Source organism: Ambystoma mexicanum, chromosome 1q, assembly GCF_040938575.1.
Source record: "Ambystoma mexicanum isolate Mex_15411 chromosome 1q, UKY_AmexF1_1, whole genome shotgun sequence".
Lineage (NCBI taxonomy): Eukaryota > Metazoa > Chordata > Amphibia > Caudata > Ambystomatidae > Ambystoma > Ambystoma mexicanum.
In genome coordinates, this window is record NC_090922.1 from 729,392,668 (window position 1) to 729,536,846 (window position 144,179).

Consider the following 144,179-nt stretch of genomic DNA (forward strand, 5'->3'; position numbering starts at 1 on the left):
GGGTTTATAGTACTGCACATGTTTTGGTAAACTAGCTTCCTGTTTCCCAGAATAAATCCATGTACTTCCTCCACCGCAACTGCAGATGACTTGTGCTCCTGCGATTTTAATTCACGATATGCCCACTGTGAGTAGCACAGCAAGCTTCCATTTTTCAGGCTTGCTCATCACTGCCTTTCTTTCTGTAGGCTTTATCTTCACCCCCATTTTTTGGTTCAGGGGATTTCCTGGGGTCTCCTCCGTGGTCTCCGATCCCATGGCCTCCAGTCCATCGTCTCAAGAAACCGGCTCTGCCAGGACAATATGTTAGTCGAATCTAAAGTGAATAGAAAAGAAACAGGTTAAGTACATAGCACAGAACAATTGTCTATCCCTTTTTACTACTTTGCTTAAAGAAAAAACAAGGCCAAGAACACCATAGTTCCCTGGATTTGCCACTTCTTCACACCTGCAATTAAACACACATTACAGAGAAACAAAAAAAAATACACTTTGCATCACTATGTATCACAGCAATTTCCAACTAAATACACACCCTTCTATAACATTTTACATTTCCATTCCTTTTCTCCATGTTTCTTTGCTTATCTGATGCTCATGCAGAAAAATCTTACCACACAATATTAGAATAGCTCAGTCTGATTCAGTGCCTTTTCATTAAATAATACACCATTATGAAAGGCTAGAGGTGGCATTTTTTCTTTGCTTCTGCTTACTCACCATGCTATATTTCTGATTACTCATGGAGTGAAATTACACTGTCAGCTTTATTTTAATTGCAATTGGTACATTTAACTGGTCTCCACCCACTCAAGTCTCTTGATCTCATGCTTTGGGTGGCAGGGCTTAATTTGGTTGACATGAACAAATTGCTCTGTCACCATTTCACCCTCTGTCCTCATTATTTTATATTCAACATGGGATATCTTATCTACAATCTCAAATGGCCCTTGCCATACCACAAGAAATTTAGAATGTGTGTGCCTGTTCTTCCCAAAATGGTATTTGTACACCTTATCACCTATTTTATATTCTTTTACAGATGTCTTTTTATCATAATAGGTCTTTGCACTTTCAGCAGCTCTTGCCAGATTCTGATGTACAAATGCAAATGATTGTTGCACGTGCTTCCTCAATTCCTCCACATGTTCGTGAACTGTGGATACACTCACAATTGTTTGCTCATGTGTCCTGTACAATAAATGTTGTGGCAGTACCATTTTTCTTCCTGTCAATACTTCATGAAGGCTGATGCCTGTTGCTTTAGCAGGAGTCGACCTACTGGCCATTTATACTAAAGGTAACCGTAGATCCCAACTGGAACCTGCCTCTGCTACAAACTTCTTTAGTATCTCTACTATAGATCTGTTAATTTTCTCTACATTTCCAGAACAAGCCGCCCTATAGGATATATGCAATTTCCTTTTTACCCCCAATATCTGCCACACCTTGCTCATCAAGGCACCCGTGAAATGACTTCCCCTATCTGATTCTAACCTTTGGAGTAACCCGAACCTTGAAAATATGTGATTTACCAACAATGTGGCTACTCTTTGTGCACTATAGTCTGGTGCAGGAATGCACTCCACCCACTTCGACATTAGACATACCACTGTTAATAAATATCTATTTCCTCTGCTGATCTTTTCACAGGCCCAACATAGTCAGTTTGTAAATCTGACAATGGAAGGGTTGAACCTCTTTTCATTAACGGAGCTCTATGCATTGGTGAAGCAGGTTTAAATAGTGCATATACCAGACACCCCCTGGTGCATAAATTCACATCCTAGGACATATGCAGCCAGTAAGCATAGTCCTTCAATATTTCTAAAGTTGTTTGTAAACCCCTGTGTCCTGCAGTTATTGTGTCATGCGCACGGTGTAACAATAGCCCTCTGAATGAAAGAGGCATCACCCACTGTATCTGACCTGTCACAGACTCCCTAATCATCAGACCATCCTGTAGTTTAATTCTTTTTTTGTTCAACAATTCTCTCAGCTCTTCTTTTCCTTTGCAATTATTTTCAGCTAGGGGATATTGTTTGGGGTCTATCAAATTATTATAAAAACACCTAACACTAGGTCCTCTTTTTGTGCCTTAAACAGGTCCTGATCTGGCGTATCATAACTCCATTGCACCACAGGTTGTTCAACTTCTCTTGGCGATCTGGAGCGTGTAACTGCATCCACCTGTATTTCACCAATTAGGTGTTCAATGGGCAATCATTCTCCCATGACAGCCCTAATTTTGGCTAATTGATCTGCTTTGGCATGTCCCTCCTTATCCTCTCCTAGTGTCTTTAAATGTCCACAAATTTTCCTCCAGTGTATTATTAAACCATTCTCTGACACTAATTTATCTATAGCTTGGATACTTTTTCCCTGTTTGAGGGACTTTTTGTTATATGTGAGCATACCCTTTGCCTTCCAGCAATGATATGATATGATATGATATGGCATTTGTAACGCGCCTATACACAAGTGTTTCAGCAAGGTAAATACTCTACAAAGCTGTTTCGGGTATAATCATAATCAGTTACTAGGACAATTTCTTTGAATTTGTTTTCAACTGCAGTAGCAACTGCCTTATAAATGGCAGCTAACTCGGCTATTTGGCTACTCCTGGCTTCAATTATCATCCCTATACTAGGAATGCCTTCACAGCTTATTCAGACATTTCCTATCCCTGCCACCAGCTATTTTTCATTATCAGCTATATGGTAAGCACATCTATCTACATAATACACGATTGGCAAATCTTTGCACACATTTTCATTAAAAGCTTTGTATTTGTATTTGTATTTATTTATTTATTTATAAAGCGCAGCCAGGCCCAGGGGCATACGGGCGCATAAGTTAGATCTTGTTACAGTTACAATTGAAAGCAGTCAATAAGGGTTACGTTACATTGTAGTTACAGGTGGGTACAAACTTAGTCATGCAAATGCATATATACATAGTCTAGTATAAGTACATTAATTACAAAAGTGTGCCAGTGACAGTCAATCATGCTGGGATCAGGCGGTTGGGCTGTCATAGAGTCCATGTTGTGCAGCCAACACTTTGTGTTATGTTTAAATAGGTTAAATGAAGGTTCTGCTCGCAAAAGCGCAGGTATTGTGTTCCATAATTTAGAGGCTTGTACAGGGAAGCTAGCACCACCCGAGTTATGAAGTTTAAATCTCGGCTGCTCTAAGTGGTCTTGAAGAAGTGTGAGGTGTAAGTTGGTTGGTGAGGTAGGCTGGTGCAAGGTTGGCCCTGGCTTTATGTGTGAGGGCCAGAGTTTTAAGGGATATTCTGTGCTTGACTGGAAGCCAACGTAGTTTGTGTCTGGTGTCCGAGATGTGCATCTTTTTGGAGATGTTGAGGGCAGCTCTGATGGCATTATTTTGAATTACTTGCAGTTTGTTGATATTTTTGTAGCTAGTGCCTAAGTAAAGGGCATTACAATAGTCTATCTTGGATAGGACTAATGCTCTAGCAAGAGTAATGCAATTGGGTGAGGAGATGAACGGCCTACATGCAGTGATCAGCTTACAGGTGTAAGCGGCTGATGATGCTACTGCATTAGTTTGTTTGGAGAAGGATAAGGTGGCATCGATGTAAACCCCAAGGGTTTTGGTGTTATTTGACACATGGATGAGATTGCAATCTATGGTGAAGGATTTAAATGCGGGATTGAGATTTTTGAGTTTGGCGTGAGTGCCAAGGATGATCAACTCCGTTTTTTCGTCATTGAGACAGAGTCCATGATGTGCCATCCATGCTTGAATTACTGAGTAGATTTCATTAAGGGTTTTGCTGTCTGTTTCATAGTTCCCCGAGATAGGAATGAGTATCTGGGTGTCGTCCGCGTAATTGGTATACGTGACACCCAGATAGCCAAGGATATCAAAGAGGGGCTTTGTGAATATATTATAGAGTGTCGGGGACAGGCAAGAGCCTTGCGGGACTCCACAGGGTACTGGTGAAGGTTCAGCAGAATCAGTGGGAGAGAAGACCCTCATGGTTCTGTTCGCCAAGAAGGAACTGATCCAGGCTGTGTCTGCGTCTGAGAAGTGTGCTGCAGTTTTCAAGTGGTGACAGAGTGTTTGATGGTTGACCAGGTCAAAAGCTGCTGACAGGTCAAGCAATAAGAGGAGTGCAAGTTTACCATTGTCTTTCAGGATTTGGATCTGGGTAGTGAGATCTATTAATGCAGTTTCCGTACCGTGTCTCGGTCGGAAACCTGACTGCCTAAGTCCTAGGAGATTGTTTGATTCTAAGTAGGCCTGTATTTGTAAATAGGCTGCTCTATCCAGTATTTTTAATAAGAAAGGTACAGTTGTAATCGGTCTATAGTTAGACGGGTTGGCTGGATCAAGAGTAGGTTTTTTAAGGAGTGGGATGACCCACGCATCTTTTAGGTTATCAGGTACTACTCCAGTTTTGAAGGAGGCATTGATGAGGTTGGTTATGAATGGTGCCAGGTCGTGCGCAGCAGCTTTGATGATCGGGGCAGGGCAGGCATCACCTTGGCAATTTGAAGGTTTAAGTTTCCTGATGATGTTTTCTACTTCCCAGATTGAGAAGCTGAAAGGTTTACAAGTTGACTTAAAGGTAGGTGATTTGTTAGGTAATTGTTTGTAGTCCGGGTCAGCAAGTAGCAGGGATTTTTTTGCGTTGATTTTAGATTGTAGGCGAGCTATATTATCTAATAAAGCCTTCTGAATATTACTACACCATAGTGCATCTGTAACACATTTGTCTATGGGGCAATGGGGGATTCTAGTTCTTTCAAAATCTTAAAGAGTTCCTTTGTGTTGGATTCCGCTTGTGTAATCCTTTTGTTGTATGTGTCTTTTTTAGCAAGAAAGATGGCTTCTTTGTAACTAGAGGAGGCTAGGGTTAGCAAAGTCTTATTGGATGCTGTGGGATGTTTTTTCCAAAGTGACTCTGCGGTTCTCTTAGCTTTGTGTAATTCTCTTAGCTGCGGCGTGAACCAAGTGTTAAGGTGACGCTGTGGTTTGGGTTTCCGCAATTTTAGGGGGGCAATGGTGTTCAGTGCTTTAAGTATAGCCTGGTTGTAGATATCCACTAAGACTGTGGGGTCAGCCTTTGAGTCGATATTGTTCAGGATGGGGAGTAGTATGGGTAAGAGTTTGTCAGGTGCAATATCTTTCTTATTTCTCGTGCTGGTGGCTGGGGCGATGATAGGCGCCAGGTGAGGTGTATTGGCTTTGATAGAGAAGGTTATTTTGTGATGATCCGACCAAATGCATGGGTCATTGGATAGAAGGTCAATAGAGCAATTGAGGTGAGTGATCCAGTCCAGTGTTCTGCCTTTGATAAGAGTGGGCTCGTGAATAATGTGTGTGTGACCCAAGTCCGATAAGGTGTTAGCTAGGTCATGGGCGTTAGTGTTCTTAGGGTCGTTAAAACCAAGATTAAAGTCCCCAAGTAAGATCGTTTGAGAGTTGGGTTTGGTATCTGTGGTTATGAGTGATGCAATGTCCTCTATAAAGGAGGAGATGGGACCTGGTGGTCGGTAAATAAGGTGCATAGTTGCCATGTGGTTAGGTGATAGGGGTAGCTTAATAGACAAGGATTCAGCAGAGGGGATTTGAGCGTCCTGGATGACTTTAATGTCGAATGTATTTCTGAATATAATAGTGAGTCCACCTCCCTTCGTTTGAGTGGTGTTTCTGTCGCATCTAATAATAGCATAATCATTAGGTATAGCAAGGGCCAGAGATGGACCGGAGGCAGAATGAAGCCAAGTTTCTGTGACTGCGAGGGGATCAAGCTTTTCGTGAGATATAAAGTCAACGATGTCGAGAGCATGGGCAGGAAGAGACCTAGCATTCACCAAAGCTGCTTTAATGAGTTTGTCTTTTTGGGAAGATTTTTCAGGTGATATAGGTAGGTCGTGCAAATGGGTATGGGCTAACTTGACTGAGTCAGTGGTAGAATTGGCAGGGTTGTTGTCAGTATGAGAATGTTTCATGCTGCGGGCTCTTAATCAAAAGTTTCTGGTTAAGATGCTAGGGTGGAAAGAGCATGGAAAGGTAGGTAGGCTAGTTTTAGAATTCAATCTAATGTTTCTATTAGAAATGCTAGGGTGGTGGGAGCATGGAAAGGTAGGTGGGCTAGTTCTAGAATTCAATCTAGTGTTTCTAATAGCCGTAGTACAAGGTTGGTTAGGTGTTGGTCTGGTAGCAAAGTGACGTATCCAGAGTGCTGGATCATTCAAATACGGGTTAGCAGGTGTCATGGTACTAGGCCACGAGGTGAGGGTGGTGGTTAACATGCGTGTGCAGGTGTAAGTGTCTTGACTAGGAAATGGATTAGGTTGACTAGTCCAACGTCTAGTGTAGATATACAGTAGGTGGATGAGAGTAGATAGGCACAAATACATGGTGTGGGCAGTGTTGCTAGTAAGCAGGGGTTGCAAGTGTGTTCTATTAGCGACCATAGGCACAACACAAATCAATCAAGTGTGGTCTGTAGGCGACCATAAGGCACAGCACAAATCAATCAAATGTGGTCTGTAGGCGACCATAGGGCACAACACTAATCAATCAAATGTAGTCTGTAGGCGACCATAAGGCACGACACAAATCAATCAAATGTGGTCTGTAGGCGACCATAAGGCACAACACAAATCAATCAAATGCGGTCTGTAGGCGACCATAAGGCATAACACAAATCAATCAAATGTGGTCTGTATGCAACCATAAGGCACAACACAAATCAATCAAATGTGGTCTGTAGGTGACCATAAGGCCTGATACAATCAAATGTGGTCTGTAGGCGACCATAAGGCACAACACAAATCAATCAAATATGGTCTGTAGGTGACCATAAGGCATGATACAATCAAATGTGGTCTGTAGGCGACCATAAGGCACAACACAAATCAATCAAATGTGGTCTGTAGGTGACCATAAGGCACCACACAAATCAATCAAATGTGGTCTTGTAGGCGACCATAAGGCATGATACAATCAAATGTGGTCTGTAGGCGACCATAAGGCACAACACAAATCAATCAAATGTGGTCTGTAGGTGACCATAAGGCACCACACAAATCAATCAAATGTGGTCTGTAGGTGACCAAAAGGCACAACACCAAACAAACACGTTGAGTCTATGGTTGACCATAGGGCATGACATTGCCAGGTGTGGTCTATTACTGACCATAAAGGCACAGAATAATGACTTAATAGGGAATAATCATGTGTAGTCTGTTTAAAGACCATAAGGTGCTGTGGTCAGACTTTGTGGGTCAGGCACATTGGGAGTCTTGGCGTGTAGGTCTCAGGCTAAACGCAGATTCAGGTAAAGAACATTGTTCGAATCACTGTGGGTGGAACGCCAGTAATGCTGGGTAGCTCCAGGAGTATAAGGGAGTCTCAGGACAGTATATAGAGTTATTGAGCAAGCAGGCTCAGTTCGGCAATGGTATGCATGTGTACTATGAGGGCAGCGTCAATCGGGCTTCAGATGGGGCCAATGTACTTACAGTTGGTAAGCACTGCTGGACGTTCCTTGCCGGTGTTGGGAGAACAGGATGGCCGGTGCCGACACACATCGACAAACAGGGGCAAACAGGGCCTTAGATGGCCTTCGGTGGGCCGGCTCTTCCGCCTGCCAGCGGATATGGGCAAAATTTCAAACAAAAGGTTGCTTAGCAACCAGAGGGAAGCCAGCCTCGTTGTGGCGCCGCATCGCGCCCGACATTTTGTTTCGAAAATGAATGTCGGCTCGGATGCAGGCGCAGGACCCGGGCTGCCAAAGGTGAAAATGGGCAGGTATGGGTTAAATCTCACCAGATATGTGGATTAAGCAACCACGGCATCTGGATCAGAAGGAGAGGGGCATCTGGAGTGCAGGATGACTCTGATGATGATATTGCATGGAGTGGCATGGGCACTGGATGGCGTTTGGCGTTGTTTGCAATGGCGGATGCGCTGATCCTCTGGTGTTGCTGTGGGTGGGGGCTCCTGCCCTCGCCACCAAGGGAGTCTTGGTGATGGCTCCAGCAGCGCTATTGCAATTGTTCAGTGGTGGTGTGGGAAAGTGGGGGCCCTGATGGTATCACTCACCATGTCATGGTCTGCGGCTGTGCTGGTCTGCGCCTCACAGGTGACGACGGGCTGGGAGTCTCTTGTGTTCTCCCCGGGGACTCTGTGGCTTTTCCGGGTCCTGTGGCCTAGGGCTGTCGGCGCAGCTTGAGGGCCCTAGGGGCAGCCAAAGCGTAGGGTGAGCCTCCGGTTCTTCCGTGTTGTTGGCTCTTCCAGCTAGAGCACCTCTGTCCGCGGTAGCCAGACGGCTCCCACATCTCCATATGTGTCATTTCTCCGACGGTTCACAGCAGGGCACTGATCGACTCAGGGCGGGTTCCAAGGCCTTCCTTCAGAGTGTTGGTGGTGAGTGGTGATTGTTCAAATTCATTCAAATTGGGCTCTATTTCCATCTCATTAAATGTACATTCATCTGCACAATCAGGCAGATCTGCTATCCCTTGAGCAATTGGGCTCTTCTTATTCTGTCCATATCGTACTTCCACAGGGAATCCCTGCAACGCCAATGTCCAGGAAGTGATTCTGGACTGTGCTAGGTTGCCTGATCTAATCCTTTTACTTTGTAAAAATTGTAACGGTTGGTGATTGGTTTCAATAATTACTTTCTTTCCCTGAATAATGTTACGAAAATGTTGCAACACCCAGACAGTGGTCAGAAGAGCCTTTTCACATTAACTGAATTTAGTTTCAACCTGAGATAACGCATTGCTCGCATAGGCAATAGCTTTATGATTCAAATCACGCTTCTGAGATAACACAGCTGACATACACTGTTCCGTGAATCCTATTTCTACAAAGATATCTTGATTCTTCATGGGATAAGCTAAGCATGGCACTTTCATGAGATATTCTTTCAATTTTTCCACTGCCTCAGACTGCTCTTTTTCCCATTTCCAAGGTATATTCCGATTCAATAATTTAGTCAAAGGTTGAGTGATTTCAGCGTAAATTCTCAATAAACTTCCTGTTATATCGTGTCATCTCTAGTAGACTTTCTAGACCTTTCATATTAGTAGGATTTTTCAATTTCTGTATTGCTTCCACCATTTTCTTCTGTGGATTCAATCCATGTTCAGTCACTTCATGGCCTACAACATTAACTTTCTTTTTGCACCATTGGGCCTTCTGCAAGGATACTTTGGCTGCTGCTTTCTGTAATTGCCAAGCACATGCCTAATCTCATCAAAATTACTTTTCAGGCTTTTATTTTTAATCAGAACATCATCCACATAGACTGTGGTTCCCCTTTCTGCTGCATCTGGGAGTGCTTTTGTTAAAAATATGCCAAAAACGCTATTGACATACCCAAATGGGGTTCTGCACCAAGTGTATTGAGTTTTATCAACTGAAAATGCGAACACATGTTGAATGTCTTCAGCCAATGGCACATGCCAATACCCAGATGTAAGGTCTAATGTGGGAAACACCTTTCACCCATGAACCTGGGCAAGGACTTGAACAATAAATGGGAGCAGCCATCTAGACACCAGTACCCTTTTATTTAATTCCCTCAAGTCTGCACACAGACGCCATTGACAATTTGGTTTTAATATGCCCAATATGGGAGTGTTTGAGGTACTATGAATGGGTCTGATAATTCCTCTGGATGATTATAAATGTTTTATTATCTCTGCCAGTGACTCCAACCATGCCACTGGCTGTTACGCTCACCTGATATCCCCGGGGGCATCTGGAAGGCTCTGAGATCTGTAACCCTGGATGTGTAGTTGCCCAGTGCTAAATAATGAATCTGCAATTACAGAAGGGAGGATTTGTGATCACTGTCTCTAATGGGTGAATCTCCCACCTCCCTCTGACCCATTCCCTTCCCACTGGGTTCTTTTCTCACCTTAGTTATTTGTAGGGTGAGCTATCCGTCCTGCATTTCTTGTGCAGTGGCGCTTGATGTTTGTTGGCAAGCTGCCCGAGTTGCTTCACTGGTGCAGTACGCCTTCCTTGGGACCAGGCCTGCTGTGACCCCGAATCTGCTGGTAGGCAGGTAGGTTTGTTAATTGTAAGTCTTTCTTCTGTTTATGGTGGGAATTAGTTAATGTCTTTATCTCCCTCTTTTCAGGTGAAAAGGTCTTGATGCTGGCGTGCCAGATGGAGAGGCACGTTAACTAGGTAAGAGAAAGCGGGAAGCGCAGCGCATTTATTGTCTTTTAAAGCTAACCTGTGTTTTCTTCTTCTTCTCCTCACAGGCTGCCGTGATGCTGCAAGTGGATGAGAGCGCAAAGAAAAAAAGGCCCCTGGAATCTGTTAAGGTACATACAGCACTGTGCAGTTCTTTAATATTGAAAGCGAAACTGATTATCTCTCTTTTCCTTTGCAGATGCTGCTGTGGAGCTCCGGATGAAAGCGTGACGTGGCACGATGGAATTCAGGTAAGACAGATGGAATTTGATGTTTTGGAAGCGCGTGTTCTAATATTGTTTTTCCCTTACTAGTTATTGCAGGTCACAATGTTCGAACAGCAGCTGTGGTAGCGGTTCGCCGGAAGTCCTTAAGCTAATACTCACAGGTGAGTGATGTTTCTTCTTCTCTCGGTTTCCCCAGATTCCAGCCCAGTTGAGATGCTGAGTACTGGATGGTGTTTTCTCAGGTAAAACAGAATAATAATGTTCTTGTTCTTGCAGGGTTACAGAAAGATGCTGAAGACCAGGAGCTGGACACGGTGAGTGTCACGCTGCAGATTGCAGAATAACACAAAGGCAGAATAACACGAAGCGTGTTCTGCAGTCAGGGTGTGGTTCATATAGCCCAGGTAGAGTAGTACCAGGGAAAGTAGTTCCAGGCCTGCCATACCCAAAACATTAGACCGCATGGCTTGGTTCTTAGAACTAGACTGTGTGGGTGCTTCCATGTTGGATTTAAAGGCCCATGTACATAAATGGGACCTAGTTTGAACAGCCCTTTCTTTCTGCATATGAGCCTGGTGCCAAAGGTGCCAGGACTGGCTCCAGGAGCCCTTTTGCAGTGGTTTTAAGGCCCTCAGGGTTCTGGTGGGAGCCTGCTTATGGCACAACTTGTGCCCTCTCACAGTGGTCATGACCGCACTCCCCCCCAAGGCCGCTCTCATGGTATTCTTCCTGTAAGGTCCGGCTTTGGTGGGGTTATCCAGGTGAAACCTCTTAGTTAGACCTGGTGCGTGAATGTATTCATTTGGTTCCCAAGTTCTGTCTTGAGCTCCGTACCCTTTCCAGTCCACTAAATAGTATAGCTTAGATCTGGTACGTTTCAAATCCAGGATGTTTTTAACTTCAAATTCAGGCTCTCCATCAACTAGCACAGGTTTTGGTGGTGTTAAGACTCAGGTTCCTGGTTGTACAGGTTTTGGAAGTGACACATGGAACACCGGATGAATTTGCATGCTTGGTGGTAAGGCTAACTTGAGGCCACAGAATTTATCACCAATTCAATGGTATAAGGTCCTAGATATCTTAGATGAAAGGTCTGGGTACCTTTTATGGGCACATGTTTTGATGCCAACCAGACTTCGTCTCCAAATTGGTAATCGGGAGCTTTCTTTCGATGCCGGTCCGAGAATTTTATGTGTCTGTCTTTGGCTTGCAGTAAATGTTCATTTGCCCTTTTGAAGGCTTGGGTTATGCTTGTGTGTAGAGTCTTTACCGCTGGCATTTCAAGGTTGTGTGGGAGCCTAGTTCAGAGGTATGTGGATGTCTTCCATATATTGTGTAGAACAGGCTTTGTCCCGTGCTGGTGTGTATAAAGTTATTGTATGCGTATTCCGCTATCCATAACAAGTCTTTCCAATTCTCTTCCACTTGATGCAGCATGAAACGTGGATACTGTTCTAATGTCTGGTTTGTTCTTTCTGTTTGTCCATCCATTTGGGGGTGATTGCCAGTGGATAATCGAACATCGATTTGCGCCATGGTACAACATTTCCTCCAGAAGTTGGATACAAATTGGCTTCCACGATCTTAGATTAGGACTGAGGGGAAACCATGCAGTTTTATAATCTGTTCAAGAAATGATTTTGCCAGACCGGTAGCGTCAGGAAGTCCTTTGAATGGAATGAAATCTGCCATTTTAGAGAACAGGTCTACAACCAATCATGCTTCTTAGATAACACAGCTGACATACACTGTTCCGTGTATCCTATTTCTACCAAGATATCTTGATTCTTCATGGGATAAGCTAAGCATGGCACCTTCATGAGACAGTCTTTCAATTTCTCCACTGCCTCAGACTGTTCTTTTTCCCATTTCCAAGGTATATTCTGATTTAATAATTTTGTCAAAGGTTGAGTGATTTCAGCGTAAATTCTCAATAAACTTTCTGCTATATCGCGTCATCTCTAGTAGACTTTTTAGACTTTTCATATTAGTAGGATTTTTCAATTTCTGTATTGCTTCTACCATTTTCTTCTGTGGATTCAATCCATGTTCAGTCACTTCATGGCCTACGACATTAACTTTCTTTTTGCACCATTGGGCCTTCTGCAAGGATACTTTGGCTCCTGCTTTCTGTAATTGACCAAGCACATGCCTAATCTCATCAAAATTGCTTTTCAGGCTTTTATTTTTAATCAGAACATCATCCACATAGACTGTGGTTCCCCTTTCTGCTGCATCTGGGAGTGCTTTTCTTAAAATATGCCAAACACACTATTGACATACCCAAATTGTGTTCTGCACCAAGTGTATTGAGTTTTATCAAATGAAAATGCGAGCACATGTTGAATGTCTTCAGCCAATGGCACACACCAATACCCAGATGTAAGGTCTAATGTGGTAAACACCTTTGACCCATGAACCTGGGCAAGGCCTTCGACAATAAATGGGAGCGACCATCTAGACACCAGTACCCTTTTATTTAATTCCCTCAAGTCTGCACACAGATGCCATTGACAATTTGGTTTTAATATGCCCAAGATGGGAGTGTTTGAGGTACTATGAATGGGTCTGAAAATTCCTCTGGATTCTAAATGTTTTATTATCTCTGCCAGTGACTCCAACCAGGCCAGTGGCTGTTACGCTCACCTGATATCCCCGTGGGCGTCTGGAAGGCTCTGACATCTGGAACCCTGGATGTGTAGTTGCCCAGTGCTGAATAATGAATCTGCAATTACAGAAGGGAGGATTTGTGATAACTGTCTCAATGGGTGAATCTCCCACCTCCCTCTGACCGATTCCCTTCCCACTGGGTTCTTTTCTCACCTTAGTTATTTGGTAGGTGAGCTATCAGTAATGCGTTTCTTGTGCAGGGGCACTTGACATTTGTTGGCAAGCTGCCCGAGTTGCTTCACTGGTGCAGTATGCCTTCCTTGGGCCCAGGCCTGCTGTGACCCCGAATCTGCTGGTAGGCAGGTAGGTTTGTTCATTGTAAGTCTTAGTTCTGTTTATGGTGGGAATTTGTTAATGTCTTTATCTCCCTCTTTTCAGGTGAAAAGGTCTTGATGCTGGCATGCCGGATGGAGAGGCACGTTTTCTAGGTAAGAGAAAGCGGGAAGCGCAGCGCCTTTATTGTCTTTTAAAGCTAACCTGTGTTTTCTTCTTCTTCTCCTTACAGGCTGCCATGATGCTGCAAGTGGATGAGAGCGCAAAGAAAGACAGGCCCCCGGAATCTGTTAAGGTAAGTACAGCACTGTGCAGTTGTTTAATATTGAAAGCGAACCTGAATATCTCTCTTTTCCTTTGCAGATGTTGCTGTGTAGCTCCGGATGAAAGCGTGGCATAGCACGATGGAATTCAGGTAAGACTGATGGAATTTGATGTTTTGGAAGCGCGTGTTCTAATATTGTTTTTCCCTTACTAGTTATTGCAGGTCGCAATGTTCGAACAGCAGCTGTGGTAGTGGTTCGCCGGAAGTCCTTAAGCTAGTACTCACAGGTGATTGATGTTTCTACTTCTCTTGGTTTCCACAGATTGCAGCCCAGTCAAGATGCTGAGTGCTGGATGGTTTTTTCTCAGGTAAGACAGAATGGCTCCTAATAGATACTGCCGGCAGGCTTTGAAGACTGCTTTTATTGCCAACAATTCTATGTAATTGCATAGTTAAGTTCTGGTGGTGAGAATTTATATGACAAAAGGCCGCGGGTGTAATTGGCCTGTCTCTGGATCTCTTTGAGCGAGAACTGCTCCCATCGCTACGCTGGAAGCATCAGTTTCCACTACATAGGGGAGATCAGTGCGAGGATGGCGTAAAATTGGCACAGACGTGAAACTTTTCTTGAGTTCTTGAAAGGCCTGTTCCGCCTCTTCAGTCCATTGGATTTTTGTGTTGTTTTTTCTCAGTAACGATGTGATTGGGTGGACTATCCGTGAGAAATCTGGAATAAATCGGCGATAAAAATTTGCAAAGCCGAGCATGCTTTGGGTTCCTTTAAGTGACGAAGGTGACGGCCAATTAAGGATGGCATCTACTTTGTGTAAATCCATCTTGACTCCCTTTGGCGAGAGAACAAACCCGAGGAACTCAACTTCGGTGACATGGAAAGAGCATTTCTCGAGTTTAGCGTACAGTTTGTGCTGGCAAAGTTTTTCAAGGGCTGAGCGAACATCTTCCACATGATCTCTTTCAGAGGGGGAATACACCAGGATGTCGTCAATATAGACCAGGGCACAGACATCGATTAATTCACGTAATACATCATTCATGAAGTATTGGACCGCTGCGGGAGGGTTGCACAGCCTAAAAGGCATTACCTGATATTTTTACAGGCCATACTTGGTGCAAAACACGGTTTTCCATTCATCCCCTTTCTTAACACGTACAAGGTGGTATGCTCCTCTGAGATCTAGTTTGGTGTAGATTCGGGCATCCTTGACTTTGTCCAACAGTTCCGGGATAAGGGGCAAAGGGTAGTGGGTTTTTACTGGGATTTGATTCATTGCGCAGTAATCGATGCAAGTCCTCAAATCTCCTTCCTTCAAGGGTTTGAAGAATAAGGGAGAGGCTTCCGGTGACTCTGAAGGGCGGATAAACCTATTAGCCAGGTACTGCTCCAGATAGGACTTCAAGTGGAGATTTTCGGTTTCTGTAAGTGCATGAATTCGACCACAAGGAACCTGTGTGCCAGGTATCAGGTCGATCTGACAGTCATAGGGCCTATGTGGTGGTAATGTGTTAGCCTGTTCCTTCTGAAAAACATTTTGATAATCCTGATATTCTTTTGGTAAGGTGTCCATTGGTTCCACAATCCCGATGCTATTCCTTGAACAGATTTCAGATTTGGCTGTGGTATAAATTTCGGGTAGCAAGCGTGGGTGCATTCATTGGAAAAGGTCAGTCTCTTTGCACACCACTCTATGTGGGGATTGTGAGTTACTAACCATGGCATCCCTAAGATCAGCCGGAACTGAGGAGCTTTGATGAGGTCAAACATGATTGCTTCTTGATGCCCATCCTGACACAGAAGGGTTAATTCTGCTGTGCATTGGGTTACTGGTCCCGAAGCAATTTCTGTACTGTCAACAGTAGTTACCTTTTCAGTTGTTGGTTTTGTGCATAAGGGAAGTCCCATTTCTATTGCCAGATCTCGATCTATGTAATTACCAACTGCTCCGCTGTCTATGTATGCCTCTATGGCATGCATCCGTGATGGTCGTTGGTGATTGATCAAGGTTACTGGTAGGGCGAAATGTGAGGTCTGTGACTTATTCTTCTCACTCGACAAGTGGACCTCTATGCTCGCCGGGCCTGGTAGTTTTCTGATTCCTTTCCATGATCTTCTTTCTCTGTAGCACCTACCACCTTCCTTGGAGGTTTCACTAGGCATTCTTTGAGGTAGTGACCCGATTTACCGCAGTATAGGCATAACTGTAGCTGTCTCCTCTTGTCTCTTTCACCCTTGGTAAAGGGGGTCGTACTCCTCCAATCTGCATAGGTTATGTGGTATTTTCTGATGTACGTACATGGCATGATTTTCGAGTCTACTTCGGTCTGTTCTTCGATCCTGTAATCTGTGGTCCAACTGAACTACCAGGTTGATAAACTCTGCACAGTCATTAGGTGGGTCTACCACTTGAGCAAGGACATCCTTCAGACCTCCTCGTAGGCCCTGATGAAACAACATGGTTCTTTTATCTTCTGGCCTCTCCGCTTCTACAACCAGTCTATTAAATGTTGCAATATAAGTCAGCAAATCTTGATTCCCTTGACGGAGGGACAGGAGTTCGTTATCAAGAGATTGTCCATGCAAGTGTAGAGCAAGTAACTTTTCCATCTCCTATTGAAAACCCCTGAAGTTCTGCAGTAATGGGTCATCCTGGCTCACTAAAGGTACCGACCAGTCTGCTGCACTTTCACTCAAATATGTTAACACGAAGGCCACCCTCGTCTGGTCATTTGGGAAAGCCCTAGGCCTACAAAGAAAATGGAGGTGGCACTGGTTCATGAATGTTGCGTACCTTCAGGGGTCTCCATTAAACTGTTCTGGTGGTGCCAGGGGTACTGCTCCCGGCAACATTATCTGTACTGGATTGACTGATTATGGTGTAGCGACGGATGGGGCGAATCCGGGCAATGACGCCTGCTCCGCCTGTGTTTGTAGTAGCTGTTTCCTTAGTTCATCAGTACAGTCTTTTGTGACTATTAACTTTCGTCTTAAGGCATTGGTTTCCTGCCAGGCTGTGTGTACCTTGGCATGTAATTGTCCCAAAAGCTGGGCTAACTGATCATTTTCAGATGTCTCCATGACGCCCAGGTGGATAAGGTATAAAGTCTTCGTTTTCTGTTACGCTCACCTGATATCCCTGGGGGCTTCTGGATGGCTCTGAGATCTGGAACCCTTGATGCGTAGTTGCCCAGTGCTGAATAATGAATCTGCAATTACAGAAGGGAGGATTTGTGATAACTGCCTCTAATGCGTGAATCTCCCACCTCCCTCTGACCGATTCGCTTTCACTGGGTTATTTTCTCACCTTAGTTATTTGTAGGGTGAGCTATCCGTCCTGAGTTTCTTGTGCAGGAGCGCTTGACGTTTGTTAGCGATCTGCACGAGTTGCTTCACTGGTGCAGTGCGACTTCCTTGGGCCCAGGTCTGCTGTGACCCCAAATCTGCTGGTAGGCAGGTAAGTTTGTTAATTGTACGTCTTTGTTCTGTTTATGGTGGGAATTCGTTAATGTCTTTATCTCCTTCTTTTCAGCTGCAAAGGTCTTTATGCTGGCGTGCCGGATGGAGAGGCACGTTTTCTAGGTAAGAGAAAGCACGAAGCGCAGCGCCTTTATTGTCTTTTAAAGCTGACATGTGTTTTCTTCTTCTTCTCCTCACAGGCCGCCGTGATGCTGCGAGTGGATGAGAGCGCGATGAAAAACAGGCCCCCGGAATCTGTTAAGGTAAGTACAGCGCTGTGCGGTTGGTTGTTTAATATTGAAAGTGAACCTGAATATGTCTCTTTTCCTTTTCAGATGTTGCTGTGGAGCTCTGGATGAAAGTGTGGTGTAGCGCAACAGAATTCAAGTAAGACTGATGGAATTTTATGTTTTGGAAGCGCGCGTTCTAATATTGTTTTTCCCTTACTCGTTATTGCAGGTTGCAATGTTCGAACTGCAGCTGTGGTAGCGGTTCGCCTGAAGTCCTTAAGCTAGTACTCACCGGTGAGTGATGTTTCTTCTTCTCTCGGTTTCCACAGATTGCAGCCCAGTTGAGATGCTGAGTGCTGGATGGTGTTTTCTCAGTTAAGACAGAATAATATTGTTCTTGTTCTTGCAGGATTACATGAAGATGCTGAAGACCAGGGGCTGGACATGGTGAGCATCACTCTGTGGGTTGCAGAATAACACGAAGTGTGTTCTGCAGTCAGGGTGTGATTTATATAGCCCAGGTAAAGTAGTACCAGGGAAAGTAGTTCCAGGCCTGCCACACCCAAAACACTAGCCCGCATGGCTTGGTTCTTAGAACTAGACTGTGTGGGTGCTTCCATGTTGGATTTAAAGGCCCATGTACATAAATGGGACATAGTTTGAACAGCACTTCCTTCCTACATATGAGCCTGGTGCCAAAGGCGCTAGGACTGGCTCCAGGAGCCCTTTTGCAGTGGTTTTAAAGCCCTCTGGGATCTGGTGGGAGCTTGCTTGCGGCACATCTTGTGCCCCCTCAAAGTGGTCATGACAGCGGCAACCGATATTGACACACAAGTACCGGATTTCTACCATATCCCTTTGGTAATGTGCCAACATGCAAGTCAGTTAGGCCACAATCATATGCATCCTTTGCAAAAACCTCCTTAAATTTCATAAATATTTTTCTCAATAAATTCCTGTCTTCTTCACTAACACTTGCATCTGCGGACAGAATCTGTTACTCTACCATTTTTGAAAATTTGGGAAAATCCTCCAATTGAGGAAGCTCTGTGCATTCTAGATTTTTGGTTTCATTTTCACTTAAATCAAATAATATGCAATTCTCCTGGTGGCAGCACACTATCTCATTGAAATTATAAGGATACACAGGCTGAATTTTAAACATTCCGTTAGCTTGAGAATGCAGAAACTCTGGCAATTCACCCTGTGTGTTCACATACCTCTCAGGGATGTTCCCAACCACTGTATTGTTGAAATCTGCATTGTAATGTGATTTTAGTATTACCATTAGTAACACGGAATTCTCTTCCAAATAGATATATTGACACCCTTTATTATCTACCATGATTCTGATGGGCTCATTCCCAATCTACACTAATGGTGTATATTCACATTCCAGCCATTGCTGCTTCATGGATTCATTTAAGCACACAAATGCATCAGAATCCTTCACCTGCTGTCCATTTCTAGGCTTTAGTGTTATAGTGACTTGTCTGGTGAATGCAGGGATGGCAACTTCCTGTTTCACCAGTAACTCAATTGCATACGGCACCAATTGCTCACCATGATAAGCTTGTCTTTTGTCTTCAAATTCAGGTGCAGGTCCTCCTTGCCGGGACCACACTTTTTGGTTAAGGAAATCCAACACCATACATATTCTGTACATAATATTATTTTCCAGATAATAATATGTGTGCCCCACCCACTATCCACACATTGTGATAGAGTTTTTTTTGGCCAATGGTAATTTTTAGCATGCACCTTCCCGCAATCCTATTTTCAATGTCTGGATTGTCCAACCCTGAAATGTGTTGGTTTTTAATTCTGAATTTTTGGATCTCCTCCCTTTCAATTATTCATTGGAATAGTTTCTCATTAATAAAACTCCTTTCCTGTTCAAGTGCTAACATGGTTTTTACCATTTCAGAATGACCATTTATACCAATATAGATCCATGGCTGCTCATTTCCCATGTGTATTTCAGAAAGGGTGGTGATATGTTTTTCTGTGGTCACCTCAGGGATAGTACTCTGCTTGCACTTCCCTTCTTTTAAGTAAGAGCACAATGTATGTTAATCTATTTCCGTCTGCCATATTTTTCTAGGATCCAAATAAATCTCCATGGATTGATTTGCTTCTCTTTTCACTTTGCATTTCACCCTGACACATCAACATGACAGTGACACTAGGCACACAACCATTTTGAAGATACACCTCCACTGCATCATTTGATATAGAAATGGTATGACATTTGTTTACACTGCTGTTTTGTGACTTTATTTTCTTAGGCCTTGTGATTTTTTTGTTATGTTAGAGACCACAGAACACAATTTACTACATCATTGAGGGGTGACAATGTTTTCAGGCAATCTGTTCCCATCAGGAATGGAATTTCACTGATAGATGTGATCAACACTTCCTGTCTCATCCTATGTTTTCCTATCTTTATGTCAACTTTAGTGACACCTTCAATAGGTATCTCCTCACCATTAAATTTATGCACAGGGCCTTCATTTTGCCTCACTTTGATGTGATTCTGTGGGGCCCTCCCTTCATTGGTACTTTTTACCAACTCGTTGGACATAATCGTGGCCTGTGCCCCTGTGTCAATCATTGTAAACATATTGCACTTCTCTTCCACAGTAATGGGAGCATAATACCTGTCCTCAACGTCTTCCAACACACACAGAAAGTGTGAATTTCTGCTGATTGCAGGACTCACTTTTTGCCAAGCACAGTGGTAAGTGAAAGGATATCTTTCTCTCCTTTTTGCCCATCTCATCTCGGGAATCTTGGTCTGTCTTGTCACGTTCAGGAGGCATCTGGAGTGTAGCCACTGTTCGCCCCTCTGCCCGGGGACCTTCAGCGTTCACAATGCAGTCCGTTAACTGAACATGCTCTTGAAATATATGAGGCTCAAAATACTCTTCAGGTGTCTGGTCTGTACCATCCTTTCAGTACTTATTTTTCCTGTTTGCATTTTATAGGTGTTTTGAGTATCTAGGGAGGCCGTTTAATAGTCAAACCCACTTCTTCATTAGTTGTTTTATCATGGCATTTGATGTCTTTTTTGAATCTGTCTCTCCGCTCTTTTGGAAGTTCTTGTTTATTTTCTCTGTTCTCCCTTTCTTTTGATAGTTTTATTCAACACTAAATTAAACCAAACTTCCTTTTTTAGGTGCAGTTGTATCGCCTGCCTCACATTTGTGGTCACTGTTATGTTTAAATCACAACAGCAATTCAGGGCCATTACACAAAACTGCTTTATGAGGTTCTGTATCTTTATCATTGCAGGTGCCATTAGCATTTAGTCACTTGTTATCAGAAGACACCAGATCGCTACAGCGACCATCTGCCCCCTCATTTGATGGCTGTTTTTGAACTGCACAGAGTTTCCCTATCTGTTCAGACAACATTTTTTACTTGGGCCGCAAGACATTGAAAACTGTCCATTTATCTAGAATCTTCTCTTTGCGGCCTAGGCCGGTACTGGTTACTTTCACCCTCTTTAAATCTTTCTGTTATCTTTCAGGAGATATTTGAGGTATTTCTGAACTCTTGTTTCATGGAGGGTAGGGAACGTGGTGTGATCATTTTTTGGTTGTGATCCACTGGTGGTGGTGATTGATTATAGTGGCGCGGGGCATAGTTCATGTTTTGTCTTTCATTTTGTGGGAACTGTCCCCTATGCTGATTTCCAGTTTCAATTAACTGATCCACATATGGTGGACTGTCCTGATTACAATATACCATGGTATTGGGGTCAATCCTGCTCTGTGGCCCCAATGTCTGGTATGGACCATTGTTTCTCTAATCTTGATTTTATCTTTGATTTCTATTGCCTGACATATCAGGTCGTTATCCCACCCTGGGTCTGTCTCCCATGTACCTAGGACTAATGTAACTCTCTCTATTGCTCGGATCATGTGACTGAAACATCAGGATTTGGGATGGCTGTCTCTGTGGTGTGCCTCTCTAATCTGATGTAATATTATTACTGGCCAGAGTTTGGGCTGATTCAAGTGACATTTAAGCCGATCTTATCTCCATTACTGTTGGTGAGGTGTCTTTAGGTCTTGACTTTTTTTCTTTAATTCTATCTCCCTTTCCACTTTGACAATACATGACTTCATATAGTTTAGTGCTTTGATCTACAATCCATTCAAGAGACGTATCGCGATCAAACTCGCAAATTAACTGGGATAGAATGTCTTTTTAAACTCAGTTGAATTAGGACTAAAGGATACATCAAAGTGAGAGAATGCTCTTTTTAATTCTTGGAGAAATTGGCTGGGTGAAACTGTTGGCTTGGCTGTCATGGTATATGCAGCTTTCTTTGCATCCTGCAGTGACTAATATGGTGAAAAATGGTGTCTAACCTCCTTTTCAAATTCTGCCCATGACGTACCCTCTTGTTCATTCAAGCCCCTGATACTGCTCGCAGTAGAAGCACCAAGAGTTAAATGTAAGCACTGTCTATATTGTTGTCTGGGTATTTGTAGGGCTTTATATCATGCACTGTTTCCAGGTGATCCTCTATACAACACTCACCTCCCTTTTTGAATGGTTTAATGAAAGCCTTGATTGATTTCATTATTTTGATAGGGATACCTGGAGCTATATTTGGAGTTACATTATTCTGTTGTTCATTTCTCTTTTCTGGTGTATGGGACTTGTGGCAACCACCAGCCGGTGACTCAACCCCCCCCAAATGTGCTACAACCAGACCCAGCTACCGGTACAGCCATTGGACATTATTCCCTTGTGTAGAGGTGGGATTAGCCTCAATCCCATTGAATGTGGTGCCTTGTTGTTTTTCTTGAAATTTAAAATGACATATTTGCTGTTCCAAATCTTTCCACTTTTTATGGAGCCGGTCTGCCTCCTGACACAAGTAAGTATTCTCATCACCCATCTTGTTTATTACATTCTGCATCTCACTCATCTGCATTTGGCAGTGATTAAACTCCTCGTCCCTTTTGTACCTTTCCTGGAACATTTTAGCTATCTCTTGTTCAATAGCATGGAGCTCACTTTTGTTCTCCATATTGTCCCTCTGGAGAGTTTGCAGCTCTAAGATAACATCCTCTTTGTCTTGTCTGATGTCGCTTACCAACCCTTTCAGGTGTTTTAGTTCTTGCTCACTGTCTTCAAACTGCTTCCTTCTCTGAGAAAGTTGGGTTTCAAATACATTACATTTTGACTGCATTTCTTTTTGACATAACTGTAGTTCTAATCTTAGCTTCTTCTCCTGCTCATTAGCTCAATCTAATTCGATTTTTAGTCTGCTAATTTTCTCAGCAATATTTTCCTGCATCCATAAAAATCTATTCAAAATGAACCAGCTCTTGGCACAGAGCCTTATCAAGCTGCCTCTCTCAGAATGTTTGTAAGTAGCTCTAAACAATCTGAATTACACTGCCCTCTTCAAAGATGCTGTTCAGTGCTTCTTTCTGCACTTTTCCACAAATGCATTCATGCCATTGTATGGCATTGTCTGATGACCACACCCCATGCACATATCATTTTGCTTCTAGGTATTTCACCAGTTCTGGAAATGTGGCCTCAATTTGAGACATATTGATGTAATGGGCAGCGCTGCTCTGATCTCACAGAATTAATTCACCTTAATGCACAGATGGGGGTGTGGAACACACTTGCCAAACCCAGTAGCTGCTTGACAGTCTGTTCCCACAGGGACAAGGCACCGACATTGTAAGAGGTTTAGTCTTTGGGGCTATTACCTAATTTGGCAGTAATTTAGTATTGTGGTATTTGGGCGGTAAATTGGCATTACCTCATTTTGGTGGTTATTTAGTGGTGAGCAAATGGTTTACACTAACTCATATGATGAGACAAATCTTCTCCCTTTTACAACTAAGATACACTTAGGGCTGACTGTAAGCATGCACACAGATTTAGCACATTTATAGGGAACCCAGTAAGATAATAAATAATGTCAAAATTTGCAAGAAGATTATGCCAGTGACTTATCTACATCATTGGCCTATGCCCTTGCAGAGCCCCATTCAGATATGGCATGCTTGGCTCAATAAATTCATACAACACACCAACTTTCTAACTTGTATATATACTTTTCCTTTTTTCTCTGATTTTTACTCTGGTGGTAAATAAGGTGGTACATATTTTATCCCTGTGGTGTAGACACCAGACTGTCTCCTAGTTATCTGCCCTCAGTTAGATAATAAGCATTGGAGACATAAAAAACCATACACCAATTCAAATCCCACCTATTTTATGAATCTGTTAAACATCATGTAATTTCCAATAAAAGAATAATTCAATTAGCAACACTGTATTCCCCAAATCTTACCCACATCAACACTGCTGTGGTTACCTAAGAGAAGAAATATGAACAGGTATTGCAGTACATAATTTTATTTTATAATTGTGGCATTCTGTCCCTTTGTCATTTAGCGCATGCAAAAGAAAACATCGAACATTTTGTTTTAAAAATAACCTCCTGTGCTAACTGATATGCATTCAATCATCCACGTTCCTCATGTTTTAACTTCACTTACAATGAGTTATGGGACTTCTGCATTTCATCTGGAAAAATCTCTTTCTGCCGCAATGTATCTGTGCTGAAGTGTTACAACCCCCAAACTGCCTGTTCATTTCCCCAGAGTCAGCCTTGAGATCCCAGCAGCTTGAATGCCAGGGCAGCCACCTCTCTCCGAACTCCCATCTGCAGACCGCAGCACCAGAAAGGAAAAGAGCCCCCTCCATTTCCCAACACCCCTATTTTTTTAATTTGCCTGTCAATCACCACAAAACGAAATCCCTTTCTGACGTATCTGGACACATCCTAGGCTCCTGATTTCACTGACCAATCCTCTCACAAGAGCATGTATGTATCACCTTATTTCATGTGTAGGCAAAGAGGCTTCAGAATGCATAAGAAGACGGCTATTCATTTCTTATTATTGTCTATCTATTATCTATTATCCCTAATCTGCTGCTCCCACTTGCACCATTTGCATTTAAAATCACTGTCATATGCATTTGCACCCATTTTGTTGCTTCATTGAAAACACTGTCATCTTCATTTGCACCCATTTGACTGCTTTTACAATTATTTGCACATCACTTCCTGTAGCAGTGATTATTGCTTGATTGGAAGCTGTTCTCCACCAACCACAATGAACCCCCACTCCACAAAATTGGTGTTCAGCTCAAGATGCCTTAATCTCACTAACCTCCCCTCCAAAAGCTATTAATACCTGTCAGGATTGGGCTCCCATGTGAAAAGGGTCAAGCAATCATAAATAGTTTTTCTTCATATGTCCGATGATCCCTTGCCACAGAACTAGCAAAATACGCCACCTACGGAAAAGCCCAACCTTCAAAGTTACTACAGGAAAATGATTAAATGACATAATGTGACCCAAACTGTAATAATGCTATAAAGATGTGGTATTCAGATTATTTGTTGCATTGTTTGTTCTATTTGTAATGCTTGAGGAAGGTTCCATGTCATTCCATCAACTGTAATGTATTTGTGCAATTTATTACAAAGTAATTACTTCTAAAATGTTATCGAGTTCATTAAAATATTTTGGGGGTCCCCTCATTCCACCACATTCCCCTTCATTACTTCTTCTGCCCAAAACCCTTCCCCACCCCCTTTTTACCACATAGCCCTTAAATACCTATATATTTCAATGACATTTCAAAGTAATTACTTCATAATAAAGCAGCACAAAGTAATTACTGTTGATAAAGCAGCAGGATACCCCTGAGTGCAACACCAACAATAATTTTAAAATTGGCCAATTATGTAAAGGTATTGTCAATGTTATTTTTTTCAACAGTTCACTCAACTACAAATTACAATCCATTTTAGTGTCCCATGTAATTTTACAGTATTTGACAGCACAACATTCAGCAGTGTACTTGTATGGTTTTACTTAATTGTAGCAGAGCAGAGGCAGTGGCACACATTTATTTTGGTATCCCACCCCAACGCCTGCCTCCCTGCCACCAACACCCACTACACCTGAACTATGTCACTGTTTATCCTCTTACCCCCGATAAAGCATATATGTCTATTCACACCTGACTTTATTCTGCACCCTGGCCATTGACTTTAGTAAAGGCCCTTTAAAGAAACCCTAGATAGTGTATGACTGATCCTTCCCTCTACTGCTGCTGGGCCAAACACTTTGGTGTCCGTTAAATCACTTGATAACATTGCTTCCCTTTTACACCGAAAACTTTGATGTTTCTGTATTTGCAAATCAACTTCCTCATGCACTTTTGGAAGCTGTTCCTGCCAGCCCCTGTGGTAACAATGGATTTGGGGTTGTTTGAGACATTGGCATGAACATTTAATAAACATTCCAAAATGATAATTTATTGGCCACAGTATTTTTTCTTAACTGATATTTATTCCCATGCAGTGCATGTTCAAAGCAACATTAACGTTGAAATCCACAGAGTCTGTGATTATATGGCAAGAAGTGATCTCGAACAAACACCAGCAGTTGCATCAATACACAAGGTGAAAATGCTGGAGCAAAATATACTGCTATTCCATGTTATTAATAATTTAATAATCTGATACAGTTTTATACATACATAAAAGTCTTTACACATATATACATAAAATATAGACAGCACAAAGAGAAAAAAAAAACAATATATACATATCATCACAAATTAAAATAGACAAACTTACCCAACTGCACATCTTAGAAAAATTATGAAAACTAATAATCTAATAATAGCAGCAACAGACATCTTACACCATCACAATACAAAAACACAAATCTGCTAATTTACTAATCACTCGTATATATACATATATACAGTTTTTGTATCAATTGTAGTGGGAAACAGCATATATGACTCTAGCTTTCATAGTCACATTCTAAAGGGGGCATGTAGATACAGGATCCACCCTGGTGCTTAAATTCATGCGAATAGAGGCCGCCTCTTGCCACACCTGGAACAGAGCTAAGTGTAATTTGAGATTCAGGGTGTTGATACACTGCTTCCAGAATTCTATCTGCTCAAAATACTCTGGATTGTGAACAAACTCCCCAGGATATTTAACACGACTTAATCTCGTCCCACAACATAGTGTTATAACATGACGTGCAGTTTCGGATTCTGTGGGTAAAATACATATTATACAATACCTTTCTGTTTCAACTAATCCCATTTCCGGGCCTCTAACAGCCTGAATGGGCAGGTGGTTAAAGCGCATAAGCAAAATAAATCGCCTCAGTTGATCAGATGGACAGAGATTCAAATAAGGCTGTGCCTTCATAAAGGTGAAAAGTACATGCGTAATAAATGTATAGCTTTTCAAAGTTTCCAAATGGGTAAGATTACTCTGCCAATCCTACACTTTTAAACGTTTGTACATGCTGAGAAATAAGCGCTCGTTTTCCCGACCACACTCAGGTGACCAACTGATTTATTCGAGCAGAGTGTTCATCTGAGTTTCTAGTTTATGCTGTCTGCCAGCCATTGCATCCTCTTTGATGGTCATAAGAAGTCTATTTGCAGGCTTGTTGTTAATTCTGATATATAATTCTACTCACTTTCTCAGGACAATAGCTCTAAGAGAAGGGATTCCTAGCTCTAACCTGATTATAGCCAAGGGATGCACTATGGAAGACCAAGAATCTTCCTTCAGAACTTACCCTCCACAAGCTGTCACCACCCCAAATTCATGTTAATAAGGGGGTCTAGACTGTATGTAACCATAGGTGCAAGGCATTTAATGCATAGTTGTTGTGCTGCCCATATCAAGAATCCACTCTTATCTCGCGTAAATTTGTATATTAATGCTGTAAACTGGGCAGCTTTAGTCCTACGTGCCTGAATGCATGAGGAGTAGTTTCTCTTATGGTCAAACTCAACACCTAAATATTTATACGAAAGGGTGTATTTGATTTCAATGATACCCACCATCATGCGAGGCCTAGCCACCCTTCCTGATGTATATAATAACAGGTTTGTTTTATTGTGGTTAATGACAAGTTCATTGGCCTCTGCATATCGCTATAACTGTTCAGCGGATCTAAAAATCCCATTAAAAGTGTGGTCTAAGATCGCAAGATCGTCCGCATAAGCCAGTATAGGACAGTGGCTGGAGCCAATCTTAGGTGGACAGTTGTTAATCCCCCCTAGGCATTCAGGAGCATCGGATACAAATAGATTGTATAAAGTAGGAGCCGTTACACAGCCCTGCTTTACACCTTCCATCTGATGGATAGGTTTTGTCACGGTGCCCTGATTATCATGTCTCAATTGTACCACGGTATTCGTATGCAAGAGTTCTAAATAATATAATAGAGACTCAGGGCAAGCCAGATTCCTCAGTTTACTCCACAGAAGGGATCGATTAACCTAGTCAAAGGCGGCCCTGAAGTCTACGTATAGTGCATACAACCGGGATTGGCATGTGCCAGCGCCTTGCTTCTCAGTGAATTCATAATGAATAAATTGTGGGTGGTAGAGTAACCAGTTCTAAAACCACTTTGGAATTGATCTAATATTCCTGCACCTTCAAACCATTTTTGCAGTTCCTTTAAGATTAAAGCCGCAAACATCTTACCAGTGCAATCCAGCATTGACAACAACCGATAGTTTCCAGGTTTGGTTCTATTGCCCTTTTTGAATAATGGTATGAGAATGGCTGCCTGCCAAGATGCAGGAATTTGTCCCACAGCCAAAAAAATGTTGAATAAAATTTTGAGGAGGCCATCCCAGAATGGGGGGTTATTTCTCATCACCACATTGGATAAGCCGTTAGGCCCTGGGACACGAGATGAGTTCAACTCTCCAATTCTATGTTGCAGCTCCTCAGTGGAAACCACAAAGGGAGGGTAAGGGGGTTTAATGTGGTTCGGGCTATTAGCTTTACTGCTCATCACATCATTACGGTTTTCCAAATAGGCAGTCCACTCCGCACTACCTGTAGGGTTAATCGTATAGGAAGCCTTATTCCCCTTGGCCTCCCCTAATATGGACCACATGCTTCGGGTGTTACGACTACAGAGAGTTTTGATGGTGTACTGCCATCTTTCTAATTTCCTCTGCCTACTATGGCCAGGTTGCCAGGTTCGATAGCTGTTTTTCAGTTTCCTGATTTTACAAACTGTAGCAACCTTAGAACAAACCCCCGATCTGGCCGCTCGTGTATCTTTTCTGAGCTTGCGTTTCCTATCTCTAATGGCACGGTCATAGGTGATGTCTTTAGGCACTTTACCCATCGTTGACCATGCTTTACATGAAGCATGTTGGCCAGAAAAGACACCTATCCATCTCGCAATTTGTTCGGGGGACATTTGGTTGAATCTGTTGTGGCCCACTCACCCGTGACCTTAGTTGCCTTTTGTACATTCATCACAGACCAGGAGATACGGTTTAACAAATGGTTGACTGTTAGATCGCCCCGGTTAACTTCACACCCTAACGGGAGGAAATCCCCATACTCCTAACCAATGGGTCATGATCACTCCATTCAGTTTCCTTGACCCCCATGTCAACAACAGAAGAAGCAACCTCCGCACTGGTGTAAATATATTCAAGTGTACTCCCGGTTCTCCCATTACTCACTCCAGGTGAACTTGCCTGGCCTATTGCTTCTGGTTCGCCCATTGATTATCTCAAGGTCCCAGCACTCAAAGAAACAGGACCAACAGTATCCTTCATTATCACAGGATATATGTTTCCAGAGGCTGTGGTTGCTCAAGAACGGATTGTTACCCGTGCCCCCACCCCACAGTTCATACGACAATTCAAATCCCCAGCCACAATCACAACATTTTTCTCATTGTATAATCTCCATTTGCCCAAAGGTTTGTGTAGGGATTCTTGGATATGTTCTCTATGCTTTGCCCCAGGGGGGTTATATATGTTTACTAATAACATTTTTTCCCATGATGCTTTTACATATGAAGTTGTCACCGCAAATAGGGATCATTTTACTTGGGATCCTATTCGCGATTCCAATAATGAGGCCCGCAAAAGGACGCCCTCGAACTCCTTTCTGGGTGGGGTTGTGATGTAAAGTATAACCATCTATGACCATCGGGGACTGCAGCCACGTTTCTTGAAGAAAAAAGAAGGAATGTTTATTAATGAGTGAGAGGGAGCCATTGGCTGTTAAGAAATGGTGATGGCCATGGGTGTACCAGCTCAATATAGAGCAATCTCATGGTTGTTGTAGTATCATAGGTAACAAATCCGCCAACCGTTTCAGAGTGTTCTGGATATCCCCCAGCTGGACCTTCTTTGCCGATGGTTGGGCGGGCCTGCCATCCTTGCTTTTGGAGGCTGCCTTTCCCTCCCTCGGGAGTGAGGGATCTTCCTTCTCCTTTCTAGAATCTACTTCCATACCAACCTGCATAAGACTTTTTTTATGTGTCCGGATCAGTTGAGCCGATGCCAAAATGCTGCAGTGAAGGGCTGAGATGTTAGGGTTGCAAACCCTGAGTGGTTCCACAAACGAAAAGTCCTCAGAGCGCATTACCCGCAGTTGAGGAATCAGATGTAATTTAGTCAAGACCTCAGATCTTGTCAGCCACCTATCCCTTTTCTTCTCGTTCAAATTTTTTATGATGCAAATTTTACTTGCTTTAGCATCGTCTGGTGCCTTGGCCATTGGATGTTCTTGGTGCTCCTCCTCCACAGGTTTCTCTCTCCTACAGGGTGTTGAGCATTTTGTGGAATCGCCAATTGTGCTGACTGAGAGGTCTGATTTTGCATCTTCTGAGTTTATGCTTGTGGAATCATGAGTTACATCAGGGATTACCCAGCTAGCTAAGGTCCCCATAGCTTTCTTTCCAAGCTTCTTTGTGCTGCTGCCCCTTTTTTTTGCTTTTTTAGATCTGATCACAGGGACATTTGTGGCAGGTAGAGGAGAGGCAATTTCCATCACCGCATTTTTTGCTGCTTCCCGTTTCTGCAAGCGGCGTTGTTTTTTAGTCAGAGGTGGTTTCACACCGGTCTCCTCGGAATCAGCCGGGGTGCCCTTTTCCACCAATGTCATAATTTCCTGAGCCCCCTGCGGGGCTACCGTTTTTCTGGGCTTCTGGTCCGAGCCTCCCTTAGGATTGGGCAGCCCTAGCTGTATGATGGAGTTTGTATGTATCCTCCCACACAATTTTAGCAGTATTTTTAGTGTGAATTGACTGATGCCATAGATGCCTGAAGCTCCATTATAGCGGTATTGTTTAGGGGTTCAACAACCCCACTTCCTTCCCCTTTCGTATGCCCCATATCTTCCGTATCAATATACAGATCTGGGGAGGCCAATAAATGTCCCATGGTTGGTACCACTGGTGAAATAGGGGTAGGGAGAATGGGGTGTACCCCTGACAGATTCAATGTGGAGTTACCTGTTTGTTTGGGACTTGGCATCTCACTAGCTGCTTGAAATTCATTATGAGCAGCTTTCAGGACCTGTGCTTCTACTATTATTGAACTTTTTTTCCCTGGTGTGATAGGTCTGTTGTTAACTGCCATCGATTTTTGTATAGATAAACACAGATCCAGGAGTGAGTTATTGTCGATATCGTTGTAATGTGTATAGTCTAAAATGTCACCACTATTATGTGTGGAAGAAGCAGCCCCTCCTTCCGCTGCCATTTTGTCCACTGGGAGGGGGCGCTTTAGGAATAATTTTAGAAAACAATGTCGGGAATGGTCCCTTTATCCCGCTCACCTCCCGCCACATTATCAACATTGTTCATTGGGGACTTTGAGGGCTGTTTTGTCATTTTTTCAGTGTTCCCTTTGCGTAAATTATACCGGATTTTGCAGGTTTGGCTTTCGTCATATTGGTTGGTGGACTCCCGATTCCCACTATCAAGGGGTGCCTTGGTCACAGCAATCAAAAAAATCACAAAAAATAACAGTTACAATTCACCCCTACTGAAGCACAAGCAAGGGGTGTAGGAAGGTGGGAGGGAGGAAGACTTATCCCATACACCACAATGAGCCGTGATGGGGAGTAGGATGGTTGATAACAGAATTGGGGAGAGTATTGACTTCTCAGAGGAGGCTCACACCCGCCTTGACCTCAATGTATCCCCTCAGCTCACTGGCTCCCTTCCCCCGCTTCTAGTGCTTCTAGTGCACCTAGGCAGTCTTCCGGCAACCTAAGTCTAACCTGAGGTTGATTATCAAACCACAGGAACAAGGGGGGCTATGGGCAATGAGCGACAGTGGGAAGCGAGGGGGGGGACAGGCAGGCGGACAAAGACACCCCAGATTTAATTTACAATGGGCTACAAGCCCTTGATCACTTCCACTTGCCCGCACTTCTCTCTCCACTTCCCGTAGTCCAGTCAGCTCGCGTGGTGTAGATTACCTGCTGAACACTCGTATCCCTCACTTGGGCCAATCGCAGCCCAGGAGCTCCGGTCGTATCTCACTCAGGGAGACCTAGCTATTCCCGGCCACAGTAGCAGTTCTTCACACAGCTGTCGTGTCTCGCGGGACCCGTGTCACAGAGTATCGAGCAGGATCCGAGGTGCAGAACAGAGCACCCAGCACAACGGCTCATGGTGCAACCATAGGCAACTAGAGGAAAAGACCTTCTTGCGGCCTGGCTACCTGGAGACCGTCAAGCTCTACCAGTTCTCACTGATTCTCTGTAGCTCGCAATACCGGCCGCTTCCGACAATCTCAATGTTATTAGACCACGGCATTCACAACATGGAACAGCATATGTAAAATCATCACAAACACGCCCTGATATTAGGGAGATTATTTATTTCCACTGCCCTAATCATGTATCTAGAACATTTGGATCACCATATGTTTTTAACTACAACCCAATTCAGCCCTAATCCGCATGATCAAACTGGAGAGACTTAGATTGCAGAAATCAACTGTTATCACTATTGGTGCTTACTGTTCAGTCCAGTCATCAGTACGAGGCTTCGACCCTATCAGACAAAATCATAACCACTTTAGATGGCCAATCAATTAGAAATAAAATACTTTATAAATTGCTGAACCAAATTTGTAGGCTATGCAACATTATGTGTGTGCCAACAGATCTATATAGGAAGTTTGATAAGAGAGTTGAAAACAAGAATTAGGGAACACTTGGCAATAATTAGTAGCCAAGATGACAAACTACCATTGGCTGATCATTGTAAAAAAGAACACGAGTTAGACATCAAAGAGAACATGAGATTTGTTGGGTTAATACACATCCAACCTAATATTTAGGGTGGTAACAGAGAACAGAAACTGCATCATGCTGAGACAAAACTGATTTGTAGGTTGAGGACAACCTTTGTTGTCTAATCACTGACAATTAAATTATTGTGTTTCTGTAAATTAACTCTGAATGCTTTGTAGGTATTTACAAGCCAACATGAGACATTATGTCAAATATGTGCTATCCTGTTACTCTTTGACTTAATCAGGGAGGAATAAATTGTTATGGAGGAACTCTATTTCCAAATATTCTATGCTTTTCGATTGTATATGCAAAGATGTATGGTATATGATTTGATATCTGAGGGACGACAAGGTCATGTATATTAACATTTATAAGTGTTATAATGCAATTATTAGGCCCTATGTAAATATACTGGTTTCATATTTGTCACAATGAATATAGGTCTACAAATTACAGGGCCTGTGGTAGTGGCCTTGCAGTTATGGTTAAGTTGCTCTCCTCATAGAAAGGGCATTTTTTGGGTGGCTTATAACTTTGTCCCCCCGCCAGACGAATCCTCATCAAACCCGGCAAAAAAAGGATATGGCCCCCTCAGAATGATTTTGCAAAGTTCAGTGTGGCTTTGTCCATGGGGGCAAAGTTATAGTCGGGTCCCAAAATATGTACAACTACTCATAGACACAATGGAAACAAAATGTTTCTCGCACCTAAAGCCCAAACCCCTGGATGGGTTTTCACCAAGTTAGAGCAGCAGCTTTGCCCCAAAAGCATGCTTGTTGGTGTAAATTATCCAGTAGTTTCTTTAAAATTGGCCAAAAAGTAGGCAAACAAAAATTGTTGATATCAGTGCCAGTCTGTGGACTAATTTCCAGATTCAGATTCCACATACACTCCTGGACCAATCAAGGTCCCGCATGATGTTTGCCAACATTGTATGCACCCATTGATTGAATGGTTAAAAATGTGAGCTGCGTCATACTTTTTGGAACCGTCGCCATGTTGGATCCGCAGACAGCCTCTGGTGTGCACAGATAGCGCAGTGGGGAAAAAGTGTGGCAAACACATGTGGGGCTATTTGGTGGCCGAAAGGTAGTCTGGAAAGAGTGGTGGCATGGAATAAAGTTGACATGGAACTATTTTATAGGTTAAATACAAAATCTAAAGAATCCCACAAACCAGCTTCCTTCCCTTACTGTTCAGAGTGAGTAACCCTAGATGCGTATATACTTGCTCATGTACGCCCCTTAACCAAAAAACGGGCGAATAACCATGTAATTATCAAAAATATACATATTTTAATGTTTATCAAAACACACATCACATTCACAATACATTTTTCTTAAAAGCAACACAACAGAGTGATCCAAACACATTATGAACCACGTGGCTCTGTGTATACATATTCCACAACTTCTACAAATGGCAGAGAAGCTTACACTTCAAAAACATTATCTATGCCTGACTATGGGGTATTTTTGTATTTTGACCACCACTGTTATTAATGCCCTCCCTACTTTCTACAGGCAAAAGGCTGTGCCAACACTTCAATAATGTGTTTCTAGAACCAACATAGAGCTTTATCATGAGAATATACACAGAAATTCATCCACATTGTATATCCTGTTGGTGCTGTCTTCAGGGCACTTAGTCTTTGTACATGTTCTGGTTTTCACGTCTATCATCACGCGTCAGTTTGCCAAAATTTCACAATTTCTAAAATCAAACATTTAATTTAAAAACATGGTTTCTTTACCTTCGTGCATAGCAAGTAATACATCACATCTATTTCATCTTCATCTCTATTTCCAATACAAACAGCAGGGTTTATTTCTTCGTGGTGTTATTACTGCCCACTTACACTCAATATTTCAACATTTTGCATGTCCTAATTCCTTCACAAAAACATCATTAGAATGAGGCAATACCCAATTCATTTCAGCATTACATCATCTTCCTACTAGTTTAATTTATTAACCACAGGAGGGAAATTACCTCTGTTATCTCTCAAAGGCTTTCTATGGATTGTGCCATTCTTGCTGTCTCAATTTTGTGATCTTCACTATTCACAAATAGGTTCTACAGAAAAGGAGAAACATATTCCTGTCCTGTCATTTCCACTGTTATAATGGATCATCAACCCAAAATATTCCACACTGCATGAGTGCTTACCTATTGCGATATTTGCAATGATTTCCCACTACTATATTTGCTCCAAATCGCGTACTGCGCTTTTCCTGCGGGGGGCGAAGGCAGAACAATCTGTCTGAACACATGCAACAATGCTCTATAACAAAATGAAAGTTTGTGTTGTTCAATGTTTACTTTCGGAAACGGGACTATAAGTGATTATGCCCTAGAACAGTTAAGGCTTACCAGTGGATCTTTTCCCCGCGGTCTTTTGTCTGGAGGGAGTGTGTGGTTTTCCACCACACTTGATGTTATTAACTCTGCTATGGAATCTAAATAGCCAGAAAAAAAGGAAATAATACAATTTCCTTTCTATGGTGCAATGGTAACTATTCACTCATAGCGCATCCGTCTTACCTCACAGTCTCTTCGTGTTCTTCCTGTGTAACTTGTGAACGCCGATCTCGGGACGGTAGAGCGAATGATGTGCCCAAACCGCCCTCTCATATAACCGGCACCCTCGTATCACGTGGGACGCACACAACCACGTTCATCTATCGTTCACGTGACCGGCGGCCATCTTGCCTTCGTTAGGAATAGACCATTGAGTGTATTTAGATGCAAAAGTGCTATGTAACTCATACCTTCTTTGAAGACTGTGCTGCCAATGTCAATCAGTGTGTACTCTATAATATGCAAGAGATGGAGAGAATTGATCTTTGCGTTCGTACATGTCTTTGAAAAGAAGGAATGTGCTATTGTATGGCCTATTTTTATTAACTTCTGCAAGTTTGTCAAAGTGGATGTTGACAAACTGAATGTTGTTGTCATGGGGATATGTTTGGTATTTAACAACTATACCAATTGTTGCATTGAGTAAGACTCTTTTTACGTCAAGGTTACGTTTTAGAATTACTCTGCCGTTTAGAAACAGAGTTAATACATGTTTCTAATCCAGCTTTGTTGGAGATACATTTTTTTGAAGCTATTTAGTTGTGCTGCTGCTTGCTGACATATAGGGTGTGTCATGTTGCACACTTCTAGTTATTCTGTGGAACTGATATGCAATATGGGTTGCATTTCTTTTTCAACATTGTATCATTGAAATGACTACAGCTTGCAAGGGTTGGTATTAAGGACATGCATTCTATATTCCATTGGGTTAATTGTTTCATGCCATCATGAGCAGATGTGTTTTGCCCATATAGCTCATGGATTAGTCTAGTATTTAAGATGGAGTTTGTATCTTTCATATGCAGACAATTTCTAATGCTTTTAAAATGTTCGCCCAGGTAAGATCTGCAGACTGACGCATGTTTTGAGTTAGTTCCCTCTAGCGAAAATGTTTCCAGAGATTTACATTTCCAAACTGCCGTGTGTGTTATGACATTGATATGTCCTAATGTTTTGAAAATAGGTTGACCTTTTACTGGTGTTAACTGTAGTCTCCAAAAACAATAACGTGTTTTCCTCCAAACAGTTCTTCATAGTCATTTCTTAGGACTGCTTGCATTCTTAGATGACTTAAAGCCAACGTGAGGTTGGAAACCATGCTTACTTCATCTATCAGGAGTACTTTCATTTATTTCAGAATTCTGCGACCTTCAGTAGCACCTTCTGCTGATCATTTGTAGTATTGTAATTTGTTTTGGTGTTCTTCTGGAAGGAACAGTAGTCTTTGTAAAGTTACCCCTCCTATGTTGTAGCAGCTAAACCTGTGGGCACTGTTACAGCAGGTGATTTTTGTTAAGTCTTGTAGAAATGTGATGATTATTTTAAGTAAGAATGTTTTTACCAGAACCAGCTTCACCACTTACATACAGGATCAAAGTTGTATAATGTTTAGGGCTACAAGTTGTAGCTTCATGCTCAATTTCTTCAGTGACTTCTAGATAAATGTGGTTCATCATTTAGCTGTTATTTGAGCACTAACGAGTCATATTCAGATTGTTCAGATATATACATGGTATTTTCTACCTCAGGCATGGCTCTTTCTACTTCATTTAGAATGAGTGGTTATTCATGTGGTTCTTGCCTTCCTGTAAGGGAAAGTTAACTGCCCTCAGGAGTTTCTCTATCTAGTAAAGCTTCAATGTATTCCTCTTGTTGGCATTCATGGTTCAATATTTGCTTGTATTGTTTGAAATTGGTATTTGTTATACTACTTTCAATCATTTTGAAAACGGATTCAAATGAGTCATAGGGCCTCATTATAAGTCTGGCACTCACGGAATGAAGGGGGCCGGTACGGGACCGGCCCTCTTCATTCCATCAGGGCTGATTATGAGGTTCCCTTTGCAGGACCCGGATCGGACGCCTGGTAAAACCAGGCGTCCTTTCCGGGTCCCACGAGGGGCAGAGGAAGGTAACAACGGGACACTCATAATGTGCCCATTGTTACCTCCATCCCCATTCCCATTGAGCCCTATGGGGGCTCAAATGGGAATGGGGAATGGTTTCTGCAAGGAGGACTTATCGGGTCCTCCTATGTCGGAATGACCTTGTAAGTCCCCATTGCAGGAACCCGGTAAAGGAGCCCGGTTTGGAGGCAGCCATGTAGCTAAAAGCTCCATGGCTGCCTCCGAACTCATACTGAGGCCCATAGTCACCTAATAATTCTTCAAAGAGCAGGTGAACTAATGTATTACACAGTCCTGTTCAATTTGTTTGAAATTTGGAAAGGGAACAGAAATAAACCGGGATTTACCCATAGACATACATTTGACCGGGCAACATGGGAAAAAAAGAAATGTATTGGACAACAGAAAAAAAGATACGGGCATTAGAAAAAGAAGGGTCACTTCAGAGAACAAATAACATCAAAAAATTGAGACAACATTACAGGAACTGGCGTAAACATCGGAAAAAAGCGATACCACAACAAGACGCTGAAACAACGTTATATAATATAAGATCTAAAAGTAACTCAGCAATCTGGTCCATCATGAATAACTTGGATGCACCTAAAGAGCCACTTGTATCTAATCCAATTACAGCGGCAAATTGTACTGGCCATTTCTCAAAATGATTTCCAAATCCTTGAAAAATTTCACACACAGGCGAGTACAGCCCATTGAACAAATTAAACATTGACATTGGTTTAGAAAAAGATGCAATAGGTAAGCTGAATAAGAGCTCCAGGGCCTGACGGATTAACCAATGCAATGTTGAAGGAAAACCCTGCCCAATGGTCCTCGATTTTGATATTCCTATTTGAGGACATTAAGGAAAAACAAGCCTTACCAACATCTTGGAAAAAAGCAGTGATTATACTGATCTTCAAGAAAGGTTTGAGATTGAACCCAAGCAATTACCAGCCCATAGTGTTGCTTGACGTTGTGGGAAAGGTTGTTGCTTTACTTGTGCTGAAGTACTTGGGGCAGTTGAAGGAACCCACTCCCTCACCCATCATACAAAACAACCAAATGATGGACACACCCCGCTAGGGAATGAGACCAGGAGATGGATTGCAAGGGAAACAGGTTTATATAAGATAAATTGTGCACATAGAGAACTCTGCAGCCCGGAGAGCCTTCTGCCAAACATTACATGGGCAGCACATTATAAGTCAAAATCGCGTCATTAGTGATGCCATACTATAGGTACACAACTCTGCAATACAATTGGTGGGATACAATGGTAGATTATGTAGCCATACGCTGTGACCACATTGGATTGGCTGTTGCTTGGGTGTTGATCCCGCAGCACGTGTGTCAGCTGGGCTCATCTCCGTGGGGTGAAGGTTGTATCGGCAAAGTGCTACATTCCTAACTGTCTAATCTATAATAACAGGATTTGTGGCACGAGAGGAATAGAAAGCATAAAGGTTTGACATGAATGTGAATGGATTCAGAGTTCACTGATAGGTTATATGGTCATTCTGACCTCTGCACCCAGGTGTCCATAAACAGTAGTGACCCAGGCCCAGGTGCCCATCTTGGGGGTTTTGATCTACTTGATAGCTCATGATACAAATAGACATGTGTTTTTTCTATGGAGGATATACTTGTGCATGGGATCAGAGCTATGGTGAGTGTCCTCATCTGGTAACTGCAAGGGGTCAGATATGTATCTGTATCAAAGAATAGAGGGGCATGGGCCCAGTGCATTGTGGCTATGCGGGGTGGGGGTTGAGGGGGCACAGGCAGGTTAGTGGAGATGAATTTATTCCTGGGCTGAGGCCTGCTCTGGTCTCACACAGGGCAGTGAGATCATCTTTCCTGGCAATGCTAAATGTTGCAACAATGAATGGCTGGACTTCTGTGAGAACAGGACTTGTGCATAGCTGGCAGGAGACGGGAGTGACCTGGGCTGTTTGTGCGAGGTGCTGGGCAGGGGAGAGACAGATTTCTAGAGATATTTTTTGGCCCTAGCAAAAGATGGCGCCTGACACATCCCAAGATGGAGTCTTTGGGCTACGATACAGCCTTGTTGCATGTTAGTCTTTGTTAGTAGTTAGAGGGTGATAATACATATTATGCATAGGAGAGAAGGGGCGTCTCCCCCCATTATTGTATGTGGGATTTATCCAGTGCGGGAACGGTGAGGGGGGTGGAAAAGACCCCCTCTCCCCCAACACATTGGAGCACCAAAACCATAGGGATGTGTGACAAACTGGGTTCATTAAGGGAGTTTGAACCTCTTTAGATATCTTCCTGATCAACATCCTTAAAGACCAGGTACAAACAAATAAAGGAAAGAAAATATACATGGCCTTTATTGACCTCACCAAAGCCTTTGTCAAAGCAAATCTCTCAATATTGTGGCCAAAAATGAAACATTGGGATGTCCAACTAACATAGTAGAAGTTATTCAAGATCTCTACGCAAGCACCTCAATAAGAATAACATTGGACAGATCAGGCCTGTTGTCAAAGGAAATTCAAACAAATAAAGGGCTGAAACAAGGTTGCCCACTAGCACCTGATCTATTTACCTTGTTTATTTCAGACATTGAAGAAGCATTCGTAAACACCAGGTGCTTCCCACCAAACACCAGAGGGATGAAAATAGGATGTCTGCTTTACACTGATGACGTGGTCCTGCTGGACTAGACTCCAGTAGGCCTGCAGAGACAATTGGTGGCCCTACAGAAATATGTGGAGGCAAATGGTGTTAAAATAAACCCAACTAAATCAAGAATTATGGCCATCTGAGCACATGTAGGGAAAACCCGCAAACACAACACCTGGCAACTGAGAGTAAAATAAATTCCACAAGTCTCATCATTTATACATCTAGGTGTATGAATATGAGCAAAAGTGGCATATCTAGACTGGACCTTTTAACATCCAAAGCCAGAAATGTAGCAAGTCAAGGAAGAGTGCCTCTGCAAAGATATTGTGGATTCTCACTAAGACCGCTTATCTTGTTCTATCAATTAAAGTACTCCTGTCAAAAACACACTTACAACGAGGGAGGAGAGGGCTCGACACTCTCCCCCGAACCACAGAAGCCGAATGAATTCGACCCTCCCACTGTGGTTGGCACAGGTGCCTGAAGTTGTACACAGGACACCACGTGGCAGCCAGTGGGGGGAAGAGGAGTTAGGGAGAGGTTGTGGATGGGGTGGGGAAAGTTAGGAAAACCAGGAAAAGGGTCACGGCAAACCTAAGTTGGATAGGTAGGGGGAAGCACTGGGAAAGAACCCTTCCTGTCTGGTTCCTGTTTCCTTAATACCTAAACATCCTGAAGCATAACCCAAGACACACCTTAATACATATGCACTTGACTTAATGAAAACACAGAGAAGCAAGCATTCACATGTAGTAGCAAGCAGGATGAACACAGGAGAATGGGAATTTCTCCATAAATGAAGGACAAAACACATGGCCCGTAAGGCGAGCTTGATGCAAAACACAAACACGTAACTTCATGTCCTTGAAGTTTAAACAGGCGAGATTATGCCCACATAAGCATTCAGTGAAGTTCTCGCATCATGGTAACAAACCCACTATCAGAAATCAACTCAAACCTTCTGTGATTGTCAAGCACAAATCCAATGCGGGTGACAGTAAGTACATAATGAGCCCTACCCCACAATTGCTGCAGCACTAATCTGATCTCCGAGGGCCCCTCGGGACACCTCAGAGTGTTTGTAGCACGCCGTGAGTCGCAGCCGGTCTGCCTGCTCTGCACGGTGCGAGCGAATGCTGGCGACTTCAATGGTCCATCGTGCAAAGCTTTGTTGCAGCAATCAAAGGGACAGAGCTTCGCCGTCCATGGCTCTGCAGCGCTCCATCAACCTGCTCCTCACACCTACCGCACCCAGATCGTTAATAAGCCACACCTGATTTACGCACTGTTGCCCTTTATGCGGCTCATAATCACTGCAGCTGGCAACGTGCACGTGACATACACCTGTGGCTGAGACTTGAACTACAAGCCCCCCGCGACTTGCTGGGAATTGTAGTCTTGTCTCCGTACTTGCCTAGGAGGTTTAAGAAACAAAACGTGTTACTCCTGTGCGCTTCCAGCCCTTATTCCTCACTACTCCCAATTTTAACATACAGGGTTGAAACTGTATTCTCGTTCCATGCTGAAAAGTGGTCACTGATTGAGGGGATATTTTGCAAAAGGGTATTGCGGGTCCCCAGAAGCACTCCTATCCAGGCACTCCAAATGGAGCTAGGTCTGTCGGCAATGAAGACCATAGTACTCTGGACATCGCTAGCCCTATATAGAAAATGTCTAGACACACCAGAGAGAGGAGGCTTTGCAGTGTTAAGAGAAGCTCTAACCCAAAACAGCAAAGTGACCTTATCTGAATGGAAAAAGATATGTCAAGCCACCATAGTAGACATGGGGGAATCAGATCAAACTTTAAAGGAGAACCCTGACAAAGTTAAATGAAAACTGTACATAAAAGACCGGATCTCCATGCAAGGAGAGAGACAAGACTTGAAACTTTATGGGAAACCATTCACTGAACCAAGAAAACTGAACTTGCTACAAAAGTATCTTGAATTATTTCCAACCTGGTTCTATAGGGGCCAATTTATGAGATTTAGATTAAATCGATTTCCAACTGGTGAGATATTGAGCTGTAGGAGAAACAGCAAAATCAAAGCGAGCTGTATGTAGACTGTGCGGGAAAGAGTCCTCTGTAGAGTCACTAAGACACTTGGTATTATTGTGCCCATCGACAAGAGGATACAACTTATGGCATAATTTACCAGGAAATACAGTTGCCGATCAACCAAGGACTGGTGGCTTGAACTGTTTGGGGGAAATCAAATTCCACTCACTTTGGGCTTGGTGAAATTATTATTAGAAATGTTTTTTTAAAATTAGAGAACTAAAAAGTTAATAAGATGGGGAAATGGGCTAATAGGAGGACTTGTTAACATTGAATGTTTAATTTTATGGATAAATATATGGGAAACGTTTTCTGTATTTGAGAACCAAATAAATCCTAAAAATATAAAAAATAAAAAATAAGTCTCCTTCTTATCTCCAAGGTTTGAAAAGTTGCAGTAGGACCATGTAATGAAGTTCTCTATTTTGTGGAGATTTAAATGATAACTTAATATGATCAAATAGGCTGTGTTTGCCAAGTTTTACTAGGCTTCCTTCACAAGTTGAGACTGAATATTTGCCAGTTGTTTCATCTAGTGTGACATTGGGCCTCATTACGGGTCTGGCAGTAACTGTGCCGATGATACCGTTGGGTTGCCGTCGGCCCGTAATGATTTACCGGGACCTGGCTGTCCAGTGTCACCGGGGGATTACAACCCTGGTGGCCCAGAAAGTCAGGCGCCAGTAAATTGTAAGTCCCCATTCGGACTCTATGAGTGTAGGGACCATGGAAGCACTGACACTGTTAATAATGGTGCCAGTGCTTCAGAGAACCCTCTGGGGTAGGAGCCGTCCCGCCCGGCATGACTGACCTGCCAACAGAGTTGTAGTGTGTCAGTCCAGAAACAGCAGTGCCGGTAAGCTTAATGGCACCATTGTTTCTGGGCCGGCACACTTAGAAGGATGCTGATTGTTTTTGTAGGAGTAGTTTTGGGTTATGTCATACAGACACATGTTTTCCAAAGCAGTACTTCTGTTAGGGTAGCATGTGTCAATTATATTGTTTTTTAAAATGTCCTGGCTGTTGGGATCATTTGTGGCTATTGTTTCTATCTCTTGGTAGAATTTTAGTACTCGTTTTCAGGATGAAGTTCGACCAAGGTTTAGCCAGACAGTGGGCCTCATTACGAGTCCGGCGGTAACCGAGGCGTTAAAACCGCCTGGTTACCGCCGGACTCATATTACCATTCCGCCTCCATGATTCCCGGAATTACCGGGGCATTACAACCCTGGTGACCCGGGAATTCCGGAGGCGGAATGGGTTTAATCCCCATTCCCATTGAGTCCTACAGGACTCAATGGGAACAGGGATCATGGAAACACCGGCAACATCTTGTGATGGTGCCGGTGTTTTCTCATCCGCCGGCAGGCGGGCGGTGTTAAACCCACCAGGTCAGACCTGGCAGATTTGACGCCTCTGCCTGCAGGAGTTGTGATCACCCGTCATGGAAACAACAGTGGCAGCGGCTTTACCGCCACCATTGTTTCCATACCGGGTCGATGGTAATGAGGCCCATTGTGTTCAGATTTGCCATATACGGCTGTACCTCTTAAATGCTTTGCATCTCCATAGCACCCACACTCTCTAATTTTTGTGACAGTGTTTTGTCAAATGATATGTCATCACAGAGGCCTTTTAGGTCTATTTTCCTGGCTTTGGTGAGATAGGCTGTGACATATTTTGCAATTGCATTGGAATTATTTGCAATGGATTGTATGTGTATATTTGCATTCCACAAGAGGGATATCAGTGGATTGTAATCATTGATGTACTTGGATGTGCTGTACCTTTTAATGTTTAGGGGATTTGCCTTTTACACTCTGTCTAACAGAAGACATTAAGCAATTTCCTTTTCCTTTTGTGCAAACGGGTCTAGGGAAGCCATGGTTTCCACACATACTGGTCTGGTATACGTCTCCCCAACTCAGCAGCTGTGCTGACTTTACTGGTGCTGCTTTGTTGTAGGAGCCAAGGACAGTACCATGGCTGCAGATGCCTCTCCGTGAATTGGCTATTGATGCAGGAGGGACCCAGGTACCTCAGACACACAATGCAGTATTTTTCAGCTTTAAATCAAAGTGTTATGTTTCCTATACTCAAAGGCTCATGAAAGAAACAGTCTTTCAGTGAAACGGTCAAGGGCAATTCCCTCCTTGCAATGCTCTTTGTTCTTGCCGTCTTCCGCCTCGTATTGAACTGCCATCTTGGAACTGCTGTGTCCTTGTGTGCTTTGCCTTGCTCAGAGTGTTCTTTCGTGCTCTGCCTTTTATCCCTATGGAGAAGTGTGACAGAAGTCAGGTGTGTGTAATGATCCGAAATTGCCTGGCCCTCCCTGACCATTGTAGTGGGACACGTCAGGTATACGGCTTGGTTGTTAGTCCGTTTTCCCTCACAGTGAGTTGTCCATGAGAAAGTGTTCATGCCAGAAAAGGGGAGGGGTTTGAGTCCATACATATCCTACTTGTAGGATGGGGTAAAGGTGTTATGGGTAAGGGGGATAATGTGTCTCGCCATTCAGTGTCCCACTTCCACTCTCCAAAGACCCCCCATCCAGGTGATCGTCCCGCACTGGTCTACCACTAGGAACTGGATCCAAAAGCAATGGCCGTGTCCTGGCCACCTGGATGACAGATCCCCAGGGACTAGCGGGTGACAGACTGTCAGGTTTCGCACCGTAGGGTGAACAATCCACCACAGTACTGTTAAAATAAGTGGTCTGTCTTGGACATAGTACTTGTGAGAGTTCCCATCGATTCACTAACCTTCCACTCTGCAATTGTAGAGTTTTTGATGATGGTGGTGTTATTTTTTCATTTTGCAGGAGAATCCGGACAGTGGCCCACGTTGGAAAATGATCAATCATTGAAATTAGCCCACTATGATGAAGAAGTTTTCCTGTCCATTTCAATCCATGCACTCAGAATTGGAAAGTATTTTTATTTTTTTATTGAGGCTTTTGGTTTTAAACCAAACTGTTTTAGTATGTGTCTGATCTTGTGTCACTGTTCTGGACGAATTGCCACCAGCTTTTGTGCTACAAGTCTTCTGCTATCAGTCTTCTGCTGTTTTAAATCCATAGTACTCTGAGGGGAAAGTGGCCTTTCAACAAGGCAGAGAGTTCTTGCAGCTACACGAAAGCAGGCATGGTGAGCATGTTTTGGGTTCCTGATGATATGATATGATAGGTTATTTATAACGCGCTTAATACACAGAGGTTTCTAAGCGCGGTGCCGGGGATCGAACCTGTGTTTCCCCGTATCATCTTGCTTCCAAGGTGAACACGTTGCCCCTTAGCTATCCTCCCAAGAGAGATGAGAGATGCTGATCTGAGAATATTCTGTGTTCTATCCACTGCAAGATAGACAACATGAGAGCATGAGAATGTTTGTGATTCTCCCCACTACAGGAGATGGATACATACCTAATGGGCCCGATTCATGGAATAATCTGGGCTAAAAAAAACAGCCCTGTCCGTTGATTCATGGTGAACACCTTTTGCAAGACTCAAAGGGAAGGGCAGACCGGGCCTGCGCAGTCACCTAAAAAGGGGGCAGAACATGTGGAATGAGGAAGAATAAGCAAAAATGTGGGCATTACGAGGGATGTTCCACCGTCAAACAATCGCACCGCCCATACGCTCACAAAACATACGTATTCATGGGATTGACCAGGGGGTTCACCGGCGTGAGACAAACCATGCACAAATTTAGAAACACTTATGTCACCTCATTGCAGGCGTAAATGTCAAAGTATGTATACAGCCATGATTAATGCACCATTTGTTGCAACAGGCATCCTGGGACACCACAGGAGGAGGAGGACGGGCAGGGCCTGGATCTTCCACCCAAGCACCAGCCTTTTTGGGATGCCTGACGACCGGGTCTAAGGCAAGTATTGGCTCCCCCCCATATATCCAGGACCTCGTCACAGAGTGGAAAGATGACCTCACATTTCCCATCATGTGCTCCCAAGCACTGAGCCCCTTGCAAAAGGTGCTCACTGTTCTGCATTTTTTGGCCACTGGCTCATTCCAGCAAACCACTGACATAGTAGGTGTCATAATAGCTGGCATCTCCCAGGCCACCAAGTCACGCTGCTTACAACAGGTGTTGGCAATCATAACTGCATGTCCTTCTGTCTGCTGGCATAACTATATGCCCATAACACTGGCAGGAAAGCAAGCAGTCGTCCAGGATGTTTATGGAATGGCACACTTCCCAAAAGTGCTAGGTGCCATTGATTGCACCCATGTTGTTCTATGTCCACCTCGAGCAACAGAGCACAACTACTGCAACCAGAAAGATTGGCACTCCATCAATGTTAAGGTGGTGTGTGATGCCGAGGGCACCATAAGTGAAGTGCTGCCAACTATCCTGCCAGCACCTATGATAGTTACATCTTCAGGATGTCCCCACTACACCGGGTTTTGGAAGCTGGGAAGCATGGCAACACATGGCTCATTTGTGCATACATGTTGAACCCAGTCCAATACCCACTGGCAACAAATAACAATGACAACATTCCCAACTCTACAGTGGATAGTGCCTACCCTCTGAGCACATACATGATGATGCCCATTCGCAACCCCAACACACCTGCCTAGGTAAGATAAAACACTGCCCATATTGCAATTTGGGGCATACTGGAGCACACATTCAGTGTGCTCAAATCACGTTTTCGCTCACTTTGCCACTCTGGTGGTGTATTGCTATATGCAACACCAGTAGACTGCAGGATCATTGTGGCATGTCCTGAACAATGTTACAATACAGCGTGTCTTCCCGGTGAGCATTGTGGTGGCACCCCACCCACACCCACAGGCACACTGCTTGCAAATGGCTGGATAAAGGGAATGTGGAGAGGCTGCACGTACCCAGCTTGTGCAATCTTATTTCACCTCAAATCCTTCCCCTGTGGAATGCACACAATCCCGCCAAATCTCAGGTGCCATTCAATGATGACATTGCGCCAATCCACTGTGCCCATATAACCACCCTGAGAAAGTGCAAATTTGTGTGCATCCCTTAGAACTAAAAAGACATTTCTTTTTCTGTTTCCAAAAGAAACACATTGAAGAGGGAGGACACTGCTACCCCCATGTCAACCAGTTAATGAAATCACCTCTTTGGCACAGAATCCATCACATGTGTAAAGGTAAAGGATACTTATACTTCACACTATCCCCACTGTAGTGGTCCCCTCGCACTCTGGCGGATCTGACTAACTAACATACCTGTCAAATGTGTAAGCATCGATAAATCCTGAAACATCATGTCTGCGCTGCAAGCCATACATAGCCTCAACAATTTACTTGGACACAAAATGCAACAAGCACAATTCCAAATAGCTGCACACATGTCCTATAATGTGCATGAAGCGCACAAATAAGTTCCTATTGTGGAGTGTAGAAAAGCAGCCTACAAAAAAACTATCAACAAAAGGTAAGAGATAATTGTGACAGGGAGAGCGACCCGCCAGAATTACCACATCCAGACATGCAGCAACTAAAGTAGCCATTCCATAATGATTAAAATAAATGCATACCTTATGTGTCCCCTTGGCTTGCAGTCACCAGTCAAATCTCATCCCATGAAATAGTCATCATTCCCTGATGGAAAGATCTCAAGACAATGAACAAAATGAAACTGAGTGCAGCTAATACATCTATGAACCCAAAAATGCATGAGCCACTGGCACCCCTCAGTGACATACAACACATGTAAACAACAACCCACAAGACAACCATCAACATGTGTCCCAGCACACATGCAGCAACACCAGCATGCTACTCAAACACACAACACCCACACACTGACAAACCCCATCCTCCTCAATGACATGCAGCAAATAGACGTCACATATCCCCATTCACTAGATGATGGCACATACACAATGCACGCATCAGTCATGAAAAATGAGAAGACATCAAATATCACAACACCAAAAAAATGCAAATCATTCAGAACAATGCCCTAAGAGCAGCACTGAATACCCCCCAAAACAATATCTCTGACACGAAGGGACTGACAAGGGCAGTCAGCAGTACCAGCACGCTGTGCTGGTGTTCGAGTACCTTTTCAGATTCTACTGTTTCTACTGTTGGAGGCGTGTGCTCAGAGGCGTATCCCGAGCCCGCCATTCTACAAACATCCAGCCCACCACGAAGCGGACCGCGAAGGGACTGACAAGGGCAGTCAGCAGTCCGCGGGCCCGCGTGACCGCTTGACGAGCCTGCGACTATCGCACCTTGCTTGCATATCGATCCTTCGCCCTTCAGGCCCGGCGGATGGCAGCCATAGAGGAGCCCGCAAAGCGGAAACTTGGGGTGGAGGCCCAGGACAGGCGCGTATTAAGAAACGGCAAACCTCGTCCGCCACCGTGTAACAACAAGGACAGCGCAACCACGCCAGAAAGTGTAGAGCAACTGGCAACCCTGAGATTGCAGCAGATTTCCCGAATAAAACACGCGGGAAAAGAAGCACAGGAATACTCCAGCCGGCATACTGAGATGAACGAAGTAAGTGACTTCAGGTTTCCTCCAATTGAATCTCAAAGTGTGGAAGGTTTACCGGCTATAACAGCGCCAATGGCGGGACGAGTCTTAGAAAATCCCCAAGCTGTTACAACAACATCGATGTGTCCTGTGTCCCCCCTACACCTTCAGTCACATCACCCACCCTCACAGCTCAGGGCCGAGAAATCGGGTCTGGAAGAATAATAAACCCGGTGATAGCCCCACTGTGCGCTGAAGGAGCGGAAGGAGAATGCCTTGAGCATCCTAACTCGCCCGCATGGGAGATGAGGGTGATGGGATCCTGGCATCTGCCCCAACCTATAGACTCCCGTGTGGTGAAAGTACTAAATCCAGGGGGCACCACGGAGTCACTTCCCTCCGCCCTCCAGGAGAAGCGGATAGCGGTCATGATACACAACACAGAGGGAGAGGAGGAGTTGAGAACACCCCCGGACTCAGTTGTTCTACTATTAGCTCCCCAAGTCTTGGGCAAATTTGTGGGTAAGGTGGGAGAGGTAGAAAAAGAGGGGCGGGAGACAGTGGGATCTGTTGTAGAAGATGGGGACGTCCAAATCTGCGCTTCCCCTCCGCGGCTGATAACTCCAGCGTTGAACACCGGCGGAAACGATCCCCCCCCACTCTCATCGAACTTCGCCCCACCATGCGGAACAGATGCGGCGGGTATAGTAACAAATTCCGACCAGATAATCGGCATCTCGCCGAAAATGGCAGGAGGCAGCCATAAAATGTCCTCTCGCAGAGCGGTAAGGGCTAAACCCCCATATAAAAGAGGGCAGGTGGGGGGGGGAAACACCCTACTTTTCAAGGTATAAAATCAAAATCAACTCTGAAAGAGTTTTTTGGGAAAAAAATACGAATGGAGGAAACAATACGGCATGATATTTCAGATGCAGAACTGCTGGCCATAGTGGAAGACAGAGCAATGCATTTTTTACACTTGAATCCTCCCCCTGAGATGTCTCTTTTACCAGAGAAAGTGGCAAATAACTCACTACATCAGCCGACTCAAGGGAACCAGACCCTGAACCCAATTAGCATGGGTGCAGACGCAGTATCCGGGAAGGGCAGCCCAGTACCTGGCTCTGGTCTTGCACCTAGCGACTGGTTGAACAAAGAGCTGGTCATAACTCAGCTAAATGTCAAGACAATACCAGTGGGAAGCGACACCCCTGGAAGGGTGACCCTACCTACTGACAACTTATTTGATACGAGGAAGAAAGTAGTGGGCTTGGGCACGCTGGAAACCCCAACAGGGGAGACACAGCTGCCCCCAGCTTCGGGTAAGGGCCCTCCTGTTTTGCCCAATGCACCCGCTCCACGAATTCCTCAACCTATAGCGATTAGTCCTGAAGCACTCACAGAAGGGGTTGTCCCTTCAAACGATACAAGCCCGAGATACCCCAAAGATCTGGGCCCCCTGTTGGCTCCTAGAAGGCAAGGAGAAAATCCCCCTAGTGAAGTGCTAGAAATGCCCTTGAAAAAAGAGGATCTCATGACTACGCTGTCCTCGGTTACCATTGCATTGGCCCCGTTTGGGAAACTATACGAAGCAATCAGCAATACTTTAAAAGACCAAACTACTCTGATTGCACATATGCACACTAAACTGACCTTTCTAGAGGGCTTCATCACTGCACACCTACACCATAAAGGAGATGACAAGGAAGTCTCTAGTATTGAGATTCGATCAGGGCCCGCAGAAAGGTCAGTCATTCCCAATCCAAGTTTGGCAAACTGGCAAACAAACACCCAAGGGACACAAACTATAGAGCGACCTGGGATGAATGAACCCCTTGTGACGACCCAAGGTTGTGGGGGGGAAGGGGACATTGAGGGGGGGAACTGGCTTATAGAGAGACCCCGCTCTCCGGCAAAATCTGTTGACCAACCGGAATATAACATAAAGGACGGCCAGTCTCTGAGTCATTCAGCCAATAAATCAGGAAAGAAAAATGGATCAGTGGCATTCACCCTCCCAGAAAACGCAATAATTCAACCATGTGTGAAACCAACAGATTTCTCTACAATGAAAATTCCATCTACTTTTGAAATTTTCCAACATAAAGGCCAAAACAACCCAATCGCTAAGGGGAAGAAAGTTCTGAAAAACAAGTCCCAGCGAGAGCCCACACAAAAGGCTAAACCTGAGAATAAGGACTTGAGGAATGAAGGAAAAACCACCCCACCAACACAAAATCGTCAAGTTTTCAAATTAAAACCCGCGGAAAAGACGCAGTCGACCTCTCGGAGTCTAGAAAGATCGCGAGAGGGCTCCAGTAGCTCAATCGATCTACTGAATATGAGCATTTATACGGATGAGGAATCAGAATCAGAAATTCCCCAAGCGTTGGCCCAAAAAAGAAAAAAAACGGAAACTCGTGGTAACGGAGATAAGGACGAACCAAAATCAAAGGCTTTGCTTCTCGATTCTCCTTCGACTTCGCTGCGGGCTGCGGTAAAAACCACCTCGCCCCTGAGAAGAGTAAGCAAGAATCCAGGCCCAGCGCTGGGTAAGAGACCCCATGGGAGAAACCAATTGGAAGCCCATCCCCGAAATCTACATCAAAGCCACAGCTCCCCCGGGGCGAAAAATCCCTGGATTCAACAAGAGAGCAGAAAGTACAGGAGCCCTTCATTGGATAAACCCAAACGTCATTACAGATCTAGAGTCCACACTTTGTCGGGCACAGGTCGGCGGGAGGGCAGATTTACTCGCCTCAACAGCCCACCTCTGCTTGGGCAAAGAAAAACGATGACAAGAACATTTAAACTCCAAAGAACACAAGAAAGACAGGATAGATGGATATTAAATCGAAAGGCACTACTCAAATTATTCCAGGAGAGTCGGTTATCCCATATCGATGTTACAAACGAAATAAATATTTTGGAACCGAACCCTAATGGAAGATCTGATAGTTCGTACTTACATATTGGATCGAACTATATTCAAGATCAAATCTGGAATGCAAGAGACAGATTATATAACCTGGGCTTTGACCTGTTAAATGCTATGGAGGGCAAAACACCAACCTCGCCTCTTCGGGAGCGGTCCTTCTATCGACCCAGACACCAGGATCATGAGCAAGACTTGTTTCCTTACAAAACCCCCACAAGGCCCCAAATGTCTAGTAAACATGATGAAAATCGCTCTCAGAGAGCCTCTAACAATCTGAACAATAGACGCGACACAGAAAGGAGAAGGAGTGGGGAGAGAAGTCCTGTCCGGGTTCCATTCTCGACACAAAATCCCACCCAAAGAATTTTTCAACGTGTGGAGCAAGCCGAGGAAATACCGCAGCCAGGCAGAAGCCTTTCGGGGAAAATCTACCCGGCTGGGGAAGGAAGGAGAAACAACAACAAGTAGCCACTAGACGTCCTCTCCGGTGACTTTTCAGAGAAAGTATCGATCTCTACGGAAGTCCCGGAGACATCATTGAAATTGGGATCGTGGAACACCAGAGGCTTTAGCCATCTAACGGTCTCTTCAGATGTCAACTTGGGGAGCTTCGACGTTTTATGTTTGCAGGAAACGTGGCTAATGGAGCCACCAACGCTGGACGGTTTTCAAATGGCACACTCACCCGCCCTTAGAGAGGAGAGAGGTAGGCCTAGATCTGGCCTCATTACGGCCCTAAGAGCGGGCTCTGGACTATCATTGTCCAAAACACTCGTGGCATCAGAATTTTTTTTGGCTACGCTTCTGGAGTGGGAAAGGCCGAAAGGCCCTGAAGACCCCAATCATAAATCAGAAATCCTTCTGATTAACGTATATTGGAACCCAAAGCGAGTGAACAATGACTCTTTTCTCGCACAAATTGAGAGCCTAATAGATGACTTTCTAATAACATCTACCTCGAGCGATGTGATCATTGCCGGAGATTTGAATACGGACCTAACTCTCGATTCTAAAGAGCCCCAAGACAGAAACAGCATGTGGCACAACTTTCTAGACACAAGAGAGATGCATATCCTGGGGCAAAGGGCCGATAAGAAAACTGAAGACATCCCAACTTGGGAAAGAGGAAATCAAACGGCAACAATTGATTACATCCAGGTGTCCAAGAGCCTCCTGCCACTGTGCTCATCCCTTACAACTATTAGAACACAGCACAGCGACCACAATCTACTAACTTTCTCGTGGGAGTCAAAGAGAAGAAAGGAGGAGTACGGCGCACAGGATCTGCTAGTAAACCAAAGCGGGATAAGACTGAGACTGTCGGAAGTAGCTATTTCCAAAATAACCAACCAATACAAGGAACGCAAGCTGATTAAGCAGCTAAGCCCAGCAAGCAGGATCGAATATCTGCCCCTACTAACAGTCTACCACAGGAAAAAAAAAAGGTGCTACAATACGGATCTAAAGCCCCACTTCACACTTATAATGAACAACTAGTTACCCGAAGAAAGGAGGTCAGAAAGCTACAACGGGAGGCAGCAAAAACAATGTCACCAAGCAAGAAGGTTGAAGCCGCTACTGCAGGAAAAGCCTACAAAGTTTGGCTGAAGTCATCTAAGGCAAATAGGTACCAGGCAGACGCAGAAAACATGCTGAGCGCTATTAGTGGTCAAAAGGTACACGACTTCTGGTCACTGATTAAAGGCAACTCTCAATTAGCGAAACAGGTACTACAAAACACAATTGGTGAAAAATCCTGGATATCTCACTTTGAAAACCTATATGGAATCCGGGACAAGGTAATAGAGAACCGGACACCTAGTTCTGGAGAACTGTGGGAAATTCCAATGGACCTGAACACAATTAAAGGGAAAATAACTCAGCTCAACGGATCCAGAGCGGCAGGACCCGACGGCATAACCAATTTCGATATAAAGAACAAATTGGAATTCTGGGCCCCTTTCATCCAGGAAGTTTTTTCAAACTGTATTAGACTCTCGACCATCCCATCATCCTGGAAGAAAGCGATTTTGGTCCCCATTTTCAAAAAAGGATCTAAAGACAACCCTTCACATTATCGGCCCATCGCTTTACTAGACTCCATAGGAAAGCTCTTTGGGGCCTTAATCCTGGACAACTTTAGCAACTGGATCTCGGCGACTGGCCTGTCGGATCCCTTCCAGGCGGGTTTCGTGAAAAACGTCGGCACTTTGGCTAATGTTCTGGCAGTGAGCACACTAAAAGCCAAGGTATTCGAGGGCAGCCCCAAGATCTACATGGCATTCATCGACCTGGTCCAGGCGTTTGACCGGGTAGACAGGCAACGATTATGGGATAAATTACAACACCACGCCTGCCCCCCAAGGATACTGGAACCCACAAAGGCCCTATATACAGAAACCCCAATATGTGTCCGGCTCAACAACCAAGGCCTTCTGTCCACCTGGATGAAGACAGTAAGAGGGGTAAAGCAGGGATGCCCTTTAGCTCCTGCCCTGTAAAACGCATATACGGCTGACTTCAAAGAGTACAAAGCTAGAGTCCGGACATTCCCCCCGACATTGGGAGCTAGCAAAATCTCACGATTGCTATACACGGACGACATAATCCTCTTTGATGTAACTCCTATCGGCCCCCAGAGACAGATAAATAACCTTGATTCTTACCTCAAAGAGAACAACCTCCTGATGAATTTGGAAAAGACCAAAATCATTACTTTGGGAGGAAACGAAAGGAAGTCAGAGAAATTCACATGGGCGGTAAATAACATCAAAATTGAATTGGTAGACAGCTTTAAATATCTTCGAGTGATTATCAACAAGAACTGCAAGGAAAAACTGATGCAGGAGAACATCATGACTAAGGCGAGACTTCTCGCCTCTCAATCTCGGGCAATATTGAAAAAATATGGAAAATTCACCATGGCCCCTGTGATAACCTTCTACAAGGCCAAAGTGATCCCGACACTCACGTATGGAGCAGAAGCTCTACCGAATCTGCCAACATCTTTCTGGCTAAAAGTGGAAGGTTTTTATTGGAGAAAGGTTCTTAACCTTCCTGATTCGCTACCAATGGTGATAATAAGAAGGGAACTTTCCCTACAATCTTTGACCTCTATTGTCTCCCGTAATGAAGCAATGTTATTTCGAAAGTGCCTACTCCCAAACCCCTCACGGATCATGCAAGAAATGCAGTATGAAATCCGGTCTGGATCATGTAAAATGCTCACAAGTTGGATGGTAAAGATTGAATCAATCTTAGAGAATGCTGGAAGTTCTAAAGACGAACTAACTAATAACCCGGCCAAGGCAAAATCTCGACTACTAAATCAAGACTGGATCGATACTTTGGATAAAGCTGCCACCTCAAAACTGTTTAAAGATCCTATTCCTCAGCTGTCCAAAGTGAATGAGCTCAAACCTTATTTATTAAGAGGACCGAACTCTAAACTCAGGATGAACTTTTTAAGAATCCGCCTTAATATCGCTCACACAAGGGAAGTCCTATTCCGTAGAAAACTGGCCCCGGATGAAGCATGCAGATTCTGCACGAAGTCAGAGATGGCTGAAACCATAAGACACCTCCTGCTCAACTGCTTAGGCGTCACAGGCCCCCGCCAGAGACACCTCGGACATTTGTTCAAAAACCTATACGTCTACGAGGAAGAGGAATGGTGGTGCCGGCTCATAAGTGGGGAAAAGACTATTTGGGTGATTGCGGTGGTAGGGTTCTTTCGAGAGATCGGCCTGCTTACCTGACCGCAGACACGGATGGGCAGGATAGCCAGCTGGGTGTCCTTAGCCCGCCACTCCTGTGGGGGTCGCGGTCCCGGTCCATTATCCCGGTGTAGAATCAGAGTGGGAACTGCGTGTGACTACAACACAGGTTAAAGTAAGACTCCACGCTGTTCTGTTTGTGAACTTCGAACAGTTAATGGGAGGATTACATCTCTATTTTGTAAAAATTGTATTACACAATTAAATCAACTAATAAAAAAAAAAAATATCTCTGACACTAGATGGACTGCCCATTGGCTACCTGTCATAAACCACATCGAATTTAAGACACTGTCCATCAGACACAAGTGCATCGCTAACACATCCCAGAAATAACTCACCAATAAAATTACCAAAACCCACTCTGAGAGACCCACCTGAGCCATGACCTCCCACCTCCTCATCACCCCTAAATTCAAAGGAGATAAAGGAAGCGGCCACAGCTTCCCAGTAGTGGCGGCCAAACAATGGAATGCCTTACCCCTCTCACTCAAAACTTATGAATCGCTATACTCCTTCCACCAAAAAAAAAGAAAACCTGGCTCGTTACACAAGACCTGTAGCTTCACTCAATCAAGTGGTGTCATCTCTGTCATTGTTATATTGCATTATGCCTACTTATCCATACCATGCAATTATTTATTAATTTATGTATTGGTCACTTGTTAGGCACTTATACAATTATCAAAACTGTTTCAAAGCACTGACAGGGCAAATGGGTTGGGACAGGGGAAGTTAGACAATTAATTAAAACAGAGATAAATAATTGACTTAATAGTATAACTAAATCATGAAAATAACTGGGAGGGGAGTCGAACATACCATGCCTTGTGAGTGTTCAGAACATGCAATTGTAGGGGGAGAGGGGTAAGGGAAAAGGTGCTGAGGTGCACATGGAGAAGTGCACGGGGTGAAGTGCTAAGAAAAGAAATTAAAAACTTAAGTTCAACCTCCCGTGGTGAGGCTGAGCCTGAACAAGTGCAGTATATAGACAGTGGCTTGGATGAGAGATGTGGGGGGTCAGGCTCCTGAGGATACATAAGGGCCCTGCACATCAGTCACACAACTGTATGATTAGCAGGGAAGAGAGGAGGAGAAGGAAGAGGAGAAGACAAAGGTATTGAACCTTTTTGGGAAGTTAAGGAGGTCCGCTAAAGACGCAGAGGGAGAAGAAGGTTATTACACAGAAGGGAGCCCACAGAGGAAAATGATCGACCGCCAGCTCTCTGTTTAGCAAACCACTTCACACACAGGGAGTTGGTGCCAGAGTAAGCCAGGTGTCTAGAAGGGGAATATATTTCATCAGGAAGCATTGAAGATAGAGTGGTCCCGACCCCAGATAACCTTGTGGATGATACAGAGGAATTTGAATTTAATCCGTGCAGAGACCGTGATCCAGTGAAGGCTTTGTACGGCAGGAGAAATGCGGTCCCTGAGCCTGAGGACAAGGATACGTCTTGGTGCCCTATTGTGGGTAAGCTGGAGAGGTTGCAGGGGGGACAAAGAAAGATTAGGCAGGAGGCTGTTGAAGTAGCCTGGAGAGAATCAGAGCATGGGTAACATTGAGTCTGTGGGAGAAGGTGTGGAAGGGTACAGTTAGTTTGAGAAGGAAGAGCTGTAAGTCGGACTTATTGAAAATGCCCTGAATATGAGGGATGAAGGAAAGGGTGGAGTCAAAGATGACTCCAAGATTCCTGGCTTCAGAGCAGGGGGTGAGGGAGAACATGGAGGCCAAAGTGAAGGCAAGAATTAGGGTGGAGGGGACCCAATAGGGAGACTCTTGTTTTTTCCTGCGTAGAAGCAAAGGTCATTTGCAGTGCACTAGGCCTGGATGGAAGAGAGGCAGTCAGGGATGAAGTAAGGTGCAAGTGTGTCAGATGGAAGTTTGAGGAAGAGTTGTGTGTCATTAGCATATTACTGGAATTTGGGGGAGAATGAGGCAATGACACTTTCCAGCAGGAAAATGTATATGTTAAAGAGGGAGGGCAAAATAATGCAGCCCTGGTGTACGCCACAGGTGAAGGTGGAAGTAGGGGAGGCTAAAGGGCCAAGAATGGTTTTGGAGGAATGGTAAGTTAGGAATGAGCTAAGTCAGTCCAGTGCCCGCTCCGAGATACCAAGTGTATCAGGAAGACCTTTTGTGAGGATGGAATGATTCACTGTGTCAAATGCAGAAGGCAGATCAAGCAGGATGAGGACAGCAGGGGATTTTGAATTGAGGGATGCAAGCAGTTTTTCATGGGTATTCAGGAGAGCAGTGCCCATGGCCCAGGATCTTGGAATCCACACTGGTGGTCCTGTAGCCCACCAACCAGTTTGGTATGGGTGATAGAAATGGGGTGGTAGTTGGCTGGGCAGGAAGGGTCTGCAGATGGCATTGTAATGATGGTGCGCACAAGGGGTGGGCTTGAGGGAGGATGGAAAAGAACCAGTAGAAAAGGAGTGCTTGCAGAGATCAGCAAGAGCAGGGGCACGAGAGGAGATGTTGCCCTTGATGGTTCTGATTGAGCATGGGACAACCTATTTGGAAGAGACTTTTTTTGACAACTCAGATGACTTCTTTAGGGGAGACAGTTGTGAAGGAGGAGAAGGAGGAAGGGGGTGTGTGAGTGGTAGGAGGATAGAGGGGAAGGTTTGTGTTGGAAGAGTGCATGACAAGGATGTTCAGTGTGCCCATGTTTTTTTTTTAATAAGTGAGAGGTGAGTGCATTACAAAGGGACTCTGAAGGAGTAGGGGCAGAAGATACTGTAGCTGGGTTGGCACGTTCTCTGCACATTTTGTAGAGTTTAGCCATGATGAAAAACACAAGAATGCCAGTACACAAATACTCACCTCTTGCACTCCTTGCAGGATCATGCTTGACGCATCCATTCACAGAGGCCGATGTCAGAATGAAGGCTGGCCACCGAGGTAACTGCCATGGAAGACATAAGCAGACAACACAAAGTAATGTGATACAGCAAGCAAGGATACATGCATGCTAAATGTAAGATGCAAACAAAAAGTCCATGGTTAATGCAAACTTCATTGTGATAGCATACAATTGGTCAAATGCTGCATTCAATTGAATGCAGCAGTACCATGCACTCAGCTGCTGTCAACCTGAAGTTGCAAAGAACATGGTGCAGCATGTATGGGACATGCATGTGAAAACACCAACACCACTAAACGTAATGTGCGTTTACACAACATAGAATCCCAAAAATGTGCATCAATGTTCACATGGTTATGGCTTGTAACTGGTGCTGCACACCATAATTGGCGAACCCTAAGCAAGATAGGCCAAATGTGCCGTTGATCCAGAACCCCACAAACATTGCAAGGGATGTGAAGTGTCACTCATTGTACATCGTCAAAGTGCAATGAGACACACAACATCACAACCATCAACACCTGTCACAGACCACAAACAGCCGGTACTGAAACCCACTCCCAAACACCCAAGAAAGACACACACAGTTTGAACTCCCACAATTTTGAACTGAAACCAGTGGCCCCACCAATCCATAGCAACAACACCATGACCAGACCTGTCACCAGACCCACACCCTTTGAAACATGCACACATGAAAAAGTATGGTTGCCCACAAGACAAGCCAACCCCAAGTAATCACACACAGTGCAGGACTGCCAGGCAAACACTACACAAGCATCTGAAAATGCCCTTCACTTACCTGCACAGAGTTCCTACCTGCCTTACATGTGATGCAGACCACTGGGAGATGTTTCCCCTAAATGCAATGACATGCATAGTAACAAAAGAAAGAACTTCCACATCCATGACAACATATGAATTGATACAGAAAATATGCAGCAAGCACCCACTGCAGAAGCACCACAGGGTGCTAGAGGGTGACAGGACATAGATTGTGTTCTGCCCGTGAGTGCAGGGCACCACAACAGAGAGAGGGAGAGAGAGTGATGCTGAGAGGGAATACAAAGGAAATGCCACATCAATGTGTACAGTGCCTGGATTGGAGATGGCCAAAGACATGCACTACACCACAGTAGGTGCAACCTTAGATAAATCGACCAGGGTAGGTAACACAGTGACATGAATACCAGCATGCAAATCACATATAAGTTAAGTAACACATGCAGAAAACATGGTGACCAATGAAACATGCTCAACATGCAAGACAATGCTCATGCTTACCCGGTGACTGCGTCGGCAGGGTGTGATTCAGCATCACCTTCGCCAAGAACTGTTTCCAAATTAGGTACAGGAGTGACAGTGCCTGGTGGAGGGCATGGGGAGCATTCACGTCAAAGGGTGCCGGGCGTCTCCACCTGGACAGCAGTCACTGCCAGATCATGGATTACTGAAACAACATGGGAGAAGATATTACAACAGGCATAATGAAGTATCATTCACACAGCACACATGTGCAAGGACACACTGAACCCATAGGTACCTGCATATGCCATCCTGTGCACCACCATGCAAACATGCAAGTTGACCTCCACTATGCATGCCTGAATGTCCACCACTGCAAACTTCAAGGCCTTAAGAGGCTGACAGAAAAAATAACTCAAATAATAAAAATAAAACCTGGAAAGGGCAACTCAAAAATAAAATCCAACATTCAGGCCTGGGGTCAACTAAAGTATCAAATTGTTAAAAAAAAAATGTCGATCATCGACCGGGGTGCCGGTGGGGTGTCCAGGGGCAGGGTCCATGTCAACTTCCACATGGGTGGAACTAAAAAAAAAATCCCCTCCATGCGCTCACGGAATGCACAATATGGTTGACATGGAGGTATATCTCTGCTGGCACCTGCATCTTGCATTGAATCAGAAGGTGGAAGTGGTGCAGAGGCTCACCACACAGTGCCCTGGCCTGGTCCTCAGTGGCAGCGGCCATGTATGACACTGATGAATGCAGCATCAGATTGAGGGTTTGGAGATCACCATGCACAAACTCACCGTTTGCACAGAGTTCCTCTTCGATAGTCTGCCTCAATGATAGCATTGCCTGGTGGAACAGTCTTCTGGTATCTGCCTCTTCCTCATGGATTGCATCTATGTGGGCCAACACCTCACACCTCAGGGCTTCCCTGTGTGCTCGACCCTCTGCAAGCAGGGATGGCTGCAGAGACTTCAGATCTGTCCATCGGCCCCTGATATTGGCCTCCATGCGCAGCCTGTGGGATCAGCATGTGGACCACATGACCTGCAGCTGTTGCTCCACCTGTGTAACTGGGGGGATCATGGAATTGGCCACCCTATCCATGCCCTCAGCCAAACTCTCCTAGACAGCACCCTGTTGGTGTGTGGAACACAAGATCTGCGGCTCCCACACTGTCTTCCCAGGCTGCACACAACCCCCATGCATGGATCTAGTTGCTGTGCATGATTCAAAGATTTCAGCTATCAGGATAGACCAGCTTGCCGGGTTGGATTTTAAGTCCATATTTGACAGGCCGTCAGGGTGCCGGGTGCACATGATGATTTTAGTTTCTTGATTTTGGATTTGATGCAAGCCGGGTTAGGGTCGATGTCCCAGTGGGTACTTCGGTGTTTCCCAGGTGCCATCCCCTTGTTGGGTTGACCGAAAAGGGCAGAAAAGTGAGCGATCCAGGCTTCTTCTGGGTAGCTGGGTGATAAGGCATCCTCACTTGATGAGCTTTAATCAATGACCAGAAAGCCTTTGTTTTCTTACCAGCAAATACTCGCAGCATTTGCTCGGAGTCATCTTGATATAGCTGGAAATTCAAGCCTTTTAGCCAGTTCTTGTAGGCGTTTGTGACGGTCCGAGCTGTTTCTCTGTTGGTAATTGAATGGAACCGTCTGGCCTTTCTTGTGGCTCGTCTCATTTCCAGCCTTTTTTCAAGTTGTTGTGGTGGTGAGTCTTCACTTTGTTTCGGTTACCAGTTTTATGAGTCTGGTATGGCTGTAGTAGCAGACAGTAGTCCGTGAGGCTGTCTGCCTCTTTTGAGTTGTCCAGAGCTTTTGTTTGACGATAATTTGTAATTAGTGTCATAATGACTGAGCCTTTCAAGCTTAAATGTGTAGAGTTGGCGTAGGTCTCAATCTTGGTTGTTCTCAGGGCACTCGAACTTTCACGGACGTTAAAGCTGGGGGCTGTCCACGTCATTTTCAGGAGGTTATGATCTCTGTTGCGTGTTCTAATAATCTCGAAACCTGTGACCTGTGGCAAGAGGTTTCTAGAAAGATAGACGTGGTCTAGGGTAGCATGTCTTCCTGCTAACTCTCAAGTGGGCAGGTCCGGGCGAGGAACTTTTCCCAAGAAGTGGGCGTTGTGAAGGTCAAAGGAATCCATCAGGTTTGCCCATTTCATTCCTCTTTCTACGGAGTTTTCTGGCAATTGTAAGATGTTTGGTTTTGATTGGGAGTTTTCAGGTTCTTTTTTCATGACATTTAAATCACTGCAAATGATTGTGCTATCAATTAAGTCATTTGATAGAGCATCCTTCAGAATGTTTTCGATTTTCAATAGAAAGTGCTCTGTTGCACATTCTTTGGGGTTCCAGTACAGGTTTACCAGTAAGTAAGTAGTTTACTTTTGTTTACTTGAGTCTTGTTGGTGGTAACCTCGTTGAATCAATGCGGCCAAGATGTGCGGCTCCTCCTTTATTACTTTAGGAACTGGAAGTTGGATCCAATACGCAGAGCAGTCTATAGTCCAGCCCTTGGTCTACCTGAGGCTCCTCTCAGGGCTGAGGAAGAGATGATTGCATAGCCCTCTTTCGTTGGTTTATTTTGGATCCAAGTTTCTTGGAAACACCAGATGTCAGATGATCCGAGGTTTACATCAGAGGAATGCGTCAGGTGAGTGAAGCCTCGGGTGTTCCAGGAACCCAAAGTTAAGTTGGTAATTGGTTCCGTGTTTGGTGACTGACCAGAGGGATCCTTGTTTAACTGTCTTATGTTTGATTGCTAGAATCCTTGTTTTGTTGACAGGGCTTTAGGCAACCAGGCAACCAGGCGCAACTGTTTGGGACTTCCTTGGGGCTAGGATGCTTCCGGTCATCGGATGGCTTCTCGTTTCCTTTAGTTGGGATGTCTTGTTCGATGGTAATGTTCCAGTTTTTCTGGGGGCCTGATGGGACTCTTTCCAATTCTAAAGAGCTTGGTCGATGGCCCTCGTTCTGTTTCCGTGAGGTGGATCTTGGGAAATGCCTGTTTGAGGATGACGAGGCCCGGTCATTCAAGTATGCGGATCCATTGGTTCCTTGGACTTTCCTCTTTTTGGCTCAATAGCGTCTTTCCGAGCGATCTAATGAATGTTCTTTGTGTTTGTGGCCTTCATTGCTCATGTAATCTGTGAGATCGTATCCTAGAGCTCTCAGTTTATTTTTTTGCCTTGGTTTAGGTGGATTTTATGGTTTCGGACTGTATGTGTAGATAAACACTGTCAACTCGCTTTTTGTCCTGAAATTCCACAATTGTAAGATCTTCTGTGGATAAAGTTTTTAGTGCTGGAACCAGATGCAAGATTTTTAGGATGGTTTTTCTGTTAAGAATGAAAGAGGAGTCTTCTTTTGATATGCTTTTCAAGGTGAAAGTGCGGGTCTTAGTGGACCTGGCAGAGCGTCTTATGAGTTCTCTTTTTGCTTGTCGGTCTTTGCTTTTTTCGCTAGGTGTAGTCGCATGCTTTGACTTGGTGTAAACGAGGGTCTGGCTGTTTGATCTGATTTTTTATGCCATTTTGTGCTCCGATTTCTTGAAGTTGCGCGCTCCTCCCTTTGGCAGCTTCTGTGGGCTCTAAAGCGCCAGTGAGTTGAAGTTTCTGTTGGTCGTTCATGTTTTGGTTTTTGAAAATCTCCTCTCGTTGGTAGTGTCCTATTAAATGGATGGGATCTAGACTTGGCCCGCTCTGGAGACTTTTCTGTTTTCTTAGCCGGTGTGTACTGAGACAATCGTCTGTCTTTGTTTTTGCCAAGAGGTTTAGTTTCTTCTCTTCCAGTGTCAAGAAAATTGGGCTTGTTTGCTCCGGAGAGGGCACTTTTTTTTCGTGTTTTTGTTTGTGGTCAAGACATTCGGCGGGTTGCGCAGGGGATTGACTGTTTGCGTTTCTCTTCCTTTTTGAGGTGGATTCCGATCGACCTCGTCCCAATCCTCCCAAGTTTCTGTCTCATTCAAAGCCACCTCCATCAGCTCACTTTCCGTGATTGACTAGATGGTATCGTCCATGGCCTTCTTTCCTTTGGTAATAGTGCGTGAAGACTTCGGTTGAGGAGGAAGAGTAGGATCACTGAATTTAGACTCAAAAGGCAGGCACGATTGTTTTAATGAGGAAACCAGACTGTCATTGTTGATTTTGAGTCTGGTAGGAGGTCTGCTCGTCGTCGCCTTGAGGGGCCCTCTCAGTTTGACGTCGTCTTTTTGGATGGATTGTTCAACAGACTAGGTTGCACATCCATTCTTCAATTGAGGTTTGGTCACAGTGTTCAGGTTGTTTTTTTTCAGGTTGGTTGGAGTTGACCGCGAGGACTTATTGTTTAAAGATTTTGTTTTTTCTTTTGGTTTCTGTATGGTCGAACGGGCTGGAGGGGCTTCCGTTCTTGTCACTGCGTTCTGACCAGGTGGCAAACTTTTGACTTGGTTGGTGGTAACTGTGATGGCTTCTTTGGCCGGGTTACCTGTAAATTGAAAGGTTTTGATGGCTGGCTCGTCAGTTTTTACACGACTGCTGTGTGGTAAGCTTAGAAAAAGTCATCGTACGTTGTTGAGACTGGCACTTGATGTTGCTTGCAACCATGGGGTTGGGGCGACTTGTGAGTGCTGCTTCTGTAGGCGTGGAATGTGAATCAGAGAAGTTGAGTCTTAGGGGAATAGTTGTGGGTTTGATTGCATCCCCTGAAACATCCAGGTTGTCTTCAGAGTACTCAATTGTAGAGTACAAGCAGTATTCAGTACTTTTGCCAGCCACTCTGTTTTTAACGGGACTGGGGAAGTCCTCATTTTTAAATGGTTGGTGGATTTCCACTTTGGTTACTTCTTTATTCTGAGGGTCAGCTAGTTTAGCTGACGAAATGGTGATTATCAACGGCTTGGGCAGACTTTGTGCTTTTAGGGGGGTGACGGTCGGATGGTGAGCCCCCAGTTCAAGTGTCTCCTTTGTTTTCAAATCCTCCTGATTTTCAGCATGGGAAAGCCCGGTTCTAGGCTCCCTGATGAAGTCGGACTCCAAAGACCCTCCCAACCTTGCATTGGAGCCGACTGAGCCTCTGCTTGCCTCAGTTCATCGAGTGCAGTGAGAGCTGCGTGTTCTGCGGGGACTCATGGCCTCCATCGCCGGTCCGCCCCGTGTTTTCCAGCTCGCTCTCCACTGTTCGCGGCTCGTCGCCTCCACGACGAGCTCCCTACCGGCAGCGGCGCCCAGCTCGAGAGGAGGAGGTCCACGGTCTGGCGCGGCTCGCGGATCCCAGGGAAAGGAGCAGTGCGCCCCGTCCGCAACGTCGCCTTCAGAAGCTTCCTACTCGGCGACGGCACAGGTGGCAGGGTGAGCTGCAGAATCTTCCTCGTGTGGGTCTTGAGAGCTGGTAAGACCCGGTAGTCTATTTTCAGAAGAGCAGGGGAGGGGGGTAGTATCTTGTTGTCCGCCGGCGGGGCATGTTTGGAGACTGCCACCGCCACCGCTGCCAGTGCAAGCAGGTCACTCCCCTCCCCGTGAGTAAGCAGTTCCGCTGGCGTTGGGACTGAAGGAGAGTCTTCCAAGCCGGGTAAGGCTTTTGAGTAGTCTTCTTTGTGGTTGTTAGAGTCCAGTAGCGCCTGGCCTTCGAATGGTTTAAGTTTATGCTGAGCTGAGGACACCTTCAAGGAGGGCGGTTTTCTAGCGTGGTTCAATGGCTTCAGAGGACTCCGCTGCTCCAGGCCGCTGTCCTCGCTTCGGGTCCGCTGGCTCCAAAGCCAATGCCCCTCACTGCCTGTTTCACAGGCTAGCATCTTAGGGCCAGGTGGACCGCAGAGCGGCCGTGGACTGCAGTAGACTGCGAGCACCTCAGCGAGCAGCTCCGCGGCCTCTCCGTGGCTCAAATGAGTTTATGAAGGCTGTGTGGGTCACAGCTGTACTGGCACCAGAGTTATTAAGTTTTTTGACATACTGATTCTAATTACTGTAGAGTACAGCTGTACTGGCACCAGAATTATTAAGTTTTTTGACATACTGATTCTAATTACTGTAGAGTATGTTGCACTTTCTGTAAAGCGTACCTCTTGATGTTGAGTGTATCCCTGTTTTTGATACACTGTCAATTAGCTAATTCTAGCTTATCACGTAACGACTGTTTGATATATGTTTAAATGTTTATGAATTGTATGTACTGTGGACCACACTATTTAATCACTTTTTAGGTCATAATTCTATTAAATCTGATGTTTATCATTTTAACTACGACTGGTCCTTTTGTGGCTCTCCCAATGGGAGCTCTTTATATGTGTGGCATCTACACTATAGCTCTGTCTCCTCTTTAAACACATGTCACAGTGGGGCATGGTCATGTAGACCATGAGGATCTGGAATTCTTCCTCATGGAAGTTTCCCTTCCTCAACGTGCCAATGTCATGTGCCGTGACTTGGGGTTGAGCATGTCCGTGCTGGCCAGACCTTGCCTTCTTGCCAGGTGTTGTTGGTGTTGCCCCTGTGTGGCTGGGACCACTATGGGCTCCAGATGCTGGACCACTAGTGATGTATTTATTTTATTTATTTATTTCATTTATAAAGTGCACAAACGGGCCAGGGGCATTGAGACACCATTACAACAAGTTACTTGCAGGTTTTAAAGACATGCTTAGGACAAGAATAGCAAGGTTTTGAGGGATCTTCTGAAAGCCCAGCAGGTGGATTTGGCTCTAAATTCGGCTAGGGGCAGGGAGTTCCATTCTTTAGCGGCGATGAAGGGGGAAAGTAGCACCGTCAGCTTTTGCTCTTTTGATTTTGGGTTGGAACAAACACTGGGTGTAGGGGGTTTTGATGGGTCTGACTGGTTGGGGTTTTGAGATTTTCATGCAGAGGTATGGTGGTGCGGAGTTGGTCAAGTATGTGTGGTTAATTGAGAGTATTTTAAAGCGGATACAATCACTTATGGGTAGCCAGTGGGCAGCTCTCCTGACAGCAGAGATGTGAACTCTTCTGGGAATCTTGAGTGCTGCCCTTAGTGCATTATTTTAAATGATCTGAAGCCTATCTAGGTTTTTAGATGAGGTACTGGCGAAGAGCACATTGCAGTAGTCGAGTTTGGCACCTATGACCGATCTGGCAATAGTGAGGCAATTTGCTGTGGAGAGGAAGGGTCTTGTTGGTATAAGCAGCTGAGGTGCCCCAATGGCGCTCACTTGCCTGGTCATTGAGAGGGAGGCATTGAGGTAGACGCCCAGTGTTTTCACCGATGTGGAGACTGGGAACGTGGTTTCCTCGATATTAAAACCTGGCTATTGGGGACTGAGGCCTTCAGGCGAGCAAGGGCACCAACTAATAGGAGCTCAGTCTTATCTCCGTTCAGGCACAGGCGGGTAGCCGCCATCCATGCCTGGATGGTGGAGTAGACATTGTTGAGAGTATGAGAATAATCTGTGTAGTTGCCTGTGAGTGGGAGAAGTATCTGTGTGTCATCAGCATAGTCGGTGTATGCAATGCCAGAGTAGTCAAGTATGTCAGGGGCTTTGTGAATATATTCTAGAGTGTCAGAGATCAGAAGGAGCCTTGTTGGACTCCACATGGGATGGGTGCATGAACAGCGTTGGTCGTCTCCGAGAATACTCTCATGGCCCTACCTTCCAGGAAGGAGTGATCCATTTTGTGGCTTCAGGGGAGAAGTGGGCAGAGGAGATGAGATGGTGGCAGAGGTTATTATGGTTGACTAAATCAAAAGCCACAGACAGGTCAAGAAGTAGTCGGAGGGCTGGTTTCCCATTATCTCTTATATGCTAAATCAGGTTTTTGAGGTCCAGAAGAGCTGATTCAGTGCCATGACCAGGCTCGAAAACAAACTCTTGGATGCCTAGGATATGATGAGCTTCCAAGAATGTTTGCTCCTGAAGATAAGCAGCTATGTCCAAGATTTTCAAGAGGAAAGGAACGGTGGTGATGGGCATGTAGTTATTGCCATGGCAGGATCTAGGGAGGGTTTCTTCAGTGGGGGAATAACTCAAGCTTCCTTAAGGCTTTTGGGGTATTCCAGTGGCAAATGCTGAGTTTATAAAGGCTGTAAGAAAAGGAATAAGGCTCCCAGAGTAGTCCTTAATCTGGGTTGCAGGGCAGACATTTACTTTGCATTTAGTGGGTTTTATCCCTCTGAGGATGGCCGAGACATCACGCTCAGAGATTTTGAAGTGGAATTGCGGCGGGGCAGATTCTGGGGTGATCGGCAATGGGCAGGAATGGGAGGTAGTGTGGGGGCAGACAGGGTGACTGGAACAGATTTTTTGTTGAGGAGGTTGATTTTACTTCACATGGCAGTTTAGATGCTAGTACACCTGGCCTCATCCTTGGAGAGCAATGGTGGGGGAGTGTCAGGAGATTCGAGCTCCCTGAGGATGGCAAATATTTATCTGGTGTCTGAATTGGCATTGGCAATGCAGGAGCTGAAAGCAGAGGATTTGGCATTGATAATTGCTTGTTTATAGAGCAGAGCCACTTTGGAGTAATTGAGTTTGGAGGCTGTGGATGGAGTTTTCCTCCTGTAAGATATTTCTTTTTATTGCACAGTTCTTGGAGCTCTGGGGGTAACCACAGGTTTGAGTGTTTGATTGTTTTGGCTTTGCGAGATACTAGTGGGGCAATGTTGTTTATTGCCTCAGTTAGTGTGGCGTTGTAGATGTTGGCCAGGGTATAGGGTTCGTTAGCGAATGTGGTTTTGAGATGGGGGTTTCTAGTAGGGGTAGGAGCTGGTCCTTGGTAAGTTTCTAGGCACTGCGTGCTAGAGAAGGTGGTAGTTGTTTGGTCGGATGGAGTTGTTTTTTTGCCTGAGGGAGGTTGAAGTTGATGATGTGGTGGTTGGTCCAGGTGCAGGGAGTGTTAGCTCCACAAGGTATGTGACACTTGAGGTCAGCATCCCAGACAAGTGTGCATCCCTTGGTGTGGGTGTGGGTGAGGGAGTTGGGGTATAGCTTGGAGCCCATAGTAATGAGTTTAATGGCTAGGGAGGTGGCATTGATGCCGGTTGGGTCATTGAGCCCTAGGTTAATGTTGCCTAGGAGGAGGATTTTGGAAGAGGTTTTTATGTTATCTTCAATGACGTGGAGTAGGTTTTCTTAAAAGTTGAGGGTGGGGTCAGGAGGGCGGTTTATAATGTGCAGGGTTATGGTGCAGATGGGGGAGACAGATGGGGGAGACAGGGAAATGATCTGCCCATTGTCTTCAATGGAGGAATGGAACTGTCTGTTGACCAGGGAGTCTTTAGCCAGGAGAGCAACTCCACCATATCTAGTGCTGGACCGATCTTTCCTGAAGATGGTGTAGCCTGTTGAGATGGCAAAGGAAAGGGCAGGGCCCAAGGTTTTATGGAGCCATGTTTCTGAGATGCGTAGAGTTTCCATATCATGTGAAGTTAGGATGTCATGGATGTCTACAGCGTGGGAAGGGAGAGATTGTGCATTGATAAGGGTACATTTCAGGAGAGGGCATTGGTGAGGTTAGCTGGGTTTGGGTAGGGTGTGGTGTCAATATCGTGTATGCTGAGAGAAACACTGTTGAGATCAATCGGTGGGCAGGCGCGGGACACATCGCAATCAACATTGATTTAATTTGAGGGGAAAGAGCGGTCACATCACAGCCTACATTAATTTCATTTGTGGAACAGGTACGGTATACATCACATTCAGCATCAAGTTCATCAAAGGGGCAAGAGCGGGTAACATCACAGCCTACATTAATTTCATTTGTGGAGCATGTGCGGTATACATCACATTCAGCATCAAGTTCATTGAAGGGGGAAGAGCAGGTCCCATCACAGCCTACATTGATATAATTGTAGGGGCAAGAGTGGGTCACATCACATCCTACGTTAATTTAATTTGTGGAGTAGGTGCGGTATACATCACATTCAGCATCATGTTCAGCAAAGGGGCAAGAGCGGGTCACATCACAGCCTACATTAATTTCATTCGTGGAGCAGGTTAGGTATACATCACATTCAGCGTCAAGTACATTAAAGGGGCACGAGCGGGTCACATCACAGCCTACATTGATTTCATTGGAGGGGCAAGAGCGGGTCACATCACAGCCTACGTTAATTTCTTTTGTGGAGCAGGTGTGGTATACATCACATTCAGCACCAGGTTCATCAAAGGGGCAAGAGCAGGTCACATCACAGACTACATTAATTTCATTTGTGGAGCAGGTTAGGTATACATCACATTCAGCATCAAGTACATCAAAGGGCAAGAGCAGGTCACATTACAGCCTACGTTCATTTCATTGGAGGGGCAGATGCATATAAATCACATTCAGTATCAGGTTCATTAAAGGCGCAAGAAAGGGTCACATCACTGTCCACCTCAATTTCATATGGGGGACAAGAGCGGGACACAGCTCAACAGATATTAGTGTCATATAGTGTACATCTAGCACAGAGGTGGGAGTTGTGGGAGCTCAGGTGAAGATTGCGGGTGCAGAGGGGGCAGTTTTGCAAGGTAGGCACGGCTGAGGATTGCACAAGTGTGCACATTTTCCGGTGCTAGGACATTGCTGAAGCAGAGGTCAGCCTGGGGGGAAGCGGCCTGGGGATAGTATGGTTTCAGAGCAGCATGCTGGGGAAGCTCTGGCAAGTGGGGTGTGGGGGGATGTACACATGACCAGCAGAGTAGATCGACCATCTCCACATCGATATAGATACGTGCCAGCCGGATGGGTTTGGCGGTGCATGGAGGCTTGGACCTAGGCGAAATTGCAGCGCTGGGAATGGGCAGGAGCTTGGAGATTGGTGGTTCCTCAGTGGGATAACTGGCTTGATCCAACTGATGTCGCTGTTTGGTGGCCATACAGGGCTGAGAATGGGCATGGGGGTTGTTACGATCTCATGTGTACAGGATATTTTCATCAAAATGTTCTTAGGGATGCATGTGTTGTAGCATAGTATGTAGATTGGCGGTTGAATGGCATGGGTGCGCTTACCTTCTGCAGAGCATGCTGCATGTAGAGGCTATGTTGATATCGGCCATAGCATATGGTTTGACGGCGAGACAGCATGTCGCCGGCTGAGACTGGCAGAGACAAATGCCTTAAGTACAGTCCTTGATAACAGGCCAGATTCACCTCAAGGCTTGCAGGGGAGGAGCGGTGACCAGGGCACTGCCCAATAAGTTCCAGAGCAGCTTGGGGCAGGCTGGGAGTACAGTGGTTGTTCCTTAAAGGCAGCAGTCATCTTAATGTCGCATCTGGGTGTAAATTTCGATCTTGATGCAGTGCAGCCTTTGTCAGGGCGGGATGTCCCGGGTGGAAAGAGGGCCCTCTTCTCCTTTCAGACCAGCAGAGACAAATGACAGACTAGTGGCCTGAGGCATGGCATTACCCGCTGGGGCTGGAGGAGCTGCTTCCGCTGTGTTTCCCTTGCCCTTTTGGGGTAGGACAGCTGCTTATGCTGCATGTCCCTTACCCTTCTGGGCCAGGACAGCTGCTTCTGCTGCACATCCCTTGACCTTTGAAACCGGGACAGCTGCATCCGCAAGAGGTCCCTGACCCCGGCCACCTCTGCCCCCTTTACCTCTTGGGGCCTTTTCACTCATGTTCCAGGTTTAAGGGAAAATGGAAGGGACATCAAGCAATTGTCCTGGGCAGTTAGATTGAGGGGGCAGAGTATGTGTTGGAAGACATACTTCTGTGGTCCTGAAAGCCTCAAATGTACCCCAGGTGTCAGAAATATGGTGTGCGCAATGCACAGACACCCCAAAAAAAGAAAACAAACTGCATACATGTGACCAAGATAGCTTCTGGAAAAAGAAAAAAAGTGGTACACAATACACAGTGGTACCCAGCAATCCAAAAAATACATGCGCAAACTCTGGAAAGCTACCCAAATGGTAAGAATAGAGGTAAACGATGCACAGGGGCACCCATAGTTGGAAAAATGTGTACACTGTTAGCCTTGCAAAAAACAAAAGTAGACGTGTGTTTGCATGAAGGCAAATCCCCTATAATAATAAGAATTTTGTGCGGTGTCTGAAGTGAACATATTGCATGTAACCCCAAAATACACAGTACTCCACTCAACCATCTCCTCCCCTTCACATACACATTCAGAGTTGCTTCTACACATACTAATGTATCCACGATGATGGCATTCTTAACGCCTGCGCACAGCGCATGTCATGTAAGCTATGCACTGAGGGCCCTTCCTCGGAATTCACGTGTCCACGCTCATTTTTTACAGTCCTGCCACTCTGTTTCCGGCTGCCATCCTAGAAATAAACGGAAGACCCACCTCCTGCCTCTGTGCCTTTTTACCTGCCTCCTGCTGCCCTGTGCTGCCTCCTACTTAGCCATCTGCTGCTGCCTGTCAAGTGTGTGTGCCTGCTGCCCACCTGCACTGCGTTTGGAGTGCCTGCAGTCCAGTCGTTGCCTATGTTCCTGTCCTTGTCCCTGTGACCACATCAGCTGCTTCATCTGACTCCCACTATGCCATACCACCACCACCACTCCACAGCCCAGGTCCAGGACCACCTTGCCCACCCACACCTGCCTCTGGGATTGCCATGCCTGCACCATCATCATCAGACCAGAGCGGCATCCCTATGGCCGCGAGGCGGAGAGCTGTCAACTTCACCGCCAGGGAAGTTGACATCCTGGTGGAGAAGGTCCTGGACAGTATGATGCCCTCTTCAAACCTGTGATGCAACGCAGCAAGGAAGGACGTCAGCAGATCTGGGACGGGATAACAAATGCCATCAATGTGGAGGGAGTGGCATCCCTCACCTTCAAGACTGTGCACAAGTGCCGGGAGGACCTGAAATCCAGGACCTGCAGCAAGGCCCAGCGCTACGTCCAGGCCGTTGCCACTATAGAGTTGCACCATGCGCGCAGGTGCCGGATGTCACCTAACAACTGCGGCTCCAGAAGAAGTTCTATTCAGCACTGCACACCCAGATCTGTGAGTTACATGAACGGTCTGGAGTTGACTTGTAAGTAGCCATGTGGTGCTATGCCTTAAGATGCATGTGCTCTGTGCATGTTGCAGCATGTTGGCAGTGACCCCCTTAGGCTTGCAGAAAGTATGCTTCTGAGACAAGTGTATGCATGCATGCCCCAGACATTGTTCTCCATGTGTGCATTCAGACGATAAGTATTTTGAATGAGCTAAGAATTGCATTGTGTGTTGTAGTGCTGTCTTTGAGACCGTGCACATGCAATGTTACTTGTGTCTGCGACCTGCCAGGGTGATAAGTGCAACAGTTGAGGTAGTGTTGCCCGTGTCATGTGCATGCATGATGTTCATGTGTATGTGCCGAAGATGGGAATGTGTGACTGGGAATCACTCACACCTGGATGCAACACATGCATTTGGATGTCTGTTTTAATAACTTAGAGGCATACCGTTCACAGGACTCTGATGTGATTGGTCAACACACTGCTTCTGGCCTCTCAGTTGATGTGTGTGTATGATATGTATATGCGCTTGTTGCTGTGGCATGCTGACATGTGCATGTGCAAATTATGCATGTGTGTGGATCATACTGTAACGCTCACCTGATTTCCACGGAGGCGCAGGTTTGGCTTCGAGTGCTGATGCTTCTTCAATGGTGAAGCGCAGGACTCTGAAGATGGACAGGAAGGGCCCTCTACTCAGGCTTCTCCGACTCGCAGGTATATTCCGCTGTGCGTGAAAAGGGAGTATTACCTACTGACTGAGTTATGCTCAAGCCTCCCACTCTCTTCCAACCCTCCATGATACCCTTCCACGATTCCCCGTGAAGTCTCACCTTAGGGTCAGAAAGGATGAGCTCTCCATCCTGCTTCTGATGCAGGGGCGCGGTGAAACCCAGTTACTTCACTGGATTGAGGATTGATGGGAGTTCAGGTAAGCTTGACTATTCAGGTAAGGCTCTGTAAAAGTTCTGTTGCAAGTTCAAAAGTCCAAGCTTAATAATAATGTTCATTGTCTTTTTGCAGCAAGCGCTAATGGTTATGTCTTTTTTCCCCTTAGGGGCCGGGGTTCGGAATGCCGGAGATATGGCGCCGACCGGAAGTGAAACATGCAGTTCCAGTTCCAGTAAATGGCAGGTAAGTTCTGGATGAGCGCTCGGGAACTGTCTTTGCATACGCTCATTCAATGTCTTTGTCTTTTTTCCCCATAGGGGCCGGGGTCCAGAAATGCCTGGAAGCGGCAAGACCCGAAATGAAATGGGAATGACCTAACAGGTAAGTCTTATTCCCTTCCTTCTCTCTCCTTTTATTCTTGTCTTTTTCTCTAGGCTCTGGGAAGTGGCTCTGTATCCGGATGGTCACTGCTGAAGATGGAGGAACCCAGGAAAGGTGAGTGAAATGCAGCGCTGCAGCAATCGTAACAAAATGCTTTTAAAAATAATGTCTTCCCTTTCAGGATCGTCGGTGATGTCTCCGTGGTGCAGATTTAGCAGGTAAGGTCTCTTGTCTCCCTTTGCAGGTGGCCCAGGATGCTGACAGGCGTGGCTGAAGTCCAGATGCAAGAGCTGACACAGTGAGCGTCCAGCTGCGAGGAGCAGAACAACGCATAGCGTGAGTTGCTGATCGGGTGTGGTTTAAATAGCTTTGGAATAAGTCCCAAGTGTGTATCCTTCCTCCGATCAGGTATGTATCCTTCCCCGACCACACCCGGGTGGAAAGTAGTCCCACAGGTAAAGTAGTTCCATTCAGGCCTCAAGAGGGCCTGGATGTGGCAGCATGGTCTGCATCAGGTAAGTGCACATTAAAACACTTGAACACATGTCTAGATTTATGAGCCTGGCGCCTAAGGCGCCAGGACAGAGGTCCAACATGAGCCTGGTGCCTAAGGCGCCAGGACTGCGTCCAAAGGGCCCCAGCTTGGGCCCGCTGGCACTCCCCTGGGGGAAATGATGCCTGCCTCTAGGGTTGCTGGGTCGGACCTGGCTCCTTGGAGGTAGGCATCATGACAGTACCCCCCCTCAAGGCCCCTCCCAAGGTTCTTGCCTCCGGGGGTTTGGGCTTGTTCGGAAATCTCTGGTGAAACCTTTGAACTAATCGAGGCGCGTGGGCATGGTTACTAGGCTCCCACGATCTCTCCTGAGGTCCATATCCCTTCCAGTCAACAAGATAGAAGAGTTTCGACTTTACCACCTTGGAGTCTAAAATGTCTTTAACTTCGAATTCTAATTCCCCTTCAATTTGAACTGGATCTGGAGGCTTGGATAATCGGGTTCCTGGTTGTACTGGCTTCAAAAGTGATGCATGAAAAACTGGATGAATATACATGTTGGACGGTAGATCCAGTTTAAAGGCCACTGGGTTGATTATAGCTTTGCTGGGATACGGTCCTATGAATCTGGGATTGAAGGTTTGCGGGCCCTTGAGGGGTAAATGTTTAGTTGCTAGCCATACCTGGTCTCCTACTTGGTAAGGAGGAGTTTTACTTCGGTGCAAATCAGCGTTTTCTTTATACTTTTTCTTGGCTTGCTGTAAATGAGTTGCAGCTTCTTTGAAGGCTTGGGTTATTGTGGAATGCAGATGATTTATTGCGGGCATTTCCAGGGTCAGAGGTGGATCTAGGTCAGAGGTCCGAGGATGCTGACCATACAAAGTATAAAAGGGGGTTTGTCCGGTTCCAGAATGCACTGAATTGTTGTATGCATATTCTGCGATCGAAAGGATGTCTTTCGATTTTAACTCGGATTGGTGTAACATGCACCGAAGATATTGTTCGAGAGTCTGATTGGTTCTCTCAGTTTGTCCGTCGGTCTGGGGGTGGTGGCTGGTGGATAACCGCACATCTATTTGTGCTAGTTGGCAACACTTCTTCCAAAAATGTGAGATAAATTGACTTCCACGATCCGAGACTAATATGGAAGGGAAACCATGTATGCAAACTATATTCTCCAGGAATTCCTTGGCCAAGGTGGAAGCTGAAGGCAAACCCTTTAAAGGGATAAAGTGGGCCATTTTGGAGAATAGGTCCACAATTACAAGGAGTGTGTTGTAACCAGCACAAGGAGGCAGATCTGTTATAAAGTCCATTGACAGGGTGTGCCATGGTGCCGGTGGAATATCCAAGGGTTGAAGTAGGCCGGCTGGCCTTTTCTTTTGAGCCTTGTTTTGGGTGCAAATTCCACAAGACAGTACAAAAGACTTTATGTCTTTTCTCCAAGAAGGCCACCAGAAGTGGCGTTTGATTTTTTCCTCCGTTTTAGCGATACCAGGGTGTCCTTTCATTAAAGATTCATGATGATGGGCAATAACAAGTTCTTGCAATTCTTTACTTGGCAGAAACAACCGCTCCTGGAAGTAGGGTAAGTCATCCTTAACGGTGTAATGAGGACCCTTTTGACTCCATTCCAGTAAGGTTGAAGAGTCTAGAAGTTGTTTTACTTGCGTTTGGATATCCTCAATAGTTTGCAATGAAGTTAAGCCTAAGATTCTTTGCTCAGGTATGATGGGCACAGGTTCTAAGCTCGAATTAGGTTCTTCCATGCCAATCCGGGATAAGGCGTCCGCTTTTCCATTCTTGCAGCCAGGGCGATAGGTAATTACAAAATCAAATTCCGCAAAGAATAGAGCCCATCGGAGTTGTCGTGAAGATTGAGCTTTGGCCGTCTTTAAATACTGTAAGTTTCTGTGGTCCGTAACTACGGTGATGGTGTGTCTTCCCCCGAGAAGGTAGTGACGCCAAGCCTTGAAAGCAGATTTGATGGCCAGTAACTCTTTATCGGTAATTGCGTAGTTGATTTCAGGAGGAGAACATTTTCTGGACCAAAAGGCCACTGGGTGTAGTTGGTTAGTTTTTGGGTCTCTTTGCGACAGGACAGCTCCCATGGCTGAATTGGATGCATCGGTTTCCACTATGTACAGTAGATCTGGGTGCGGGTGCTTCAATACAGGTGCAGAGGTGAATTTGTTTTTCAGGTCCTGGAAGGCTTGTTCGGCCTCAAGAGTCCATTCGAAGCGTTTGTTTTTCTTTAGGAGAGCGGTGATGGGTTGGACTGTTCGGGAAAATTCCGGGATGAATCTTCGATAGAAATTGGCAAAGCCGACCATGCTCTGAACTCCCTTCACCGAGCTTGGAGATGGCCATTTGAGGATGGCGTCCACCTTTCGCGAGTCCATTCGGACTCCTTGAGGTGTCAGGATGAATCCGAGAAACTCAACTTCTGTGGTATGAAAAACGCATTTTTCGAGTTTTGCAAATAGTCTGTGCTGGCGCAGTTTCTCAAGAACTGCCCTAACATGTTTTCTGTGATCAGATTCTGAAGAAGAGTACACCAGGATGTCGTCAATGTAAACAATGACACAGAAATCGATAAGTTCCCGAAGAACATCATTCATAAAGTACTGAAAGGCAGCAGGTGCATTACACAAACCGAAGGGCATCACCTGATATTCGAAGAGCCCAAACTTGGTGCGGAATGCAGTCTTCCATTCGTCGCCTTCTTTTATGCGCACCAGGTGATAAGCTCCTCGGAGATCTAACTTGGTGTACACACAAGCGTCTTTCACCTGGTCGATAAGCTCAGGGATCAAGGGCAGAGGATAACGATTCTTAATCGTTATTTGATTTAGGGCACGATAGTCTATACAAGTTCTAAGGTCGCCTTCTTTTTTCGGCACGAAGAACAGACCTGAAGAGACAGGAGACTTGGACGGGCGAATAAAACCATTGGCTAGGTACCGATCTAAATACTGACGCAAATGCAGATTCTCAGGTTCCGTAAGAGCATAAATCCTACTACAGGGTAGTTGAGCATTGGGTACCAGATCGATTTGGCAATCATAAGACCGATGGGGAGGTAACGTGTTAGCCTGTTCTTTCTGAAAAACGTCTTGGAATTCTTGGTATTCTGACGGTAGCTGTACAGGGGTGGAAGTTGCTGAGGCTAGACCCATAGCTGGATTTCTTGGATAACAAGTTGGTTCACAATCAGGAAAACTTATCTTCTTTGCCTGCCAGTCAATTCTGGGATTACGTGTTTCTAACCAAGGAATTCCAAGAATTACTTGAAATTGTGGGGCCTTGATCACATCAAACACGATTGCTTCCCGATGTCCATCCTGACCCACCAGTGTCACTTCAACAGTGGAATGCGTTACAGGCCCTGAGGCTATTTCGGTTCCATCTACTGTAGTAATGACATCTTGGGTTACTTTCGGGTGGAGAGGAAGCTTAATCCTGGAAGCCAATTCACGGTCTATGTAATTTCCAATAGCTCCACTGTCGATGTATGCTTTTATAGAATGCAACTGCTGAGGCTGTTTTGGGTCCACGAGCACCATTGGCATGACAAAATGCGAGGTCAAAGAGTTAGTTTTCAAGCTCGGCAAGCGGACCCCTACGCTTGCCGGGCTAGGTCGTTTCCCGAATCAGGTGTCACTAATTCGTTATCAGTAGCTCCAACCACCTTCTTAAGTGGTTTAACTGGACAATTTCGAAGAAAGTGACCGGAAGTCCCGCAATACAGACAAAGTTGCATTTTCTGCCTTCTCTCTTGTTCTTTTTGTGCGTTAATGGTCCTTTAACACCACTGATTTGCATAGGTTCAGATACGTCGGTACTCTTGGAGTTAGCGTGGGTTTTGATCGGTGCTCGGTTTTCATACTTGAACCGATCTGCTTTTCTATTTTGAAGTCTGTGATCAAGTTGAACCACCAAGTCAATATAGTCTGCGCAGACCTGGGGTGGGTTTACTATCTGAGCTAGAACATCCTTAAGCTCTCCGCGCAGGCCTCGATGAAACAATGTGATCCTTTTGCTTTCTGGCCATCCAGTTTCCACAACCAGACTGTTAAAGGTGGCTATGTAGGACAGAAGATCCTGATTACCTTGTCGTAAGGATAGCAGTTCGTTATCAAGGGCCTGTCCTTGAGAGTGTCGAGCGAACAATCTTTCCATGCTGGCCTGGAAGCCCTGAAAATCCTGGAGAATGGGATCATCCTGATTTACCAATGGAATAGACCAATCGGCAGCAATGCCACTGAGGTAAGATAGTATAAAGGCTACCTTGGTCTGGTCATTAGGGAAGGCTCCGGGTCTGCATAGAAAGTGTAAACGACATTGGTTCATAAAGACGGCATATTTCTTGGGATCCCCCGCAAAACGTTCAGGCGGGGCCAAAGGCATGTGTCCAGGTAGATTAATTTGTACCGGGTTACTCAAACCCATTGATGTGGAAATGTCTCCGGAATTAGGTAAAGGAATGTACCCTGCCTCGGCCTGTAATAACCTTTTGGCTAGGTCATCTGTTCTTTCCTTGGATAAGATCTGTTCTCTTTTGAGAGCGTTAGTCTCCTGGCGGGCTGAGTGCACCTCTGCCCGTAATTCCCCCAAAAGCTGGGCCAGCTGGTCAGTCTCGGAAGTCTCCATAGCGCCCGGGTGGGAAATTGTGGGTAGGCTTCGCGTTCTGTAACGCTCACCTGATTCCCACGGAGGCGCAGGTCTGGCTTCGAGTGCTGATGCTTCTTCAATGGTGAAGCGCAGGACTCTGAAGATGGACAGGAAGGGCCTTCTACTCTGGCTTCTCCTGCTCACAGGAATATTCCCCTGTGTGTGAAAAGGGAGTATTACCTACTGACTGAGTTATGCTCAAGCCTCCCACTCTCTTCCAACCCTCCACGATACCCTTCCACGATTCCCCGTGAAGTCTCACCTTAGGGTCAGAAAGGATGAGCTCTCCATCCTGCTTCTGATGCAGGGGCGCGGTGAAACCCAGTTACTTCACTGGATTGAGGATTGATGGGAGTTCAGGTAAGCTTGACTATTCAGGTAAGGCTCTGTAAAAGTTCTGTTGCAAGTTCAAAAGTCCAAGCTTAATAATAATGTTCATTGTCTTTTTGCAGCAAGCGCTAATGCTTATGTCTTTTTTCCCCTTAGGGGCCAGGGTTCGGAAACGTGCAGTTCCAGTTCCAGTAAATGACAGTTCCCGAGATGAGCGCTCGGGAACTGTCTTTGCATACGCTCATTCAATGTCTTTGTCTTTTTTCCCCATAGGGGCCGGGGTCCGGAAATGCCTGGAAGGGGCAAGACTCGAAATGAAATGGGAATGACCCAACAGGTAAGTCTTATTCCCTTCCTTCTCTCACCTCTTATTCTTGTCTTTTTCTCTAGGCTCTGGGAAATGGTTGTGTATCCGGATGATCGCTGCTGAAGATGGAGGAACCCAGGAAAGGTGAGTGAAATGCAGCGCTGCAGCGATCGTAATGAAATGCTTTTAAAAATAATGTCTTCCCTTTCAGGATCGTCGGTGATGTCTCTGTGGTGCAGATTTAGCAGGTAATGTCTCTTGTCTCCCTTTGCAGGTGACCCAGGATGCTGACAGGCGTGGCCAAAGTCCAGATGCAGGAGCTGACACGGTGAGCGTCCAGCTGCGAGGAGCAGAACAACGCGAAGCGTGAGTTGCTGATCGGGTGTGGTTTAAATAGCTTTGGAAGAAGTCCCAAGTGTGTATCCTTCCTCCGATCAGGTATGTATCCTTCCCCGACCACACCCGGGTGGAAAGTAGTCCCACAGGTAAACAAGTTCCATTCAGGCCTCAAGAGGGCCTGGATGTGGCAGCATGGTCTGCATCAGGTAAGTGCACATTAAAACACTTGAACACATGTCTAGCTTTATGAGCCTGGCACCTAAGGCGCCAGGACAGAGGTCCAACATGAGCCTGGCGCCGAAGGCGCCAGGACTGCGTCCAAAGGGGCCCAGCTTGGGCCCGCTGGCACTCCCCTGGGGGAAATGATGCCTGCCTCTGGGGTTGCTGGGTCGGACCTGGCTCCTTGGAGGTAGGCATCATGACACATACACAATTAATTGGTTGTGACAGTGGCAAGTAGCCTGATGTGAATGTGTGGAGTGATGGCCAGGCAGGTGTCTGCATAGATGTGCATTACATGGACATGTGTGTGGGTCTGGAGGTTGATGGTTGTTCTCTTGACTAGTCATGTTCATGTGAATGTTGGTGTTGCCATGCACAATTTGGTGCAATACACTGATGTTTCTATTCTGTGTCTCCTTTTCCACAGTTGCATCTGATGAAGGGAGCGGAACCAGTGCTATGGAGCATGGCAGCATGGATGCCTCCACCAGGCAGAGGAGCAGGGCCCAGCCACTCCCCAATGAAAGCACATCTTTGGGGAGAGATGTGGCTGTGGCAGTGCCGGTGATATTGGGGGTAAGTTCAAGAAGGTGAAGGTGGGAGTGGACTCCTCCACAGTGGTGGGGACAGGTGATGCCATACAGGGACCATCCATGGTGTGCTTTGATGCCTTGGCAATGTGCCATGGGCAGCATGTGCATGTTTTTGCATTCACTTGTCACATGTGTATGGTGGGGGATGATTAAGGCCTGGAAGGTTGTGTGAGCAGATTCTCCACTCATTGATGAACCTCCAGTGATTCCAGTTGGTCATATTTACATATTACATGTTGGTATTGCATTTCATGGTGCTGTCAGACCATGGAAGTTCAGGTGAGCTGCAGACATGCATTGCGCTGCTATTGTATGAGACTGTCAGGGGGATGCCTGGGGGGTGTCTCAGGTGAGGGGGCCTGAGGTGGTGTCCAGTCTGGAGGGTGCTGACTGTGGGGGCTGTCACAGCTGTGGGGGTCAGTGGGGTGGTGTCCAGTCTGGAGGGGGCTGCCTGTGCGGGGTGTCTGGTCTGGAGGGGACTGCCTGTGGGGGATGCCAGTCTGGAGGGGGCTGCCTGTGGGTGGTGTCACAGGTTTGGAGGACTGGGGGGTGGTGTCCAGTCTGGAGCAGGCTGCCTTTAGGGTGTGTCCAGTCTGGAGGGGGCTGCCTTTTGGGGGTGGCCAGTATGAAGGGGAGCTGCCTGTGGGGGTTATTACAGGTGTGGGGGGCTGGAGGTGGTGTCCAGTCTGGAGGGGGCTGTCTGTGGCTGGTGTCCAGTCTGGAGTGGGCTACCTGTGGGGGGTGTCACAGGTGTGGGGGGCTGGTGGGATGGACAGCAGGGTGAATTACATTTTAAATTGATAAATGCGGATGAAAGTGAGCTAGATATGACTAAGGCTGATCACACAGCCTCAGATTGGGAGGACAGTAGCATCAGTGACCATAAGGATGACACACTCAATCTATACAGAAAATAAATTACCTAAAAAAACTCCCTAAGAACCAACAAGCCCCAAAAAATGTAGGGAATTCATCTGTAAAACTGTTTTTTAAGGTAATTCCTGTTCCCAAACACACCATCATTGTTGTGTCGCAGGCCATCAAGCAAAACTATCAGGTACGGGCACTGGAAAGACGAAATGAGACCCTGAATATTCGCCCAGTTCCCCCTATGGCATATCCGCCTCTAGACAATCTGTTGGTCGAGTTGTCCAAAAAAGATAGCGACAAAGACAAAAGGCTGAATTCAGGGGAGTCTCAAATTGTTCAATCCTTGCCCAATTCTAAGTCTGACTTAGGGGTAATAGACTCTTCCTATGATGTACAGCGGGTGGAAATTAGGAAAGCCGTGGATGCATACATGGCTGAATTAACGCCAACGCTGTTAGTGCCGCCACCTAAACCAAGTGAGTCCGGTCCCATATCCATCCAACAGACACTGGAAAGTAGAACGGTGCTTGAAAGAGCGGTGGGGGCAGTGCCTTTCTACCCGAGTAGACCGATCTCTGACAAAATATCTCAGGTTGGAGGTGGACCCATGGAGGGGATCAAAGGGTGTGAGGTGATAGTCCCCGAAGGCTGTGGTATGACATTACAACCTCAAGGGTGTCTCTCACAAAAAGAAAATAATGCTGACTTGTCCCATATGTCGGGGGCGATTTTGTCTCTAATTGAGAAGGCCCTGAATAAAATTCAAGTTCCTACTTCACAAGTGGGGGTTCTCCCCTCGGCTGAGACGACTTCTCATGCTGTGGGTACAGCACCTAAGTTCCCTGCTAGGAGCATGACTACCTCTTTCCCTATAGTTTTGGGCTGCAGGAATCCACCCTGTACGCAATATGATCTAAATAGGCGGGCAGTATTGGCCATTTTTTCAGAGATCCCAGTTACACAATGTTGTCTCCTCCGATATGTCATTAGTTGAATTTCCCGTAAAAGGTCAACTAAATTCGGTAATTCTGTGGGTGGAATCCAGAGTTGTGCAAAATGTAATTTGGCAGGCCAAAAATGAGTTATATGCCCTGGGTTTTCTTCTGTCAACGGTTCAAGAGAGAACGACAATACTATCTACCCCTGGTCATTACACGAGTAGTCAGAGGGGCGATTTGGGGGAAACGAGGAAAAATGCGGCTCCGCATTCTCGTTCATCTCCTGGTATGAAAAGTAGGTAGGGCACTCAGAAGTAATGTGAGGGAAGGATGGGTGCGGTGCAGATAGCCTGTGTGAGTTGAAACACCAGGGGATTCACTCATCTTGTCAATAATGCCCACAGTGAATTGCATATCTGTGATATTGTACTTTTGCAGGAGACTTGGCTCACTGGTGTCCCTATATGGGATGATCACCAAGTTCATTTGAATCCCGCAATTAAACCAGTGGCAGGCCCCCCGAGGTCTGGGCTTTTAACCGCGATAAAGATGGGCAGAGGCTTGTCCTCAGAACTATGGGCCGTCCCAAATAAATATATGTTGTTGGTGAAAGTAAGGGCAGGTCCAGTGGGCTATGCTCTTTTGAATATCTACTGGAACCCGATTGCCATGTCGGATGATAGTTTCTTTCAAGACCTAAATGAAATCTTAGATTTGGTGGTCATGGAACAAAATATAAGAGCAATTGTTGTGGCGGGTGATCTAACCTTAAATTGTTTGAGTAATCTTGGCTGCAAAAATAAAGTAAGAGCAAGGAAGGGTGGGTCTAGCTAGTGAAAGCTAGAGGGCTGATGGTGCTTAATGGAGCCTTGGACACCGATATCCCCCCAGCTCCGATGTGGCAAAAGGGTTAAAGTAGCTCCACCATTGACTACATATATATATATATATATATATATATATATATATATATATATATATATATATATATATATATATATATATATATATATATATATGTTAATGAGGCTCAATGGCTGCTAGTTATGAACTTTTCTGTATTAAAATCTAATGCAAGTGACCACAACATATTGAAAGTCAAATGGGGATGTGAGCCGAGAAGGGACAAGAAAGACCTCATGTCTGTGGAAGGCGCCTGTGAAGTGAATGCGGGGGGTAACAAACTATAATGGACGGAGGAGAATGTAATGCATTTCGACCGACTGTTGAGAATAGGCCAGCCTGACTATGTTTCAATGATGGGGAATGGTGCAATTGTTCGATCTGATTTAATTCAGGTGTGTCAGTCCTAACCCAATAAAGGAAAGCAAATAACATCTAATCTCCATGTTTATAACAAGGAGGTAAAAAAAAGGAAAGCTAGATTTTGTGCAGAACTTAGCTCAAAAGGCTCCCACCAATGTAAAGAATAGTCTTATCACTAGGCTGAAAACCCTATATAGAAATTGGGTTTGAGGTCAGCGGCGGGTCTGTTCCAGGAGGATGTAGCAAATATGTTAAACATATTGGCGGGGACAAATATTGCAAAAATGTGGTCTGCAATAAATCATTCTGTGTTGGCCCCACAACTGATGTTGCAGGCAAATGCAGTGCAAACTCAGACGTGGGTTGACTACTTTAAACAGCTTTATGCCTCTCCAGCATCTGAAGTGGTCTCCGAAGTTAGTAGATCCTGGGCGGCTTTCCATCTGGAGTTTGAAATAGTTGACATCCTATTTTTGATCAAATCAGCCAGTAACTCAAAGGCAAGGGGGCCAGATGGCCTGCCTAATTTTGAGCTGAAAAGATTTCCTGAATGATGAGCCCCTGTAATGTTTAAAATCTTTTGGCTGGTTAATCTAACACAGAGACTGCCTAGTTCATGGACCCAAGCGATCATCATACCCATTTATAAGAAGGGGGGCAGACAAGATCCAAGCAGTTATAGGCCTATTTCACTGCTTGATGTACCGGGGAAATTGTATTGCTGTTTAATCCTGAGAAAACTTCAGTCATGGGTTGGAAGTAAAAAACTTTCAGACCCATTGCAAACAGGGTTTGTAAAGGGGCTTGGTAATATCCGAAACATAATAACCTTGAATCTGGTTAAAGCACAACAGGCAGAACGAAATCAACCCCTGTACATGGGGTTTATTGATTTCAAAGCGGCCTTTGATTCAGTGGATAGAGAGCTGTTATTTCGTAAATTGAAAGCACATCAGTGTCCTGCCTCCTTATGGTCCTTAATTATCCTGTTTCACACAAAAACAACCATGAGAGTTCGTATTACTTTAGATGGGATGCTATCGCCCGAAATTGAAACCCAGCGTGGTCTAAAACAGGGATGCACATTGGCAGCGTTCCTTTTCAATTTTTTTATCGTTGATCTGGGACATGAACTTGTGAATTGTAATGGTGACCCCCCGAAGATTGGGGACCAACAAATCCTGTATCTGCTATACGCGGATGACCTTGTTTTATTATCGCAAACTTCTCAAGGTCTTCAACGTATGTTAGCAAGGTTGGGGAAGTATGTGCGTGCAAATAAACTGAAGACCAATGTTACTAAATCTCAAGTAATATCATGTAGTGCCACCTTGGCGAAGCAGACCCTCCTCCCCACGCTCTCATGGTTGATTCAGGATACTAAATTGGCAAGAGTATCTAATTATAAATATCTGGCAGTTGAGATCTCCAATAGGCAATTTAAGAGCGAGGAGGTAGCTCCCGGTCGAAATAAATTACAGCATCTAACATCTCAGTCCAGAATTCTTATTAAAAAATTCGGCAAATTCTCCCTGAAGCATGTGGTCTCCTTTTATAAAATGAAAGTGGTCCCGATTATGCTTTATGGTGTTGAGGGCAGGTTGCCTTATAACCAGCAGTACTGGGAGGCATTGGAAGGAGATACTAGCCCTGCCCAATACAGTTCTGATAACCCTTATACGCTATGAACTGGGTCTGTTGTCTCTCCACTCACAGGGTGCGTGGGGACAATGTGTGTTTTTTTGTAAATGCTTGTTGCATATAAATAGCAGTACTATTCTTGAGGTGCTCGCCCTGCCTTGTTAAAATATAGGAATGCCTTCCCCAAGTTTTGTCAGAATGGTGTGCTGGATTACCTGGTGGAGGCTGATATCACATTGGAATTGTTAATTGCTAACCCAGAGCATGCAAAAGTGAAGACCTTTCAAGCAGACTGGGCTAAGACTCTTTCCAGGTGTACACACTACAAGGATTTCACTATCTGGGCCTTTGGAGTAAAAGGTTATGGTATTATGTCAGGTACTTAATGAAATCCCCGTCGCCACAGATTCGTGCTGACTTTCTAAGGTTCAGATTTAATCTATGGGGCACCCATGATGTGTTGTGTAGGCGGAATTTGATTCCCACAGAACGAAATTAGTGCAGACATTGCCTAGTGGCTGAGCAAAGGGAAACTCTTCAACACCTGCTGGTTGAGTGTGGTGCCCTAAAGAAGGTCCGCGTAAGATACTTTAACAATGTGTTTATGACTCACATTCAAATTTCTTCTGACCAAATTTGGAAAATGCTGTTCTCAAACCCAAGAGAGAGGGTACAGATAGCGATAGTGCAATTTTTAAGATTCATATTGCCTCGTGGAGAAGAAATCTAACAAGATCCTGGGAGTTAACATTATCGGCATAATTGGTGGTGTTTGCTCCGGCGAGAATCTGGGTTAGGTTAAGGGTGTTGTATTCCCTGTGTCGATTTCTTCCCTGTGGGCTACTTGGTGAAAAATTTTAATGGTGCCTTTTTCTTTTATATATGCTGAGGGGTAAAGCGCTCTGTGCATGGAATGGTGTTTTATTGATCTTGTTTCATTGTTTTACTAAATCTGTTTTTATTGATTATGGCTCTTTTATTATTCTGATTTGTTGTTATGTTTAAGGATGAAGGTAATCTGTACCCTTGCGTTTTGTATTTTGTATTTTGTTTTCATGTGTTCGGTTTCGGTGTGAATTAGTTATTTTTTATTTTTTTATTTTATGTACATTGTTAAAGAATAGAAAAAATCTGTATTGAAATGATTGTTCTTTTATATGTATATGACTAATATGTATATGACTAATATTTGAAACGTTGTGTATCAACTAAATCAAATTAAATAAATAATAATAATATAACATACACAAGTAGGGGAATGAGAAGACACGAAGGGAGGAGAACGAAAGAGAGGAATCAGCAGGGGACTGGGGAAATAGGCTTCTGAGTGGGAAGACTAGGGTGGCAGTAGTTGGAAAACAACAACAAGGGAATAAAATCAGAGTATAAACACAAAGGCCCCTTTTACAGAAAGCGATAGGTGAGGTGCATTACGAACCCTGCAAGACAATGAATAGGGATCATTTGGTTTACAGTTCATCTTCAATAATGGCGGGTGCAAGTAAATGGATTTCTGTGTTTGAGAAGGAGACAGCAGGAATCCTGCTGGCAATAGGAAACATTAAGAGTTTGTTTGCAGTATTGGTGGGGGAGAGAAGTGACATCATTTGACAGCAAGCAGGATATGCAGGGATACAATTAATCTCTAACATACATGAAAGAGCACCCTTTAACAATTATCAAGCACACGTTTGGAAAGCACTAAGTTAACTGTATCTAGATATGTCTGAAATGGGCTCAATGTTAGCACGAAAAATGAAGCCAGATGAGGACCCTGCTGAATATATACGATCCATACAAGAGATGTGGTCACAGGAAAATAAACAGTCCTGCGACGACAAACTACCATTGTACTACCATTGAGGAAGCTCCCCGTGGAGGTGCATATTTCCTTAGAGAAAAAAGTTGGTAATGAAGTGAAAGGATGTCCTGAGATACATGCAACAATTGTGCACTATTGTAAAAGGAAGCAGGAAAAAGACAAAGACATAGCAGACCATGCAGTAAAAGTAGAAAATACATGAGTGTAGAAAAAAAACTGGCTAAAATATGCATGGAAGGAGCAGTGCTCACAGGACCAGTTTCTGTTTCCCCCGCTCAGCAAGGTGGACTCCCAGTAGCAGTAGTAACGCAACAAGGAGGGTATATGCAAACACCATACAATCAGCAGTGGGGGACAGTGCAGATGCCACAACAACCGGCATTCACAAACACACAACAGCCAGGGATTTATACACATGACAATACCAGTCAAGGACGACGTATTATACAAAAGGAAGGGGAATAGGGGACAAGGGTATGGGGCCATGTTTTGGAGTACAGTGTTTTGCATGCAGTAACTTTGGTCATTTTTCCAAAACATGCCCATTAATTCCACAAGCAAGGCAGCACCATCAGGCATATATACAGGCACCTCAACAAATGCAAATGATACCACAGCAACAACAATTACAATTGCTGCCTGCACAGCCACAGAGTATACCAGCACAGGGACAAGTACAAATTCAAGATGGGGAAGAGGCAGGGGCACAAGGTACTGTGAGCATACTCCAGGCACCAGCGAAGACACAAGTAAAAGACAAGGTAATGATAGTAGGACAGGACACAGTACCCCAATACAAGGGAGTGACATTGGTGGGTAACAATCCATTCATGTCTTCCACAAAGACAGTTTCCCAATAGGGTTGCCCACGGGAAGTGTGTCCTGTCCTAGCAGTAACTGAAAACTCAGATGAGGTACCTGAGGTAGCAGTTCAAATAGGACAAAATGGATTTTCCTTTCTCATAGATACTGGGGTGACCAGATCCTGCACAAAAGAAGAGGGATTTCCATTATCCAACAAGAGTTTTGACACACAAGGCTTTTCAGGACAATTTTGAAGGCTCCTCAGACTAAAGATTTACCATTAACAATAGGGACACAGGATATTGTAGCACCATTATTGTACTCGAAAAATACACCCATCAACATTTTGGGAAGAGACTTGCTTAGCAAGCTGAACACCACAATTTAATTTTCAGAGAACGGGATGATGTGCACAAAACCTGGGATGTACCCAGCTATAGTGGCAGTACTGATAAAGGCATACTATTCCCATAGCATGATGAGAGGGATGCCCACAGACATGTAAGTGTTTTTGTATGGGGTAGATGTGCTGCTGGGATGGGTACCTGGAATTGAAGGAAAGGTGTTTCAATTGGCAAATGAGTATTTGTTCAAGACCACAGTGCCCCCACCCCACTGTTGTACCTAGAGGAAGTAGTGGTAAGGAAAGACATGATCATATTGATTGCCACTAATGATGACAATATGGAGTGGCAAGCAATATTATGCATTGATCCCACACTGAAAATGACAGATGAACCACTGTTCACTACCAAAGACAATGAAGAGGGAGCAGTAGTGCTTGAATTAAGCATACCATGTCCTGTACACATAAAATAAAGGTGGCAAAATTACTGAAAAAGGAAACAGAATATTTGCAGTATGATTTGGAGAAGGTTCCATCGAACCTATGGACAAAAGGACCACAGGATGGAGGAATACTTAAGGGCGCCAGGGCGATACACATCAAATTGAAAGATGGAGCACTGCTGCCATGAGTGAGGCAATACCCCCTTTCCTGAGAAGCAGATGAGCAGCAGGGCATTATACAGGTATCCACATCACCTAGCAACACAGCTATCTATCCAATCAAGAAATGGAAGGGAGGGGCATGGCATGTCATACAGGATGTGAGCCCCTTAAAAATATAATTGAAGCAGAATATCCATTGGTTCCTAACCTGGCAACAATGGTGTGTATCTATCCGGCAGCAGCACACTACTTCACAGTGGTACATTTAAAAAATTCCTTTGTCTCCATCTCCTTACACCCAGATTCCAGGTATCTCACTGTGTTTATGTATCGCAGGTCCAGATTCAAAAACACAAGAATGCCACAAGGGTCCTGTGAGGGACCTAGCATATTCAACAGAGTTATACAAATGCACAGTGATTATTACTTTGATGACCTTTTGGTGTATCACATGACAGAAGACGAGTAGAGAAAGGACTCAGTGATGCTGCTGACATTGCTAGCTGACAAAGGGTACAAAGTTGACAAAGCTAAATTTCAGTGTTGTAAAAAGAAGTAGTGCATTTGGGTCGGATTGTGTCAGCAGATGGGAGAGAAAAATAACTACAGAAAGCATTGAAGCAATACATAAAACCCACAGGACATAGGCGGTAAAAGAAATGTAGCAGTTCATAGGGTTGTGCAACTACTACAGGGCATGTGTTTTGGATTACTCTACTTACACCAGAAAATTACCGCAAGCTCAAAAAGAGCTACAGAAAAAAAGCAACCACAAAATAGACAGCTGAAATTAATGAGAATTTTGATGCGCTCAAACAAGAGTTAGCACATGCACCTGTGTTGGGTACGCCCAGCTACAAAGCAACGTTTCATTTGTTTTCCCATTGACTCGGGAAGGTAATGACTGTTATGCTGACACAAAAGAAGGGGTAGGGACACAATACGCTGGCATGCTACAGTGGATCTCTAGATCAAGTGATGCAAGTACATTTCCCGTGTGAGCAGGCTCATGTTGCTGCTGCATTCGCAATTGAGAACACCGCCACAATTACAATGGGCTGCCCTGTAATTGTATACTTGGAACACGCACTGTTTGCAATATTAGAAAGGACACATTCAACATTGACAACTCAGAGGTCTTCGGGGTATGAAATAATATTGACAAAACATGCAAAAGTGGTGGTGAGGTGCAAAACAATAAACCCGGCTGTGTGCATAGCAGAAACATTTAAAGAGGAAGACTATGTGCATGATTGCATAGCATGCATAGACAGATATGAAGGTAACCCCCTGGTGAAAGAGAACTTGATTGAAGAGGCGGGCATGACTTGTATTGCTGGGAACTAAAGTATCAAAAAGATGTGCAGCAGAAACATTCTGGTTCAGCAGTGGTGGGCCACAAATACAGCATACACAAAGGAGAAGAGCTGATAGTGTATTCACAAAGATGAATGCCAGCCCAATACTCTGCACAAGCATCAGCATTAGTGGCAGTAATTGAGGCACTAGATATCTCTGATGGTCAGGCAGATCATATTTTCTATGACTTGGTGTATGTAACATCAACAGTGCATTCAAGACTGGCAAGGTGGGAAAGGAGAGGGTTCAAAAGAAGTGATGGTACACCAGTACAGCATGCAGCAATATTGAGTAAACTGCTAGAAGTGTTACCACTCCCCATATAAAAGGCCTTAATAAAGTGTAAAACACATACAGGAGGACACAATTCTATCTCATTGGGTAATGAAAGAGCGCACAGAGCACTTACATATTGACTATGTAGATATGCAAGAAGAAATGTACTTCTTACAGGCACATTCTAGTATTGGTGGGCACATTTTCACACTGGCTTGAGGCTGGCCCCGTGCCCATAATGATGTCTGTTCAGCTGCCCAAATTTTGTTGAGGAAGGTGTTTCCAAGGTGAGGAATCCCAGATGAAATGTGTTCAGACAATGGTTAGCATTTTGCAAATGATTTGATTAAAGAGCTAACAGCCACTCTAGGGATAAAGCATAAACTCTGCACAATTTACTACCCACAAGCCAATGGTTTGGTAGAAAAGATGAATGGCCGGCTTAAAATGCACTTGGATAAGCTTATGCAAATGCTTGGAAAATTCTGGTTGCACTGCTTACTCCTTGCACTATTTGCATTGCTCAACTGGCCTGGAAAAGACCATCACCTTATGAGATGTTACAGGGCGGAGGATGCATGTGCCTGTACCTCTATCACATACAATCTCGGATGTGCAATATTCTTCTAGCATTCTGGGGGTGAATTTGATACGTATCCCATAGAACTCACAAATTCCATTTGGAATACATCCCTGCAGACGAGGCCAAGAGCTCAGACAGATCAAACAAGTGAACAAGGAGAAAAATTTCTGCAGATACCACTTCTTTATCCTGGTGGGAATGTGTACATTAGAAACTATATAAGGAAGTGGAAGGAGGAATTTTTTACAGGACCCCACACCCTCATCTACTCAACACTAACCGCTGTAAATATTGAGGGTTGGCGAGGAGGGGTGCATATCACCGACCTGCACAAAGACAAGAGCACTGCCTCACATTGCCGCAAAGAGCAAAGAACAACATACTGGGAAGTATTTGGAAAGTTTCCCTAACTTTATTTTCCACACTTTGGGCCTCATTACGAGTATGGAGGGAGCCATGCCCTTGGCTGCTTCCATACCGCGTTCCAGTACCGGGTTCTGTGAATGAGGAATTACCGGGTCATTCCGACCTTGGAGGACCCGGTAATTCCTCATGCACAGAACCATTTCCCATTCCCATTTGAGCCCCCATAGGGCTCAATGGGAACAGGGATGGAGTTAATAACGGGCCTGTTAATGACGGGCCCGTTATTAGCTCCTTGGCCCACTCGCGGGACCCGGAAAGGACGTCAGCTTTTACCAGACGTCTGTTCCAGTTCCCGCTAGAGGACCTCGTAATCAGGCATTCCGTGATGAAGGGTGCTGGCCTTGTACCGGCACCCTTCATAAAGGGAGTGCCTGCCTCATAATGAGGCCCTTAGACTTTACAGAAAGCCAGCAAAGGAGGAAGGAGAGAATGTTTTTGGAGACAACTTTACTAGGAGGAAAAGGCACACATGTGTGTTTTCTTGGAGTGTGATAAAATTAACATGTCTTAGTATAGGAGTACTGTTCCTGCTTTATTTGGTTTTAAACTAAAAAAAAAAGCTACACAATCAAATGACAATTTTAACAGAGGAAAGAGGAGTTTCATGAATGAGGAGGGTTTACACCATTACACTGAAAATAAGCAAAGTACATCATCTGGAAACATTTGGTATAATGAAATGTTGCATGTGGGAAGAGAGTGGGAAAATTACAGATGCTATGTCTGTGCACTCATCCCACAAGTAACTGCAATGGCCAAGCTCGACCTACCCCAGTGTGCGTTGTATGAGGAAGCAGGATGCCTAATGCACCTAACCCTTTGCAAGACAAGGGGTTTATTCCAAGGGAAAAAGATGACCAAACAGTGGATGGATGAAGGGGAACATGTCTATGCAGATAACTTTGTGATGCTAACAACAATGGCTGGAAAGAAGGGAACAGAAAACGTGGTAGTGTAATATATACCTTTAGGGTCTAAAAAAGGGGAGCTGAAAATAAGCAAACACAGAAAATTAAAGTGCATAAAAGAAGAGGGACAAAGCATTCCCTGGGGTCACACAAGACCATTAATGAGAATAAAAGAGATGTTGTGGTATGGTGGCGAATGAGATGGGGAATAATTAAACTTCCAGCTGAGGGGTTGGTGGGATGTGAGCAAAGAGTAGCAGCGCAGTTGAATGGCAGCTATATGAAATATATAATTATATATAAATATAAAATATGAATATGCTTTAACTTGGCTATATGAAAGACATCAACCAGTTAACATAACCAGCTTTACACATGTTCCTCTGTGTTTCAGGTAGAGTGGGTCTAGTTTATCTGGGGACTGACACAGGCTGTGCCAAGGTGATGAGAAGTGTGGCACTGATGCAGGGCGCAGCTGTAATCATGGGCGTGTGGTGGACCTGTGGATCGAAGGCCTATGCCCAGAGGCTGCCTGATTGGGGTAGACTTTGTGCAATTATCACCCTATACAGCCCTGCCTCTTTCCTCGAAACAGCACTTCCATGAAAATTGCGCTGCGGTTAGAGTGGGGCAGAAAACTGAAAAACAGAAATCACTGAGTAGAAGAAAACAGGGGAATAATGATTTTTACGAAAAGAGTGCTGAGAACTTGGCTGCCATCCATGATTAGTTCTGCTTGTTCTCCAAACCTACAACATTTTTTACATCTTTGTTGCTTCCAGGTGTGCAGACTACAGCCAGTGTGAGGTGGCGTCAGCTCACTTTGTATGAGCTGTTGCAGCTGGATAATCCAACACCAAAATGGTTAAAAGCAATACAGGAAGAAATGAGGGCACTATGTTTGGTGGCCCTCCAGAACCGGTACATTCTGGACCGTTTAACTGCTATTGAAGGTTATGTCTGTGCAAACGTTGAAAGCAGCTATTGCTCCATGATACCTGATGGAGAGGCTTCCAATGGACCATTGAAAGCAGCTACAAAGGAAATACAGACACTCAATGAAAACATCACAAGCATGGCTAATGGAGTGCAATCAGGTAATTGGCTAGATGGCATTTTGACATGGGTGCCCACCTGGCTTTCTGGAATATTTCAAGTGACTGTCCCCGTATTACTGCTCATGCTCATCCCCTTCTGCATTAGCAAGCACCTTTTTAGACATTATGCTAACAAAGAGGAACTGTTATGTTACCCCTGAGCGTCGATAAGAACAATAAAATTAAACATAATAATGGACTCATTGCGGAAAATAGGGAAGATTATATTGATTGGTGGAGCCTGAGGATTTAGAAAATGATGAGCAATTTTGGATATCATATCTTAAGGACGGAAAAGGGTGTATATCGGTGGCAGACTTGTTGAATGGTTGGGAAGAAGCTGGGAGTGATATGACAAGGTTGAAAAAAATGTGGATCCACAAAGACAAGGTCTGCAGGAGTGGGGAGCAGGAGTGGGAAAACAGAGTTAGGGGGACATTACGAGTTTGAAGGCAGCCATGGTGCTATTAGCACCATGGCTGCCTCCAAACTCGTGTCCGGGTTTGGGTTCCCTGAATGGGGATTTTCCCGGGTCATTCCAACCTTGGAGGACCCGGTAAGTCCCCATTCAAAATACCCATCCCCATACCCATTCGAGCCCTTATAGGGCTCAACGGGAATGGTGAGGGGGCTAATAACGGGCCAGTTGTTAACAGGCCCATTATTAGCTCCCTGGTCCCTTAGCAGATCCCGTTAAGGGACCACATAATGCAGCAGTAAAGGGTAAGGGGTCCTCACCGGCGCCATTACCCCCTTACCATTGCACTTGTAATGACCCCCTTAGTTATTGATAAATCAATAAAACATGGGAATAATGTGAAAAAATGCAACTTCAGCACGGCAAAGAGGCACACACTTACCAGCTGCGGGAATAGTGATGTGAGGGTGAGGAGGACTTATGTGATAACTACACTGCAAATTCAATGCAGGATCGAAAATGCACAAAACAATAACTGCCTTCACTCTGCACTGACCACTTATTATTTCGAGCTGATTCCTGGCTGTGGCATTCAGGGTAAATTAAGTTATTCCCAAACCTTATTTAATAATGTATATGATAATTGTCAACCCAAATCCAGTGCCAACGCCTCCAATGTCAATGAAGATAAACTTAGAATACTAGTAGTGTGAAGGTAATTGTATTTATTGAATCACCCCTTAGTCACACCTGTTTCGGCCAGTCGTCTTTCTCAAACCAGGGCTAGTTTCATGGTTCATAAACCATACATTCCTCCAAAGCAGAAAATATGCAATGTTATTAATAAGAACAATTGTTTGTAGTTTATGCAAACACAACACAGTGATTTGGGGATGGGAATAGGGAGGGATGACCATGTAAGAAAAGTACACAATCACAATACAACTCCCACCTTTGCTATCCCTATTATAAAACTCACAACTCGAAACCCCAACTACTCCGTCTCTCTTTTAACGCTTTCCAACAAACAAAGCTGATAAGCTAACCATATCCAAACCACTTATTTTGCTGACACTCAACATCTTTACTCTTCCTTATCTCATCAACTGAACATTGCACTCTGGAATGCTCAGTGTGCATGCAACAATTCTTCCTTTATCACTGATTATTTTCACCTCAGGTCTCCTCACCTAGACCTTCTTGTTATCACTGAAACCTGTATTTTTCCATCTGACACTGCCATTCTGGTCGGCCTACATGACTCCAAATGATCCATCATTCACTCTCCTCAACTGACTGGCAGAGGTGGCGGTGTCAGACACCTACTCTCTTCCGGCCTCAAGGCCTCCCGAAACTCCAATGCCACATCCTCTCCTAACTCTCTTGAATTCACCATCTCTACTATTGCTCTGCCTCAGTCGGTTCACATCATCTCTATATACTGTGTTGCTGGTCCCCGTGGATCATTCTGTCTCATATCTAAGACAACCCCTTGATTCTCTTTTCATTAAACATCACCTAATTCTCTTAGATGACCTCAAACTTCCCTCTCTAACCACTTCTCTGAAACCTGAACTTCAGTCTTTTCTTAGTGACCATCCTCTGCACTCTATCCTTCCCCTATCTACCCACACAGGTGGTAAACCTTTGGATCTCCACCTCTCTCTCAGCCATTAATACCACTGTCACATCATCCATATCTGATCACTCACTTGTTTCCACCACCCACCACCTTTACACCCTCTGACTTCTCACCATTTGCTTCACCTGTTCACCTATTACTAAATGGAAATGTAAACCTTCTTCCAACCCCCCCTTCACTCTGACCTACAGTTATAACTCTCCTACTTCACACTTGAGGCCTCTTCAACCAAAATGGACTTCTACAGCCTTCAATCCCTATTATATGACTCATTCTCCTCTCATTTCCCACTGCTTACTTTCACCCTTCAGTCTCAGCATCCTCAACATGGGACACCCATTCAAATGTTCTCTCCGTACAGATATTCTTGAGTTGCTGCACAAATGGAGGCATGCCCACCTGCATTAGAACCTACAACTCTACTTTTCTGCCATAAACTCTCTCAAGTCCACTCTTGATAGAGCAAAACTGAATTCTACATAACCCTCATTGACTCTCAATCTAACCATTCAGGCATGCTACAAGTCACATTAAACTCAATTCTTACTCTCCTAAGTCTATGACTATCAACTCCACTATTGAGCAAATGGCCAGCTAAATAAGAAATTAGAGACTCTCTGGAAATTCCTCACACTCCCTCCTCCTCCATTTTACATTCTACCTAATTTACCATCATCCTCTGCCTCTATCTCCCACTTTAGTAGCACTAATACTAACAAAGGGCCATGTCTACTTATGAAGACAAACCCCTCTTGTGCCCCATCAGACCCTCTTGCTTCTCAGCTAGTTAAGCCTATTGCCCCTTTAGTGGCCTCTCACCTTACTGAACTCTTCAACCTGTCCTTCGACTCTGCTTGCTTTACCTCTATTTTCAAGGGTTAAGCAAGGGGCTCACCCAAACATACTGGCTAGCTTTAGCTCTGTGTCCCTCCTTTTGCACTACTCTAAAGTGCTTGAAAGGGCTGTGTTCAACCATTTTACCAATTTCTTAGACGTCCATAACATTCAAGATCCCCTACAATCAGGTTTCCTCTCCTGTCACTCCATGGAAACTGCTCTCATGAATGTGTCCAACTTCATCACCTCTGTTAAGCACTCCAACCTATCCTCTATCATAATTCTCCTTGACCTCTGTGCTGCCTTTAACACTGTTGCTCACTCTAATCTCCTAAATACTCTCTATCGTCTTGGGATTTGCGATGAAGGCCTTGCCTTCATTGAATCCTACCTTGCACCTCACCAATTCTCTATTTCCTGGAGCAACATCACCTACAAACTCAATTCTCTATCTGTTCGTGTTTAACAAGGCTCTGTCTTGGGTCTGCTCCTCTTTACACTCTACACCTCTGCTCTTGGGGCACTAATCTCTTCCTTTGGGTTCTTGTACTAACTCATTACATCACCTACAAACTCACTTCTCTAACTTTTGTGTTTCACAAGGCTCTGATTTGGGTCTGCTCCTCTTTACACTCTACACCTCTGCTCTTGGGGCACTAATCTCCGACTTTGGGTTCTTGTACTTACTCATTGTGGATGACACCTAAATCATCTTCTCTTTTTCTGAGCTCTCATCTGATCTCTCTATCACAATTTCCATCTGTCTCTCTGTCATTAACTATTGGATGGCTGTGTACTCTCTGATGTTAAACTCTGCTAAAACAGAGGTGCTCTTCTTCCCTGAAAAAGGATCTCTCTCATCTCTTCCTCTGCCTATCCAGTTCCCACCTGGCACTATCCCTACTATTCTCCAGCTAGAAAACTTGGCATCATCCATGACCCTTCTCCCACCATCTCTACTTTCATCTCCATAACTGGAACTCCAACTCACCTCAACCTCTAAATATTAGGAAAATCAGGCATCTCCTTCGTTTTAATACCGCCAAGCATCTCTTAACCACGTGTGTATTCTCTAAACTGGAAAACTTTGCCAGTGTTCCCTTTTGACTCCCCAATTAAGCTTTCTGTCTTCTCAACAAGATCATTTTCTTCACTACCAGGACTCCCTTTTAACTCCCTCACTTCACACCTACTTCCTCGTACCATCAGCAGACTGGATGGCAGACGATGAAAAACAAGGCCAGATTCAAATGTCTTTTCCCGGTTCACAAATCTATCCACAATAAGGCACCTCTGTATCTATCCTCCTCTATCCAACTCTACAAGCCTTCTCATAATCTTCACTTTGCCTCCTTGACTAACCATGTGGCTCCTCACCCTCCCTGTGCTTCCTCTCACTTCTGCTCTTTCTCTCTTCTTGCGCCACTCGCATAGAATTCTCTTCCCCCAGACATCCGAGTAACAGTGCACAATGATGTGTCCAAAACCATACTAAAAGCCTACATGCTCAGCTCTTTTTTACCCCCTTAACATGCCTCGCATCTGCCTGGTAGCTAACATTTTCCCCCCACCACTAACATGCGCTGCCCCTCACTTCCTCTGCCTCCGCTCTAGCACTTCACCCATCATGGTCATATCCAGAGCACAGCTGGCCGTACTGCCTACCTGCACTTAAAAATGTCCAATGTTGGTTGTCCTTAATCTATGTATGTCCCCTTATGTATTGTCCCGGTGATTGTCCCATTTACTCCCCTCCACAACCTGGTCCGAATGTCCATCAAACTCACCCCATTGTAAGAAGCTCACTCCTTCCAGTCAAATCTGATTTCTTATCTATTGTATTTTCTTTTGAGATCAAAAGAACATTGTTTCACCTGTATATACATATAAATAAATACATATTCCCTGTTTAAAGAGTGTTATGACCACAATATGGCTCAGAAACCTTACCAGGAGGGAGAGGAGGTTGTCATGAGGGAGCTACCTGACAAAGCCCGGGGATTGTTAAGTAGACTTGAACCTGTTTTGTTTCTAAAAGAGAGGAACGGTCACACACTGAGTCCACATTGTATCCCCAATAAACTGTTCCATTAGAAATGGGTTAAGCCATGCCCACTATGGTAGAAATGGCTTCTCTGATGTGTTTGCAGATCATGTCATAACAGTGCTGTAGAGTTTATATGTCACGAGGCTATACAACATAGCAGTCTTTAGCACTAGTTGAGGAGAACATGTAAGCCATCTCAAGAAAGTGTTACTGGGTCTTCAGCAACTAAATGTCATCATTAATGCTTCATAGTGTCAAGTTGAGCAAGCACAGTGGAGGCATTTCATGATTGAACCACCCCAGCTCGTGTGGTAGCTTTTCTTGTCTTCACAAGGTAATACCAGAAATGCATTGCTGATGGTGGGAATTTAGCAACATCTCTAACTGCCTCCACCTCCAATAAGCTCAATGAGAAATCAGTTTGAACTGAGAACTGCCAACAGTCATTCAAATATGGTCGTGTGCAGAGCTCCATTGGTGCACAAAGTGGACTATGTCATCTATTCATTGTTCAGAACAAAGTAGCAAATGAAGGCATAGGCACAGTCTTTTCACAACTCAAGAAAAAGACCAACAATACCCAATAGCATTCCTTCATCAGAAACTCAGGAATAGGATTTTTGGAATTGATGTCACCATGCCACATACTTGACAGTGACTACTATCAAGATCCAAAAAGATGAACATCCATTTAAACAACTCATCAAAATGAAGTGAGAGGATCCAACATTGCTCAGGTAGTCAATTAGCCTGCAGTATCAGTTGATCATGAAAATGTGACTAGGACATATGCCAAATAATACCTTACTGATCAGATCAGTGCAGCTATGAGAAGTTGAGGGATTCTCCTCCACACATCATGAAGTGTACTACAAAGTTGTGAAGTTTTGAATCAGTAACATAAATGTTCACAGATTGGATTTTCCAGGCATACAAATATGCATATGAGATTATTAGCTCAATGAAGAATGTTCTGAAGGTTCTGTGTTTTTTCCCATCCAGGAACAGCTGTAACCAAAATAGAAATTCAGCTTAGCCAAGCATAAGTCTGTAAGGAGGTATATTCCCTAAAAACACTGCTTGCTGATATTATTTCTTGCAAACAAATGACCTGCAGATTGTAAATATTATAAAGACAAGCATACCTTATGCAGCAAGCAAGCTAGACAGTATGCATATTTAATTCCTGTTTGTTTTGTTTTTTGCTGGCCTGGGCGTGAGACATATCACATCCTTTTGACTGTCAGGAGATGGAAACCTTATTTGGTCTGCTGTGGGATCCTCACACGGTATTCATACTAACACACATACAGTAAATAGTTAAATGTCTTAACATTAATCTGTGACTGAATGGAGAATCTTGTTTTACTACCTTTTCCTTTTTTTCGGCATGGATATATCATATGGTGGTAGGGAGCTTAAAAATGTGGTAGGGATCCCAACATGTTGATCTCAGTTAAGCTTATCTTTGCTAACTATGAGTTGATTGTGCATGCACAGTGTACAACATGATAGAAGGGGCAGAGGGAGAAGGACATTCCAGATAGGGATGGGGAACAATGCGTCGAGGCAGAGTGTGAATTCTGAAGTTGAGTTGCAATACCTGGAAACCAATCTGTTTGGTCAGCCATGTCTTTTGAGGCTCAGGAATGGATGCCAAATCGGCTTACATATAAAAGTACAGACCTTTGTAAAATCAGTAGAAGGTGTAAATTAATAAAATTTAACACATTTCTTATACATGTCTTAGATGTGTTTAACTATACAAGAGAAAAACATGTATAAAACATTTCCTTTTTATTCCACTTGTAAAATTTGCCCAAAAAAGTGTGAACACTATATAAAGTATTTAAAGTTTTGCACTTTGTAATTATGTTTGTAATTTAATTGTCAGTGAAATGTAAGAAAGGTTGACATTTGCCTTTACACTTATTATTATTTATTAATTATTAGTTTGTTTAAAAATATATTTGTGCAATTATTATATTTATTAAATATTACTAATATATTTTATTGTTATTGTGATTGTTCTAAATATTTTAAATTCCTTTGATTAATCTTATTTTTGAATGAAATAGTTTCTGTCAAGGTATAATATGGTATGGTATGATGTGGCATTTATAACTCGCCTGTACACAAGTGTTTGTAGCCGCGACAAGACAAGGAGGGGGAAACAAGGGAGGACAAGATAACGTTCTTACCAGGCCTTGTGCCATTCAGATTGCGAAAGTGCGGGTAAGAGGGAAGGGGAGAAGTGCCAGAGACGAGGGGAAGGGGGAAGTGCAGTTAACTCACAAGTGCAGCCAGCGGGTGGCAGATAAGTGCAGAGAGAAGGGACTGTGGTGTTGCAGATAAAAACCCTTAAGTGCTGGGGAGACCGCAGGCAGTGCGACAGTGGTATTTTTTGTAAAATTCTATTTTTTTGTATTCAGCTTCATTATTATTATTAATTTAGATAAATATGAATTTATGAATCCTTGGTATTTTTAATGAATTATTGCACTTTTTATATTCACCTTTATTATTATTTCTGATAAAAAATAATCTTGTTGCTAGGGTAATTTATTATGAATTACTTCTGTTTTTTTATTCATCTTTATCATTATTAATTCTGATCAATATTAACATTATCTTTTTCATAACTTACAATAATGTTCTTATTTTGCAACTTGGTTAAACTTTTTCCAAATCAGTAAACCTATTTTTCTGCTGTGGAATGTTGTTATGTTATCTTACGGTGATTTATACTGCTGACCGCTACCACCTGAGGGCAGTCTCCAGGCACTCCATGTTGCATGAATGACTACACTTTATTCATTTGATTCATATATTTTCTGATCTTGTTTATTAATTCTTGTCAACATTTATCAACATTTGAATTCTGCTACTTTGATATCTTGCTTGTATTAGTGCACTTTTAAATCACCTTGATGATTATAACTTCTATTCAATATCCATGTTGTCATTTTAGTATTTTTCATGAATTGTACAGTTTTTCTTAATGTTATGAGTACATTTTTCAGACACGTGTGAAAGAAGAAATCAATTCTGTGACTGATTCAGTAGATTTAACATTGAAAGATATACATTGTGCAAACACTTTGATGACATTGGCACAATCTGCAATTCTTCCACTTAAGTCCTCACACAATATTTGCTCCAGCTAGGCCCAACAGCTCAGTTAGATTACAAGCATGTTGTCAAATGAATTGCATATGTTCATGCCATATGAATAGAACCTTATACATATTGTGTGCATTTGTACTACCAAACCGTGCGTGAATAATGCAAATGCAAAAAGGGCATGTATCCTTACTTATTTTGTTTTGCATCCGTGCATGTAAGCCAATCAAGAAATTAAGACTCCATTTTGTCAGAGTCCACACAGTTTGCAATTTGCCACCAAAGAAGCAGCAAGCTGGAGCATGCAAAAAATGGCCCCCACCATAAAAAATACAGTTTGGATGAGTTAGATAAAAAAAAAACTGTAGTAGCTACCTTATGGTGTACCTGGTGCCTCCACTAGTACCAGATGCAGTGATAGACAAGAAAGTTATGCTAACTTTGAGCCGAAGGTATCAACTGATTTTAATCACTGGGAAAATGAGCGAACTAATGCTGCAGTGCTGGAGACAATCTTTATCGGTGAGGAACAGTCACAGAAGGAGTACCAACCAGGGTGAATGTGAGGAAAGTTCTAACGGCAACCATATGTCATCATTACTGTGCTTATGCAATGTTGTAAATGATGATAATAATGATGATGATGATGATGCCAATGACCCACTCTGGAACCATCTACAAACATACACATATCAATGCCACACTCGTTTGATTACCTTAATGGTTCTGCTGTTAACCCTGTGGGTGGAAGTGCAACCGAGGAGCAATAGAAGCAATGTTCAAATCAAACCATATCTCTGCAATGCATCAGTGCCATTTTGGTACCCAAAAAATCAAATGAAGCCAGAAAAGTAAAAATAGTCCAAGTACAACTGATGGCATTCTGTCAGCAACGTCAGTATAAAGGCTGTAAGGTGTCCACTACAGAATCTATCAGCACCACTTTGAAAATAAGAAGTCTGTCAATGGCTTCACCAGTGTGAAAAGAATAACATCAATGGACTGGATTATTTTTCTATGTTGACAAGGACAATGGCCAATTTGCAGTGTGCATGCTCTGCAAAAACATGTTAGGTGTGTGCTGGGCACCCATTATGGCACAAAGGGACAGTGGAGTCACCAGGAAACCAACTTTAAAGTGCCCCTGTTGGTCCATTTTGAAAAGTGTTGAAGAAGATGATGATGCTGATGAAGGACCTGTGAGATCACCTCAGTAACACCTCAAGATTTAAGCATGGCGTTCATCTCGTTGCACTCTGTACCCTCGTTCATGCAACACAACAGTGTCTTCACTGCTTTTTCGTGATTCATAATGAGCAATTCCTTTTAGCAAGTATGACAGCAGACAATGTTAGAGTCTTGTACTGTTGAACAACCAGCATCAATACCTATCTTACCAAGACCACAAAATACGACATAGCCCATCCCTTAGGGCAATTTTACAATGGGAAGCTGGGCAAAATATTGGTGGTTCAACACAGGCCATTTTCTTTTGTGGACACCACATGATTCCAGGAAATGATTCTACAAAGCCACAGATACTGTTCAATAATTGCTATTTTTCAACAATTGCTGTGGCATTATATTGTCAGAAAACATTTAGTGACAATTGGAAAAGCATTGATTATGTCTGTTGTGCACACCATCTATGTGACTACGGACAAGTGTACAAGCAGAATACTATATGTGCATGATGATAAATTGGGCTTTATAAAAACATCTGCACATTGGCTGCTCAACTCCCACTACCTCAACTTCCATTCGCTTAAAATGTTTGCCATAAATTCCTTCAACTGTTGCCATGTATAAGTCGCACACAAAATCAACACTTCTGGCACTAATTAAAGATAACAGAATGGGATGGCTTAAACCAAAAGCTACTGTTGGTTTTGATATCAGTGGAAATGGTAGTAAGATGGTTCATACAATGGTGGAAGGAAAAATTAACCGGTACCATGCTTTTTGACACTACTTGAACCTCACAGTACAGGACTCCCTGACAGAAGATGCACACTTTGCCAGCTGGATGACAATAATTTGCAAAATGCATGGTTATTTAAGAAATTCTGTCAAAATTCGGCACTGAGAGTACCAAAAACTGTGAATGGCATTCCCCAGCTCAGTCTTATACAGGATGTTTCCAATCAATGGAATTCAACCTTATGTATGCTTCACATCTTCTTTGAATAGCACAAAGCTATCAACCAGAATCTGATACCACACAAAAGTAAGGCACGGCCATTCATGTGCATTGACTTCTTACCATTTGGTCTTGACACCATTTGATTATGCTATACAAGCTGTTGGTAATGAAAAAACAGCAATCAGTGATTTGATCCCTCAGGCTCATTTTAAAGACCAGATGAAGGTGATAGAACAGAACATTGAGAAGGAAGAGGTGTTTGAATATCTTTCTCTGGTCAAAGGTATACATACAACAAAGGTTGACACGAAATGCCAAAATACATACTGGAACATCGAGAACTGTTTGCTCCGTTTCTCTGTTGGTTTGTTAGTTCATCTTTCCGTACTTGTTCCATTCCTCAATCTATAAATTTGTGGCAGTTACTCCTCTGTTGAAAAAACCTGGTCTGGATTCGTTGGATGCTGCCAACTTAAGACCAATTACAAATACCCTGTTCTTTCTAAATGTCAATGCTGGATGGTTTGCTTGCGGTACTACTGTCTTCAAGGTTGGAATAGAATAGTTCCCCCGACCCTTCCTCCACCTCCTCACCTGGTGACGTGGATAGCTCCAACTTCCTTCTCTGGGTCCTTTGGGAGGGAGGCTTTTTATTCTCATGCAGATATGGCCTGCCTTGGAAAGAAGCCACCGTGACCCCGAGACTGGGGCTCACCGTGACCCCCCTCCGTGACAGCCAACAGGGGAAAAAGCCATAGCAGAAAAAAACCCTGGCAAGTGTGCTGGAAGTTGCTGAAGAGCTGCCCCTGAAGTGTCCAAGGAGGAGATGCAGACTGGTCGAGGGTCCAGATGAAGAAAACCGAAGGAATCCAGCAGCCCAAGGGCGAAGAAATCAGGTAGATAGATAACGGAGGAAAAAATATAAACAAGGAGAAGGAGCTCTGGAGGAGGAGAGGAATGGGCGAAGTAAGCCCTCAGTAAAAAGGGAAATACTAGTAACAAAAAATTAAGGAGGCGAAATGAGGAAAGGGTCAGCAGGGGAGCCAGGAGGGGAAAAAATAACTGAGGAAGGAAATAGGCCAAGCGAACGGAGGAGAGAACAGGAAAGTTAACGGGAGCACACGCAACGGAGAAAAATCCTAACGTTGCAACGCACCGAGCCGCACCGCTGCTGAAAGTAAATAGGAAGCGGCGGGCGGCCATCTTGAAAGAGCACTAGACCGCTACGCACGTAAGGAAAAACGTGGCGGAGCGGTCTAATGGCGGGTCGACTTCCATCCCTTTCACAACCACCAACGGCCTACGGCCGTGACAATATGCCCCCTCCGAAAGGCATGTCCCCCGGGTTTGCCTGTATGAAGCCACCTGCTCTGATACCATTCTTGCTATCCTCAATAATTATCCTATTTTTCAGGCTTTTCGAAAAGAGGGACGATGGGAGGGGTGGCTTCATTTGTTAAAAATACACTACATTGTCACCAGGTTCCTCATGAGCCCCCGAATGACTGTGAAAGCCTGATGGTCAAATTAAAAATCTCTGATAATATTTCTATCTCTATTGTTGTAATCTCTTGCCCCCCAGGCCCCGAAGGGTGCTTCCCCTTTTTGAAGTACAGTTTATTTGTATCATAAATAAAATCACTAGGACCAATACTCCTGTCCTGGTTTTAGGTGACTTCAACTATTGGGCTGAGACTCTTGCTGATACACCTACTGCCTAATTATTGGGTACCCTTGGGGATATTGGATTTACGCAATGGTCCTCTGGCCTTACACACTCTTCCAGTCATACCCTTGACTGGGTCCTCTCCCATCTCCTTACTGTTGCTAACCTCACAGTATCTCCTTGTTTTTGGTCTGATCACCATTTGATTTCTTTTCATGTTAATATTCCTTGGCCCCTGCTAGGTTTGATACTAAACCCAGACCATCTATCCATACTAGGAACTGGAAGAAAGCCTCTCCAAAAAAACTATAATCTTTGCTCAGTGTTCTTTTGGGTTCATTGACAACTGTGAGAAGGCTGAAATATTAGCTAGCCATGTCATCCTCACACTGGAAGGTGCTATTAACACTCTAGTGCCCATCATAACACGACAGGTGACGAGTGAAACCTTGCAAAAAAATGAAAACATTCTCCATCTGAGACATAAGAAACGGTCTGCTGAACACTGTTGGCATAAAAATCCCTTTTAATCTAACTTGGCTACCTATAAACTCTTAATCAAGCAATATAAAGTAACCATTACAGAGGCTAAATCTGCTGCTTACAATGACAGGATCCTCCAAGCCGAGTCTAGTTCCAAAGAATTATTCGCTATACTTAATGAATTTAAGAGTAAACCTTGCTTAGTTCCTGGTCCAGTTAACAATGGAGATAGGTGTAAATCCATCCATAATGCTTTTATCAATAAGGTTACATCTCACAAAAATGTCATTTTTTTCCTTTAGGAGCTCTCTCGACCTTATTAAAGAGCCACCTGCTGTTTCCTGTGAATTAGATCCTCCAATCACCTTTGAGTTGCACACTTTCGCATTTTCCCCATGTACTGAGACCTTCATCTCTCAGATGGTCTCTCATATGAAACCCACTTCTTGCCGAGTGGACGTTTGTCCATCCAACCTTTTCATTAGGTGCATTGATGTACTCTGTCCATTGATCACCAAATCTGTTAACCTTGCATTTTCAGAAGGCTCTGTTCCTTCACTTCTTAAATAGGACTGGATTACCCTCCTCTTGAAGAAGGAGAATATCGACCCCTTTGTGACAGATAGTTACCGTCCCATCATGAATGTTCCTTTTCTCCTTAAGATCTTGGATAAAGTGTACTATACACAATTCCAGTGTTTTCTGGAGTAAACTAACATTCTGGGGACTCATTAGTCCAGTTTTAGAGCCCATCATGGCACAGAGACGGCCTTATTTGATTTTAAAGCCAATTTACTTAACACTTTGGATCAGGGCCAACCTGCAATATTGATGCTCTTAGATCTCTCTTCCGCCTTTGATCTTGTCAATCACGCTATATTGGTGGAACGATTACAATCTTTAGTTGGCTGTTCCAGTTTGGCGTAGTCATGGATTTCTTCTTTTTTGGGGCCATGACGTGCTTGGGTTGCTAGCGGGGATGTCCACTCTGGGCACACTCCCATTACTTGTGAGGTGCCCCAGGGGTAATGCATCTCAACGTCTCTTTTTAATGTTTACATTATTCCCCTTTTGAGATTGTTGGACGACCTGGGTGTCCAGTATACAAATTATGCTAATGACACTCAGGTTGTCATGTAACTCTCTGGACAGTAAGCCACGGACCTTGTCAACCTTAATAAGATTTACACTGCCATCCATGAATGGATGGCTATGAATTATTTGTCACTAAATACAACAAAATTGGAACTCCTTATTGTGGCCACTGCTCCAAAACTTAAAACCTTATCCCCGGAGTATGAGCGCTTTACAATTCTCAATGCCATCATTCATGTGGCAAAAAAGGTGAAAACTATTGGCGTTACTTTTGACTCTGAGCTAACAATGAAGCAGAATGCAGCGCAGGTCCAGAGCTCCTGTGGCCTTGTTAAGAAACTGCTTGGTAATATCCGACCTTTTGTGTCCTATGAGAATGATGCCATCCTTGGTGCTGCCCTTATAAACTGATGCTTGTATTACTGTAACAACTTTTTGAGTGGCTATTCTCAGTCTATTCTGTCCTCTCTCCACGTAACTCAGAATAGCGCAGTTCGTGCCATTACTGGCATGTCCAAACGTGCACATGTCACGGTGGCACGATGGGACTTGCACTGGCTTACTGTCAAGCACAGAGTTACCCATAAGACTCTCACTCTGACACTCAAGTATATCCTTAACACAATCCCTAAATATCTCACTGTTCGCCTCAAGCACTATACTCCATCGCAAACCCTAAATTCTAAGAATCAACTTAGACGTGTACAGCCCCTTTTCAGACTGGCTAAAGCAGGCAGCCTTAGCCTTGATCTGCGAGGCTTGACTGCCTGGAATTCTTTTCCACTGACTCTTAGAACCATTACTACAACTGTGGTTTAAGAAAATAGGACTGAAGACACTGCTATTTAATCACCCTCCCGATTAAAGCACAGGCTTCCTCTGTCTGATACCACTGACTCATTAAATTTATATTTTTTACTACTTCTGTCTCCAACTGTTTGTCTTTTATTGTTTCATATGCACCCTGAGGCCTGCTGGCGAGTGGTGTGATATATAAGAATTCAAATAAATAAATACATTAAATAAATGTATTTTCTTTCTTTTCAACACCTGAAGCAGTTGTTCAAGTAGTGTCACTTCGTAAAGGAGGCCTACAGTCATTCCCATTGAATCTTGTCCCCAGTTAATATCACTTCGGCAATGCAAGTGACGATTGTTACTATTTTCAATTTGTAGAAATTTAATAAGGGGATAATAGAAAACCGACCAAAGCATTTGTAAATTATTTTTGTTTGGTTGGTTAGAACCTGGAGTTTCCTTTGCATAGAGCTTATTATTGGGGAAATGCTATTGGTATCTGCAATTAAGATTCCTAAATAAATGCATTTTGGAACAAGCTCTAACTTGTTGCATAGTATGGACCATTGAAAGGGTAAAGAGCATTTTGTCTTATGAGGTTTAATTAACATGACCTTGGTTTTGTTTATATTTATTGTAACGCCATTGTCCATAGCATGTACTTGCAAAGACTGGATCTTTTAGTGCAAGCCGATTGCCATTTGATCTATCAACACAATGTTGTCAGCGAATAATAACCAGTTGACTAAGAACGTGTCTAGCCTGAGTGGAAAAGTATATATCTCTCCCAGAACCTTGTTAATGTGAACAAGAAATACATTAAAATGAATAGTAGCAAGGACAAATCCTTGCTTGAGTCCTCTCTAATAGTGTTAATTGAACTGGAAAGGAGGCCTTCTGCTTTGAGACCCGGCCTTGTTGACATTCCCTCTCAGAGAGTACAAATCATTGTTATCAAATGTGTTGGACAGCCTGACTTCAGTAGCTTTTGCCATAAAAGTGGGTGATCAATACTATCAAATGCCATCAACAAGTCGACAAAACACAGAGACAAGAGCATCTATCAAGATTTCTGATCTTAGCAGACTGATAACAACGCCATTCAATGAGGTTCCAATTCAATTCCAATCCAGTCAATTTGAAATTGGTCAAAAGCCCCAACCTCAGTTGCCTAGGTTCTCAGTTGGGCTAACGATCTTCCCGTGTACATCCCGAATGGCGATAGGCCTATAGTTCCACAGGTTCAGACGATCACCCTTCTTAAAAATAGGAACTATTATCAATGTTTTCCAGGAGCACGGAACTTCCCTGGAGACAATTACATGGTTAAACAAAACAAACAGAACATGTGACCACAGAGACGGTTTGTCTTTCAGAACAATGTTTGAAAGACCTCCATAACCTGGTGCTCTTAAATGTTTGCTCTTCACAATTCTGAGAAAAATGTGGTCTTCTTCTATGGAAAGATTCTACTGAACTGAAGAATAGAACAGCAGTGGGTTTTTAGGCTTCTCTGAAACTCAAATATTTTGGAATAAATATAGATTTAGTCACCCTCAGGAATATGATTTATATGGGTATCTACCCAGGGATTTAGATGTTTATTGATAATTCCCCATAACTGCCCAGCATTCCTATTCTTTGGGAATTTAGCATCTTATCTGCATCCGTCTGTGCTAGTAAGCATCTGTGTTGGTGTAATCAATTGCTACTTGTGTTTCTAATTTTATGCCTTAGATGTATTTTTTTAACAGGAGACAGCCCATTTGCCACACTTAGCTCACGCCTCATTTGCCTCTTTTTCTCCTGCAACTCTAAATCAAAGGTCTGAAGATGTGTTGTTTGCCGATATGAAGGGCTATATCTCTGTTTATGTATTTTGGTTAAGTCTTCATCGTAAGTGATGAAAAATAACTCACTACCTAAGTGTTTCCCCTCAATTTCAGAAGTTTCAAGATTATTAAATTTGTTGAACAAATTTGTCCAACAAACTATACAGTTCCTAGCATTGTTACGTTGAATTTCCTTTTTGTAGTACACCACTGAATTAGAGTTTAACGGAATTTCCTACAATTTACCACAACAGGAACCATTCACTAACTGAAGTCTCTTGTACCGATAAAGAGCCACCACTGGAAAAAAGGATTCTGAAGCAAATATGTAATCGATCGATGAAGTTGTTAATTGCTTTATACCAAGTCGGCTTCTGAGGAATATCTCTTTTTGTATACCCATTAGCTCTAAACAGGCCCCAGTTAGCAAACAAGTTTGAACATTTCCTCCCTCCCTTGTGCACATTCTTTGCACATCTAGACACTGTTGCCTCCAAGAGAAATTCCAGGTGACAATTACTTTTCAAATCCCTGCAAACTAAAATGTCCAATTCACTTCTTTTGGAGGTAAGATCGACCAAGATTGCATGAATCCTTTTCAACATATCGATGAAAAAATTGCTACAGGAATCCAATAAATTTGAATGGTCAGGGTTGGGTTTCTATCACAGTACATGATATTATCCCAATCGCGCAAAATAATTAGAATATATCAAATCGGGTCATTACATTTCATTGGTCGGATGCTCATCCCACTACAAACACCCACCACTAAGCCTGCACATGGTCGACCTTTCCCGTTATAACAGGCTTTGTTTAAAAAGATTGTAAAGCCGTCCAGCAGTGGGGCTTGTTGTAGTCAGGTCTCCTTGAATACATAAATGTCTGCAGTGAATTTGAAGTTAAAGAAATGTAAATTAACCCTTATATTCTTGACCACCAAAGTAATTGTATCTATTGAATCCTCCCCAGTCAGCTTTTTGGCCCCTTTGGTTGAATTCAATGCTTTTGCCAACAACCAGAATTAAAAGGGTGAATGGTAATTTCCTTGAGGCAGAATTACATGTGATTTTAAGAAGCATTAGAACACCATTTATAACTTTTTTCAAGCCTGCTTTTACATGGACAGGGCTCTATATGTCCAGATCTTATTTTTTTTATATACTGTTAAGTTAGAGTTGATCTGCCACAAAAGAGTATTTACTTCCACTTTCGATTTAATGTGCAACATTACACTATGCAATACTTGATTGTCCCAGAATTCAACCCAATCGATGTCACTATATCTTATGTCACACAGGGTGGGCACAGAGTCAAAAAGAAGCAAGATGTTAGCTCTATTTAGTGTAATTCACTCTCATATGATTGGTAACTTTTCCACGATCATACATGTTAGAGAAAGCATGCCATAAGTCAGCTCCCGCTCCTTCTATTTATGTAATTTGAACAATCCTGCAATTTTGTCAGTTTGCTGTTGCGTTTTATTTATTTATGCATTTATTCACATTTTTAAAGCATGCAGCAGCCCTTAGGCATCGTGGCGCTGTTCAGAAAGTCTTGATGGTTACATAGGATTAGAGATCTTCGTGGTTACATGGCAGTCATTGGTAGTAAAACATAGTAGAGTTTCGTAGTTACATAGCAAGCAGTGGTTGCACAGTAAGGTTTACACAGAATGGTGGTTACATGATCATCCTTGGAAACATTACGGATTGGTGGATGCGGGGATGCAAACTATATGGAGACTCTAAATGCAAGCAGTGGGAGCTTTGGACTAGTTGAACAGAGTGACCTTGAGGGATTTGCGAAAGGTGGATAGGGAGGGTTCAGCTCTGAGAGCATTGGAAAGGTGTTCCATAGTTTAGGTGCAATCTGTGGAAAGCCAATGCCTTCGACATTTGTTCTTTTGATAGAAGGAAATTGAAGGTGGTTGGCATGGTGACTTCTTTCTGGGCATGTTGAGGTGTTCCTGAGTATGGTTTCTGATAGGTAGGAAGGGGCAGAGAGATTGATGCATTTGTGTGTTAGGGTGAGGATATTAAAGTTGATACTTTCCTTTACTGGGAGCCAATGGATGTCTCGCCTGATCTGGGAGATGTGGTCTCTTTTGGGGATGAAGAGAGCTGCGCAGAGCACGTTGTTTTGAACTGTTTGGAGTTTCTTGAGGTTTTTTGCAGATGTGCCTGCCAAGAGAGCATTGCAATAGTCAAGTTTTGCTCCTATAGTGACACGGGCGATGCAGAGTCTGGTTTAAGCGGTGAGAAAGGGTTTTATGACATATTTTAGTTTGGTAGTGTCTGCAGAAGTGGAGGCAATGGCGCTTACCTGGCGTGTCATGGTGTCCTGTCAAAGTTTCAAAAAAATAGTTTCGAAATACAATAATTTTGAAACAAAAGCACCAAAAAAATAATTTTGAAGGCATTTTTTTTATTTACTTTTTTCTGGGTGTAAAAATAGTGTTTTTTCCCCAAAAACAAGAGGTTTGGGGGACCCCCCAACAGACAAAAAATGTGCATTCCAAATTGTTTTCCTGATGCTTTTGAGCTGAAACTGTTGTATTTCAACACTATGACTGTCGCAACTTTGACTATAAACCGCGTGTCATAGAGAGGGTTGAGTCAATGTGTACCCCCAGGGTCTTTACTGAGGTGGAAACAGGTATGTTTGTGTTATCAATGGTGAAGTGGTTGCATTTCAGGTTGAGTTTGGGCAGTATTTCCTTGGGATCTAGGAGAATGATCTCGGTTTTGTCCCCGTTTAAGCAAAGGCCATTGGCTGCCATCCAGGTTTGGAAGGTGGTGTAGATTTGAAGGAAGGCAGCTGCGTTTTGGTCGTATGAGGCAGTGAGAGGGAGGAGGACTTGGGTATCGTCGTAATGGTTTGTGTAGGCTATGCCGAGCGAGTATAGCATGTCAAAAGGTGGTTTTGTGAATAAATTGTAGAGGGTAGGCGCAGTGCAAGAGCCCTGTGGCACACCATAGTGGATGGTGGTGGGAGATGCATTGGCCTGATCTGAGTAGACTTTCATCACCCTTCCTTCTTGGAAGGAGGTGATCCATGAGGTGGCTTCATTGGAGAAGTGGGCTTCGTTGGAGTAATGCGAGGTGTAAAGACTGAAGGGGGGTGTCTGCACTTCCGCTCTCTATATGGTAGAGGAGAGGCACAGAGGACCCCAGCCAAGATTCTCTATTATTGGTAACGCAGTCGAGCAATCAAGGCCTAGCTTCTCAGGAGGTGATACAGGCTGGTTCTTAGGTACAGTGTATTCCCCAAACCCCCACAAAGGAATGTCCAAACACTGTAGTACTGAAAACACGGTCTTTATATAATTAATATTCAAAGGTATGTACACGATCACAATAACGCACTTTACTCGGAAATCAACAATGATAAATATAAACAATTCTAAAGTGGTACCACCAATGTTATTGCATCTCATTAAAGTGCATCAACTGTACATTTAAAATGTCGCACAGATCAATAACGTGGAAACCAACAATAGAGATAAGAAGGAACGTAAGATGGTTGAAACAATAGGCAGAATAATGGCCCCCTACCGATGGACACAGTTCTGTGTGGAGATCCCCCCACCTGGGCAACCTGTACAATAAAGATATATAGCACAAGCCCAGTCCATATATTGTTCAATAGCCTTATTTCCTCCTATTAAGGTTTTACCCCCCCAATGTACCTGATGGAGTAGAGTTCTTCGAAGACGCGTCGAAGGATCTTTCTTGAGTGACTCCCTTTAAAGCGGTAGCCACGGATCGTCGAGAGGCGTCGAAGATGGTGAACTTGGCGTTGACGGCAGCGATGAGAAGTTCAAGGTATTGCCGAGACCCCAATTTCGATCCAGGCGGTGCTCGTCAGCGACATCCTGCGAGGATGAGGTGTGCGGGGCACCTCGGCAATGGATTGTTCAGGACCACAAAGAGTTTCAGAAGAACTGTGGCCCAACAAGGGCGTCAAGTGGTCCCCACGGCTGGGCAACATAACTTCGACGGGCCTCCAGCGGTTACACAAACCTGCGAACCCTGGTCGACCGCAATAGACTTCGACAGCGTCGAAGTCCGGGTGCTTTGCTTCGTTCTCCTCAGCGGCCCCATCTCGGGTCGGCAGCCTTTCGAGGGTCTGACTTCCAGGGAGCTTCGGCTAAGGTTAGCGGTGCTCGATGGTCCCTCGGAGCACAGGAAGAGGGCCCTTTACCAGGTCCTCTCTCGGATCAGTCCTTGACGAGTTTGGCAGCTTTCAGATCAGGTCGAAGCTAATTCAACAGCAAGTCTTCGTCTTCCAGCTGGGTGTCGAGGATCAGCAGTTCCAGTTACTCTTCATGTGTAGACACAGCTTCTGAACTATTTCCAGTGGTGAGAGGTCCCCAGATATACCATCTTGTCTCTCATCCACACTGCTGGGTCACTCTCAGCAGCCAATCATACAGAAGGGCATTCACGCAGTCAGTCAGCCAATCAGGCACACAGTGCATTCAGGCCATCCTCCTCCCTCTCAGACACTCACAACAAGGAATGTGGATTGGGACAAGTACCCAGTCATTCAACACAACACACTGCATTCAGGCCAGTTTCGGGCATGGCTGTCTCAGTTTTTGTCTCTCATACCAGAAACCAGACAGCCACAACAAGAAGTGCATATTGATCACACACTCCATTCACCCAGGTCCCACCCACAGGGCGTACCCACAACATACAGTCAATGGGAAGGCTCCAGTCAGTCTGGACTGGACTTCACAACAACACCATATATGGAACTTCCACCTAACAGCCAGTCAGGGGGAAGGGACAGAGTCAGGGCTTCCCAGGACTTTGGGAAAACAAGGTAATAGGTAATAGAAAGCAAGAGGCCACAGGGGCCATCTTGTTTTCCATCAGGAATCAACTGATTCCAATGGCAGGGCCTGGGGATCCCAAAATGGAGGATACTCAGCGCACTTGTCAAATTCAGCATGGAGCTGCCACCAGCCCATACCCTGCTCTGCGGGCCACACACAGGTGCCCAAAAACATACACTAGGGGCACAGGGTTGTACCCCCACCCATGGGTACCATAAGGGTATCCCACAGGTCTGTTCACCAAACCAAAAGAGAGAGAGAGCTGCACCGCCAGGAGTCCCACATGAACTCCTGCATGGAAAATACGACAGAACACATGATAAAAAGGCAGTAAAGGACAAGGATACGGAGGCCCTGTCCCTACGATGCATTTCCAGCATCACACGAGGTGAGAATGTAATGGTCAACAAGATCAAACGCTGTGGACAGATCTAGGAGAAGCAGGAGGGCAGGTTTTCCCATGTCCATTTTTTTGGTGATTTGTTTTTTTAAGTCTAAGAGGGCGGTTTCTGTGCCATGCCCTTTGCGGAAGCCTGATTGCCTCTTGCCTAGGATGGCGTTGGCTTCAAGGTAATGTTGGATTTGGTTATGGGCGGTTTTGTCTAGGATTTTTAGGATGAAAGGGGCGGTGGTGATGGGGCGGTCCTTGTTGGTGGGGCATGTGGGGTCTAGGGAAGGTTTCTTGATGAGGGGGCAGACCCATGCTTCTTTTAGGCTTAATGGGCCAATTCCTGAGGAGAATGACGCATTGATAAATGCAATGATAATGGGGGTAAGCGCGTTGGAACATTCTTTGAAGATAGTTGGTGGGCAGATGTCCCCTTTACATGTGGATGGTTTGATGTGTTGGAGGAGGTCAGCAACTTCCTTTTCTGTGACGTCTCTGAAGGAGAAGAGAGGGGTTTCAGGTAGAGGAAAGGGTGGGATTGGCTGATGCAATCTGATCTGTTTAGGGAGTGCTTTGTGCTGTGTTTAGGTTTTTTCTTGGAGAAGCTTGACTTTGTTTATGAGGGCTGACTGGATGCTTGAACACCAGGCTTCATCTTTAACGATTTCGTCAGGGCTGATGGAGGGGGTGATGAGCTCTTTGAAGTTTGAGAACATTTCTCTTGATTTAGAGCTGGCTGTGGAGATTCTAAGGTTAAATGATTCTGATTTAGCAATGAATATAGCTTTTTTGTATGTCGAGGTGATGTTTTTGAAATCTGCTAGTGTGGATTGGTTAGGCGTAGATTGCCATTTGGCTAGGGTCTGGCGTTTGGATATGTGTAGGGCTGACAGTTCTTCTGTAAACCAGGAGTTAGTGTGAAAGGATTTATTTTCTTTTTTTACTTCTTTAGGAGCTATGGATTCAATGTCTAGGGTGAGGGTGTGGGCATAGATATTGGCCAGAGCAGTGGGGTTGTTAACAAAAGGTAGTTTGACCTCAGGGATGTCGAGAAATGGAGAGAGGTTGGTCGCAGTGAGATTTTTAGAGCTTCTAGTTTTGGTAGATGGGGTGTGAGGAAGGACTTTGGTGATGGGATTGTTGGGGATAGTAAAATGGACACAATGGTGATCTGTCCAGGGGAGGGATGTGATATTAGTGATGGAGGAGGAGCAGTTGTGGTCTGCAATCCAGTCAATGGAACAACCTTTACAGTGGGTAGGTTCCGTGACTCTATGGGTGAATCCTAGGTCTGTGAGCTCTTTGGCAAGTGCAGAGGCAGCTTTGTCCTTTGGGTCACGCAGGCCTAGGTTCAGGTCTTCAAGTAGGATGGTTTTGGTGGAGTTATTTAGGTTGTTCCCTAAGATTTGGAGGAGGTGCTTTTGGTAGGCTAGGGCTGTGCCGGGAGGTCAATATGTTATCATGATGTTTATGGTGCAGTTGGGAGATAATGTTAATTTGGCCAAGAGGAGGTCAGCTGTGTTTTCGTAGGCCAGGCTGCAGAATCTGATGGCAAGAGTCTCCTTGGAGATGAGGGCTACGCCTCCTCTGTTGGAGGTTTTACAGTCTTATCTTATGATGGTGTATCCTTGAGAGAGGGCAAGAGAGATGGCAGGGCTAGATGCTTCATGGAGCCATGTTTCTGAGGTTGCCAGTAGATCTAGGTCATGGGAGGGGATGAGGTCATTAATCTCTAGTGCATGTGCAGGGGGGGAGTGAGCATTAATGAGGGCACATTTGAGAGTGTTGTTGGGAGTTTTCTTTTTGAGTGTCGGATTGGAGTTGGTTGTAGAGTCAGGGTAGGTGGGCGAGGTATCAGCATGTCCAGGAGGGGGGTGAGTTTAGTGTTGATTGATGTGAGCATGAGCGGTGCATTAGCGATGTGAGGTTGGTGGGGTGGTTGGGATGATTGTGGTTGTGTGCATAATGTGATGTGAATGGGGTCTGATAGCTAAGTCTGTGGTTTCTGAAGTGTGTGGTGAGTGGAGTGCATGGAAGAGCAATGGGCTCTGTGTGTGCTCTGAGCCTGATGAGTCTATCATGTGGGATGGTGTGGACATTTAAAATGGCAGAGTGGAGGCTCTGAGAGTTGGATTGTGTGAGGGTTGTGGTGGAGATATGTTGTGAAGGTGCTTGAGGTATGTGTGTGAGCGAGGGGGGTATGTTGCTGTTGATCCAGAAAGTGGTAGAGAATAACAGATAAAGAGAAGAAGAGGAGATGTGAGGTGGAGATGGTTGATGTGTGCTGGTACGGTGGAGGTGGCGTTGGCCTATTGGACGTGATGGTAAACATCTGTGAGAGCATGGGGTGCATGGGGGAGTGTGAGAAGGTATGCGAGGGAGATGGCTGGCAGGGGGTTCGGTACCGGCGCAGTCTGCGATAATTGCTGTGCATGTATGGTTATATAGACATAGTGAATGGGCTACATAATCATAGTAACAATTTGCTTTGCAATTTTAGTGAAACTGTGTTACTGTGCGCAAGGTCAGATAAAGTATAGGTCGGGTTGGTTGGAAGCAGCCAGAACAAGTATAAACAGTAAAATATAAGGCAGCGTGTTGTCAGCAGCATTTACAGTGATAGACAATAAACGTTATAGGCAGTTATGGCAATAAATATTATAGGCATTATATGCAGGTTATGTGTCATATATAGAGTTGCAAATGATGTTCTTAACTACTAGGTGAGTAGGACTAGTTGTGCGAATCAGGACAGTATATTGATGCTACTTTGGACCAGTTGGGTTCAGAACAGCGTAGGCAGGCTACAATATTCAGGGTACTGTGGGTCAAATTAGGAGTGCAACACACTAGTAGGCTTGGTACTCAGCGGTTAGATGCCATAATCACGTGCAGTGGACAAGGTGCATGGTTAATTACTCTAATGGTCTAAGTACGCTGATCAGAGCACTATGGGTATGATACCAAGATAAAAAGCACCACAGCTGGATGCGGAGTTCGGCACGCTGTGGGTAGGGTGCAATAAACAATGCGTACTGTAGGAGGTTGGAAGAGTGCCTAGATTTAGAGGTGCTGTCTATGGCTTAGATGTACAAGCAATACTAAATATACATGTAGATGACAAAAGGGAGGGCAATGGTAGGAGCACTCCTAGAATAATGGGATTGCACGAGTAACAATTGTTACAGGCAGGAGGTGATGCATGAGATCATATTATAGTAGTGGTAATCCTAGTACGAGGATGATGGGAGAACAATGTACTTGTTGTTGCCATGTGTTGCGGGAAGGTGCCAGGTGGGTAGGGAGTCTTAACGCAGGTTAGGCTGATGAACGTCCTGGGTGGAGGTAATGAGCCAAATGGCTTCTGGGGAGGTAATGAGCCAAATGGCCTCTGGTGCGGATGTAAAGGGCAGGGTGAAGTGGGGGTTTGAACGGAGCAGACCTCCAGGCCTCCCGGCTCCAACAGGCTCAGACAGGAGTAAGCCTTTTTCACACGGCCTTCATTAAGACGGACGGCTCTGCCTTCCGGTGCAATCTGATTGGCCTTTGTTGATGCGGGAGACCAATCAGCAAAGTTTCAGATCGTAGTAGTGAAAAGGCTGATCTCAGGCGATGGTGGCGGCCATTTTCTGCTGGAACAACCCTTGTGGTTTTTGATCAGCGTTTAGCAATGCACTGAAAGCATCATAAAAGAATATTGCTGGGGTGTGGCAAATAGTGCTTGCAGGCAGCACTTTTGTCTTTTGTTCAAGAAGCACAGGCTGGTGCTTGAAAGTTAAGGTCTTCAATTCTCTTACAGGCTCTATCTATGGAGGTTCTATCATTGGCATTTCTTTTGAACCCACATGAGCTTTTAATAGAGTGGCTTTGCAACGCTGCTCAAGAGTCAAGAACTTTGGTGTGTCTTTTCGCTGGTCTGCAATTGCTGCAACCCAGTTTAAACACATGTTTTTTGTCCCCTCTCTGTCAGATTTAGGTAATTGAATGTCATTTTTATAGTCCATAGAATTAGGCATACATGCGTTTTCCTCAGGATACGATGATACGCCCTGTAATAGACCTCCATAGAGGAATTCATTTCAGACAAAGCCTCCTTGGTTGCTGCTTGAACTTGTGTGATAGACTTTTGTTTGATATGCTTCAGGTTCAGGAGGCCCCTCAGTTTGTTCTTGCAGCTGAAGTTTCAACTTTCTTTAACTTTTTGGTTTTAGATAGTTTTTTCCTTTGTCCGTTCAATGTAGGTTGGGTGATTCCTTCTCTATAATTTTCAGACTTAACTGGCAAAGAAATGTGCAGGAGCCATGATTTACATGGTTATTCTTAGTCTTCTTCCTTCCTTGTTTGGTCTCAGCTGACACTTGCTTTTGCACTTATAAAAGATCTCGTAATTCTCTTTGGGCTCCAGAATGGAATTAGGTTCTTTTACCATCAGACTGGCCTGTCTTCCTCCATCTTGCCTACCGAGCCGCCTTTAGTATTAAGAGTTTCAGCATGTATACAATCATCATCATTCACAGGCACAAGATTAATAGAGAGATTCTCCTGGTTCTCAGGTTTAATAGGAGCCATTAGTCACATTTCTTCAAAGACCATCTAGATAATGATTGTATTTTGATCCCGAGAGATCCTACAGAGGCTGCCATCTTGATTGAGCACCCCATTATGCGGGCTGTGCTTCCCAACTATAAAGGCCTCCACGTTTGAGATTTGTTCAATTCATTTGGTTAAGCAAACCCTGTTAATCACTAATTGTCTTGTTAATACTTTTGTATAAGCTAACCAAAGTGTTTAGTACAAATTCAAGGGCTGAGCGTGTCAACATTCCAGGTGGTGGCTGTGCTGGATTTCCTGCAGCAACCAATAATGAAGAGAGGGACTCCTCAGAGTATTTATAAGTATTAATTTATTAATTCTTATTACTGAGAGGATGTCTGAGACCCTAGACCTTAGACCTAGTGAGCAAGGAGCCCATGCTGGGGCATAGCAAATGTAATTTAAGTAGACTCATTATAAGAATCAAAATATCCAACAGCATAAAGTGAAGTGACCGATGGAAAGCTTTGGGCAGTTTCCAGTTATTATTATTATTTTTTTAAACAATTATTTTACCATTTTTGTTGGTATTTTATTTGTAGTTACTTGCATCTGGAATGGCATAATAGCTGTATTGTTTTAATTTTCCTTATCTGCTGTTGTTTTTTATAGTCATTAGATGCTTTATTTTGGGTCGTCTCATGTGCCTCTTTAACCCCTCATGTAACGTTGACTATGCCAGAGTGTATATTCATGGTCCTGTTTACACTCAATCGCTATCACTTAATTTTGCAGATGTATTGCTATGCTATTTTTAGGGACACATATGCTCTCGTTTCCGTAGCTTGTGTTCTATTACTTTCCTTCCACATAGTAACTTGTTTAAGATTGGGGATGTGTAATTGCAATCGTCCATTGTTTACTGTTCATGTGTGGGGATAGTTTTATTGTTTGATCATTCCTCCTCATGTTTTTTCATGCTTCCATCAGGTGGGATGTGCACACAATGTCACTCCTTTGATCCTTCAACTTAATGCACGTTCTTCCTCAACTTTCATGATTGTAGAATCCCATATCTACCTCCTTTATCTTGCTATGTTGAGGGGTCTATATGGACTCTGTCAACCTGGTGCCAGATTATCTAAATATTTCTATATTACAAAAAATGGAGCAAAATAATGTAGCATCAATTTGGATGCCTGTATTTTTGTCTTAATTAGTAATATTAAAAAATGTGTGCCAAGGCAAAAACGAAGAAGATTAGATTGTGTACTATTTTTGCGTCACAATATAAAAATAAATGTTTGAAACACATATCTTTTTGTGGTACAACACACATAGCACAACACAACACACGTTTGATTGATTGTCACCCTATCACAAATAAAGGTAGGCAATATAGTTTGGGAGAAAAAAAACAGTTTGTGCCATTACCTATTATGCAAGCAGCACAATTGGTTCCAAATTAATTTGTTTTTTTTTCCAGAAGTTCACGCCTTTAATTGCATGAGCCCAGATTGTCATTTTCCTGCGGACAAACGAGAGAACAGGGCATTCCAGTACAACAGCAACTCTTCCGAGATCCGGAAGTTTGCATCATATCTTCTCTGTAAGATGGTGTCCACTTTTGTAGAGCAGAGTGAGGAGTCGGATATCGTGAACTAAAATGTATATTTTCTTTTATATCAGTGCCCAGGCCCGCATGTATCACCAAGGAGGATTATCCAAACGCATAGGGTTGACTGAGCAGAACTATTTTCTACAATCTTCTTTCTCATGCAACTCTTAAAAGTACTTACTGTCATACGATTTTGCCCAAAAAAAAGGAGGTAAAGAGTTGTGTTGGTAAAGTGACATTTTGCTAGTACACGTGTCTTGTATACAAGAGTTGGATAAATGCTCTGCTCTTCCATTTCCTGAAAGGGACACAGAGGTTACAAAATAATTTCTTGGGCCATCACAAAAAGGCACACATGGAGTACAATTCGTAGGTTTTCCACAGAGGTTGCCTAGGTGAAACGTCAAGCTTCTGCACATAGATAGTTCTCCCATTATTACTTTTTAGGATAAAGGTCCGTGTTAACTGTATACAATTTAAGTGCAGTTCGCATGTATTAAAGGAAGTCCATTTCACTTTAAAACATGGAATCAGTTACATTTAGACTCAAGGCAATACATCATAAGAGAGGGAAAACTAGTGTTCTTGAATCCTCTGTTGCTGCACATTCACCCAGGTGTGTCATTGATTATTGGCATCCCAAGCCTTTTATTTGCCATGCATTGGGTTGATGAATTCCGAATGTTGGCCACACTGTTCATTTTTAATAACTGTGACACTCTCCTGAAAGATCAACTCACAAGGCAGCTCTTTGCATTACACCCAGAAAGAATGGAGACATTTAAGAGAATGCGCGTGGTGCCTGAACGTGGGCTGGCACACGTGACATCAATAGTCTGGTGCAGTGACTAATTCAGATAATAACAAAAAGTCAAACAAAACTATCAAAGCACGACAGAGCAAATAACAGCCACTGGACTGTGAAATGATTGAACAATAGCAAACATCGACTGCATGAAAGGTGCTCACAGAACATGTTGCAGCGAACGGGTGCAAAGCATTCTACATTTAATGGAAGTAAATGAAGCTTGGCACTGTTTGTAGAGGATAATAATTGTGTTTCATGTCATCTCTGGGTTTGAACATGCACATCAGAAAGGAAAGGAAACTGAATGATCTGATGGAAAGAAAGTGCAGTGCAGGCACGTAGCAGTCATTCAATATGTAGACAGTCAACATTATATGAACATGGTGCCATGGTCCCCACACTAAAACTTTCCAAATATAAAAATACCTTCTTAGATGTGTGTGCTGCTTCATTTTATGAGTCAGGTTTCTCCTTCCTGCACGTTCTTAAATTGCATGGGCAGGGATATCCGTCGATCACCTTAATGTTTGGGGGTATATTTATTTCCCACAACGGTACGATACAGCACTTCAAGATACATTGCTTTTGGAAGTGAACAGACATTTAGCACGTTCATATCTGGTGTGCCACTAAATTGTCGGGATACGTAATTACATAATGAAGTCACTAGAGTGTTGGCAGATTAGCAACATGTTTTTGGGGGGATTTTGTCACAAAACATCTGTAGTCACGTGTTGGGGAGAAGCTGGACCCCCACCAGGGAAGTGGGGGGCCAGCAGCCATACCCTCACCAGCTATGGGAGACCTCAACACCTCCCATATGGCCCACAGAAATGCAACAGAGACCCTAGCAGGCAGCCACATGTTCTAAACTGCGTTTATTTCTGGGCAGCATAAAAAGAAAAAAAACACGCAGAGCATCGTGCACATCGAGAGTTCAGGCGCCGTCTCCCCCGGGGCTGGCTTGCAAGCCAGCTTTGTAATCACACTGCAGGCTGACCTCACAGAATTGGATCAGCTCCCAGAAACCTATCTCCTCCTGCTATTGGCTGCTAAGTGATAGGTTACCTATGTAGCCCTTATAGAGAGCCTGACAATTGGATGTTAGCCTTTTGCGTCAGTGGGTTGGTTTAGCTGTGCCAGCCCCCCATTACCTAATTCTAACTTGTTGCATTATGACTTTGTTCCCATAACTTTTTAGCTGAAGCAAGCAGTTCGCACATGAGCTCTGAGCGCTGATTGGCTGGGCTGAGCCATTCTTGTTACAATTATGTTTCAAATGTTGTGCGAGTCTTTGCGAAAATGTCTTTCTTTCCCAGAAGGAAAAGAAAAAAACACACTGGGTTGCTGTGGCTTACTCGCATTTGTGGAGAATTCAAAATGTTTGTCTGCAGAAAGCAATCTTATCTTGAATGCGCAACCTTGGCTGCTCGTGGGTTTTGCGAGGAGCATTGCTGAAGGCTTCTGCAGCCAGTGTTCAGTGAGAGAAATGAACTTGGCTGTAATTTTCCTGAAACATGGCTTTACACTGTGCAATTAGACCATGTTAATTCATATAGGCATTTGCAAGCCTTTAAACAGGGATTTTTGTGTTTGTAGATTCTGATATTGCAGCATTGATTCTAATGTAGCATGGAAGTTGCACTGTTGGTGAAGTGGGTGTGTTTCAGCATATTTGTCACCCATGGGTGCGCTGGGGCCTGGTTCAAATGATAAGCACGCTCCTTGTTCTTCCTGCTGTTCTTCTGTATGTGCTCCTGGGGTGAGGGGGTATGGGTTTGATCTCGATTTTCCCTCTTCAGTCCCCCCTCTGGTCGACTTTGTCGACCACACCACCAAGCAACATTCACCTCCTTCCGGTCTTCATATCTTTGTCAATTCCTTGAAGTGTCCAACATTTTTTGCATTGTTGTTGATGAACAGTACATATAGGAGTGTTTTCCTTCTGTGTTCCACCACACTCACTTCCCTTTGTACTTCCTCTGATCACAGGGAGTGGCCACCTTTATTACTGCTGGAACCACGCCGCACACCGCTATCTTCTCCCTTAGTCCGGCTCTTCCTTTCACCATGTCTCTTATTTGCATTCCGATGTCTTCTTCTGTTGTTCTCTTACATCTTGCAATGTATCTCTATCTTGCACAATGATGCTGTGCTCGGTACTAGTCCTTCCGTTATCACCTTCAATCAACCAGGCAGTCATGATGTCATCCATTACCATGCAAGCACTAGCTAGTTCTTTGCTTTCTCTTTTCAGATGCATTTTTTGTTGATCATTCTTTAGTATGCTGGTACTTCACCCAATCATTCTTCTGTCTCGCTCGAGAAGTAATTCCCCCTTCTTTTTACTCGTCTGTCTGTTTCTCTTCTTCTGTTGTTTTCCATCTTGGTGAATGTGTCATTCTTCACATCTTCCTTGGTCATCACCAACAAGGGCATGCTGATGCGCACCAATGAACAGTCTCCTCCCCAATTCAGTGGTAGTTTCTCTTGATCTTTAGATGCATGTGCTCAATAGTAGTCCATAAGCAGTGATGTTCCTGCTCTCATCTCACAACTTCTCTCAACCTTCTTGCATCCAGCATGATTGTCCACTTCTTATCACTGTTGTGCTGGTAACATAACGCTGGTAGCTTAACAGTATACGTCCTTCTTCATTCTCCACCCAAGTGACCATCTTCGCTCTTTTGTCTCACTCCGTTAGGCACTTATCATATTTTTGTCTCTTTTATTTTATTTTTTCTTCTATCTTTTTGTTTTTCTTTCTTCTTTTATTATTTATTTATTTATTTATTTATTTATTTTTCTCTTGCAGCTTGCTCACTTGTGCATTTGCTCGTGGTTTCTTCTCTCTCTGGTCGCTTCCCACATACAGTTGTTCTCCAATTAGCTGCTTTATGTAATCATCTTCCATAGGGGATTACCCCCCTTTTTTTTTTAACAATCTCAATGTTGCTGTCTTCCCTTGCAATCTTCTTCACACCTTGGGATACACGGGCGTCATGCTCTGCTGTAGTAATTTCTGTTGTAATCAATTCTCTCACGGCATATGTTAAAGAGCAGTCAGGACAGCTCTCTCCAGTGGTGTCCCTACCAATTTTGTACATGTGTGCATGTTGTTGGTCACTTCTGCTATGTGTGTTATGTGTATGTTTTACTCCCTTTGTGTCTGCCCTTACCTCTCCTTACTTTAGCAGCAGCTTTTCCTCACCCACTGACGCCGTAACTCTTCCTGCTTAGGTTAGGGAATGTTAGCAGGGGATACAGCGGTAATGCTCACTATTACATTTAATTTTCAAATTACCACCCCTATTATTTCGTTCATCAAAAATAGTCCCATCGTGAAGGTAAAAGTCCTTATTTGCGTGCCCATAACCACTTACGCTGCTGGGTCCTTGCAGCTGATGAGATGATAAAGTAGCCCGCCTGAAAATCGCAAGAAAGACGTTAATACGTTAGTACTTATTAGTAACCACAAGCTCTGCGAACTAAACAATAACTAAGGGCAAAAATGAAACCTCCCCCTGGACATTTCGTCTTTTCAGAATTTCTCAATATGGGTAGGGAAAATCTTGGGCTGTTTATTCAATGGAAGCAAGGAAATATACTTCAGGGTAACATGCTCTGAGGGGTCTGAGCTTCCTGATAGGGTGGGCAATTGAGTGGGGAATGCTTCACGATGGTTTAATTAGTAGTCCTCAGTGTGACTAATGGAAGATAACATTAAGGAAATTTCCTACACATTTCTAACAGCATACATACGCAACAACCTGCATGTGCGGGGAAAAGAGAAGGAACAAAACAGTGTTACAGCTGTAGGTGCACAAAATGTAATATGAAACTCAATTAAACTTTGGACATGCGTGTGTCGGTCCCTATTCTAGTTGCTAGTGTGCGTTGGACCATAGGATGGCCATGTTTCCCTAAATCGGGAGTGTTCGTGCTATTTTGCAGTCCATGAAAATCTCTTGTGTTGGCCCTGTTGATCGTTGCTCCCTCGTTGCCAGGGTGGCCACCGCTTTGTAGGGCTTGACGCCTCACACATCTAACAAAGTCTGTCAGGAGGGGAAAATGTCCCTCTGTAGTCCATAGCCATTGGGTGTTGGTTGTCCATTGTCTTCAGGCCTGCCCTGGGTCCTTTATGTCGGGCGAGAAATGAAATGGAAGCGCTTGAGACCTGAGAATTTACATATTCTTCAATTTCTTGACCTAACCTCTCTGCACTACTCTCACACTATTCAGTGTCCTAGTGGGAGGAGCCAATGGTACACCTATGCACCATCCTGTCACCACCTGGTGGCGTTCAATGGCGGTCTGACTGCAAATTGTTACACAATTCGAAATGTACCTGGAAAATGGGTAGGCACTTAATTTATGTGAAGATACTCATTACACACTTGGATCATATATATGCAATGTAGGTGCTAGTGTACAAATGGGCCTTTGGATCTTTATATTTACTGTGCTTTTGTTGTAAGCTATTTATAGTGCGTGCCTTTGTCCCGTGGGGCATCAGGCACTGACAAGCTAAATAGGGAAAAATCAGGGTGGTAAATTTGTCATATAGGGTGGCTGTGTTTCTAAGTTAAGTGGACCATGTTACTCAGTTAAGATAATCGCAGGGTTTTTAAATCTTTTTTTCTATGGCTCCTCTCTCAACTTCTCAGGGCGTCTCTCACAGTGAACTGCAGGCACTTTAAGCTGGTACTGATGAAATTCGCTACCAATTATTCGCTACCTGTCCCTCCCCCCTTTTTGTATTTATTTATTTATTTATTTATTTATTTATTTATTTCCTCTTTTCTTTCAAACCCAACCCTCCCAATTTACTCCCATTCTCTCTATCCCACCCCATGTCCACTTTTTAAACCATACCTACTCTGATAATTACTCATTTAGTCTAGTATTTTATTACTCCTCTACTGTAATTACTGTTACATTTAAACAATATATTTCTCCCCCCAATATCTGCTCTCAAATTTTAATACAACCTTTAATCTCCAGTTCGTGCAGCAATGACCTCTTTTCCTATGTGTGTTGGCTAATGCATTTGCGACAGTGCTGTGTTCAAAAGCGCTAGTGGCATTACTACTTGCACTGTGTTATTTAGTCGCCAAATTGAGTCTGTTGGGAACATTAATCATCCACCCTTTACCTCTATTTCTCTCCTCCCATGGTGAACTGTCAATGAAATGTACCCCCCCCCCTCAAGTGCACCTTCCTCCACCTTGTGTGTCTCATTTAATTGTTCTGTGTTATTCGTGTATTCATGAGCCCAGTCTCCTCGCTGAAAGATGTGTGCTCAAAATGTGGCTAAATGTACTCTCTTGTGATGCGCTATCATTATGCACCCCCCTCTGTACCGTGCACCCCCATTATGCTTAAACAATCTTCCTTACTTTCAACATGTGTATGCCTGGTGTTTAACAAGTTATGGATTTCTCTGTTAATAAGGTGGTCATATCCACATGCTCATGATGTCACAAATGTCTCTTCCCTAATGCATGGCCTAGTCACCCCACTGTCACCCAGAAAAGAAAATGTTTTGATAACTATCACCACCCCTATGCAATTGTCCTCTGCATCATTGAGTGTGCGTGAGTGTTTGTGTCGGCGTGCGTCTCGCCCGCTCAGTCGGGGAGGTGGAGCATGAGTGTGTGTGGCAGAGTGAGTCGAATCAAGTTTGTCTTGGGCTGTCCTATTAGCGGTATAATGTCAATCTATGTCCTTTGAAAGGTTTGTTCCCCATCAGGAAGACCCCTCCCAGTCATGTAACCGGTACCATTGCTATTGTGTCAGTGTTCTGTATGGGTGTTTACTGCTGTGCAGTGCCCCTGGGTTGTTATTCTTGTCAGTCCTGCTGTAGTGGTGCTGTCATTTGTTGTGTCTGTACATGTAGTGGTGACAGTGCCTGCGTTGGTGCTTGTGGTGTCTGCTGAAATGATCCCGTCCTGCCCCATGTATCCTCCCCACATGGGCGGTGCATATTGTGGTGGTTGTTGACACTGCTATTGTGATGCTTGTGGGTGTGTGTTGAAGCTGTTTTTAACTGCCCCTCCCATTGCATACTTTAATAATTTATTTTGTGCCTACTTGTCCTCATCTGCCTTTCTCTGCCCCTGCCGTTTTATTTATTTATTAACCGTCTTCTCTTGCCACAATCGACAATGCACACAGTCAATGTCCAGCGCGCTATCCTTCCTTCCTCCCTTCCATAAGCCCATGCATGCTGCACCACCCCTTACTGATCCTCTATCATGTTTGGCTGTGCTGTCTCGTTCAGTCCTTCTCTCCTCCTCCAATCCCTTTCTTCCCTTTCCAGTTCCCCCTCTCTGTTGCTATTGTTACTCCTTGCACCTCCCCCGTTATCTTCCCTTTAAATTTAATTCCTCTGTACCTGTGCCTTCAAATCTGCTTCCATGCACTGCAGCCCTCACTTGCTCACTCCTGTGCTGGTAGTGGGTTGTTCTGCACCTTCCTGTTTGTTCGCTTTAGTGTATTGTGATTGTGTGTGTGTGTGTGTGTGGTGTTTAAATGTCCTTCTGCTGTTTTCAGTTCTCTCATGCAATGCATTCCTTGCTTACCATCTGTGTCATCAAATATTACACTCCCGGAGGTTCAGAAGGGTGAGTCACCTCTTCCCTCTGCTCGTGCTGGTTCAGCGTCGCTGATGCCTCGCCACTTCCCTTCCCTTCGTGCACACCGTTCAACTGTAGCCACGTGCTTTTTCCCCAGCTTCTTTCCTGTGTAAGTGCTATGCATGTGTGTCATTAGCGATTGCTGCACGCTTCTGGAGAAGCTGCCTATGGGCAGCCATAGACTCATTTATTTACCTTCAGTACTTTTGAATCTTTGCACACTATGTTGTACTGACTTATTTCGGCATGGAAGCTGTGTGCTACACAACAGGTGAAGGGGAGTCATTTCTGTATTGTGTGATACATTTTATCTCAATTCAATTTGAAAATTTCGATAGTCCGCTGTTCAGGGAGCAAAAGTTAGAAGATAATTGAACATTTTTCAACTTCTGTGAGCCTTCTTGGCTCCGCACCTTAGCCAGTGCACTCCACGTGCAGCCCATCTTCACCAAACCATTGCCTTCTCCGGCACCACCCCACAATCTTGCGCATGTGTCTTCCACACACCGCCTCTGGGTCACCTATTCTCCAAATCCAAAACCACACCACTATCTCCTCACCATCAAAACTCTGTGTCCTATGCATCAATCTGAAGGTGAGGTCACCAAACTAAAAACACAGTGCAAATGAACAGACAAATGTGCATACACAGAACAATAACCCATTTCTCCCAACCCCACAAAAATCCCAAAATAAAACCCCACAATCCCCACAGCTGTCTTCCTGTCTCAACTGGAACAAGGTAAACCACAATAAAAACTCTTATAATTGGACTGCGCACGCTGCATCGCCTCACGTGTGACACGCCCCTCACCAGGGGAGCTTAACCAGTCAGTTATCTTCCGCACTCGGGAACAATCTAGCTACCTCCTGCGGGGAAACATCATCCACTCACTGAACTAAAACGCTCAATTAGCAGGGAACCTCATCTACTCATTGATCTATAACGTCAATTCATAGGAAATCCAGACCCCCATACATGAAATCGCCATCCGAACCAACCAGCGCGGCATTCCTTTCTATATGTGGGGAGTCACTACGCCACCCAATATCCTCATAAACACAAGAAGGGACAAGTGCCGCCGCTCCAATCCCAACAATTCACGTGCCGATCACCACCAATTAGCTGAATTTTGCGACAATGTACAATCTCCCACCACCCAATTTACAGTGCCTCCCCCCAGTTTCTACCCAAACAAAAGAACTTAAAATATCTGCAACATACTGATCAACAATACATCATGATACTTGAAACATTTGCCACAATCACACCCTCCCCTCAAAGCCCACGTTGCTGGTTAACTTACATTTCCTATGCTGCACTGGCACTTGCTCTGCTGCTGGACACCCCCTCAAGGCGCTTCACCAGACCCCTTCTCCTGCAGGGCTCTCACCTGCCCTCAAGCGGGGTATTTCCAAGTTTCCCCCGATGCCTTTAGCCAGTTACGCATTTTCCGGTGGTCTTCAGGTGCAGGCGAGGGTCCCACAGCTTCCTTGAGTCGGCGGCAGGGAGTGCAGTTTAACCCAGGGCTTGCGCAGGCAGTGCTCATTCACCCATGTTACAATGAGCAATAAGCCTCACAGAGGGCAACAACTTGTTGGGGAGAAGCTGGACCCCCACCAGGGCAGTGGGGGGCCAGCAGCCATACCCTCACCAGCTATGGGAGACCCCAACACCTCCCATATGGCCCACAGAAATGCAACAGAGACCCAAGAAGGCAGCCACATGTTCTAAACTGCGTTTAATTCTGGGCAGCAAAAAAAGAAAAAAACACGCAGAGCATCGTGCACATCGAGAGTTCAGGCGCCGTCTCCCCCGGGGCTGGCTTGCAAGCCAGCTTTGTAATCACACTGCAGGCTGACCTCACAGAATTGGATCAGCTCCCAGAAACCTATCTCCTCCTGCTATTGGCTGCTAAGTGATAGGTTACCTATGTAGCCCTTATAGAGAGCCCGACAATTGGATGTTAGCCTTTTGCGTCAGTGGGTTGGTTTAGCTGTGCCAGCCCCCCATTACCTAATTCTAACTTGTTGCATTATGACTTTGTTCCCATAACTTTAGCTGAAGCAAGCAGTTCGCACCTGAGCTCTGAGCGCTGATTGGTTACAATTATGTTTCAAATGTTGTGCGAGTCTTTGCGAAAATGTCTTTCTTTCCCAGAAGGAAAAGAAAAAAACACACTGGGTTGCTGTGGCTTACTCGCATTTGTGGAGAATTAAAAATGTTTGTCTGCAGAAAGCAATCTTATCTTGAATGCGCGACCTTGGCTGCTCGTGGGTTTTGCTAGGAGCATTGCTGAAGGCTTCTGCAGCCAGTGTTCAGTGAGAGAAATGAACTTGGCTGTAATTTTCCTGAAACATGGCTTTACACTGTGCAATTAGACCATGTTAATTCATATAGGCATTTGCAAGCCTTTAAACAGGGATTTTTGTGTTTGTAGATTCTGATATTGCAGCATTGATTCTAATGTAGCATGGACGTTGCACTGTTGGTGAAGTGGGTGTGTTTCAGCATATTTGTCACCCATGGGTACGCTGGGGCCTGGTTCAAATGATAAGTGTGCTCCTTGTTCTTCCTGCTGTACTTCTGTATATGCGCCTGAGGTGAGGGGGCATGGGTTTGATCTCGATTTTCCCTCTTCGTAGTTACATAATGAAGTCACTAGAGTATTGGCAGATTAGCAACATGTTTTTGGGGGGATTTTGTCACAAAACATCTGTAGTCACGTATAAAAACTAACTGATACACAACTGTATGATATGGCAACAGTGATTCCTAATATGTATTCCCTTTACTTTATTTTTTTTTACCATCAAGAAAAACAATATTAGAACTATTACTCCAAAAAACCTAATGCAAATTCCAGTCCAATCCCTCCAAGTCATCCTACAATCATTAATTTCTTCTTGCATAGAAAATATACCGTTTTCATGCTGTAAATAACACTGAGAAGAATATGATGTTGGCAAAATATTTGCATTGGATTTGATCTAATATTGCATTGCTTTATTAGACTGTTATAGCTTCAATCACAGTGCGTATACACACAGCTGACAGACTAGCATCACAGAAATCTGTTCATGCGCACATTGCACCGATGAGGGTCAAAACATTCTTTCCAGCTGTCTCTCCACATAGGCTGATCTGGGGAGATACATTATTCAGCTGTTTCTGAGGAACTGGTTGAATTGTTCAGAGGATGCTTATATTATAGATATGGTGCACTGTTTTCAAATAGATTTTGCATCTGAACCAATTCAATTATCTATTACAGGTAACTCATGCCTCACAAAAGATCAGGGGAGGTTTGCACACTAGAACATTGTGGAGTTATGGAAAAGTAGGGCAAGAAAGGCAGGGAGCCAATCCCATCACAATGTTTAGAATAATATTTGTCTGCTAAAATAAGAAAGAAAAGGACAATCAAAAATACCTCAATCACTTTGTAATATTCTCACTTCAAAATAGAGACTATTACAGTTTATCCAGACATATTGAATTAAGGTAATTGGTTGGATCAAGTAAATCACCAGAATGTCTATCTCATGATTCCAATTTCCACAAAATAATCAAATGTAATTGTTTTATGTAGAAAAAGTAGATTATCGCTTATTTCTAACACTACCGTTCTCAAGTGTACCCAGTGAAATAATTTTGAGGGCAAGATTTTTCTGACTAATCATAGTCCTCATTCTGGTGAAGATAGAAAATTATACTTAAACATGCTGTACCATCCTATCATTGTAGAATGTTAGGGTAAGAATGTGGGCATTGTTAAGCAGAATGTAGAATGTAGAACATGAAGGCAATAATGAGAGGGAGCCTTGACTGTATCCGGTGGGGTTTACATCTAATGCACAATAAAGATGTATCTACTCACCTGAATGGCATATCATTTCACTGGTGATGATGAATCACTTGGACCACCCTGCTGAGCAGCTCCAGTGTGCAGAACAGATTCCATGCATGCCCCATTCCCCGACCAGGGAGGAAGACTGGTCACATGGTCCAATAATTCAGGTGAGAGGTGCCAAAATTACAATCGTGATCACACAACTCTTTCAGGAAGCAAGCAAAAAAGGTTTTTGGGGACACCAGGTCCAGTGGGAAGGCCCACAGGCATGAGAGAGCCCCAGCACCGCAAGGACATCCCACGTACAACAGAATACCTCTAATTCAGAGGAAATAACACTAGTAAGTAAGTTAACATGCCGCCATTTTGGATGTCGTGGCAACCTTCATCAGTCACTGCAACAACAAAAAAAGTGGGCTGGTTCAATATGCTCTTTAAGGAGAGTATTAAGTATGCTTAATACTGTTGCACACAATAACACTATTTTGAGAGCACGGTTGCTTTTCAAGGCTTACCGCCTCCAAATCTTTTCATAGAAATCCAAGGGGAACCCAGCATGCCCTTGAAGAGGTGGAAAAAACCTCTTACCAATATGTGCTCACTGTACACGGATTGAACGTTTCTGGCAAAAGGTAGAAGTGCCCTTAAATGTATTTTTTAGGCAACTGTGGCCAAGAACAGTTCGCCCAACCTACCTCAAGTCTCACAGGATGAATCAACAGGTCTCACAGAATATGAAAAGTGCATACAAATGTTAGACACACATTATAAAAGTCGGTAAGCATTATACTAGAAAGATACCACTTTGGCAAAAGGAAGCTACAGAATGGAGAAATAGTGCAACATACATTACGGGTCTTAGAGGTTTGGCAGCCTTGTGTGAATTTGGCAATACCCTGAATTAAAGACTACGGACCAATTTATGTGGGAGTGTAGTGATGAAAAGGTGAGAGAGAGCTTCTGGTCCAAAAGTAATCCCACAATTGATGAAGTACTCAGAGTGACAAAGGAAGTAAAACACACACACACACATGTGTGAAGGAGCTAGAGAAAAGAACTGATTTGGATGTGAAGAGAACTGAGGAAGTTATGGAAGTCTCAGCAGTGCAATCCAAAGGAACTGACAAAAAGAAACAGACCATCAAAAAGGATGGAGGCAAAAAGAGATTTGGAAAACACAAAGAAAGAAGGGATGATAATGACAGGAAAGATGAGAGGAAGAAATGTTTCATCTCGAGAGTAACAGGGGAGGACACTTTATATCTTGTTGCAGAACCAAGGCTGACAATTCGATTGTGTTGATGAATTGTGTAAGGATATGGATGAATGTTCATGCCATGTGGATAACACAATTGATGATATCACCATGATAGGTGTTGATGATGCTGATATTGTGAAACCCATGTCCGCCTTTGAGATTGAAGGAGTACTCTTTACTATGGTGATTGATTCTGGGGCAAAGTATACTTTACTTGCCAAACCTATTTTCGAGGCCAAGTTAAAATGACATTTTTTCTTCAATACTGTGGAGATCAGGCCAGTAGCATAAGTGTTAAGATGGATTTCTGAACTCGGACCTGGAGGGGCAGAGGTTCAGGAGGCCAGCCTAGTTTCTTGGAACAGGGTAACCTCTGGACAAGCCAGACCAATCAGGGTAACGATGGTGGCAGTCAAGACTAAGCCTCAAGCGGGGTGAGGGTGACTGAAAAACCCCAATGAGCACACAAAGCAAGGACACTTACAAATTACTCCAGACAGGTGTTATATTAAAAATATAGACATATTTATTACAAGGCCTTTGTAACATCGACCATAGCAAAGAATCACAATAATACTAAAGTAAACCACCACATCACAATCAATACAATATATATACAAGACCGAGGGGTCAAAGGAGTTATGAGCACGTAATATGTAGACCACCTAGATGGAGAGCAAAACAGGCAGTGCAAGTAATCATTAGACCTAGTTCGACATCAGAACTACACCTAACTAGGAAGAAGTCCGAGCCCTACGAAGAGAGGAGCCTTATGCTCAAAAGTACCTGCACGCACTCGTGCCAATAGACAAAATAGGGTCTATTCAAGGGTCTCAGGCAGTTCAGGAAGGTGAATGAAGCGATGACGAACAGGTCCCCCACTACTCGAGCAAGACCTCCACTTGCGGGTGGGGGCAGAGTGAGAGTGCGGGACAGATCCGCTATTTCGCAACAGAGGTGGAAGAGAAGTGTGTTCCTGCGCTAGGGGCCACTGGTTGAGGTATAGACTACTCACCGGTCCCCAACGCAGGCTGACCAGACTTTGCCAGTTCAGTTCACGTTGCTGGCAGGTTCAGATGCAATGTTCAGGAAGTCTCGACAGCGTGTAGATACTGCGGTAGCAGGATGCAGGGGCGAGGGTTTCCCAAATGCAGCGAACGTGCACAGGTTGTTAGCACAGCAGGGCAACATAGCAACTGCGTTTTCTCTGGTCCGGGCGCACTCATCTCACTTCAGACCTGGGAATGCCAAGTGTACGGTATTCAGTGTCAGAGTGCCAGGGGCACAGAGCTAGCAGTAGGCCAAGTTTCGAGGGCTTCCCCGAAACGGCAGCGGTGACAGAACAAAATGTCCTGCGTAAGCTGGTCAGCCCACTGGTTGGCCCAGGGACACTTCTGAAGAGGCTTACTTGCAGGGTTTGATCAAGGTGCCGGGAATAGTTGATCCCACTATTCCAATGGGTCAAAACGCCTTTGCAGACCTTCTAGGACGATCAGATGCAGAGGGGTCTCGGAGGACGACAGCGGCTCATGGTGCCAAACCTTCAGTGTGTCACCAGCGGTTCCTCGACTCAGCATCTTGTTGCAGGATACTTGACTCCTTATCCCTTGTTCGATGTGAACGCAGGACATCAACATGGTAGTGGTGTTTTCAGGGTCCTCTTATCTAAAGTTCCCTTTGTGCCAAAATGGAGAGGACCCAATGGGAGATCTGCTCACAACACTCACACCATACGTGGACCTATCATGGACCACGGTGATCCCAGGCATTCAGGACTCTTCAGACTATCTGGCACCCAGGATGCGTATAGGGAACACACATTCCAGCCCACATCCTGGAGGCATAAACACAAGTCATGCAGAAGCTTGTGAAAGCTTTGGGTTTTGCAGGAAAGTGCATGACCAAATAAGGACTGACCCGGGTCGGCTCGACCTGGGGAAGGTGAAGGGGCAAGACGGTCAGAGTACAGGACAAAGAACCTCGTGGCATGGCCATTTTGGAGCCAGGCCACTCATTTGTGCCAAACGCGGTAAGCGCGGATAACATGGTGAAAAAAGGGTTCAAACACAACAGAAACAATACCAGTCCTGTCTATGACACACTTGCACAGTTCATAATAAGTCCAGCGAGAGTTTCTAGGGCCTTTGGAATGACTAGAGACCCAAGAACGCGGTAAAGTAAGTTACAGTGCACTCTTGTTTCATGTTGCACAAAAGCTGCAACATGAGGAAAGGATTAAGGGAAACAAAGTCTCCCAGTACTGACTGTTTTAAGGGCATGTCAGTTTCCCCATAAGAATTGAGCGAAAGCCCAAAGGAGTGCAGAGGGATGCTGCGCTTCTCTGGCAAAGTCTAGATCAGGGTGTAAAACAGCAGCAACAAGTTTGGGGGTTGACACATGGAGGGAAAATTACATACAATCATGAAATCTTTCCTAACACTCGCCACTCCCAGACTAAGGACAGGGGGAATTAATCCACCCCTGGATGAGTTTCTTGTTCAGGTCGTTAAACATTCTGGACAACCCAACAGCATTGCTATGTTGGAGGCCTATGCTCAATAGTGAAGTCAAAGCCTTGTAGACTTATGGAGCACCTAAGCAACTTTGGATTCTCTCCCTTCATGTTCATTAGCCACTTTAAGGGCTTATGGTCAGTTTGCACAGTGAAATGGGTCCCACAGAGGTAGGGCCTCAGCTTCCGTAGGGCCCACACAACAGAGAAACATTCTTTCTCTACTGTGGACCATCTGAGCTCTCTGTCCTTAAGCTGGCGACTAATGAAACCAATTGAGTGTTCCTTACCCTTCTCATCTACTTGTGATAGTACAGCTCCTATCCCAGTGTCAGAGGCATCTGTCTGCACAATAAAAGGTTGTTGGTAATCAGGTGCCCTGAGAACAGGGGCCTGGCACAAGGAGTCTTTTAAGCCATTGAAGGCCTTCTCACACTCTTCAGTCCAAGTTACCTTCTTGGTTTCTTCGGAGTGGTGAGAGCAGTCAGAGGGGCAGCTATGGTGCCATAGTCTGCCATGAAATTTCGATAATACCCTGTGAGTCCTAAGAAGGCTCTCACTTGGGTCTGTGTAGTGGGGGTAGGCCAGTCTTGTACTGCTTGTACTTTACTGGGTAGAGGCTGTATCCTCCCTCGACCTACTTCATGTCCAAAGTAAACCCCTGAGCCTTGTCCAATCTGTCATTTACTGGCCTTTATGGACAAGTGGGCTTTCTGAAGAGCCTGTAACACAATCCCAAGGTGTTTCACATGGTCTTCCCAGGTGGCACTGAAAACTGCTATATCATCCAGATATGCAAGAAAGAATTCATCCAACCCATTCAACACATGATTCAGACGCCTCTGGAAAGTGGCAGGTGATTCTTCAACCCAAAAGGCATTACCCTGCACTGGGAAAGACCTTCTGGAGTTGATAACGCTGTCTTCTCCTTGGCATGTTCTGCGAGGGCTATTTGCCAATATCCTGCAGTGAGGTCAAACGTGCTGAGGTACTTGGAGGCACCCAAGGTGTCCACCAGCTCATCTGTTCGAGGCAAGCTGTGTGCTTCTGTCTTGGTGGCAGCATTCAGAGCCCTGCAATCCACGCAGAACCTCAATTCAGAAGTACCTGCTTTTGGGACAAAAACCACAGGGCTGGACCATGGACTACTAGAGGGTTCAATAATCCCAAGATCTAACATTTTGTGACCTCCATCTTAATGTAAGACCATACTTTGTCTGACATCCTGTATCCCCTACATTTGGTAGGTACACTGTCTCCTGTGTCTATGTTATGTTTGCACCAATGTGTCAAACAAGGGGACTGTAAAAACAGGGGGGAAAATTGCCTAAGCTAACTCTTCACCTCAGCCTGCTGATCAGAAGTCAGGTGAGGGGCCACTCGGACACCCGCAAAGGAGCTATCTGAAGGACTGCTCTGAAACAGGTCAAGGAGAGGTTCAGACTCCTCTTCCTCAACAGCCGAAGCCAATAGCAGTGCTGCGTTTTCAACTCTTGGGATGAAAGCCCTCATCCTATTTACATGGAACAACTATGGAGCTTGTCCAGGCCTTCCAAGGTCCACTAAATAGTTGACCTCACCCAGGGGCTCCACCACTGTGTAAGGGCCTGACCGCTTATCCTGTAAAACTCTAGGCCTTATGGGATTCATGATCAGGACTTGCTGACCAGATGTGAAGTTGATGAGGGAAGCTTTCTGGTCATACCAATGTTTCACGAGAGCTTGTCCTGCCTTCATCTTGTCACTAGCCAGACCCATCAGGAGTGCCATCCTTTTTCTGAGCCCTAACACATAGTCTACTATGTTGGTAGTAATAGGGGGAGTGGGCATCTCCCATCCCTCCTTGACTATAGCTAAGTGTCCCCGCACAGGGTGACCAAACAGAAGTTCGAAGGGGCTGAAGCCAACACCCTCCTGTGGTACCTGTCCGTAGGCATACAGTAAGCATGGTAAAAGAAGATCCCATTTTCTTCTTTGAGGTTCTTCCAGAGCCCCAATCATACTTTTTAAGGAACCTGTTAAACCGTTCCACCAGTCCATTGGTCTGGGGGTGGTATGTGGAAGAAAACTTGTAGGTTACCCCACATTCCTTCCACATAGCCTGCATAAACTTCGACATAAAGTTGCTGCCTCTGTCAGACACAACTTCTTTAGGGAAGCCAACCCTAGTAAAGATGCTGAGTAAAGCTTTTGCGACTGACTTGGCAGTCACAGTTTTCCATGGGATGGCCTCAGGATATCTGGTGGCATGGTCAACCAATACCAGGATAAACCTATTGCCAGAGGATGTTTGGGGGTCAAGGGGACCAACTATGTCTATCCCTATCCTCTCAAATGGTACTCCCACAACTGGGAGTGGTACCAATGGAGCTTGGATTGTTGAACCACTCTTACCAGATAACTGGCAGGAGGCATAACTCCTGCAGTGACTTTCTACTTGCACCCCATTGTTGGGCCAATAGAAGTGCATGGATAACATATGCTTGGTCCTCTTAATACCAAGGTGACCAGCAAGGGGCACTTCATGCGCCAGCTGCAGGAGGAAGGGTCTTACAGCAAGGGGAACCACAAACCTCCTATGGTCTCCTTCTGTACACTCTGTGGGCTCACTATACAGGAGTCTACCTTCCCAATACATCCAATGCTTCCCAGGAGGTTCACCCTCAAGCTGGGAGCAGGTCTGTCTCCTTAGGCCTTCCAGAGATGGGCACACACGTTGGCTTTTACTGAATTCTTCCCTGTCAGGACCACCTTCTACTAACAAATCGTTTAGTTCAGGATGGTCATTGGGGTCAAATACTTCAGGCATCACCACCTCCTCATCAGGTCCGGGTGATTGACCAACTACCTCCACCTCAGTGGAGCCCCGAGCTAGGGGGAATATTTTCTTTCCCTCTTTTTGTTTTTCTGACTCCTTTAGCTTTGGCTTTCCCCTTTGGCTGGGGCAGGGCATTGGTCTTGGCCAATGCTGCCCTCATTTGAGACCTTGTGCAGGGTCTGTCAGCAGTATCTACCACAAGCCCTAAAGCTCTGAGATCATTGCCCAACAAGACCTTTCCTGGGACACTCCTTTGAATGCTCACTGGAATCCTGACTGCTGTACCATTGATAGTAAGATTTACAGGTATTACTGGGAACATGAGAGTTGGGCCATCAGCCAACTTATTGGGCATCAGAGTAGCTCTGGCAACTTCCTCTGGGTCTACCAAGGTAGAATCCACTGCAGTTCGACTGCACCCACTATCCCTAAGAGGTGGAGTATCTACTCCATTGATCAGCACACTGTCCTTAAAGTAGTGCTTGGTGTTATCTGGAATCCTAGCATAAGCCTCTGCGACTTTAGGCTCCCAGGAACCCAGGAAAACTAAACCTACCTCAGGTTCTATCCCACTGGGGAAGGAGTCTGAGGAGAAGGATGCTCCGGTAATCTGTTCTTCCTCGTAGGAGGAGAAGGCCATATTAGCAGAGTGGACCCCCAAGGTTTTGACCTTACATCTGGGATCCCCCTTCACATGGTCAGTTGCTCCACAAGCAAAACAAGATCCATTGGGTCTGTTTACATAGGGAGGCTTATTATAACCAGAGTTCTGTTTCAGAGGCTGACCTCCACTACCCTGTGAGTTCTCTTGCGTCTTACCCTTATTTTTCTTTTTGTGGCCCTTTTGGGAAGAAGATTTATCAGTTTCCCTACCCTCCTTATCTTTGGACTGTTTCCCTTCCTCCTGCTTACCAGGATGAGTCTTGTCCTTATGGGACACTCGATGCGACACCCATACATCTGCTGCAATAGCAAGCTTCATAGGATATATCTCCTGTGAATCTGCCAAATGATGCTTAAGCTCAGGGAAAGAAGATGCAAAAATCTGTTCCAGCATGACAAGACTTATCATACCTTCAAAAGTAGAAACCTTATAACCTTCGACCCAGCCAGTCAAGTTTTTTAAGGATTCAGTTACATAAAATACCCAAGTACCACCTTCTTTTTTCTTATACTCTATGATTTTTTTAAGTATTGGGCAGGAGTCTTTCCAAACTTTAAAATGAGAGTTTGCTTCAACATTGCAAAATCTGTTCTCTCAGCCTTCGACATTTCCATAATGGCACTGCAGCCACAATGGGGCCGTCTGCTAAGTAACGAGGCAATTTTATCAGCATTGTCAACTTGTTGAACTTCACATGCATACTCAAATGTATTCAGCCAGTCCTTAATGTTATTATTTTCCTCATACACACTGGGCAGATCTTTTGGAAACATTGGATGAGAGGAGGCCCCAGACCCATGTCCAGGACCCTTGGATCCATTGGCAACTTGAAGCTTGGCCAGTTCCAACTGGTGATCCCTGTCTTTCTGTTGTTCTGCCTGTTCTTTAGCTTGGCCATATTGAACTAAAGCTCTTCCTGGAGTTTGGCCATATTGAACTGAAGCTCCTTCTGCCTAAACAGCAGCTCTTGCTTCTTGAATTCAAGCATGGCTTCCGCATCAGCACTGGCAGAGGAAACATTAGACATTTCATCCTCCCTGTCCTCATTGTCGCTGTGGAACAGTGCAGCGGCAGAACTGTCAGTTCTACCAGTGAGAGCAGCCCCACCTCCTTCTGCACTGTCCTCTGAAGCTATAGTACTAAGCTGAGCTTCTTGCCAGGCCATGATTCTTTGGATCATTTCCATTTTTGTGCCTTGAGAGGAGACATCTCTCTCAGCACACATCTTTTTCAAGTTTTCAGATTTAGAAGCATTTAAAGTTAACAAGGTACTTATTTCCATACTGTTAGATAGGACTATGGCCTTTAAAAAGATATACTACGACAATTCACTATGTGTCCTGGTAGGAATAACTTGAAATGCTTTTGCTTGTGTGCAACACTGGATACCTTCAGTCCTATCCCACCGCTATACACCAATTTGTTAAGATGGATTTCTGAACTTGGACCTGGAGGGGCAGAGGTTCAGGAGGCCAGTCTAGTTTCTTGGAACCGGGTAACCTCTGGACAAGCCAGACCAATCAGGGTAGCGATGGCGGCGGTCAAGACTAAGTCTCAAGAGGGCTGAGGGTGACTGAAAGATCTCAATGAGCACGCAAAGCAAGGACACTTACAAATTACTCCAGGCAGGTGTTATATTAAAAATATAGACACATTTATTACAAGGCCTTTGTAACATAGACCATAGCAAACAATCACAATAATACTAAAGTAAACCAACACATCACAATCAATACAATATATATACAAGACCGAGGGGTCTAAGGAGTTATGAGCACGTAATATGTAGACCACCTAGATGGGAGGAAAACAGGCAGTGCAAGTAATCATTAGACCCAGTTCGACATCTGAACTACACCTAGCTAGGAGGAAGTCCGAGCCCTACGAAGAGAGGAGCCTTATGCTCAAAAGTACCTGCACGCGCTTGTGTCAATGGACAAAATAGGAAGAGAAGTGGGTTCCTGCGCTAGGGTCCACCGGTTGCGGTAGGGACTACTTACCGGTCCCTGACGCAGGCAGACCCAGACTTCGCCAGTTCAGTTCAGTTCACGTTGCTGGCAGGTTCAGAGGCGATGATCAGGACGTCTCGACACTGTGTAGATTCCGCGGTAACAGGATGCAGGGGCGAGGGTGTGCCAAATGCAGCGAACGTGCACAGGTTGTTAGCACAGCAGGGCAACATGTCAACCGCGTTTTCTCTGGTCCGGGCGCACTCGCCTCACTTCAGACCTGGGAATGCCAAGTGTAAGATATTCGGTGTGAGAGTGCCGTGGACACAGAGCTAGCAGTAGGACAAGTTTCGAGGCCTTCCCCGAAACGGCAGCGGTGACAGAGCAAAACGTCCTGCATAAGCTGGCAGCCCACTGGTTGGACCAGGGACACTTCCGAAGAGGCTTACTTGCAGGGTTTGATGAAGGTGCCACTATTCCAATGGGTTGAAGCGCCTTCGGAGACCTTCTGGGACGATCAGATGCAGAGGGGTCTCGCAGGATGAAAGCGGCTCAGGGTGCCAAACCTTCAGCGGGTCACCAGCGGTTCCTCGACTCAGCTTCTTGTTGCAGGATACTTGGCTCATTATCCCTTGTTCAGTGTGAACGCAGGAGATCAACATGGTAGTGGTGTTTTCACCCTCCTCTTATCTAAAGTTCCCTTTGTGCCAAAATGGAGAGCACCCAATGGGAGATCTGCTCACAACACTTACACCATACGTGGACCTATCACGGACCACGGTGGTCCAAGGCATTCAGGACTCTCCAGGCTCTTCCTGGAGGCATAAACACAAGTCATGCTGAAGCCGTGAAAGCTTTGGGTTTCGCGGGAAAGTGCATGACCAAATAAGGACTGACCCGGGTTTCTAGGGCCTTTGGAATTACTAGAGCCCCAAGAGCACGGCAAAAGTAAGTTACAGTGCACTCTTGTTTCATGTTGCACAAAAGCTGCAACATGAGGAAAGGACTAAGGGAAACAAAGTCTCCCAGTACTTACTGTCTTAAGGTTTCCCCATAAGAATTGAGCGAAAGCCCAGAGGAGTGCGGCAAAAAACAGCAGCAAAAAGTTTGGGGGTTGACACATGGAGGGAAAATTACATACAATCTTGAAATCTTTCCTAACAATAAGTAGCACAGGTCATCCAAAGGGAAGATTTATGTTTCAAATAAAGTAATAGTCCACTTCTTAGTTGGTCACACCGGAGAAGATTGAAGATAAAACGTAACCACAATGCTGATGAGGCAGTTTACCAAATAGAAAGTGTCAACAAATCGTGGCAGCACACTGTCTTTCGTGAATAGTTCGGTAATCTAAATGGTTTCATGCACAGAATCAGAGTGAAGGCTAATTGAGTCCCGGTTGTACAAAAACGGAGGGCTTTGCCATTGGCTGTAAGAGCTGCTGTAAAGGAGGAACTGGAAATAATGGAAAAGCAAGGGTTAATAAAGAGAATTTAGGCATCGGAGTCGGTTTCCTCTTTTGTGGTAGTGCATAAAACTAACAGAAGGTTAAGACTATGTATTGATCTTAAGTCTGTGAATCGATGTGAGATACCTGAAAGGCATCCTTTAACCAATATATTTGAAATTTTAGGAACTATCAAAGGGATGAAATTGATGAGTACCTTGGAGTTGAAGTTCACATATCACCAGATTGTTTTACACCCTTCCTCCAGAAATGTTACAGCGTTCATTACTGCAGAGCACCTGTGTCAATGTAGGCGCATGTCTTTTGTTTTAGTTTCTGCTGCAGCTGTTTTTCAGCGTATTATGCACCATCTTTTCCATGACATTGAAGGAGTCCTGTGCTTTCAAGATGATGTTTTAGTCTATGCTGGAAGTCAGGAAATGCATGATCTCAGGTTGAGAATAGTGGTTGACATTTTCATGAATGCAGGCTTAACCTTTAGTAAGGACAAATTCAAGTTTAGTAAGCCAGTTATCCAATACATATATCCCAAAATCTCTTAACAAGATATAAGACTTAAAATTGATTTGTTAACAATATCGTGAATTTCCCCAATCCAACAGACCAAGAAAAGATAGTTTCTTTCCTTGGCATGGCTGAATATTATACCAAATGTATTCCAGGGATGGCAAGCAAATCCAATCACAAGAGATGTTTGGTTAAGAAGGGTGTCAGATTTAAATGGGGTGAAAAATGTGAAAAAGAATTTCAGGAGTTAAAATTAGCCGTAGCAAAAGCTTCCACATTGAGCAATTTTGATCTGATCAGGAGATGTGTGATGGCATCAGATGCCAACAATCACGGTTTGGTTGATGTGCTCTCTCATAGTGTGCGGGAGGAGAGTATACTGTTGCTTTTGCATCTAGAGTGTTGTGAAGTGCCAAAAAGAACTATTGCACAATTGAAAAAGAGCTATTGGCAATTAAGTGGGCAACTGAGAAGTTTTGCTCCTTTTTGTGGGGGTATGAAATGTATAGTGAGGTCTGATCACAAACCTTTGAAGGAGATTCTTGCCACAAAGGGTTTGGATAGGTTATCATCCAGAATTCGCAAGTGAGTTGCAGGTTTGCAGGAATACAACTTGGAGATAGAGTATCTTCCAGGAGTAAAGAACAAGGCAGCGGATTGTCTTTCAAGGTTGACAAATGTGATAGAGGATGAAAGTGATGAAGGTCATAAGGACGATCAAGATTTTGAACCCGTAAGCCCTTTAAGATGAAATAACAGTATCTGAGATGGATGGGGATGCAGATCTTACTCATACATCAATAACCAGACCGACTCAGGAAGTTGGCAAAAACACAACTGTTTTAATTGCAATTGTCTAAAACGGAGTACAACAGGCATCAGCGGAGGCCACACAGTCATATGTCTCTCTAAATGATTCTCATGAAAAAACACACAGTTGTAAGAGCCCTCCCCATCTTAGACGTGCAATAAGAATAAATGAGACACACCCCTGATGGGGAATAAGGCTAAGAAAACAGGTTGCGAGAGTTCAAAAAAACGTTTTATAGAATTGGCATCCAAAGAACTCTGCTGCCCAAGAGCGCTCTGG